Below are 142,943 nucleotides of genomic sequence, written 5' to 3' on the forward strand. Positions count from 1 at the left end.
GGCCAATCTGAGTCGAAAAACATCTCTGGATCATGCGTTGATAAGTTGCTCCTGCGTTCTTTAATCCAAAAGGCATGGTGATGTAGCAGTAGGCCCCGAAGGGCGTGATGAATGAAGTCTTCAAGCAGTCGGACTCCTTTAGTCGGATCTGATGATATCTTGAGTAGCAGTCCAAAAAACTGAGTAGCTCGCAGCCGGCCGTCGAGTAAACTACCTGGTCAATGCGAGGTAAACCGAAGGGGTCTTTGGGACGAGACTTGTTGAGGCCGGTGTAATCGACACATATGCGCCATTGCCCCGTCTTCTTCCAAACCAGTACTGGGTTAGCCAGCCAGTCGGGATGTAGGGCTTCCTTGATGAAGCCTGCTGCTAACAGCTTAGTTAATTCCTCCTTGATTGCATCCTTCCTATCCTGTGCGAAACGGCGGAGTCGTTGCTTAATAGGTTTAGCATCTTCCTTGACATGTCAAACTTGATTGTTGTCTCTGACCACCGAAGATATTGAGGCGTGTCGGGCTGAACAGCATTGATCTCCTGTTCGGTCAGCTTTTGCTTTCGCTTGGATTCATAAGCCAAGGGTCCGCCAAAGATATGGTTGAGTTCCTTGCGATGGTCTTGAAAACCAGTCGGGGCAGCATCTTCATCGTCCTTCTTCTTTGACGTGCTTTGATCTCCGTTAGTCGTCTTGCGTGCGTTCTTGGCGTATCGCTCTGCGAACTATTTGTAGACGAAGCAATCTTTGGCCGCGTGATTGGAATTTGGATGATGCGGACATTGGGAGTTCATGATCTTGTCGAAGCTGTTGATGCGCGAACGTTGTCGGGAGGATGGTGTAGTGGTTGCCACAAGTTCCTCGGGCTTACGCTTGCGATCCTTGTGATTGGTACTTCCACTGCCTCCTGTAGTCGGCGTATCTTTCTTCGGCTTCCAAGTGGTGCCCGACTGCTTGGATGCGGTGACGGCATTTTAGACCTTTGCATACTCATTGGCTTTTTTGAACATCTGCTTGACAGTCCTGGGAGGCTTGCGTCCAAACTTGCCGACTAAGAGATCGTGGCGAATGCCCTTGGTGAAGGCGGCGATGATGACATCGTCGGTGATGTCGGAAATCTTGTTGCGTTGCTCGGAAAAACATCAGATGAAATCTCGAAGGGATTCTCCGGACTTCTGGACAACGTTGTAAAGATCGAACTGAGTGCCAGGGCGTTCAAAGGTACCCTTGAAATTGGCAATGAAGTGGTCGCGAAGTTCCGCCCAAGATCCGATTGTGCCGCGGGGTAACCCGTGAAGCCAGGACCGGGCAGAATCCGCTAGGGCTACGGGCAGATAGTTTGCCATAGCTTTGTTGTCTCCTCCTGCTGCATGAATTGCGAGACTGTAGACGGTGAGCCAAGACTCAGGGTTAGTGGTGCTGTCATACTTCTCGATTCCAGTCGGCTTGAAGCCGGCCGGCCAATCCACTCGACGCAGGTCGCTTGTGAAGGCAGCAACTCCATCCACGTCGTTGTCTTAACGATCTGGTGAATGGTGGGGATGTAGCCTCTTGCCGCACGGCGCTGGTTGATAGTTTCACGAAGATCGATGGGACGCCCATGATGTGGGGAGCGGGGACGTTCAGCTCGACACTCCCTGCGCCGGTCAGGAGGCGACTGAACGAACCGCTCGCCATGATCCCTGCTCCTGCGACTGGATCCCGCGCCGACGACGCTGAAGCTTGGTTGGTGATAGTCTTGAGATCGAAGAGGCGGAACTCGGCTGCCAGTCGGCGTGCGGACGCTTGCGGAGTTGACTGGGACCGAAGCAGCGATCATGGTCTTGGTCTGGTTCAAGATGTTGATGACGTGATTGGCCTGATTGAGTGCGTCTTCCTTGAGGAGGGTGTCGACGAGGGTGATCGTTGCAACCGCGTTCTGCTTGGGGGTGCGAAAAACCGCCCTCCCCTCGACGTCTTGCTGCCCTATGAGTTCTCGTGCTCGTCGCTCGGCCTCCAAGGCACGCTGTCGCCGGTCCTCAGCCTCCTTTGCAGCTCGCTCGCGCTCCTGTTGCTCACGCTGCAGCCGTTCTCGCTCTTGTGCTTGGCGCTCCTCCTCCAGTCGGCGACGTTCGGCTTCCTGTCGCACGCGCTGCTCTTCTGCTTCTCGGGCTTGACGCTGTTCTTCCGTCTCGTTGTCGGCCATGAAAATGCCAAAGTAGAGGCGCGTGTAGTTATCTTCAAAGCCTTCATCGAAGTCATCGAGGTTGTGGTAGTCGTAGCGGTAGCCGAAGTCGTCGTACTCTACGATCTCGGTTGGTCGTGAGTCGACACCAGGGGAGCTGAGGTAGCCGTCCAATTGTTCCGTCGAAACCGTGCCGAGAGGCTGGATTATGACGCCGACTTCCCTGGAGCTAGACTGGATCGGGGCCGGGGCCGGATCCCGCCTAGGCCTACGGGGAGAGGACGCCCTTGTGGTGAACACGGCAGCCAAGTCATCGGGGAGTTTCATCAGGATTGGCGGATAGGCTCCATCGTCTTGATCGGGTCGTGTTGGAGTATATTGGATCTCGTTCGAGTGGTTTGTGGCCAACTCGGTTGAGATGATCTTGGGGTAGATCTCGGCCGAGTTCGGGATACCGAACGGGGCGGTGACCTGACCTCTTCCCGACTGGTTCGAATCCGAGTCGAGGAGAGAAATCTTGCCGAAGTTGTTGGTGATGAAGTCGAGGCTGCCGAACCGGAACGCCTGCCCGGGAGGGAAGACGAAGTCGTCGATGCCGGAGACGAAACCCATCGCACTAGTCGGCGAAGAACTTGACGCTACCCTTACCTGGCGCGCCAATTGTCGAAACAAGATTTCGGCAATACTGAAAGGGGGTGGCTATCAAGCTGGAAAATTGGATGGGTTGAGAGACAAGGAATTTTATACAGGTTCAGGCCTTCTTAATCAAGAAGTAATACCCTACTCCTGTCCGGGGATTGATCCGCCGAGTGTATTATTGATCGTATGATCTAGGAGAAAATCGTGCCCCCAAAGGCACCCGGACCCCTCCTTATATAGGGGAAGGAGTCCGTATTACAAAGTACAGTCCATATCCCTAACGGAATAGGTAGTTACAGATAATATACAATCATAACCGATTGGGATCCCGGGTATTTCCTTGACATACAAGTTTGGAATTTAACCCAAGTCCCTTTAAAGATATCTTATCTATACATGGCACCCCATACCCAGTCGGACTATACATGCCGTGTAGGTATGGGGTATCCATAATCTCCACAATCTGCACTCTGGGTGGCCTGATCAAATAGGTTGATTTTCTTCCAAACCTCAGATGCCAACTTGCAGCATGGAACAATGTGATCTGCTGATTCAATAGCTGGGCAAACAGCTCAATGCGGATCAGATGCCGAGCATTTCCTGACCCTGTTATCATTCGTATTTAGTCTGCCATGAAAGGCCAGCCAGAGGAAAATTTTGCAAGTGTTTGGTATTGCCTTAATCCAGATGAATGTTGCTGGGTGCCATAGGATGCCATGACATTTTATCAACCTGTAGTATGCTGCAGTTGTTAAACCCATTGAGCTTGAAGTGCAATACCTTTCATCTGGTTCGGTGTGTTGTATGTGCTGGGACATTAGTGTTGCTCGGCAGTCTTCGACTTCAGCGATTGGAGTGAGGAACGAGACAGCATCACGGGTGCCGCGGCGGGGAGTGGGGCGGTGCTTGCGGTGGCAAGGGATGGAGGAGGTGGCGGTGGCAAGGGGAGGGGGATCGATCTGGGCGGGAGGAGAGGATGGGGGAAAGGAGAGCGCGTGAGGGAGCGGCGAGCAGCGTGATTTTTGCGCGAGGGGAGTGGTGGGGTGATATGCGTGTGGTGGAGTACGCACGGTTTTCAGGATATGCCACCTAATTCGCACTACTTTCAGAATACGCCATTGGGACGTGAATTTTCTGCAGCAAGATTCGTCATGGGCTTCTTCTCCTCTGACTCCGGCAAGCTCCCCCTCTTCTCTAGCGCCGTTGATACCCCCAACTCCAGCAGGAGACAAGCGAATTAGGGTTTTGGGTTGGGGTTGGTGGTAGCCTGGTAGGGAGGGGGGTTCCCCGGGGTTTAGAGGGATGACCATGGGCAATGGAGGACCGGAAGTGGGTGGTGGACACGGGCGGGCAACGAGGTGCTTGCGGCGGCACCGAAGTCACGAGGATGGCAATGGGCAATGGGCTAGCATTGGCGGCAGGCAAAATGGCGAGATTGGTTAGGAAGCGGCGACCGGTGGTGGCAGATCTAGTGGTGGGTGGTGGACACAGGTGAGTGACGAGGTGCCTTTGGCGGCGCCAGAGTTGCGGGGTTTGCAACGGGTGCAACAAGGTGACTCTGGTCAGGAGGCGATGGGTGGCGGTGGCTGATCCGGTGGTGGGGAGATGCCGGAGATAGGAAAGTCAGCAGGGCAGGGGCACTCGGTGTTGTTACCTTGAGGAAGAGAAGGTCGGTGAGGAAAAGGGAAGGAGGTTGGCCAAGATGGCCTCGCCGGCGACGTTGACCCCTTCCAGCCAGCCGATGAGGTCGGGTGGCAGCGATGATGCAGGAGGCGTAGGCGCGTGAAAGCGGCGGCGGGTGGACCGAGGAGGGAAGGCGAAAAGATAGGGTTAAGGTATGTTGCATGAAATCCAATGGTCCACAATTTGCTAGATTTGGAGTTTTTTTTATCAAAAATCACCACATAGAAAGTCTCAGAATATATTATTTAGGATATATTATATGGTTATTATCCATCTAAATCTGATCCTTTTTTCTTGCAACAAAAAAATTTTCTAACCAAATTTGGACGACAATAAAGGTGTTTGACAGTCTCCATTGGAGGAAAAAAGTGAATTCTAACCAAATTTGTTGTCCAAATTTTGTGGGACATTTAAATTTTTGCCACTTTTAAGATATGACAATTAAAAATTTGCCACGCATTGTCTATCATATCTAGGCCCTCATGTATCTGTGACACGTGGGTTTAGTAGTAAATCCTTTGTCGCCACTTGTAGAAAAAAATTTGAAAATATACTTTTTTTTCATAAGTTGCGTTTATATACATGCATGGCGGAGATTTGTGAAAATATACCTAATCCGCGTGTTGGGGATGCGGGAGCGACGCGTAACCGCGGATCAGAAGAGCGGGATCGCTAGACGTCCCGGTCGCGCAGAATGAATATGCGGGATCGAAGCGGTCCCGCATATTGAGCAGGCGGCATCGGCACGATCCCGCAGGTCCATAAAGCTGCAGCGCGGTGGATTGTGGGACCGGCCGGCGCCGGCTCGGTCACGCAGAACGGGCGAGCGGCACCGGCCCGGTCCCGCAGAGTGGCTGTGCGGGACGGTCCTTCTAATCTGCGTGATCGCTCTCCACACAAATCCAATCACTAGTCAACTTTTGCGAATAGTAGTAAATTTTATGTCCAATCACTCCTAAATTTTAGGCACACTTAAAACAAATGAAGCACTGAGATTCGCGTGGTTTGGGCGGGACCCTGCATGGTGCGCGGTCGCGCGGAACGGTTGAGCGGGACCGTGGCGCTGCCGCACACTGGGCGCGCGGGACCGTGCCTGCACCTCTGACCTTTCTGTCCTCAATGATGCACCTTTGTCCTCTCTGCTAGTACGAGTAATCTCTGTCCTCTCTCTGTCCACTATGAGTGCACTCTCTCCACGATAACTGTTGCTTCTCTCTGTCCACTATGGTCTTTGCTCCATGTTTCCAACCCCTCTCCCTAGTATTCCACGCGCACACTTTTTAAACTGCTAAACGTTACGTTTTTTGGAAAAAAAAATTGATATACAAAAGTTGCTTAAAAAACAAATTAATCTATTTTTTTAAAAAAAATTGTTAATATTAATTAATCACGTTCTAATGGACCGCTCCATTTTTTGTGTGGAGAAGATGGGTTCGAAAGCAGGGCATGCGAAGATAGCCATATGAGTGCCCTCTCTCCACAATAAATGTTGCTTTAAAGCTAGACAAGATAAAGAATCCGCGCCGTCAATACAGTAAAACGTTAGTTCGTGTCGTTTCTTTTCGTTTAGAGCTCCCACCATAAGAGTAGATGGAGAGTGAGAGACCAGATGCGTCTGCAGAAGATAGAAGATCTGCGCAAACGAGAGGAGAGATGCTGCTCGTACAGAAGTCAGGAGATTGCACAGAAGAGGAAACATTTTGATGATCTTGCAGCAAGAGAAGAAATACAGCTAAAATAGTAATGTATATATTATTAAGAACAGGTTTAGCGAATGCTTATGTACTAGACATAATTATTAGTGTATTAGATAAGTAATAGTTTAGATAGTGTTCATATATTACATGTAAATAGTTCAGTTATGTTTAGAAATTTTAGGTACCGCTTAAGCTAGAAGTTGATAAATATGTAGTTTGAAATTAGTTTGAATATAGAATGGGTTTAGTATTATATTTGTTGTACATAAGACGTGCATGAATTTTTTTTTTAGTGTGTTAGACCGTGGGGAGAAATGTATATATTTCGAAAGTTTTTTTAGTTGTGTGTATGATATCTGAAAGTTTTTTTTAGTTTTTTTAGTCGTACGTAATGCAATTGTTTATTTGTTTAGGAATGGCAAACTTTAGAGTATATTATGGCAACGGGGAAATTATGTCGAACGAAATGGGTGTTGACTTGAGCAACTTTAGTTAGTGCACACTGTATCACCCAAATCCGGACAATCTTAGAATGCCCGAAGTGTGGTACTGGTTGACATGCTCATTCTCATTGGACCCACAAGTCTATAGTGTTAATGTCAGTCTGTTATGGAGTCGTTCGGCCACGGACATCCAATGGCAACTGAAAGAAGTAACCCGAAGTCAATCATGGAAGGATTGGTTGCAAGGTTGCAGACGTCGAGGATACGAGATGGCCATGTTGGTGCAAGCTTGTCCAAGGAGGGCTCGACCAAACAGTTCATTCGGTCAGTCCGATATGCAGGGAGAGGCATGTGCTCAACCGATTGCATTTCATGTGGAAGTCTCCCAGCATAATGAAGACAATATTGGCATTGACATGCAGAGCCTTCATATTGAACAAGCTGAACAAACGGTGGTTGCGATGCCGAGCACGGTGCAACAAGATGGTTCGAGTGAAGCCGATGAAGGGGAAGAGATAAATGGTATAGTGGACGAGATTGAGAGGGTTGATAGGAATGCTCGTGAGGATGAAGCTAACTTGGCTCAGGAGGAGGATGAGGAGGCAGATGATGAAGAGTACGAAGTCCAACCTGTTATAGCATCATGGAACCGTGAAGATCTTGGATATATCGGAAAGAACGAGTTGCATGACTCGGTATGGTTCTATGGTGATGGCCCAATAAACAAGGGCACAATGTTTTCGACGAAGTCTGCATTTCAGGATGCAGTTAAGTCGTGGTCGTTTAAGATGCAGAGGCAGTTCAAAGTTCTCAAATCAAGCCTGACCGTCTACACTGCGGTGTGTGAGACGGAAGGGTGCAATTTTAGGGTTCATGGGCATGTGCCAAAGTACGAGTCGTACTGGCTCGTGTCGAGAGTGGAGGAGCACAACAACTGTATGCTAAGGAACACAAGGTCGTCCCACCGCAACCTCACCGCGGCGTATGTTGCTAACAAGTACTACAGCAACATTATTGAAGCGGACGACCTGCTCGTGAGGCATATAATAAAGGCAGTAGAGACTAGTGAACGGTACACTATTAGCTACCACAAAGCGTGGAGGGCGAAGCAAAAGGCGATGGAGAAAAGGTATGGATCATTCGAGGTGGCATATGACACACTACCGCAGATCCTAGATATCCTGAAACAGAGAAATCCTGGTACCTATGTTGTTGTTCAAGACAGAAATCCTGGTACCTATGTTGTTGTCCAAGACAGGGATTCCGTGTGACCTCCGAATTTCCGTGTAATGGAAAGGGCATTCTATTCATTCGGAGCATGTATTCACGCATTTCAATGGTCTAGACCCGTTCTATATGTGGACGGTACTTTTCTTACCGGAAAGTATAGTTGGTCTATTCTGACGGTTGTTGGTGCCGATGCGAACAACCAGATAATACCGGTTGCATTCGCTTTTGTTGAGAGCGAGAACTACGACAGTTGATTGTGGTTCTTGCAGCATGTCAAATGGGGTGTGGTGCAAAGCATATCGAATGTATGCATTATTCATGACAGAAATGCTGGGTTGCTTAAGGCAATCAAGGAGCTCAAAGAGGATCAAAACGGAGCATACTACTGGTCGGATTTGCATAGCCGATGGTGCATGCGTCACATGGGTGCAAACTTTTTCAAACAGTTCCATAGCAAAAGGCTAATGCAAATGTTCAAGCGGCTGTGTATGCAAAACCAGCAACAGAAGTTAGAAGATCTTTGGAGGCAGCTGGATGATGCAACAGCAACACATGTTAAGTCAAAAAAGGATTGCAAGAAAGATGACCAACCAGCCCTGGAGGCCTTAGAACCAATGGACAGTCTTATTACTTCCAACAGTAAACGACGGAGGTTGGCAAGAAACATCAAGTGTTTCACACATTGGATTGAAGCAGAGCCAGAGGAGCAATGGGCATTGCTGCACGACACCGATGGGGCCAGACATGGGATCATGACAACTAATCTTGCAGAAGCTTACAACGCTGTTCTACGAAAACTAAGGCCTCTACCTTTGACAGCTATTGTAGAGGGCATTATGCATAGGACAACGGTCGTACGGTCTGGATTCGTTAACAATGTCGAGTGTTGCCCTCGACCATTGTTCGACCCAAGGTGTCATCTTAGCAAAAATATTTCGCCGCACGCTAGCATCTGCCTTCCTATTTTGCCTGCAAAAACTCATCATTAAGTGTTGAGGTAAGTAATATAATTCGGACACACGCAAATTAATGGGAATGCATTTAAATATAACTTACAAGTGTATCTTGGGGGGGACCGTTTCACCAAGTGGGACTGGCACTTCTTGGTAAAGGCCAAATTGCCTCATTACATGCTGCGGACTGTACGCCTCAACTGCTATATCGTACAGAAGCATCTTTTTCGTCAGCCAGTAAGACGAGTCACACAGGCAGAGTGTATTGAGGCCAGTAGGGGCACGGCGTTGTGTCTCCTCGTTGGTGTACGGACACCACTGAACGTTATCCTCCTTAAGTAGATCGAACACTTCAGTGAAGTATTCGTACGCACTTCGAACCTGAACATTCGCCCACTGTGGCTGTATGTTATGAAATAAATATTAAGATTATATATGTACGAAATAAATGCAAATGTTAAAAAAAATATACGTACCGGTCCCTAGCACCAATGCATGCCATAAGTAGGCCTATCATCTGTAGTGTTACCAAATAAGGTCGAATCAGCCATAGGTTCAGGCATGTACGGTCATCCCAATGGAAAGCGTTCATACGACCATAGCATGACCAACAATGGACAACCAGTAAACACAGGCTGCTTAAAGCTTGTCTTTGTGCATGCTTCACAAAGACCTCGGTAAGTTGCAGCCAAAACTGTTGATCCCCAACTCCACTGGGGAAAGCTTTGTATGTTGCCCTGCGCAATAAACCTTGCTAAGTTAATCATTCTTGCATCCACTGTGTTTCTGTGTCCACTTGTGAACATAACCCATCCAAAATGCCATAGAAGGTACGCCTCCAAATGCAATTCCACATGGTAATTTTCCGTGTCGTCTTTCATGTAACCAACCTACAAAGGTACATTGAAAAGTTCAGTAACAAAACATAATATCATCAATGCGAAGTTGTATGGTCGAATTAGTTTTACCTCGAACTGGCTGAGCCAGTGTAACGTAGGGCCGCGCGCCTCATCTTCAGAGAAAAAACATTTTATGTCGCTATCATCCTCTGGAACAATGCAAGCATATCTTCCAATGATATCATCCCTCCAATCCACTAGTGGGTCAGGGAGGACAATTGCCTGTCCTGCAAGTGGCATCCTTATAAGCATGGATACATCTTGCAGTGTAATTGCCATCTCTCCACACGGGAGATGGAAAGTGTGAGTCTCCGGCCGCCATATGTCAACCAATGCAGTTAGAAGTCCCTTGTCTATAATCTGGTGCCGTGTGTCTCTTCCCACCACATCTTCTTCTTCCTCGTCATCGCCTTCCCCTGGATTTGCTCTCCGTCGGCGTGCACTTTGTTGTCTTGCTACCATGTAATCCTAATGCCCTCGAGCCTGCAACTAACAAAAGGAAGAAGGCCTGCGGTGGACAACCTTGCAAAACGACAATCGTTGGGTCAGACAAAACTAACACTAATTGAAGTAAAAAAAATATTACCAATATTACATGTAAGCCTGTATAAAAATTAGTTACCTTGGTACCCAACGTTCGTCGACCCCCCACATTGGGCAAGTCCGCGTTATGAAGACCGACAGACCCCTTGGACAGCTGGAAGACATCTGTCGTGCACGGTGCCGTGCATCGATGTCTCTACTGAGTAACGGGTAGGGCCAATCGTCCGCCATACCTGAAATTTTCCAAATTAATCAGTACATATAAGCATTACAAAAAATGAACATCTGTGAAATATGGATTATGTCACAAATGAAGATATGGATTATGTCATTTTCATTTTGTATGTGAAGCGTTTTGATGGCCGTTATTAAACTTTTTTATTTTGCTGAAATTATTATGACACTTTTAAAATTACCAATATAGCTTCGAAAATTTCACGATAATTCCATATAGTATTTTAGTTCATCGAGATTTCCAGAAAATTAACTCGCACCATGATTTCTTAAGAAAATTTTATTCCCTTCTTCATTTCATTAGTTTACATGATTTGCACATTTAATGAATACCTAAACACATATAAAATGTATATATGCTTACCTGTATGTCTCCTATTTATTTCTTGTCCTTCTCCGAACTTATAATTTCTAAATTAAATGCACCACGTTCACACTTATAACCTTCAAAATAATGAATATATGTCAATAATAAATCTTGCAAAATCCATACTATTTATATCAATCCCAACCGTCATGCAAGTTACCTCTAAATTTTGTTCTTCCATTTGTCTTATTCACTCTCAAATGGTACACTCAACTAAAAAACTTCTTACCACATTCAATTATTCGTGCAGCACGGCTCTAAATACTAGTTAAAACTTTCCCCTTATTATGTACCCGAAAACATAATACTACAACCATTCTACGTACATAGTAAATTAATATATTTTTTACCCATTTGTCTATCTTGTTCAGATATCGTACACACAACTAAAGAAATTTCAAAATATATACATTTCTCCCACGGCCTCACACACTAATAAAAATTTATGCACGTCTTATATACAACAAATATAATACTAAACCCATTCTATATTTAAACTACATTCATACTATATATTTATCAACTTCTAACGTAAGTGGTACCTACAATTTCTAAAATGCCATATAACCGAACAATTTATATGTAATATATAAACATTATCTAAATTATTACTTATCCAATACACTAATAATTATATCTAATACATAAGCCATCACTAAACTTCTACTTTATAATATTTACATTACTAATTTACCTCTATTTCTTCAATTGCTGCTGGAAGCTCACCAAGATCTTTTCTCTAGCTCTCCTCTCTCACAATGCTACTCTCTCTTCTACAGCATGAGTGTCTCCTCTCTTTTGCGCAGCTCTTGTGTGAGGGGCATCGCGTCTCTCGCCCACTTATTTTATAGTGTCAGCTAAGTAAAAAAAAAAAGAAGACATGATTGACGTTTTCACTGTATTGACGGCGCACATTCCTATTTTGTCTACTTTTAGCAGCAGCACGGGTTGTGGGAGATAATTTCACGTGGACCAGATGATAAAAGAAGCATGCGCGGGAGAGGGCAAAGGGTGGGGCCGGGCTGTCGGTCCCACACTCCCGGCGTGCGCGACCGCCACGGTCCCGCAGAGCCAGAGCGTGCGACCGCCCTGCCACTGCCACCTCCAATCCATTTATTTGTTTTAACTGTTCCCAGAATTTTAGCACTACCACCTACAAGTTCCAATCATTTTTTTTGTTTTAACTGTTCCCTGAATTTTAGGAGTGATTGGACCTAAAGTTGAGGAGTGGTTTGCTTGTTTAAATGTACACAAAATTTTAGAAGTGACTGCAACTAAATTTTAGGATTAATTTAAGGAACTTTCGGGGGAGGGGAGGGGTGGCCCGGGACCGTTGCCCGTCTCGCAGGTTGGATATGCGGGACCGTATCGGTGCCGCATGCCCAATATGCGGGACCGAATTTGGCCCGATTGGTCCCGCAGACCACCGCGGTTCCGCACGGCCAATGTGCGGGACCGTTGCGGTTCCGCTTCTCCAGCGTGCGCCACCGCTCTGGGCACCGGTCCTGCGTCCCCAATCCGCGGTTGCGCTTCGCTCCCGCAGCGTGGGGCTGCGGATTAGGTATATTTTCGCAAATAGTTGCCATGCATGTATATAAACGCGAATTATAGAAAAAAGGGGGTATATTTTCAAATTTAATTTGCCACTTGTAAGAGTGGCAAATAGTTAATTAGTCTAAATTTTGCACTTGTGCAGGTCGTCCAAATGACCAAACGGCTATATATCCATCCATCCATCCACCTGCATGTGCAGCAGCATGAGTGCATGACCCACCCGGTTTGTTGGTTTTTTTCCAATTCAACAGCCTCCTCTCCGATACTCCAATCTCCCTTGTCCAGGCCAAGTGGCCAACTGCCTACCTGGGTGCCTATATAACCGCCAATCCTCTCACTGACGAACGCCAAGAGAAGGGGAAAAGTAATCCTCCAGCTAAACTAGAAAGAGATGAGCTACTACGGTCAGCAGCCGCCGGTGGGCGCGCCGCCGCCGCAAGGTTTCCTATCCAGATCCGTCCCTTCCACTCCTCCTCCCCATCTTCTTGTAACTGTAGTGGTTGGTTGATCGATCTGAATTTTGCAGGGTACCCGGGGAAGGACGCGTACCCGCCGCCGGGGTACCCGCCGGCCGGCTACCCACCGCCGGCGCAGGGGTACCCTCCCCAGGGATACCCTCCGCAGCAGGGGTACCCGCCGCAGCAGGGCTACCCGCCGCCGTACGCGCAGCCACCGCCGCCGCAGCAGCAGCAGCACCACAGCAGCGGGCCTTCCTTCATGGAGGGATGGTACGTCCTCCTCCTCCTCCTCTCTCACCTACTACTAGCTATTATCCCAGACAGTTCGGGCTTCGGGTTTCTGGTGGAGATTTCCTCCTCGTCGGCGATGCTCGCCGGCGGTGGAGTGTTGGGTGGGTGGTGGGGGGCTCGACGACGACGGGTTAGGCAGGCGAGTTGGGTGTGGTGGATGTGGCTCGTGACCTGACTGTGTCTGGCTCACTGGCACGCGGGCCCCACGCCTCTTCTGTGCCAACTTCTACCTTTCTTTTTCGTCTCTTTTCTTATCCGTCCTTGCGCCCACTCGCTCCCAATGTGACCTTCTAACCGACGACTAAAATTTCGAGGTCCACACAAATACGAACCGTAAAATTTCGAGGGATCATCGTCTGACAGCGACACACAGATTGTGTTTTTTTTTCTTTCTTTTTTTTTTTGATATTTTACCATATTCACCAAGTTGTAGTGAATAAGTTCTCTTTTTGTCTTTTTATTTCAACTTGCGATATGTTTTCACTGGTTAATTTTAATTCCACGGTTGGTTCACACGACGATTGAGCAGTTCGAGTGGACCAACAACAAATCACACGATTTGGGAACGTTGACAGCAATGCGCCACCACCACTAGCTAGCTAACCGGCAACTCTCGCTCTGTAAAGCGCAGCTGGAAGGGATATGATCGGTAGTGGTTGGTGATACTGCCAAGAGTAGCGAACACACAACTTGTTGGTCCCTCTGGGTTTTGTTAATTAGTATGGGATTTGCACGGGTAATAGCTGTATTTTGTCCTTTTTCGCCTTTTCGGCGCCCTAACCGAATCTGCTTTTTTTTTCTCTGATTTTGCACAGCTTGGCTGCACTTTGCTGCTGCTGCCTGTTGGAGGCTTGCTTCTGATCAAGTCTGTCCGTGTGACCAAGCAGTCTCGATCGGACACAAACCCTGGGATTGATGTGGAATTATTGTTCCTTTGAAAAGAAATATATGGAATTGTTGGGATTGGCATGTCGTGTTGGTTACTTTCTTTGATAAGATTAGTAGAATTTTTCTACCATCACAGCGTACAATTATGTGTGTATTGCCTGTTCACCAGATAAGTGTATACCCCCTTAACGAAATCATTGTATTTGATGGATTAGTTTATCTAGTTTACTGTAATATCTCACTCTCCCCGTGTTAGTGACTACAAATCGAGCCTCACGTCGAGACATCTTTTTTTTCAGACTTTAAACTCTATGATTTCATCTCAAAGTATATTCCCTCCATTTTAAATTACTTATCGATCGTTTTATGTTTGTCCTACACATGGCATTTCAACATGACTGCTCAAGAACCCAGATGCCGCGAAGCTGCCATGTTGCTCGCACTGCACCCATTGATGCGGCTTCTACTAAAGAAACAAAACCACATTGGTGATCGATTACTCACATATATACCATACACAATTTATACAATGTACAATCGCTTTTGAGGTTATCATAGAAAGTTAGAAACCTCATGAGCAACACCGGGATTGCGTGCAGTATCTCATCTGACAGCAAAATTGTTAACAGCCATCTGCCCAATCTCTGCTGCCCGGAGCCGCTTGATGTAATATTTTGATCCACGTGAAAGATCGATTCGTTTTCTCCTCTGCGCAGGCAGGGACTCAATCGAACACTCCTTGAAGCCACGCCGAACAAACCTGTGGAAATGTAGTTATAAATGAGCGACATTCTGCGTCATCCAAAGTCTAAACAATGACTGGAAGTACATCCAGAACTTTGTTAAGAAAAAGAAAAATTGCACCACAAAATTGTTAACAAATACAGCAGGTACTAGGTTGACTAAGTTTAATTCATGTCGAAACAGCACTGGGAAGCACCTTAATGGCAATGCATATTACCATGTGACAGGATTCGTTAAAAGGACCTTGAACATAAATAGAATTTGCGCCGTGCTACAGCATAAGTACATACCAGTCTGCTGTTCGTGTGGTGAGCAAGAATATTTTCTCAAGACCAAGCGATAATGCCTTCTTCTCGACGTAATCTAAAGGACAGATCACCAGGGTAAGTATAATGCATAGTGATTGACTGTAGAGCAAACAAAAATATTTCGGGAAACATTAACTTTAATACTGAGACTTGTTGAAAAACTGACACCATGTTCATTAGAAAATCCAAAAGGATATATGCCAACCACAACAGATGTTAATTGCTCATGGATGCTATATGATCTATGTAAAATGAAGAAAAAGTTGTCAATACTCAAGGTAGCAGACATGCCAAGGTGTTCTTTTTCTCATTTTATTATGAAAGTATTCAAGTTGTACTAATGTACGTAGGGTCTCCTTTTTTTTTTTTGTACTGTGGCAAACCCTGAAACCTGCTTGGTTCTGGCCTTCTAAGAAAGCAGCGGTTTTGGAATTTCAACATATTTCTTTTTAAAAAAAGTGGATTAAACAACACAAAACAGAGGGCGAATGATGCAGGACAAGATAGGGAAATCATGTTGCAACCAGTCAGTTATCACTGGTTTTCCAAACCGATGTTGTACAAACACTTGATAGCCAAACTGGTATCTACTAAAGAAATGAAAATGCAGAAATCGTACCAAGTAACTTATCCCCTTGACCCTGTCCTCGACATTCTTCAGATACAGCAATAGCGGCAACTTCCCCAGATTTATCCTCAAGAAATGGAAAGAGAGCAGCACATGCAATGATTGAACCATCTCTTTCCACGACGATAAATGACTTCAATGCTTCTAGAAGCTAATAACAAAACATAAAATATGTTCAGTTGCATAAAGGGAATGTCTGGACTGAACAGTAATGTATTTATATCCATTGCTAAATGTTTACAAAACGAGATAGTAAATGTACCTCTTTATCTGTTCGCCGCACTAGGACACCAGATTCTTCTAAGGGTCGGATGATCTTTCTAATACCAGAAAGATCTTCTTCTCTAGCCATCCTTGTTCCTTCATACATGTCTCTGTGAGAAGAAGCACACAAACATCATTTCCTTGCATGTTGCTTGTGAAATATACAAAATGAAATTACTAGTCACAAGAAAATATTCAATGGACAAAAGATCCTGTTTTCCTAATCAAAATATCAAATAAGAACCAAAACATTTTGTCTCCAAGAAACATGAACTATAAAATGGAGAAAGCGGCAAGAAGATAAACTTATTATATAATCGAATATTGTACATTGCCATGTACAAAATGGATAGAAGGCCGTCTTTCTTTTAGCAAAAACCAGGGAAACAAATGTTTTGTGAAAATATATTAAATCACTTGTTCAGGAAATATATTAGGTATAATGCAGTTATAAAGTTTGCCGGTTTGTACATTAAAACTGGCATCTAGGATAGAGAAAGTTCCAAACTTCTGACCTAGCTATCATCGTTCCAACACCATCTCTTGTGAATAATTCCAACAACAATGATCCGCCAACAGTGCCATCTATAATGTGAACCCTTTGAACGCCTCCCTGACATTTAGAAAATAGGATGTCAGAGTAACAAAAGAAAATGAACACATTACTGATGCAACTAAGGCACACATATACATCACATAGTGTTGCCTCATGGAAACATAATAACCCAAGGATCACGGCAAATATCACTTCCAACACGTTAATGGGCATCCAAGTAATATTAGACAAGGAAATGGCACATCACTCTGTAATAGAAGATAATCCAGCAGAATGGTGGTCTAATATTCTAATATATGAATAGAAACATAATGGCACATACCACTGAGTAAAAAAGTCCACTAGAAACATATTCATAAGCAGTTTAGAAAATATGAGCATCAGAATGTGGCGAAGTGCAGGGTTTAACTTTTCCCTAATTGCTGAAAGAACCTCACACTTTTTCAATCAATAGCAAAGAATTGCAAATTTTAAGGAATGGGATTCTGTAAGAAGCTCAAAACTTACATTGCATACATATGCTGCTGCTGCTAACTCTGAAAGGTAACCATTTGACCTACTCAACCGCTCTTCCCCACCAATTGCAAACCCTTGCTCACCAGACAGACCATTTCCGTTATTGAAACCCACACCATTCCGGAAAGATGCAGTATACCCATCAACGAAGTCCCTTCCAATCAATCCTAATTCTTTCTCCTCTTTGATAGGAAGATTGCGAGCATAACTAATATCCTCCTCACCTACAACTTCGACATAATTTGCAGCAATCTCACTCTGCTTAGCACGTGTTCTGATCAACATGTCCGCTTCTTCAATAGACATGAAACGATTGACTCGACCATGTTCATCAAATATTTGACCATCAACAATGCAGATAAGCTTGTCTGCCTCGATAGCTAAAGCACAAGCTGTAGCGACTTCATATGTGCTGAAAGTAACAAAAGAATAGTTATGTCAGTACTTACTATAGGAAAATGGTGCAATTATCTTCTATTTCTTATGAAATTCTCCATAAGGTATATGACATGGATGATACTGATTTTTAGATATCTTAAGAATTATGAACACAGATTCACATTAATCACAGCAAAATTTCAAATAATACAGTAAACATACTTGCAATTCAACACCTCGCCAGAGCTGGAATATCCCATATTGCTCACAACAACTATGCTATCTCTATCAAGTCTTTCTTTTATCCGTGAAACATCTATTTTCTTAACTTCACCAGTGAATCCATAATCAATGCCACCAACAACCCCCCGTCTCTGCCAAAAGAGTAGAGAGGTAAATCAATTCACCATTTCATGACTAAAAATTATCTTTTGAAACAATTGAAACAAAGGGATTTATATGACTTGCTAGCTAGAGAGGCTTACTAATTGCCAATTTTGAGTCTCACTTTCTCACTTAAGTATGTTCACATTACACAGTTGGGAATGGAAGTGCAAACATTAATTCCACTTTTGGATTCAATAGCTATTAATTTGTATAAGACCTCATGTATTATTGAACTATGCGTCTATTATCTGACAGTCATCATTGTCCTCATTGCACACGGCTGAGAAAATAAATCAACTCAATTCGTTCTACTATCCTAGAAGTGATGGAAGGTTCAGTATGTATATTCACCTTAGCGCCAAGAAAGTTTCCACTTGCAACATTATCACATATTTCATGCCAACGACCATTAACACCATGCCGACGAAGATTCAACATTGGGGGACCAGGGGATAGTTTTGCTTCTATAGTTAAGCGTATTCTGCCTGCTGCCTCCATTGCAGCCTCTAATGAATCAGAATCAGTAATACGGTAACGACCAGCATACTTGGCCTTCTTCCCTGAGAAAACAAAAGAGGGGCATTCAGTAATCACTAGCATGTGAATGGCAGAATATCAGACTGGGAAAATCATACATTATCCTAAAATTTAACTTCAATTAACAGTCGCATGTTTATGTGAGGTTGCAGATGCAGGCATCAACTGCAAATCTAATACAAGCAGAAGCTGTTGGAGTCCTGGATTTTATGTATATTGACACAAAATGACAAAAACTACTATAAAATTAAGAATCAGTGCTATAGTAATAACGAGTGGAATTCCCTACTGGTACTTTTATTATTCCAAATTACTGTATTCAAATATCTAGTTGCCTACTTGGTAAATGCTTTTGATTCGTACATGCATATGCAACATAATCTAATGAATGTATAAAATAATTAAGTCAGACTCGCTATATGTTTTTGCTTTGCACATGCAAAAAACCATAATCTAGCCATACCATGTTTTCCTTCAACATGCAAAAATAACATCTATATCTATATTCCTTGAAAAGAATGTAGTGGTGGTGGTAGTGAATCTGCCACCCCACCTACTCCCATTGCAAACACCCCCTTGAACTTCTTAATATTAAAAAACAATCAAACCTAAATGGGTAACAACATATAAATTCAAATTAAGGTGAATATTCCCTATAGAGAGAAAAATAATCATGGAAAATATATATTTTGTATTTAAAACAATATGGTAATATATTTTCTTTTATCCATAGCAAAGCACGAGCATTCAGCTAGTATTCAAAAAATGAATGTAGAAAGCAAAAAAGAAAACTAGGGTATGCTAAAAAAGTTTTAGTGCTAGTGAGTTGTAAAACACAACAATGTCAGTTGTTTGATCCATTTAAGCATACATGTGTAAACAGCCAAAGCCTCAGCTAACCTCTCTCAGATAGGAGCTTATCAATCTGAACATGTGTTCCAGGAACAAGAACAAATTTGATCCCAAGACCATGAAGAAGTGAAATATCCTGTAAATTAAAACAACTGTAATTTAGCAGGTAGTAGGGGAAAAAATAACAGTTCAGATCTCCATAACTCATAAAATAAAGTAGCAAACTCTTCTACCTAGCGAAACGACCTTACATATAACCCTGGTATAACAATCTTAACAGGACAATATTGACTGGGAAGTGGAAACGAAGGGCAAACAACTGAACATGGGAATTTGCCATCATAATGGCCACAAAGACGGGACAAAACAAATTATTTGTCCAATGCAAGCAACAATTAGATGTACCATACTTATTAGCACTGTCTTTATCTAAACCTGTAGCCGGTAGAAATAGGCATTTAACAACTGCACACTAGAAAGTTTGACCTGAAAAATGGAACTCAGTACTTACCTACCACGCACATAGAGCATGTATAAGGTTGATCACACCAACTTGCAAAATAGTAGGACCAGACAAGTTAAACGAAATGTCACCAGTTGGTACCCAAAAAAAAAAACAAGAAGAAGAATGCATGGAACTTGCTTTGAGTTGAATTAACAAAACAACAAGACTGAAAAACTCAAGAACGATAAATTCTACTTACAAGGAAAAAAAATGATAAAATCCAAAAAAAGGCAGGTGATATCAACAAGATGAAAAATTTCAGTAAGTTAGTTATATATAGCCCAGAAATGTCTTCTTTTATTTTAATCTTTATGAAAACAACATGACTTTTTTTAATAAGCTCTTCTCAGTGAGCAAAGCAAGTGGAGCTGGTCAACCTATCCAAGATTTTGCCACAAGTTCAACGGAGGCGTTCACATGAAAAGGACTGAAATAGGTGGTGAAAAAAACAAGGGAAAGTAACACACGTGCAACTAATAATCTTATCTATCTTCCTAGTTCAATAGAGAGGGCGGAACTTGTTAACTTTAATTACCTCAACCTTTCCCTAACAGATCGAATAAGCGCCTAAGATCCTCCAACGATGTTGATCTCATGGAAGCACAAAAACAGTACAATGATGGAAGTGATACCCGGTGAAGCAACGCGACAATGAAAACCCATAATGGGACACGCCACCCAAATGGTCTAAAATTTATCTGTGATGTAATGAAATCAGGCAGCGACACAGCCTGCTACAGAGTATGAAATGGATCGATTCATTCCATCCACTTAAATGGAACAAATAAAACTTCACAAGAAAAAGTTACTAAAAGTCGGTAGACACAAATCATCTGCTAATAATCTGGTTTCCTAATCAATTTCACGAATCGCCCCTTCTCCAAGACGGTTTTTCCATTGCCCCCTGAATCGGATTCGACCAAAGAACAAATCCACACAAATTCAAATCGTTGGTTTTAATAGCACAAGAGAGAGCAGGGCGAGGCGATACCTGGAGAATGCCGTCGAGGTGGGGCCCGGCGACGACCTCACCGGAGACGACGACGACGAAGGTGCTCCCCCGGTGGCCACGGACGTAGGGCCAGGCCTCCCGAAACCACCCCACGAACCTCGTCCCCTCCTCCTCCTGATCCTCCGCCCCGCCCCCGCCCCCGCCCCCGCCCCCGCAGGAGGCCCCACCGAACGACCGCCCCGCCCCCGCCCCTGCGCACCGCACGACGACGCCCCTGGCGCACTGCCGCCGCATCGGCATCGCCACCACCCTCCCGGCGCACCGCGCCCGCCACGTCCCCGTCCCCGCCCCCGCCGCAGCTGGCGCCGGGGACGCCTCGCCGGCGAATCGCGCGGCGGCGAGCGACGCCGCCGCCGCCATCAAAAGGGGTCGACGAGCCTTCTGTAGTAGTACTGTAGCAGTAGTAGTAGTAATCTGTACGCGGCGAGAAGAGAATGGAATGGAATGGAGCGGAGCGGGGAAAGCGAGGGGGAGAGAGACAGAGAGAGAGAGAGAGGGAGGGAGAGCGAGCGGTGGAACGAGTGATTTGGCGCGCAGCGCAGCGACGACGGGGTTGTGGCGTGGGTCGCGGCGGGGAAGGGAGGAGGGAGGGCGTTTTAAATACGCCCGGGATTTTGGTCGGGGGGTGCCGGATTTGGTGTTGGACTTTTTCTCGCTAGCTCTCGGTTTCTTCTCTGTCCTCCTTCTTCCGGTGATCGCTATTGATGACTCAATATTGCCGTAGTTTATCAACATTTATCTGGGAAGATCAGGAGGAGAAGGCGCCGGTGCAGTGCAGTGACGGGGAGGCAAGGGGTTGGGCACGCGAGTACGCGACGCGCGCGGTAGGTGGTGTCTGATCACTGGTTGTGGTGGGTGTGCGAGTGGTCGCCGGCTGGCGGCCTCTGCGCACGTGGAAGGGCGCCGCCGCTACAAGGCGCACGCCACGGCACCTGGAGCCTCCAGTGGCTACCGTAATATATACTCCTTTCATCCCATAAAAAAACCCTAAAATTAAATATAACATATTTTAGTACTGAACATATGTATATATTCTAACTTCTAAGGTAGTACACAGACACAAGTGAGAGGATCAATGGAGATTATTGGGTCCCGGGGAATATCTCATAGTGTGATGTTTTCCTTTTTTTCCTAAGGTGATCTCTCATATTATGGTGACCTCTTGATGAATGCCTTTCCCATCGTCGAACCAACATTTAGCCTAATTGCTTAAAGATTCGTACGAGCTCTCATCTCTCCCTATTTACCCAAAATCAACACTGCTCAGCATACCATCATGACCCTAACCCCACCTTCTTCCTATGCCAACACCTGCGCCGGCTTCGATGACTTCGATGAGCCCTTCAGCCAAGATCTCCCCACCATCTTCCTTGCTCCTCCTTATGATCTTCCAACACCACCACGTCACCTTTCTTCCTCATCTCTGATATCTTTTCCCCTCCCGCTAACTATGTCTACATCCTCACTGCTCTAGCACCTCACCGTCGACCCAGCCCTCTATAGCCATCCTCATCATCCCTCTCCCATTCCCACCACCTCCATTTCAAAAACCATCTTTAAAATTATTTTGTTGCATTGGATTGAACGGATTATCTCTATTTATTTTTGAAACTCATCAGATTACCCCGTGTTGAAGTTGCGTAGAGTCCGAATAGATTACACACTATTTATCCCGTTAAGTTACAACAATCATTTTCTATAAATTGTTTTGGTAGTACATGAACTAATAAGGTGGATACAATTTAGTATATAAACTTGTAAAACGCTCATCTTAATACATAAATTTGTTCGGTGAGTGCGAACCAAGGCTAAAAGAATACGATATGGCTAATTTCTCTTATTTAAGTGTTGATGAGGATACGACATAAACGCGTATGCGAGAAGATGCCACATAAACATAGGTATGTTCAATAAATGTAAAATAAGACATAAATATTGTATAAAGAAAGACATAGAAGAACTAAGATGCAAGGATGGATAAAAAAGAAGGATAATATAGAAACCAAGTTTAACATGTCTCATGCCCACCTCACACGTGCATATCATGTCCTAATAATTAGCATCCAACTGGGCAAAATTAGCCTAGTCATGCTATTTTGATCTTGGTTTGCACCTACCAAACAAGTTCGTGTATAAAAATAAGATTTTTATAAGTTAATATACTAAATTGCACCAAAATGACAAGTTCGTATATTTACTCTTTTTTTTCATTTAGTATCCATAATAACCATTAAAAATAAAAAGAATAAAACCGCAAATTTCGTTCGACTTCTCCTGGTTCGACACCCTCATTAGGATTCCCTTCATCTCCATCCACGCAAAATGGGAGAAAAATCGTGCTGATGTAAATCTATCGACCTGCCCCCATCATAGAGAACAAGAAGATAAAAGAAAACATCAAATCCCAGTTCCCTTCCGACATTGATCTCTCTACCAACATTATCGCCATTGTCGTCGTCTCCAGCAGAGACAAGACTGCAATGAAGAGCACACACTTGAGCTCAAATTGGCCATGATACCCGGCAAAGACCTCTCCGTAGAACAGTGAGAGAACAGTGAGCCTGATGCTCACGGGATCGTGTCACTGCTCTCTGCTTTATTAGATTCCAAGCCAGATCTTCCTTGTCTTCGATCAATCGAGCCTCGTGCGTGGGTGGGTACCATCTTTGATTCTTGTCCATTTCTTTTTTGCCAAAATAAATAATTTTATAAAAGAAAAAAAATCGTCCACGTCAGACTGATTGGAGGCATGATGACAAGAGCTAGCTAGCTAGCGAATCTTAAATTTTGCAAATTGGTCATTGGAAAAAAAGACTGCGATTTCTATATCTTGGAATTAATGTAGCTGAACAGTGTGCAGAGATTATGGACGACCTAGGTCTACAAGTTGCAGAACAAGAAAAACCTCTCTCGCGTGAAAGGTACCAGCATGATTGGATTGGAGGAGCAAGCGTGATAACGAGATGTTGAGTAGTGGATCAAGATCATCTACACATAAAAAATTGCTCATACTCCTCTGTTCATAAATATAAACTTTTCTAGCATATAAAATATGTCAACAAATACTGTTTTTCTCAATCCAACTACTTCATATGGTTCTCTGTAATTTTTGTTGCATGGCTAGATATGATCTTTCTTCAGTCAAGTAGGATCTTAGAGGCATTAAAATATTTTACCTTAATATCAATCCCCGCTAAAACTGCTAAAAGCGATGCATAGATACATATGCTCATATGCTACCTGGAATGCAAATCTATCGTATATATGTGGCCTTTGTTTACACTAACAGATTTGAGCACGCACGACCCCGATTAAAATGGTGTTTTGTGGTACTTATTTTTGCTGACATGGAAGATAAGAGATAAGCGGAGAGAAAGGAACAGCGAGGAGACAAGTTGACATATATACCCCTTCGTCTCCTAGGTAAAACCCGGCGTGTTTCTGCAGGAATTTAGTATAATAACAATAATTTAAAATAATACGTAAAATAGTTAAACGATATAAGCTTATATAAGTTGACGGTTTATGATAATTTAAATGTAACAATAGTATATAGAATGATAATTCAAACAGTATATGGAATATTGATTCAAATGCAAAAATAAGGTGACATGGAATTATGAGAGAAGAAAAGGAGGAACATAATTTGGACCGTAGATTAATTATCTAAAGGCTAAAACAATTGAGGTGATATATTTTAATGAGAAAATGAGGAAGATAATTTAGACCACACATTAATCATCTAATAAGGGTTAAGCACAATTGATGTGATATGGCTTAATAAGAAAAGAGTGAAATAACATTAATTAATAAGATTAACTATATAGGTATATATGATATTATAAAAACGATGGAGAGATATATTAAGATATTATGTGAATTATTTGGGTAGTGATTTAACATACTTACATTAAAAGCCCTAAAATTTAATAAATTATAGAATTATAAATAATATAGCTTGTTTGCATGATATTTTATATTTAACAATTGTTAAAGGATAATGATGTGACATCTTTGTGTGTTCAATTTTAGGATTTAGTGGGTTGTTGCTTTATAGCATATCGGTGATATGGGGCCGGGGGTATCATGTTTAGAGGGAGAAGGTCGCCCCCCGAATCCCCGTGGCATCCCCTGAGGGGGTGGCTTCCGGGGTGGAGCGGCGGCTGCCCCCTCCCAGCTTGGGGTACCGAGTTTGGAGGGAGGAGGTTGCCCCCAGACCCACGTGGCACTTCCCCGAGGAGGGTCGGGCCCGGGGTGGAGTGGCGGCTGCCCCCTCCTCGCTCGAGGGTCGGACCCGTCCCAACCCCCTCAGCGCATCAGCCTACACGTGCGAGTTGGGTGGGTGCGCACAGTGCCCACTTAACCACATTTAAAGCGGACCGAACGGGCGCGCCAGCGTGCAACACGCCTGACAGGTATGTGACCGGTCGAATGATTGACGGGACTAGGGTAGTGCGCCTACGCACTGCCGCGCGTCAGGCGGCGTGCAATTGCCTTGCCCCGTCACGTCGTCATGATGAGAGGCTTTTAGCCTCTCCTCCCAGCCGGAGCTGGTTCATCCGTTTTGGTCAAGCAGGGTTCTCGTTTCCCGGTGTGAAGAGAACCCAAAAGTCTTCACCCATTAAATGGCGAATGACACGGGCGTCCCTCGTGTCAGGCGGCATGATTTGACAGTCCCCACGCTGCAGCGGGCATGCAAGAGACTTCCAAGATAGGCTCCATGGGCCCATGTGGTAACCCCTTGAGATATAAAAGGAGGTCCAAGCTTACTTAGGGAGGGGATGAGCGCTTTTTCACGAGAGCAGTCTCCTGCCTCTTATCATCAACACCTTCTACTCCAACAAAGAGATCTTGTAATCTCTCTTCCTCAATCAGCATAGCACAGGAGTAGGGTATTACGTTTCTCAGCGGCCGGAACCTGTATAAACCCCTATTGTCTCATCTCCCCCGAGGGGCCCGACCCTCTCTTGTTCACACTCCACCACAGAGTCCTCGAATCTCAGTCACCGCCCCCGGCCGAACAAAAAAGGGGACCTCACGGTTCCCTGGCAGAGGAGTTCACCCTCCGACATAACAAGATAGGATTTAGTGGATTTGTTTTAGTTTTATATGGTGATTATAAGTAATTAGGTGAAATTAAATGGGCACTGTTACGATGGAATGAAATGAAAATTATGTAGAAAAATTAAATGAGAGATGATAATGCTTGATTGAGATTATTGAATAAGTGGAGAAAATATGTGATAAATTTTGAAAAGCAAAAGTTACCATATTTTTAAGACGAAGGGAGTAACACAGAACGATATAGATGCGAATAATAAATGCTAAATGTCATACGCCTCTTGTACATCTGCGTGTATATATGTTACCAGATTTTAATTGATGTTAATTAGGATTAATTGATCAAACATGTCTGTGCGCATCGTCTCAGATTAATGGTGTGTTTAGTTCGCGAAAAGAAAAATTTTAGGTGTGATATCGGATGTTTGACCGGATGCCGGAAGGGGTTTTCGGACATGAATGAAAAAACTAATTTTATAACTCATCTGGAAACCGTAAGACGAATCTTTTTAGCCTAATTAAGCCATCAATAGCACACATGGGTTACTATAGCACTTATGGCTAATCATTGACTAATTAGGCTCAAAAGATTCGTCTCGCGATTTCCATGCAAACTATGTAATTAGTTTTTGTTTTTATCTATATTTAATGCTCCATGTATATGTCAAAGATTTGATGTGATGTTTTTGAGAAAAAATATTTGGGGAACTAAACCAACCCTAAACACAAGTGTCTGTCTTGGTCAGCCAACTGCTGAACTTGTTCTCAGTGCTGGACTTTCCAGGAAACTAGCCACACCAATTACAATAGTAGTATTTGGTCCACGCAAGCACATGGATCATGCGGTCAATGAGGATACGAAGAACGAAGAAAGCACCTCCATGTCCATTTGCCTACCCAACAATGTGTTATATATGTCCTTCAAACAACTTCTTAAACTAATAAGATAAAGTAATCCATGATAACATATTTGACGCCGCTATGGCCACCCTACCTAGCAGAGTAAAACAAACTAAGAATTTGGCGTCTTTACGTAACCAGATAATCCTCATGTTTTTAGCCAGCGCCCGTGTCACCTCGCTCCATCGCCTCCTCTGCCTCGCCACCGCCCGAGCAGCCGCCGACAAAGCCGGGCGGCGGCAAGGACAGCGGCGGCGGGGCCTTCTTCTCCCTCGCACCTCTTCCCGGCGGATGGAGCTCCGACGGGGAACGGAAAGAGAGACGGAGACGGTGGTCTTCGGTGCCGCCGGCGGCCGGAGGCGACGGATCCGACGCCGATGGAGGCAAATCTAGCCCCCTCGTGGCCAAGTCGGGAGGGAGCGGCGCCGGCCGCGCCACTTCAAAGGCCGGCGGAGGAGATCGAGTTGCCGTTGGAGGAGGCCGTGGCGCAGGCGGAAGAGGCGGACGAGGTGATGGCGGCGGGGCTGAGGAGCGGCGGCGGCGGTGAGTGGTGGTGGAGGCGGCGGAGTCCAGGCCAGCGGCGGCGGGGATGGAGATGGCGGCGGGGATGGAAGGTGGTGGAGGATGGCGACGGCAGGCAGGACTCAGTCACGCCGGAGGCGGATCCGTCCCCCCTACCCCCAGGGCGGATCTAGTGCGGGGCGAGCTTGCGGCGGTGACGGCACTACAAAGCTCACGTCGACGGCGTCGACGGCAACGGCGCGGGAGCACAGGGCGATGGCGACAGCGGCAGCAGCAGCTTGACGGCGGCGTCATCACGGTGGCTGGTCGACGGTAGTGGCGGCTGCCGGCTGCTGTGGCAACGGGGCGCACTCACGGCGGAGGCAGCGGCACGGAGCTTGTGGCGACGGTCGCTGTAGCGGCTGGACGGCGGCAAGGTGGCCGTCGGCAGCAACGGCTGCGGTGGTGGTGTGGGAGGAGGCATGGCGACCTCGGACGGCTAGCTGAGGGCGTGGCAGATGGCTGCATCTGGCCGGCACGGCAGCGTATGGAGGAGGGGTCGGAGACCGGCTTGGTGCAGAGAGGCGCGGCCGATGGCAGCGGAGGCCGGCTAGGCAAGAGGCACGGGCGGCGGAGATGGAGGCCGGCTTGGCGCGAGAGGCGCTGCCGATGGAGGGAGGCCGGATTGGCGCGAGAGGCACGTCCGGTGGAGGAGGCCGGTTGGTGCGAGAGGCGCGGCCGGCGGTGGAGGAGGCGACCTTGGTGCGAGGAGGAGCTGCCGGTGGGTGTGGCGCGGTCTTCGGTGCACGAAGGCTTGCCAGCGGGGGGCGCCGGTGCAGGGGTCCCACATATCAGCAAAGGTTGAGTGGTGGTGGAGCATTGGTGCGTCAACCGTGGATTCGCAGGTGGTGAGCAGCGGGTGAAAACCAAGCTCGGCCTTTGCCGGAGCGCAACAATGGTTAATTCCCCCTCCTGAGGGCGTTGTCATGCTGTCTCACCCCTCAAGGGTGGTTGCCGGGCGAAAGCCCAGTCTTGGCTCCTTTAAGCCCCAACGGACAGCGGCGGCAGTTTTCCGTCGCTTCTCTTCTTGAAGACGTCGTTTTGGCACCCCCTCGTCTGTGTTCCTTTGTTGGTCTAGCGGCGGTCGGTCCGGCGCTAGCCTTCTCCTAGACTTGTGTGTTGATGCTGTCGGTATGTGGTGGTGGTATATTTTTTTCCTTTTTCCTGGTTACGACCCTCCAGGGTTGTAATGTTGTAATTTTTTTCTGCTCTATGAATAGAACTTCTCACCATCTCGTGCGAGTCGTTAAAAAAATCCTCATGTTTATGCGCGTGATTTGGTCAGAAGAGTCGTACAATGATATTATTATGCAACCCCTCCTGCTACCGAGGTAGTCCAAGAGGGATTGCATAACAAAAGTTGGAGACACAAAGATATGAGGGTGTGGCCATCTTCTCATTCATTCATTCATTCACCTGTACAATCCTCCTCTCTACTCCTCTATTTATAGCCATTCTCTCTTCTACCTTCCATGTTTAGTGATGGGCCCAATTACTGGGTAACCGGGCTGGGCCTTCATGGGCCAGCGGTTTCCTAACACTTCCCCTTGGGCTCTCACTGCGTGATGCCTATGCCTCATCAAAACTCAACAAAAACCCAGTGGGAAAAATTTAGGGAAAGAGTACATAGCATACGCTTGCAATATTGCATGAATTGCCTCATTAAAAACCTTGATAAGAAATTGCTGGGAAAACTTATCCAAGAGAAAAGGAGTACAATCCACCCAATTCTTCGTTCAATCTTTCTAGATTGATTTTTGGGTACTTGATTTTCTATATCAAGATTCTTGAATGAGTCAGCAAAATTCTCCCCCTGAATTTTGCATTTATCTAAGTCTCATTATTCCGATTTCTCGGAAACACCTATTCAAGAGAGAAGATGTCAATAATGAGCGGATGAATCTGCAAGACTTCCACATAACTTAGTTCGTTGCTTCTATGCAATTCATGTACATAGAATAGCTTGGGGGTTCATATGCTTAGTGAGTTTGCTTCTCACGTAACTCATTTGCATATGTGCGACATATGCTGCTTTAATATCATAAATGGTGGGGGTTGAGATAGTTTTCAAATCGCAATTGCTGTCGCGGGTAACCATCTCTCAAAACCATGCCGAGGCACTGAACAGTTCAACGATTTAGTTCAATTAGCCAAATATTCATGTGCTGCTATAACTCTTGTGTTTGGGAATTCCGTCCCATTTTGGCGATAATTGACTATTCCGAAGCCATGCACCATGAACATTTCAAAGTGCAGTTGGACTGATGTACTAGACTTTCATATGTTGCATGCCTTTAGCTGCAAGCGTAAGCATGATTTGGGTTCAGCCAAATATTCCAAATGAAGCCAAATTCTAATTCAAAATGAACGATTTTGTTTCTTCAATCCTTTTCAAATTACTCTATTTGTTCTATGTTGCTTCAGGACTTAGTACTTCTTCATGTACTATTATGCAAGTGTCCGATCCAAGCTTCTAAAGTGCATTTATTGATTCTATATTCAATGCTTATCAACATTTGGGTTGAGTTCTTCTTTTCAACTTCTAGTTTATTAATTCCATTCAACTCCTGGTTGACTGCCAATGAGTTTTGTTGTCTTAAAAAAAGACATTGCCCATGATAGGTCTCATTGCCAACTCCTATTGGTTGCATGAGGCTCTATGCGAGTATCCATGGATATACGAGGAGTTGCATTTTCATATGCTTCTTCTTCCTATAATTGCTTAATACTTCTTAATGTGGGCATGTACCAGCGTTAGTGTGCACTCGAATAGCTAGTTTTCTTCCTTGATGGGAAGGTGCAGCACGCCTATTCTGAGGTTCCGTACCACTTGCCAGATCTCAACTGGCTCCCCTTCTATTTGGTGGGGTACTTTTCGTGACTTTGAGTATGATAGTCCCTCTTGCCCTATTTTCACCAGATGTCTCCGGTTACTTTAGGGTCATGAGGAGCTGAAGTTTCTTGTCCAATTGTTTTTATTCGAGGCCTCTAGACAAGATGAGGGATACATTTACTTTCTTCGGTATTTAACCCTCCTCCGGTGCATTCATGCAACTTAGTCAAACTCTTCGAAATCACAAAAGTATTTACAAAGTGGTTTGGCAGTTTTAATTCTTTATGCAAACTGTATTTACTAGTGCGGTGTAACATGCATTAGTCCCTTTCTACTATCATATTTCCTGACATTTCCTATCTAGGGGTTCATTCTCTCCCCCTAAATGACTGGAAATAATTCTTATTTGTTAAGGAATTTAGGCTTCATAACTATCTTCGTAAAAGGTTTCCGACTTTCGGAGAGAGCCTTTTGCAACGCATTATGGTAGTGGGATATGCACATAAACCAAAACAGATACAATAGCACTAGTTGCAGAATGAAAGTTCATGACGATGGTCTGAATTTTCTATCAGAGTCTGCTGTTTTCAGGACTACATGTCCTTTTCTACTGCGTGTATTACAACAATGATATAGCAAATATTGCAATTCATAGCTTATACTTAGTCCGCTTATGCGGATATTTGGTACTTCGTGCTGCCAATTCACCAATCATCAAATACAATGCTAGCGTTGTCCTCGCGGACTTCTAAAGATGATTTAGTGAGTTATATTGGAGTTCACGTGATATTGCTGGATCAGTCTTGGCAAAGACACGGTGTCTAAGAGACACTGGATGTTTGCTGCTTCGGAAGCGCATTTATCCATATAGTACCAAATAGGACCGCAAATATTCCTCCTAATCCAGTTCAGGGATGCAGGAACTATACCTTTGTATTATGCGGTTTATGCATTAATCTCCTGTTGGTGCATACTAGCACACAAGTCTTCATGATTTAGGAAAATTATGCATGTAAGTGCTATGACCATACGAGTTGTAATATTTATTCTTATAATTCTAAGACCCAAATGGCTGAAAATTCGTTACTAAAAGGTGTAGCCCAAATCATCACACTTTTAGAAAGTTCAACGGGGTTGACGGACAATGGATGCTTCTATAAAGTGCATCATTTGTTCCATAGGTAATATGACCGTGGCACTTTCTAGGCCGACAAATTTAGTTGTTGCTACTAGTAACGATCATAATTTTTTCTAGTTCTATGGGTATGGAAATACCTCTTTCTCTTAAAGTGTTATTTGTGGTTATGCGGACCACAATTCATTTTTCTTTTATGTTTGGGTGCTACACAAAATTCAAAGCATTATAACTATGTGCTAGAAAAGAGCAACAAGATAGTAAATGCCTTAAATATACTATTTTATACTGGAAATAATTCTCTATTGCAGGGAAAATATGTGCTCTACTTGGGCAAACACCATTTCTTCAATGCAATGTTCTATTCAAGAATTGCAACATGTGATGACGAAGTTTATTGATTCAACGAAGTATTCCGCTACATCGGATTCAATTAACTTCATAGCGAGCTTCTTACTCAACAGCTATCGCAATGATTTACTATCCCGACATAAATTTTAGGGCCGATCCAATCTAGCATAGGAGATTCTACGTCCATAGCCATGCAAATAGCTAAGGAGTTCTCCCCCTCAATTCATGATGATTGTGCTATTAGGATCTGTCCTTTTCTTTTCATGTTCATAATTCTAGATTGTTCATCTTGACTTGTGTTCTACTCCCCCTTTTCCCCTTCTTTCGTTGAGGTAAGTACACCAAGCTAGCTACTCCTGTTGAACTCGCTATCAACTATGCTAGTTGGTTTTGGAAGACAATGTTTTTCTAGTGAACACTATCCCGAACGTTACGTAATTCCATTATCAACTAGTTAGGCATACTTCTTATACGTGTACTAGTGATACTTGCGTGCGACTTTCATCGCGTTCGGGTAGAACATTAAGAGTTTCAGCGGCATTCAATGCCAATGCAATGCATCGTATTACCATACTCTCTATGGGTCATCTGCTTGGTGAATCATAGTCGAAAAATACCCGTTCTTGCTTATAGTTCTTGCTCTACGGGAGGTAGGGTATGTACCATAATCCTCTAAATGCTAGCGCGCTCATTCGTCTAGCGTACTCATTCATGAGAGCAGCTTGGAGGCACTAGCGAGAGTTTGAAATACTAGATCAAACTCATCGAGTCAATGCCTATAGCACGATTGGATTAGCGGTAACATAGAGCTTCTTGCTCTATTGTAATTTCGACATCGAATAAATATGTCAAAGATATTCAAGATTCGGCAAATTTTCTAATTCGCGATGCACGTCATTTTTTCATATATGCGTAAAATTAGATTCAGGTAAAAATGCACAATTGTTGCAATATAATGGTACACAAAAATTCCTGCAAATAATTCCAATATATTCTATGCAATTCTATACATTTTACCACAACGATATTAATTAAAAGTAATAAAACATCACAAATAATTAATAATTGTAAATGCGATAAATAAATTTCATAATCATATATATCAGCAATAAAGGTACCTGAAATGGAAAGTCGGGGTCGAAATCCAATGTCCCGTGGTCCCTTTTTATGCGAGAATATGATTTTGGTGATATTTGCAAATTCCGAATGCCGTTCGAACGAATATCCCAAGTACAGAGGGCTATTTATGAGTTTCCTGAAAAGTTAAGGGTTCAAAAGGCAAGATTTCCTATCCAAAGGAAAATGCACTTAGTTTCGCAAAACTTCAGGGGTCTTTTTGCAAAATCACGGGAATCTTTCCATTTTTCTTTTTTCTTTCCTTTCTTTTTTTCTTTCTTTTCTTTCCTTTTTCTTGCCTTTCCTCCTTCTCTTCTTCCCCCGGATGGGGCTCCTGCCATATGTGGCAGCGGCCGGCCATGCGACGGCGAGGTGGCCGGGCAGCGGCGCGGGCGCGCGGCGGCCAGGGCGCGACGCGCAGCGGGGCGGCGCGGCGGGACGGCGAGGCGCGCGGCGGCCATGCGAAGGCGGCGCGGCGCGGTGACGCCTACTGACGGATGGCGTGGGACGCGGTGAGCGGCGGCGGCGCACCCGTGCGGCGAGGCGCGGCCGAGACGGCACCAAGGACGGCGCAGCGGCGCACAGCCGCGCGGCACGGCGCGGCGGCGAGAGGTGGCCATGCGGCGGCGGGGCGCGCGGCGGCGGTGCTTGGCCTTGCGGCGGAGGAGCTTGGCCAGTTGGCCTTGCGGTGGCGTGGCTCAGCCGGGCAGCGGTACCAGGCGCAGGCGGGCTACGGCGATGCCATGCGGCGGCGGCGCGCCCGTGCGGTGGTGAGGTGCTGCCGCGCGAAGACGGTGTGCAGCGTTGCGCGGCGAAAGCCGACGGCCGGCGGGGGGACGGCCGTGCGGCGGCTGCGCCTTCCCCTTTTTCTTTTTCGTTCTTCTTCCTTTCTTCTCTCCCCTGATGGCACCGGTTGCCATGAGTACGGTCGGTGCGGCGTGGCAGCCGATGGCGGTGCGGCGCGACAGACCGGGCGCCGACGTGGTCGGTGGCAGCGCGCGGCTGCACATGCTGCGGCCAGGCCAGCGGCCGTGCGGCGGCGTAGACACTGGTGTGTGTGTCAATACTACGCTAATGCTTTCTGCTTGTTTCTTTTCTTCTTCTTCCTCTCTGTCCTATCCGGCCAGTGCCTTCATGGCAAGGAGCACAGTGCGAGTGCGTCTCAGTGCAACGCACGGCGGCACGAGCATTGGCTGCGACTTAGGCGCCGTGCTAGTGCGTAGCACTTCGTCCTGATGCAGTCTCGTCGCGGCCGTGGCGCGGGTTGCTGCCCGGTGCACGCCGGCACGGAGCGCTTCCAGTGTGCGTCGCCGGTGTGATCTTGCGGCCGTGGTGTCGCGACGCTCGGGTTCGCGGCCATGGCGCGTCGCCGGCACGCTAATGCCGTGTTTGCCGACCGCGGTTTCCACCGATCGGCATATGCCGGCGACTCCAAGTCTGCTGCGGTGGATTTCGTCGGGAACAGCAAAAATGGAACGGGAATAGGGAGAGGAAGTCGTTTTCGCGATTGAATCAGCGAGATGCAAAACGGATCTACGAGTTATTACCCTTCTTCTTCCTCGGTCATCTACGAGTTCTTACCTCCGGTAGACTGTCGTGCTGATAACGTATTATGCAACCCCTCATGCTACCAAGGTAGTCCAAGAGGGATTACACAAAGATATGAGGGTGTGGCCATCTTCTCATTCACCTGTACAATCCTCCTCTCTACTTCTCTATTTATAGTCATTCCCTCTTCCACCTTCCATGTTTAGTGAGGGGTCCAATTAGTGAGTAACCGGGTCGGGCCTTTATGGGCCGGCGGTTTTCTAACAGATATATGCTGACAAACCCTTCGATGTCTCGTGTCGTGCTACAGGTTTCACAACACTCTACGAAGCCAAACTGAAAATAAAATGCTAAAATGGTTTTATACCATCCAAATATCAACTAAATTTAATAAAGAATAAATAACACATTGCACTGGGTAAAGCGTACCTGTTTCACTTTGCACTGGGGGTTGTATCATATATTAAAGAAAAACCTTGTAAAATATGTTTACAAATTATAAAACCTTTTTGAATTTAGACCATGTTTGATGAGGATTTATTCAAAATTGATGAAATGTCATGAAAATCTTGTATATTTAATGACGTATCTTGGTGTTAAGTGAAATTTAAATTATTGAATCCTGGTGTAAAATGAAAGTATCTGCTAAACCTGGTGCAAAAGAAACAAATTTTCTCTTTAAGAAATTCTTATTGGCCACACATGTCAGTCCCTAATTAACCTTCTTGTTGTACTAACTTCCCCTCTTTCTCTCTTGTGCATGGAGACAGCGCTATGCCGGTGGATTTATTTTTATTTTTTGAACTTTTAAATTTTTAATTTTAAAATAAACCCTTTTAAAACTTATTTCCAATATCTGAATCTTTTAGCCACATTAGCCGTGGCAAAATAACATTATCACACTGATCTGGCTGGTGTGACAGCATTATTTGGTCACACCACTCTCACTCGCGTGGTAGTGATAGTATAAAACTACCACACCCACTATGTGTGGTGTGTCGGTATTATTTTATTATACCAGGCATGCTAGTGTCACCAAAGATTCAGATTATGGAAATAAGTTTTGAAAGTGTCTATATTTTAAACTAAAAAATAAAAAAGTTCAAAAATAAAAAAAAATTGTGCCGGTGCTGCCCTCCTTGGCTCCCGCGAGGCACACATTCTAAGAGGAGTCGTCTAGCCTACAGCCAGATTCGTAGTGAGAAGTTGGTTTTTTTTATGGATAAAGGGAGTATATTTTAAAGAACTCTCTGAACTATGTGTTTGCAATGATGCGGATTTAAATGTGAATTTGCATGTTGTGAAAAAACTTTTTTTTGGCACAAGATACTTTTCGCCGGCGGTCTTCTTAATGGGCCCACCTACTAAAATTGATTTTTGCAAGTAGACCTATGACCGCTTGCGAAAGTCAATTTTCGCAGGCCTTTAGATACTAGCGGAGTATTTGGTAGCCTAAAAAAAAACTGTTATGGCCCTTGTAAAAATTATTTTGTAAGTACTGCATGCATGCCGTACTCCTTTCCGCAATTTCACACCAACGCGACTCACGCTAGGCCAAGCCCGAAAGCCGAGACATAGCTCGACGAAGAGAAACGCGAAATCACCCTAAGATCGATATGCGACCACGGTGACATATCTTATATAACCATTAATCAAAAAGCAAGCTTTGATTCAACTCTTAAGGACAGAACTACATATAGTGCAAGTGTTCTAATTAGTGCTAACTACCTAACATGTCGACAAATGTTAAAATAACATGAATCTGTTTCCTGTGCAGGACTACACATCTACCCATCCTTCACTAGTAAATGTGCACGTGGAATCCACGTTGCTAATAAAATAAATAAAACACATAATATAATTGTTAAAGTGCTAAATAATTTTCAGATTTCATTTTTTGTTTCAAGATCGATTAACAATCTGTGAGGCGGTCAGGCCCTGGCTTCATATAATCACACAGATGAACCAAAATAACGTTTTCAAAGAGTAGTACACCAAGGAAACTATTTAACTTGTTGACATAGTGCCTACCTTGCAAGGCACGTCGATATATACTGATAGAGTAAATTAAAGAAAAATACATCCATCGCTGATGCACATCAACATAGATCAATACATTTGGTACTATATTAGTTTGTATATTTCAAACAGAAAAATAAAATATGTGCATGCACCTTGAAGAGGAGTATATTTAGCCGTAATAACAATAAGCTAATGCCTACTCTTGGCCATATGGGTGGGCCTACCAAAGAGATATTTAACCATTTGCCACATTTAAATGTAGCAATTAATTTTTTATCACTGGACCCACATGTCAGACACATGTGGAACCACGTGTCATTGAGATAGGAGTGACAAATAGTTATTTACCAAATCTAAAAGTGGCAAATAGTTAAAAGCCCCCAGGATGAGTGACTGGGTCGATATGGATCTTGAGCCGGCACGCCTAGCTGTTGAGGTTATTGGAGAAGAATTACGCTATGTGAGAGAGCGCCATCACAACACATGTCATGCTGTTGGGAGCTATTGGGAGGGGAGTCTATCTGGGTATCAATCTGGCTGAGACTTGGAGCTGTTGGGAGGGGAGTCTATCTGGGTATCAATCTGGCTGAGACTTGGATTGAGGAAGAAGTGTTGGAGTCGAGGCCGGTTGCGTCAAATGAAACTTATCGCTCTCCTTTCTACATGAATAAATTTATAGAAGTCAGATTGGGCACTCCCACATCCGGCGCTGGAACACTGCCGTTTTTCCCCAGCGCCGTTTTTCCCGTGTTCAAAAATGTTCGATGAAATTCCTAGCAAATTATGTGTGATTCTATCCATGAAAACCAAGGGAACACACTCTTCATTGTCCATTCATTCCATTTTTCAGTCTTTGATCACAAGTTGAGGTTATGGAAACTGCGCCAATGTCATGTTTGTGTCCTTCATGTGCTCTAAAATATGCATACCAGTCAACCGCAGCCACCAGCCTACGCCTCCTCCCCAGGCTCCTCTTCGGATGGGCGGACGTGGAGTCCCTGACATCAAACACATACATAACCAGAGAACATCTTGCTCCTGACAGCTCACTTATCTAGTCTAATATGATATCAAAGTTTTTTTTTATGACATGCAAGTCTGAATTGTAGTGACAAATAAACAGGAATATGGTCCTGAGGTAAGAAATATAGCTAAATGACAGTATTCATGAGAACTAACTGACCAACATCTTGCTAGTCTGATTGAATGATAAATCACACATGGTCCCTCCAATCATATGTACATTTGACAAAGAATCTACCCAAGAGTTGATCATGTTGATTCAGATGAAAAGGAAATGAATCTTTACATTACAGGCTAACACAAGTACACAACCATGGTTGCCAGCATAGCTAAATGTTGACATGATTGCTAAGAAACTCAATGATAAGTACTTGCACAACGACATGAACGCATGGATGGAGCGCCATCCGGAGATAGTTAACTATGATGCCATTCAATTTATTCAGTTTATGTAGCCTCCTATGGTCCTATCATTGGACTCGTTGAACACATGACATAAAATTTATGCTTCAGAATAACAGAATTCTGCTGTCACCAAAATATGTGAGCTCAACCATAAAGCAGAATGTTTCAGCATAGAGAGAAATTTGGAAGACTACTTGAACCGGTTTGAGTGAAATATGATTAGCTCAACAGCTACATATGCATATACCACAAGCTTGTCCCGCATTCTTTGCTGTTACATTGATAATGCCATGTGGTCAAATCTTGATATCACTTGCAGGAAAACAAATTTTGCATAAAAAGACACACATGAGCTAAGTCAATACCTGCATTTGCACCTGATATATGTAGCATCTCGTTGTCTTGTGGTGTGGGCTGATTCAAGCAGTTACTGTGCTTTACAATAACATGGCTAACTTGTAGAGCCATCGAGAGGCACTAAACGAACATAAGATCAAAGCATCCAAGAAGTGCCCCTGCGTAAAAAGTTGGTAAAAGATTAGCATTGACACCGGTCAACAATTTAAACCAAGAACGCCAACTTAGATCAGATGCAACGCAATGGTGACACGGCTCAGCAGGTCTTGCACGCTTGAATTCTAGACATTGATCACTCCAATCCTTCAATTATATGCAATCTTGTAATCTTGTATACTTGAATTTCAATCCTATAACCCTGAACAAAAATTATGCTGAAATAAACATCTTCAATTCAATCCAGTACATGGTCAAGGCAAAGAATAGCAAAAGAATTAAAGCAGATTACCAGATTGAGTGAAAATAACAGGATTTCTGCACTCCCCTGTGTTATATGCCTGACATATATTGTGGCATTCGATCGTAGACTAGATCAATCTGTCCCACAGGATAAAAAGAATATCAGAATGCAAATAAACAAGAGATGCTAGCCAGTATAGTACTGTTTCGGTGCTGCAAAATTTCCTTGGAGCAAACCGTATCCTGCTGCCTGTTCATGTCCATTGCTACTACCCTACAAAATCAATTGGAAGCAAGATCTACTGCAAAAAGGAAAATGTAATTGCAGGAGAACAGAGGTTGGCCAACTCACAGCATGGTTTCTTGGTCCTTGATTGGGCACATCATATTATCCTCCATCCTCTGATTGAACAAAAACAAAAATTCCCACTCAAATCTAAGAAACATAACCGTATATCAACCCCAAATCAAATGAAGTCCCAAATCCAGCTCTTTTATTTCTATGCTTTCTAAAATGGAACTGATATACTGGCAAATTCTCAAAATAATCAATTGTCACTCAGTTTCAGCAAAATATGAAATTAATGGTTGCAAGGCTTCCCATCATAGATTAAACTAAAACATCTCTATATAAAATGTTTTTAGTGCTTTTTCTTCTTGCATTTTTTTTTTTTGCGGGGAGCTTTCTCTTCTTGCATGAAAAGCCAAATCAATCCCCATGCCACAAATTGCACAGATCTGCCCAAACCCTAGGTAAACAATTTTCTGAACCCAAAATAATAAAAGCACAAAATCTTTATTGTTTGAGGATTTATAGGAAGAGAGGACATCAACTTAACCTGGAGTATGTGCTGCGTAGGGCCGTAACCCATCACGGCTCCCCGGCGGGCGCACGCGAGGAGGAGGAACCGGCCGACGGCAACCCCAGCTCTCCAGAGGACGTGCCCGAGGAGGCGGCAGCGGCGGTGGAGAAGGCGCCGGCCGATGGCGAACCCGGCGGGGTAGGGCGAGCGTCGGGCGCGCGCGAGGAGGCGGCGGGGTAGGGGGCGCGGCTCCGGCGGGCACGCGCTCGGAGCTGGCGGCGGCGCCTGGCTGTCCGGCGGGCGCGTGCGAGGAGGCGGTGAGCGGCTCCGGGAGGCGGCGGTAGGCTAGCGCAGTACGGGAGTTATGGGATGGGAGCGAAGGTTTTTTTTTTTTCTTTTTCGCTTCTTTCTCGCAATCGATCGCCTCCTATAACCGCTGTGTGGATCGCTAATTGCAGGGATTGATCCAATTTTGATAAAAGCCGTTGGAAATAGATATAAGGGTAAAAAATAAATAAATATATATATATATAGGTGTTTGATGAACTGGTGCTTTTTATATTAGTATAGATATAGATACTTCATTCATTAAATCCAACGGATAAAAATCATCCAACGTTTCACATCCAACGACAGGGGCTCATGCGAGGTCACGCGGTGGGAGATCGATAGCGCAATCAATCATCTCCCCTTACTCCGCTTCATTCCTCTGCAATGGCAACCGCGCCTCCGCCTCTCCTCCACCTCCGGCTTCCCCCAAAATCCATTTGATCCTCTCATCCTCGCCTCGCCTCGCCTCGCCTCGCCTCGGCGAATCCGATTCCGAGCACTCACAACCGGATTGAAGCGAGTTCCATGGCCTGAATCGCGGAGGGTGGGGGGGTGGGGGGACTGGCCGAGGAGCGGGGCGCCTATCTCTCTCACACACTGGTTCGTCTCCTCCTCCTCTTCCCCGACTGCTCAGATCGGTCATTGTTTTCGCGTAGGGGGCGATTTAGGTTTTGTTCGTTGCCTGGATTTTTGGGCTGTTGTAGGATTGGATGGGAGTTTTTTAATTTGTTGGGTGTTTTCACGTCTGTCCTGTTGCGGCTAAAGTTGGATTTGTCTAGGTTTTTTTTCCACTGTAGGATCGATTTTGAATTTTTGATCCGTGCAATCGCACGGCTTGTTTGGTAACTCGAGGGAAGGGGATTGGGAGTTTACACGAGGGAATTGATGATGAGATTAAGATGGGAATTTAATTTTTAATCCCAATATCTTGTTTGGTAGAGGTGATGGAAATTGATAGGGAGTTTAGTTGGAGATTAGGTCATTAATAAAAACGGATGGCTGAGATTTGCTTAGAAAAAGTAAAGGAGGAATTCTCTCCTAATTACCTACCCCTACCCAGGTATTGAAAAGGAGGGAGTTCCTTGCTCAATTCTCCATCCCTATCCCACCAAAATTCTCATGTCTCCCAACCAAACAAAAACACTTAATAGCTACATCCCTCTAAACTCCGAATCCCTCCTAAAAACTCCCTCCAACCAAACAGGCAGGTAGGGATCATTGGATTGTCGGTGAATTCATACTCATGATGACATAGCTCTCAGCTGATAATTTTGGTGAAATATACTGTATGGTGATGATATCTTGGAAGTTCAGACTAATAAATTTAATGATGATATGCTCCACTTAAAAACAGTTTAATTTGGGTTGGAAAATTAGGATCAGACAACAATTTCTCCTATTACTTTTACTGGTCCTTTTACCGAGCTAAATATATACGATGGAATTGCTTAGTGGTTAGTGGTATTTAACCTGAAATTGACGCCTGGGATGATCACGGTATTTTAACCTGAATCAATTCCAATACTCGGATTTCAGATAATTTCTGCGGGATCAAGTGAAGCCTCGACACGACGTACCCTCGTCTCATTCCTCAGTTTACAGAGTCCAGTTACAAGAAGGTATAATATACATCCTGCGAACAGATGAATTTCTTTGGTTTTATAATCAAAATTAGTTTGCAGTATCAATGACCCTATATACCTGCTTTACAATGGTCAATTAAGTGCATGATTTCAGACCCAGGAAAATTGAAATTAAACTAAGCATCTTATCTTATGAAAATATTATTGAAATGAGCACCATATTATTGGGTTGATCGGTAGCATCATGAATTGAATCAGAAATATGCATTACTCAATTATATGATCTATCTGATATTTTGTAGATAACAGACTATTTGACTGACAATGTCAAGTTTTTATGTGGGTCAGTAGGTCCAAATGCAGAAAATGTTGTTTCATAGTGGTGACATGCTTGCTACAATTCTCTGGAAATCTGGGGTTGCATTGTAATTTGTAGGTGGTTTTATCCATTCTGTCTATGCAAGTGATTTTATGAAAAAATGGAATTTTTGATGTGGAGTAAGCGAAGTCATAATGCCCTAAGAATATGGTCTGCTATCGTTGTTTCTTATTGATTGTGACTTCTTGGATGATCAACCAATGATCGTGACTTCTCTATGCACGTATTAGATGTTGATTTCACTCAGCCTCTGATATCTACATACATGAGGCATTGCTTAGCTTAACCTATCATTTTTTTTCAGAATTATGGTTCATTAACAGTGGGGATGTGCAACATATTTATTGGTTTTCAGTGTTTCCAGATTATTTCAGTACATATATATATATTATTTGATGATGAGAATGGCGTGCTCATGTTCCTATCCATATGCTCATGCTTTTCTGCTGCTGCTATGCTGTAAACATGATATAATCAAGCGCTACAGTTTTTTTTAAATGCTTTTTGAAAATTCAGATTATTGCATCATCTTGTTTATCAAAAATTCAGATTATTGCATCATCTTGGACTGATGGCATATATTAATGTGGACTGATGGCATATATTATATATTCGTTGTGCGACTGATAGGTTCAACTCAGCATCACATTGAACCAGAATTAGTATAATGCACAATGCTTTACCTGTCTCTATTTATCTACGCTTTGAAGCTTTAATTTGTGCTAAATTAGGATTGGTTACACTGGATTTCGTTGCTTAATTTGTGCACTGCAAATGCAACTCCACGACCAGCTCACCGGTCGCCGGATGCTGGTGGATCAGTGTGACTGATTCCGCTAATCCTCCCATTCGCCAGCCGGCACTGCTTTGGGGAATTCTCGCTTATTAGGCACTTGTTGTGATCAATCCTGTCACCGAACTGATAGTAATAATAGCCACAGAAATAATAATAGAAATCTTTGTAATAATAATAATAATATAATCAATATGCAGATTCACTGTTGAGTTTGAAAATAAATTCTTTGTAATGGCATCTTATATACCCTTCTTTGTAATTAACAGTAATGGCATCAACGTTAGTTCAATTTGAACTAACCAACATGTCATACATTAAAAACAAATGGAGCGTGAAAATAGCATTTTTCGAGGTCATGTGACTAATTCCCTTGAACAAATAACTTTAAAATAGAAAGGAAGAAAAGAACTGATTCAAATTAATTATATGACTCGTTGCAGGCTGTTGATGTTTTGTAAGTCACAGTTGGGAAGAAAATTTGAACTTGTAATGGCTAAAGGAACACAATAACTTTGGGTTGCATCCCGATGTGAACAGGTAATGTGTTGAGTTGCTTTTTTTTTCTCCAAATGACTTATTAATTTGCAGTGGTACACCATGGCACCTGCTCCTTTTTTCTATGTAAGCAAGGAATTTTGGCTGGTTCTATTAAATTTTCTTTGGTTGGATGTAAGGTGTAGTTTTCAGGTCATTGGAGGCTCTAAATATGCTTGTAATCCATGTGATTTCCTCTTATCACATTGAAGGCATATCCTACTGTTGATATTTGTCGGTCCCCAAATAATACTCATCTTTGCAAAATTTTTATTTCCTTGAATTATTCAATGTCTTAGAGTACATGACCTTGCAATGCCACTTCCTTCTTGTTGCAGCACATTATTCAGTTTGCGTTAATCATCAAAAAGTGGTTATAGTAGACAAAAATAGTTTGGAAGAACTGGGAGCCTAAGGATCCTTTCAATAGGTGTCCGTGTTTGGCCGGCTTGAGACCATCTTAACATTGAAGGTGCGGGAAATTGAACAAATGTAAAAGGCGAGATGCTGATGTTCGGTGTAGATGACATGGATACCTGAATCAGTCCAAAGCTGCTTAGGTTGGAGCTACTTCTCGATAGGAATATCAGAGGAAAGGTTGTCCTTATATAAATTGTCAATCTAGCAAGAAGTACAGTGGAACACAGAGGACGCAATAAAAGAAGTGGATTACAAAGTGTCGTCCTTATTTACCATCATATATTGTTTTAATGAAAATATTGCATTTTATTATGCATCTAATTGTTATTATAAATGTTACGAGGGATAGTATGAATTTCATACTATATGAGTGCATTGTTTGCCGACAGAAAAATGATGAGTTGGACAATTCCAGAGGATGTGACACAAACTGCCATCAGCCAAGCCCACTAATTGTGTTTGAGTTTTTGAGTTGCTCCCCATCTTTTAGTGATTATTTCATACTCTGTGGATGATGTTTTACACCGTGTAACAGAGTTGACTGAATCTGAGATAATGTTACAGAATGAAAAGCACTACCATTATGTTAGATCTCATCTCACAATGTTCCTTAATGGATGTGTATAGCTTTGCTCAAGATCTAGAAAGGGAATGCAAATATCACTCCATATATATAACTATCTTTATCATTTCTTTCTTAAGTGAATTATAAATTAAGTTACGCCGTAACGTTAGTACGGGCATATTATTAGTTTATGTAATAAGGAAAAGATTCCTTACACAGTGGCGGATCAGAATATAGAGTTATTGGAATCATTACACAAATATAGTGGTGTTAAGAGTAATTCTTGTTTCTAGAGTGTATGAGCAAAGAGATTAGCAAGAAGTCACCGGTGTCAGCTGACACCAATGCTTACACTATGGATCCGCCACTGCTTACACCTAATATTCAAACAAAATATTCTTTTAAATTACTTATTTAATCTACAGTCCAATTACACTATTATGTTCGTGATAATTACATATCGCAACAAGATATTACACAATTAGAGTAAAGGAAAATATATATGTTGTGAATTACTTTTATTATACGTGTAAATTACTTTTATGTATTACATAGGTAAATTACTTTTATACTTGATTAAATTACTGGTAAAATATTCATAAAGTTATAAATAGTTTATTTTATTGGTAAGTTGCTGATTAAATTTATTTTTTTGACTGGCTAATGTTTTTATCCCAACAATAGATTTACTTTTATTGCCGTAACAACTTACAAGGGCGCCATCAATTTGCAGTTGCTGCTGCTTTTCAGCAGTACTAGCCTGATGCTTATAAGCATCAGCAATTCCATTGTTTTGCTTATGGCTGATTACTGGATCTTCTGTGAACTTTTGAACTGATGCATTGCCTCTGCTTTGCCTGCCTCTGTGTGCGTTGTGTGCTCGTCAGCACTGACTCCAGATGCGTGGCCGTAGATAGATCCCGACATGTATAGGGCCCACTACCAATAGCTATTCGCATTTAGGCCGTAACAGCGAACCGATGGGCTTCTGCTGCAAAACAGCAACCGCAAAAGCGAACCGATGTCAGCCAAATTTTTTTTTCTTTTTTTAAGTTACTTTTATAATATATATAAATTACTTTTTGGTTTTATTGAATTTACTTTTACATGTCTAAGAAGTAATTTAATAAAATCTAAAAGTAATTATAATTATATATATTATTATAAAAGTAATTTGTAATCTTTCATCAAAATATAATCATATGAGATATTTTTATAAAGATTTAATTACAACGAACATAAAGAATGTAGATAAATAAGTAATTTAAGAGATTACTTAAATTATGTTGTAACATACTAGATTTTTCAAGATAAATTTTTTGCGAAAATATTTAAAGTCGATGTTCTTCGTTCTTTCGAATTGGAGCCTCCCAATTCTTCTTTTGTTCCCTCTAAGTTTCCGACTCCCACATAACCTTGTTTAGTTTCCCTCACCAAACAAAATCCGAGATATCCCAAAGAAAATTCCCAAAATCATCAGAAGAGCTCATGTTTATTTTAAGTTAAACCGGAGTCATCATGCAAATGTTCTAAGATCCCAAATCCCATCAATTCCTATTCAAAAATATCCTATCAAAATTCCATACAAAAATCTCTCCAAAAATTCAAATAGAACACTGTGTTTCTTCTCGGGCCGAGTTCCTTGCAATCCAGCCCATATTCCGGATTTCCTTTTCCCTGGTCACTCTCTGTGTTGGGCTGTTCTAGCCCATGTCCTGGCCCAGCCTAGGTAGGCCGGCTCCAGCCGAGCCGCTGCAGGCCGACGCCGCTCAGGGCCGCTCGCGCTACACGCGTGCCGCCTCGTGCCTTTCCCGTGCTCGCACACGCTCGCCCGTGCCGCCTTATACCAGCCACGCGCCGATCTCCGATAGCCGTTGCGCGAATCTTAGCGAGAGGCTATTCTCCCTTCCTTTTTCTCCTTCTTCTTCTTTCTCTGGAAACACCGAGCACTCAAGCTCATCCCTGCCCTCAAACCTCTCCAAACTGCTGCCAAGGTCACTGGCCAAATCCACCGTCGCCGGCCCTTTTTCTGCCACAACAGCACACCATCAACTTTTCCGCTCATCGGTGAGGCTTCTTTCTCTATTTTCCCTCTTTTTCCGCTTTTGTATCGAGCTTTTCCGAAGCTCCCATGGGCTGTCATAGCCATCACCGTGGCCAACACGTCCAGAATGTCCTCTTTATCAACTAACCACAAAAATGGAACCTTCTCATCCGGGAACGCGTTTTGACGCGCTCACCCGCCCGCGTTCACCACCAGAGCTGCCACTTCCATGCCCGGTGTCACCATAGCTCCAGATCTGGAACTCCTGTTCCGGCCGGTGTGGGTGTCGTCTCTGAAAACTAACAACAGCATCGAGTTCGCGACCCTTGAGAACGTGTTTTGCTCATGATGTCCTTACCTATCACCCACCACAGCCTAGCATCCACCTTCCTACTTTTTCCCTGTTCTCTATTCCCTTGCCCCTAGGTTCGTCTCACTGAAGAAGATGAACAGTAGTACGTGGTACTGTGCCATCATGGTTGAATCCAACCATAAGACAGGAAACAGAGCTAAACAAATCTGGCTAAGGCTCTGTTTAATGGTTCAATAATTTTGCCTTCGGTTCACCTTTGGTTCGGCCACCTCTAGACACAATTTCTTCCGGTTTCCAGTACCCAAACCTCTGCATCATGTCCATTCTTGTATACACCATAAACCCCTGCTTTACAGTGATATTTTGTTATTTGAAACCATAGAACTTCTAGTGCATCTTTCCACAGTTCTGGCTCCAACCTTCACCATTTATTTTAATTTTTATTTATAGTATTTTTCTTATAGGCTTATTTGGTCGTTTCTTCTTGTGCGTACGTTAGATCGCGTTGAAGATCCCACTGGACTCGTAGGAACTAAAGTGGACCAAGAAGGCTACGTTGAAGCTTCCGAAGGCCACGTTCCACGAGGCAAGCCACAGTACCAATCTTTGATCATATTGAAACCTAGTAGAGAACCACTTAGTTATTTTATGCATTGAGTATTTATAAAATTATTTTGCGTATGAATTATTTTTTAATAAACTTGTTAGTTTAATTATTACCCATTGTTATATTGTTATTATTGGCCAAATCCATGGATTGCTATATCACGTCCTTTGATAACCTAGGTGTAGATTTATATACTTCACAATAATATTCTAGTGGATAAGACCACCAAATATCTATACTCATATACATGGTTTACCCGTCGTCACGTGGTGGCGTATCGGGTGATATAAAATGTGTTATTTGATATGAGTCACTCGCCTGGAGTGATATGGAAGTTTAATTCCGGGTGAAGATGGATGTTGTGGTGTGTGAGGCCGTGCATGTTGTTATAATTATTTTGTGGAAAGTGTATATTTACACTTAAAGTATGCACGGGCCTGTGCTAGTTTCAGTGGCTTTCCCCGGATATAAGGACTACCCCCTTATGCCATGGAAAATGATGTAATTTGCGCCCATCCACAGGACTGAGTAATTAGACTTAGCCTAGTACATTGTCCCACTGTATGAAAGACTGTAGGGTGGCTCTATGAGCAGGTCTGGGGTGGACATGTGGAAGGGGCTTCGGCCAGGTTGACATGATCCACAACGGTGGAACCCGTGAAAGCAGCGACCGTCTAGCCTTGCTTAGGCCCAGCAAGTGCCTGACTGCTAGGACGGATCAATATCCCACTGGGCAGTAACTAGTAGTAAGTGGGACTCTCGAACGGCTATGTTGTCCTCAGCCTTGCAAACTATTGACATCATGTGGGTAAAGCTGGGCAGTCTCTGCAGAGATGAGTCTTAAATCATTCGAATGTGCCGTGCTTCCGGTTAAGAAGCTATGTCATTGGGTGATTCCTATTTATCATGGTATGAGTAGATTTTAAATTAAAATATGGAATATGATGAAGATGAGAATAAATGGTGATTAATATTGCTACCGTTTTAAAATGATGATTTACAATTGTTTGCGAATAAAATGTTTGATAAAGTAGGGAAACACTATTTATAATAGGCTTGTTATGCAACCTCCTTGATGAACTATATTCTTTGTACGCCTTGCATATATTCTATTTGTATTATTATGAATGTGGCTTGTTAGGTACCTCGGTACTCACCTCTTACATAAAATGTGGTTCAGACGATCAGTTCTTCCCTGAGGAGGCGCAGGAAGGGGAAGAATTCTATGGTGCAGACGAGTTCTTGTTCTAGGTCGATCTGCTCTCAAGCGTTGCCTGTGGTGTTTTTATCCTATTTTGTGTTTGGGTCTTTTGTTTGTAGGGAGTGTGTTTGGCCGGTCGGCCCCTAAAACCTGTCTTAGTTATCTTTTATGTAATAATTTCTGTAAAAACTTGGGTATATGTATCGAAAGCTGTTCTGTATATCAATCTATGCGCGATCGAAATCCTAGACGGTCGCGGGTGGTTTCGGGATACTATACTCAAACCGGGTATCCCCACAACTGTAGACTGTATTATACACTAAAGAAATAGAAAGAAAATCAAATTTTATGTATGGCCAAAATCAGAAACAGTCAAAATGATACTACTTATACATAAATTTTCATAAATGTTTTTGTTCCTACTTAAAATACTTGATTTATCTGATTATTCAATAGTAGACTGATAACTAATGTGTTAGAAATATGACTGAAATGATGTTTGGGGGTGTGGGGGCGACACGGACTGTAGCTGGGTCGGCCGACCCGCCCTGTCCAATGGGTGTGTCTGCCACTGCACTTCGTAGTAGAGTGATTCCGTAAATAAAGTGTCATGACTTCAATACAAAATCTAGATAATCAGTATAGTTTTGGTCATGTTCCTCAAGCGCAAAACTGATACAACACATACCTCATCTTTCAAGACTAGTGCAAATGTAGTCCTAAGGCAGTTTGGATAGCGGTTTTGACTGACGAGGCATCCACATGCGATGGACAAAGAGAATGACATTGGAGACGGTGCTTCTTGACGTGGTTGAGCACGACACGTGTGCCTCAACATCGGTGGTGGTGAAGTTCTGCTCTAGATTGAAGGTGAGGTGGTGAAGCAACGCCTCCCGCCGCTGCTCCCCGGTGCTCCCCTGTCACCGCTGAGCCACTCAGCCTCAGCCTTAGCCTAGTAGGCAGGATTACAGGAGCTCTTGCCTGACAAAGGACAAGATTAACATCACTGCTAGGCTCCGGTCAAAGCTCCCTTGTGTCACCTCATTATTGTTGTTTCGGATCGGGTCCGCCAGGTCCTCCTCCTCCTTGTCCCACCACATGCTATAGTCTCGGCCTCCTCCCGCAACAAAGACCACCACTGTCTCATGGATCTAGGAGCGAGATCTCTATCTCTGTCTCCTCCCTTTGTACTGATGAGAGGAGCCAATTGATGAGAACGACGGTGATTGGACCTACATTAGCCAAAGGCCATCGGTGGTGGAGAGGCTCCTCTTGCTGCTGGGGCGACTGCTGCTCAGCGAGATGGCGTCGCATCCTTTGTGGTCTCCATGAGCACTTGGCAGTGGGAGGACGGAGAGGGGTCCAACGCTAGGACTGGTGTGGGCGTGGCAAAGGCGAGCTAGGGGTCTGGTGCTGGTGATGGAGTAGTGCACACCGATGAACCACATTGTTGAGCCCCGCCTCGTCCCCTTCTCGATGTCCTCTCCCTTTTCCTCTCCTTGTTGTATGAAGCCACCACCGGTTGGACTCCGCCATGGAAATAGCCACGTGTTGTGGTGCAGCTACTGGGCTTCGGCGAGTTCGTTCCTAGCTCCAGCGAGCGCATGCCGCTGTTAACACCGAGGAGGCCACCACCATTGTTGTCCAATGCCTATCATGGCGAGGAGCTCTAGAGAGGAAGCGAGTGAAATATTTACCTTTACTGACATTTGGAAGCGAGTGAAATGGAGAGGGGTGCCACATGCTTGCTTTACTCTCTTTTGGACCAAATTTAAGCTGGTGTGGGTGCTTAAGTTTGCACTGAGGAGGGTGCATATATGATGAAAATAGATAAACTAATGCTAAAAGATTTTCTTAACCGGGTTCCTGGGTCCCCCCTTTAACATGAACCTCCGCCCCTGCTTTTATACAATTGTCACGTAGGCGACACATCATCTCGAGTGGACAAAGTTAACATGACATATAGGACAAAAACATCATCCAAACAGCCAATGGACCTCATTTTCGCTTGTTTTGCAACATGAGGGATGCGCTATATCAAGTTTTATTATACTGTACCGGGTTTTATAGTTGTGGGAAACCATTCAAACTCGAACATTGGATGGGGGATGCAAATGAACCTTTTTTTTGTGGGAATGAGTGGCTCACTCGTGGGTGGTGTAGCACATATGGCATACTGGGGGTGTGACCTAAATGAGCCGACTTGTGATACAATCACGCAATGTTGCAGGCTTGCAGTTGTAGCCACGACCACGTGGCGCCGACAACTGGGCAGGTCTAGACGTATGGTCACCCGTCACCCTAGTACTAGGGGTGGACGAAAAACTCATGACTCGTTAGTTCACTCGGCTCGTGACTAACTCTGCTCAGCTTAACTCGGCTCGTTGTATTTTTCTAACGAGCTGAGCTAGCATTTTAGCTCGTTAGAGATAACGAGCCAGCTCTGACTCGTGAGCTGCTTGTGAGCTTAGCGTGTTAGGGTAGCCCATAAGCACCTTACTACACAGCACACATCGTGACACACCTCAGTAGTCTACAGGCCTACAAATATAATCTTTCTCCCAACTTGCGGCCCATAAGGCCCAAATATAAACCTCCAAAACCCTATCCATCTACCATCTCAAACTCTCGAATCAATCAATCAATCTCTCTCTCTCTCTCTCGATCCCCTTTTCACGCAGTCCAGCGGACGCGGCGACGCCATCTCTAGCCTCCCTTCGCCCCTTGCCGCCAGCTAACCACGCCACTTGTCACCTGCACATCCTGCCACCTGCCGCAGGCCTGTGTGCACCATGGAGGAGAAAGACGAAGTGCTTTCAACACCAACAAGCTTGGAATCCCGAAGCAAACACCTAATAATATGACATCGTCCTTATGTCGTCAGCTAATGCAATGGAACAAAGGTTGGACTGGTTGTGTGTGCCCTTGTGCTTGCAGAAGTGGTGCTGCTTTGTGCTGAAAGCTTGAAATATGTATGCATGGATGGAACTTGTAGTTGTTTTTGTTGATTTGTCTTATTGATTCACCAATTTGCCTGCAGTTGTATTTTTTAGTCACTGGCTCACGAGCTAAACGAGCCAGCTCGAGCTATCCAACGAGCCGACCGAGCTAAACTTCTATGGAGTACTAGCTCATTAGGCCATCCATAATCGGTACCCTCAACCCGTGCCCTTGCAAACGACGCCTGCTTTCCGTCGCCGGGTCATCCATTATGAGAGAGGCGTGACCCCTAGCAGAGGAACGCGCGCCTCGGCTGCTTTTCTAGAGACACCGCTCGGGGCTACGTGTTGGAGGAGGGCGTGGCTCGTGGACACGGCTCCCGCTCCACAAATTTCCCCTTCCACCCTCGGTCTTGTCGCTAGCAGTGGGGAGGAGTCGGAGGCGACGGCGACAACCGCCACCATCTCCTCCCCGATCTGGCTAGGGGGGGGGACAGATCCGCCCGCTAGGGCGCCGGATCTGCCGCCCCCGACCGGCGACGGCGCGAGGAGGAGGAGATCGGGGAGGCGGATGGCGCGAGGTAGAGGAGACCGGTGAGGCGGAGGAGGCGGACGGTGACGACGCTGTCGGCCACCCCCGTCCCTCGCGCCGCTCGCCGTCGACCAGTGCGTCCCGCGCGCGGCCCTCCGTCGGCCACCGCGCGGCAGCGGGCGGCGGCGGTGGGAGCGGCCTCGCAGCGAGAGGGAGAGGTGACGGTGGTGGAGGGAGGTGGCCCTCGCAGCTGCCGGCGATGGCAAGCGGCTGAGCAGCGAGAGGGAGAGGCGAGGACGGGCAGCGACGGGAGAACGGGAGAGAGGGAGACGAGAAAGGGAGAGATGGCAAGGACGAGAGAGATGGGAGTAAATGAGGGGGAGAGAGAAGAAGAGAGGGATAGTATAGTAAAATACCTACGTGGGCTTTTGGGTTAGGGACACTCGTTGGGCTTCTAGGGGTATCTTTCATTGTGATAGGAGTTTCCCTACGTCTAGATGTGTCCCAGATTGTGGATGTCCTTAGGATCGTAACGAGGATCGAGCCGAGCCGAGCTGAAACGGCTCGATATCCGGCCCTACCTAGTAGGGATGAAACTGGTTCGGATAGTTTCCGTCCATCCGGACCAATTTTCGGATTCAGAAAAATTCGATCGGAACTATCCGGAATTTCTTGGATTCGGAAACGAATTCGGATTTTTTTCTCGGATATGAAAACGAATACAGTAAGGGTGATATCCAACGGAATCGGAAAACGGTCAGAAACTATCCGGGATTTTTCATTGGATATTCGGGAATATTTTTTAGAAAAAAAAACTGGAACCCTAGCCGGCCGTGCCCGCCCACCGCCGGCCGCCGCGTGGCCGGCGCCAGATCCGCGCCGCTGCGGCCGCCCACCCCGCCCGGCGCCGCTGTGGATGAGGAAGTGAGAGATAGAGAGAGAGAGAGAGAGTAGAAACTGAGAAAGAGAGAGGAGAGGAAGGGTCAAGAGAAGAGTAGATAAGGTTGGGGTAAAAAAAGGTGGATTTTTTTTCAATGTAAAAATCAATTTTTTTTATATGTGGCTCTTTAAAATGAATTTTAAGGCATTAAAATCAACTCGTAAGAAAAAGTTGTCAAAAACAAAGTTGTATAATTTATTGAGATCTACCATTTTTATTTTGGTCATTTCTCCATCCGAGTTTGATTAAACCATATAAAATTTGAATTTAAAAATATAAGAAATTCAAATAATTTTCCGGGTAGTAACTGATTTCAAATGAAAATGTTGTCAACAACAAAGTTGTATAACACATCAACATCTACAACTTTTGTTTTGGACATTTTTCAATATGATTTTGTTTGAACCGTTTGAATTTGAATTTCAAAATATGACAACTTCAAACAATATTTTAAAATACTAAATGATTTCAATTGAAAAAGTCATCAACAACGAAGTTGTATAACTCATCAAGATCTATAACTTTTATTTTGGTCGTTTCTTCATCCGACAAAGTGATAGTAATATTGTTTACAAAATTTACATCTGTCTCATCTGGTTCTATAAACTATATAAGAGAGATATGTAAACTTTGTGAACAATGTTACTATCACTTTATCGGATGAAGAAATAGTCAAAATAAAAGTTGTATGTCTTGATGAGCTCTACAACTTTTATGTTGATGACTTTTTCAGCTGAAATTAATTACAGCTTCAAAATATTATTTGAAGTTTTGAAATTCAAATTTTTAGTTGATAAAACAAAGTCACAAGAAAAAATGACCAAAATAATAGCAGTAATAACACAATAATATGATAGAGTATGATTTTAGAAACATTTAGAAAAAAGAATCATCTAATTTGGAGTTCATATGAGTGAGATAAACTAGTCTCAAATTTTCAAATTTATTTTTGCATACGGCTTCTTAAGTTACCCGTATGGAAAAATTGATTTTTCCATGTGGGTCCTTAAGTGGTCCACGTACAAACAAATGAAAAAAATTCAATTCTGAAAAATAATCACTCGAATTTTTAAAAACTTTCAATTGAAATGTTCAACCCAAAATTTAAAATATTCAACCAATTTTCAAAAATTTCAATGCGTCTGCGAAAATTTCAGTGATACACATTAATTTATTTAATTTCATGATAACATAAATTGTATGAAAAGTAAACATAACATTTTCTATCTCCCCTTGCCCTTATAAATAGAGATAAAATTTGAAAATACTGACGTTTTGTTTTTGAAAACTAATGGCTATATTTCTTCCTCGATTTAAGAAACTTATTTTGAGGGGTGTCGATATTTTGATAATTATTCGTTACCGTATTCGTTTCGATTCGTATTCACTCTGTATCTGCATTCGATAATATTTGATTCCGTTTTCGTATTCGGGTTTCCAATTCCGATTTCGATTCCGAGAAAAAAAATAAAAATAAATATGATATAGCTAGTTTCCGACCGTATTCGATCTGTTTTCATCCCTTCTGCCTAGTACCGTGTCACCGTTCGATCCCCAACCCCAACCGAGGCGCGACCCACGCGACACGCCCGGCGCAGAGCCCTCTGCCTCCCCCACGGCGGCCGTCGTCTCCTCCGCCGGCGTCGTCCCCCCCCCCCCCCCCCCCCCCCGCGCCAGGCCCCGTCCCCCCGACGACGGCTGCCGGTACCACCCTCCCTCGTTGCTCCGGCCCAGTATCCGTCACCAAGCGTCCCCCTCGCATCCTTCTAGGTCAGGGGCCCTGCACTAGTTCTGTTCTCACCTTCTGGACTCGAAGTTAATTACCTGATTGATTCATGTGTGTTGCCGACTTTACTTCTATTTATCATTAATTTTACTGTTTTTAGTTGTTGATTGGTGAGATTTGGTAGGCAGCAATTTTGTCTTACGGGATTACTTCGGGGGGAGGTTATGCTCATGTCATGTGTATTAACCAAATTTCTGAAAATTCGATACATGTCTCTACTTAGGTTGTTGATTTCATCCTACGAAATGGTCATTTCTGCAACATTTGGAGTCAGTCGTCACCTCTCTCCAATGTAATTTGTGTATAGCGCTTCTGAATTTTGAGCTTTCCAACAAATCTTCAATAACAGACGATATACAGATTCATCTTACAATGAGTTGTGACTTGTGAAGACACCTTGTATTGTATGTAGAACCGTGCAACCGTGGCATTTAATCTGCAGTTCTTCTTCTCTGCACAAGCTATGATTTGTCTTAGGGTTATTTTGGCCAGTTCGTAACTCAGAACAACCTTACAGCGAGCTAAAACAATCAAGTTTCCGAAAAGCAACTTCTCAAATCATTCTTAGTTAATTAACCACCATCTTCAGGAGGAGTAACAAATGGCTGAAGAGGCAAGTGGCGTGGATAAGTCCTCACTACTCTGTCGGGTTGAAGATCTACAACGTGGTAATATCCTTACCTGATAATATTAGTTGCCACATTCACTATACAAGCTGCTTTCCTCAGCTTATATGGTAGTGTCAGTATCTTCATGCTTTTTTCTTGATGGTTGTTATGGATGGCGGAACACTTTATGCGGTGGATCCAATTTTGTTTTTTCAAAGGGGAATATTTTGTTGAGACTATTATGTGATGTGCTGGTACTTTATCAGGAATTTGGTAGCCGTTCTGTAATTGATTAATAGTCAGTCAGGGAGAGAATTGGAATTCAGAACGGAAAATGGTAGATGATTGTTAATTTGGAGAGGAGGGTTAAGTTTATTTTCCTCAATATTACCCCTCGAGAGTTCTGTTGCATGTGCTGTTTGCAACCTTGCTTCTTATTATAGTTGAGGAGTTCTGCTGCAAATGTTGGTGCTGAATGTAGGAAGTTTTTTTTTTCTCAAAAATGCAGGAGTGCTGCATTTTATTTCATTAAGGAGGATATGCTACTTAGTAGTGGATGGAGTACTGGTGGTATATATGTGAACTACCGAACTATGCAGTGAGCAATTAAAACTATGGAGAGCATGTGCCATATTACTTAATAGTGTATGGAGTATTGGTGGTAGATATGTGAACTACTGAACTATGCAGTGAGCAATGAAAACTATGGAGCCTAACATGACCCATGGCAGGGATAATTAAATATATCATCTGGACATGCCTCTTGCATATAGTAGTTCATAAATTTGAAGAAAATTCTAGGTAATATTTGTGCTTCAACACTGAGGCTTCCTTTTTCAAGAGGCACTTGTATTAGTATTTGTGAATGACATCTTTTGTTGATGGTCCTGTTTGTTTTCCTTAGCCTTGCAAACATCTCAAAGTGTTATCTTGTCCTCATAACAGACCAGGCAATTCAATGTGCATGCTTTTTCAGAAAAAAAAACTACTGTGAAGTTTGAACTGAGTCGATCTTGAATTCTTGAGGCATTCCTCATAGCGGGACGTGCCCATGCTAATGAGATCACCAGCCAAACATGCCTGATGTGTACATGCAGTGATGAAATCCCAGGGTAGAAAACGTAGCTGGTCGGGGGACATAGGGGATCATTTGTAGAAAATGTAATTGCTTCTTATCTCTACATTTCTACAAACCATTTGTGTAAATGAATAGTTGTCTTGCATTCTGTTTCTCATCGTTACCTTTTTGCAGTTTTCTGTCACTTCATATTCTACCCTTTCCTTTCCAATGTTTCCCTTCCTTCCCAACATCTAACTCCAGGTTCCTGTTACACCAGTGAATGCAAAAAATATGTAAAGAGTTAGTGTGAAAATTAAACATAAATATGCAAATTAATTGTATTTTCTACTTATTTGATGCGCAGTGCTTGTATTTTGTTTTATGACTTGCCCCACTGTTAATGTTTTGTTATGTTCTAATGCAATTGCTTGCATATAATTAGCTTCTTTATATTTCTTAAACAGAAAGAGATGAAAAGCAGCATGCTTTGGAAGTATTTATCCGTCGGGTTGAAGGGCTCCAATATGGTGATTTCCTATTTGACATTCATATACTTGAATTCTCTGTTATACCAAAATGAAGCTTCCTTTACTGCTAGATTTCTAGGTGATTCAGCACTTGCCGATGTGCTTCTATTGTAATGATTATTGGTATAACTTGAAATCTTGATTACCTGATACAGTGGTGAACGATTTAAAGATTTCCTTACTGCTATGTTTATATTTTATAACCAGTTAAAACTTCTGGGTACCAGTTTTGTATCGCCTTCCCATGGTATTCTAGTGTTCCTGGTCAGCTAGTGACCGTTCTCTCTCCATCCTGATTATCTGATTGTTGTTCTAAATATCGTATTACCAATGTTGATTTTTGAGTCATGCATGACTCGGAACCTACAATTTCTAGCTACCTCGCTTCTAGCACTTCGTGGAGTCTTGTCCTGACAAGTCAATTTGTATTTACTCATAAAAACCTCTCCTATGGTACTGTTGGCCAATGCTATGCATCTGAGCATTGTTATGCCAGATTGACCAGTTCTCTTGTTGAACCTGATTGCAAAAGTGGGTAATGGTCCAAGTATGGGCTTTCTTATTTGATCTTTTTCTCACTCAGGTCTTAACACACATGGTATTAATATCTATGAACAATTGGATATCGATTGCATTTGTTGATTCAGGATTTCAGGAACATTGGTCTTATTCCCCCCCTCCCCCTCTTTTTTTCCCTCTGCAGATTTGGATGAGAAAACAGACCTAGTTGAAGTATTATCTCGTCGAGTTGAAGAACTCCAGCGAGGTACTCACAACATACAAGATTCTCATTCATTAATCAATTAATTTTTCCATGTAGTTCTCAGCTTCTCATCAGATAAACTCTCTAAAGTTCTTTCTCTGCTCAAGTAGTTCATTCATAGAGCCTAACTTGTAGCACGGTGTAACTATTAACCACTAAAAAAAATTAAACTAAGGACATCTGGCAGATAGTAGTCTGCTGGGGTTGCTTTTTTATATGCATTCTGTTTTAACTTATTTTCTGTTAGGTTTCAGTAGTTAAACGTTTGAAGAATACAGATTTTAATCTGTAGAATAAAAAATAAATATTATCCTGGAATTACGAAGTTATACTATTTAAACTTTGGCAAGAATATGTGCCATACCTAGATTGGTCATATGAAGCTGATGAGTAATTTTGTTCCAATGAAAAAAGTTCACATTAATATAATTTATATTAGGTTTTAGCGAGTAAGACTATTCTACAGGCACCCTTAGAGAAAAGCGTTAATTGGATCTATGCCATTATTACTTTTATGGTTCTGAAAAATGCCACTACTATTTAACTATTTAGAACCATGCCATTACAATTTAACATGTATTTGAGATGTGCTACTACATACCCTTTCATTGTACTCAGAAAATTTTTTGGACCAAATTACCCATGTGTTCCTCCTGCACCCCTTCTCCCCTGTTCATCTTTTCCCATCGATGGAGCTAGATTCGGACGACGCAGGAGCCTTTCTTCGTCCCTATCTCTTCCCTGGGGCAGCGACTTGGCAGTTGGCACAGGAGACGTTAGCCCCAAGCAGTAGTCAAGGTGGAGAGGTGAGGAGAACGCTCACCGTGGGCTCGACCGACGGAGATGGTTTCCCAGGTATTGGTAGCGAGGCCGGAGGCAGCCCCGTGCCAAAGATGACCGACGGAAGCCGAAGACTCGCTCGACGCTCCCCTCGTGCCTCCTTGCGGGCCTGTGGCCATGCAGCTGCGGACCGCCGCCGATGGAAACCATCTCCCACCACACCATCATGTACCAAACCATCGGTGGCTGTGGTAGCCGCGCACCAAATGAGGAAGCCTCCTCTCACCACTGACGAGGAACCCATCTCCCACTACGCCATCTTGGCACCTTCTCTATTCTTTCAATCAATCTGTTCACAGTTCTGCTGCACGCCAACTGTTTGTGAAAATGCTCACGAAAGCAAGGATCCCTCCAGTCCTGCCTGGCCAGATGTTGGTGCACAATGTTGTCACCTACTCCAGCGTTGCTGCTCCCTGTGGCCCAGCTTGACAGCGTGGGCACCAGCTCCGCTTGCACCTGGGCCTGTGTGAGCCTCCACGGCTCCGCCTCTGCGTACCTTGTCGTGTTGCTGGGCTTCTTAACCGGAGAAGCACCAGGAACCAGATCTAGAGAGAGATGTCAGGAGTGGAAAGAGAAGGGAAAGAAGGAAGAAGACATGGGCATTTTGGTCCACTAGAAATTTTTAGTGCAGCGAAGGGGTGTTCAGTGGCACATATCAAATACCCGTTAAATTGTAATGATATGGTTCCAAATAGTTAAATAGTAGTGGCATTTTTCAAAACCATGAAAGTAACAACTGCATGGATTCTCTCCCCTCCTGTGTGTCACCCATTCACCAATCCCATATGAGCCCCTTGCTCCATGGTGCAGCAGTGAAGCGACTCTCCTCTGCACATAAAGGCCAACACTGTTCCTGGCCTTCTCAGCACACCCTGTGAGTTAAACTGAACACGACTGTAGCTGCATCTAGTTACACCATCTGTTTTGACTTGCCACTTGCCAGGTACCTGACACATACGGCAGGCAACAAAAATGGTAGTAAACAAAGTGCAAAAGACTACTTGAGCTGCTGCCTTAGATCATGTCTCTGTCTGAGGATAGTAACCAACTGAAGCATATTACCCTACATTGTTTGCATTTAACACATTTGCCGAAATATATACATGTGCACTACAGATGATTTTACCCTTTGTAACACCCCATCTTCCAGAATCCACCAATGCATAGTCACCCCAGTGTTTTGGTTGGTTTCAACCACGCATACGCATAGCAGTCTGCTCACACTTTTGCCCTTGCCTGATGATCCTTTGGGTGTGTTTGATTATAGGAAAATGAGATCAATGGTTATCTTAACATTCCCTGATGTCCTAACTGTGGGAATTTGATCACAGGGAATGTGACATTCCCAGCATGCACGCGTGAGAAAAGATTCTGCATGCTAGGAATCAAGCTAACAATTTTTACAACCAGACACCCTTACATCATAATGTGTGGATAAACATCTGTTGAAATGAAGTTGGATGGTGAGGACTTGAAGTAGAAACAGTAGTAGGTGAAGGATAGATCTAAAATAGCCGGCCATGTGGAAGGCAAAATCTAGAGTTTAGGGAGTGGATAACTTGACCCTCAAGAAGCTTATCTTTATTCCTTATAGTTAGGAGTTGATGGTGGTTCTGTTTTGTCCTCATTCTTCGGTGGATGATAGTTATGTGCTATTTTTAGTGCCATTTGTAAATGGCTGCATTGTTTATTTGTGTATATTTTCAGGTGGCTGTATTTCTTGCGTGAATTATGCACACAATACCTTAAATTTGATTATCACAAGTATTTTTATATTTAAAGTTTGAGATTTGTGGAATTTCCGATGACAAATGACTGGTTATTCTATCATATATCATACTGCAGCTTTGTTGAGTGAATGGAACATTAAAATCTGTTTTCAGAAAGTTGCTCATGTGGATTTCTTTATTAAATAGTTCTTTGTTTCATCCTGTTTTATTGTGGTACTGAACTACGGGGTTACATAATATATACTTGGTTTGACAGAACGAGATGAACTTAGGAAAGATATTGAGCAATTATGCATGCAACAACAAGCTGGTCCTGGATATGTTTCTGTTGCAACTCGAATGCTTTCTCAGAGGTTCTTCCATATCTTCTGTTCATATTCCACTGCTGTTTACAGTAACAGTAGCATAAATAAAGCAATATGTTTATTCTAACTGTTCAGGACAGCTGCTTTGGAGCAGGATATTGAAAATCTTCAGAAGAAGTTAGGTGGATGTTTAAGAGAGAACCAAAATTTGCAAGAGGAGCTTGCTGAGGCTTATAGAATTAAAGTGTGTTTCGTACCCCCCCCCCCCCTCCTTTCTCTCTATACTGTCCTTTTCTTTTCTTTTGTTCTGTCTTTTTATGCTTTTGTAATTTAAATTTCAGAGTCAGCTTGCTGAATTACATGGGGCTGAGCTATCAAAGGTATCTTACTTTGACTTATACATCTGGCTGTTCTGCTTTCTCTAGAATGTGTTGCTTTTTGGTATCAATGAGAAATTTCCAGTGGCATGAGATTTTGCGCTTGTCCTCTATTATCCACAAGTAAGCAGTATAGTGAGTAACAGTTTGGTTATTTTAATGGGTGAAGAGTCATGAACTTGAGCTTCAACTGAGAAAATTTTCTTCTAGTCACAAGGCACAACTAATGCATACTATAGTAACTTAAATCTGACAAAATTATCAGAGAAATCCGAATGGAACCTTGCATAACCCGAGGAATATAAAGGATTACTCTTTTCTTCATATAGCATACCTTCAAATCCAATGCTAGTTCTACTTCAAAACCTGCAGCGCGACAATTAAACATGAGCCTGCGGTCAATTTTTACATATTTAAGGTCTTGGTGTTCGTTACTTAAGGAAATACACCAATTTTCTAAGTTCTTTTCATATGTATTCATGCTTATCTTTGAGGTGACATTCTTTTTGGAAACAATAATGCAGAACAAGGAACTAGAGAAGCAAGTAAGGTTTTTCCAAAGCAGCGTTGCTCAAGCATTTGCTGAACGAGACAATTCGTTAATGAAGGTTTTTTTTATTGAGTTTACCTGCCAAATCTAATTGTGCAGCAGGAGAGTTGATAACTGCATACGTGACTTTTGCTCTTTGTTACAAAGTGCATATTTTTTCTGTTGAAATTGATAGTGTGAGAAAGCAAAGGAGCGAGAAGAAGCAATTTTACAAAAGTTTGCCAAATTCGAGGAAAGGTACCATAATTTCCTATTCAATTTGTTTGATAGGTACCCTAGATTTATTTGTATTTCTCCATTGGAATGATCTAGAGAGGTTTGGTTTTCATACTGGATGATGGAATTGATAGGATGGCGAAGTTTTGCTATGTTTTCCTGCCAGTAACTTGATAGCAAGAATGTGCAGAAATTAATAGGTAGCAATTTTGCTCTAAGATCATGACCTCTCGCCAGTAACTACTACTATTTTTTTGGTTTCTTTTCTTTTTCAGTATATTAGTTGTCATGCATATATTAGTTTTTGGTAATAAAATATTACTAGCTATGACTGCAGCAATCTAAAGGACTGAAATGTATTTCAAGCGTGTGAAGAAGTATATGGCTAGTCTTGTTAAAGTATGGGTTCTGTATCTTAGTTATTTCATTAAGAAGAACGAGAGTACAAGACCTACAGATTTTTGGCAGGGAAAATGGAGTTTTATAGGGCTGCTGCTTAAATCTTCCCCTATTTTTGCTATGGCCTTTTTTTTAAGCATATGGTTTATCACTTTGTGCTTTTTCCCTCTGCTTTTGTTAATCCCTAAAGTTTATTGTTGGATTATTTCATGTATTTTATTTTTGCATTGTTGTGTCTTTTAAACATTTCAGCAATTGTAAGTGGAATGCTAACTTGATGTTTTAAAAGCTATTCTCATTATGCTAAACTTGCCTGCACAAGTTTCTGACGAGTGCAATGTATCGTAATGATTACTTATTGGCAGGACAAGAGAATATCAATCATCAATTGATGATCAGAAACGGTCAAACGATGCCTTACAAATGGAGCTGATGAGGCTTAAAGAGCAGACACAATCTTCCTTGAAAGTATGTAATTTTGTCCATTAGTGCGGTAGTGCCAATATCATATATCAGGAAATTCGTGCAACAACTTACGTCCAAAATCTTGGCAGTAACCTTGTTCTAGAAGACTGCTAATCCAGGGTGTGGGTGCTGAGATTTCTGGCAAAACCGATATTCAGAACCTTGAGAACAACTGATATATACCCAACCTAAAAACCAAGCAGAAATCTATGCCACCATATACCCAACTAAACAATGAAGTTGGTCAATGTCATCCAGCAGCAACCTATTCAGGCGAACCAGCATCACATACAGTTTCAACATCATTCCACCAACCAAGCACCCGCCTTAATATGTTAAATCTAGGATTTAAGTATTCATGCCTTTTCTTCTTCCAACCTTATAGTGTAAATTGATTTAAGCAGGACTATTATAGTATTGTACTATAAAAATAATCACGATCAACTCCTGAGTAGAAAATAAGATTCTTCCCCTTTTAAAAAAATGAAAATAAAATAAAATTCTTCACAGCATATTTCTTTCTGATCTATGGTGTTATTTATACTATCATACACCTCCAAGGTATATACTCTTTAAAATTCTAGATCATTTCTGGTACTCTGGGGTTCCCTAACTAGGGTGCTTCAGACTAAGCAAAACAAATGCAAATATCCATTAAAATTCTCAAAAGAGTTAGTTGCATGGAGTATGGTTTAATTGACTATTCCACTAAATTTCAAATATAAATTTGATCCGCACATTGAGAAACGAAAAGGACAGACATGTGACCAAATTTATGTTTTATTTAGCACTTTCTTTTCAGCATAATTTGTTGTATTTTGTTTCTCAATGTGTAGATCGAATTTACGTTTGAAATTTTGTGGGCTGATGAATGGAAGTACTCTATGCTATCAAATTTGTTCCTAATTATTCATTACATTCCGAATGGATTTTTATGGTATGGTGCACCTTAGTTGGGGTGCTCCATTGAGCAATAGAATCTTCTTATTTTAATCGATAATAAAGGGTATGTTTGGCACGGCTTTAGCTCCAACTCTACCTCTCCTGGAGCTAGAGCCCCACCAAACAGTTTCAGCTCCACCTAAAATGGTAGTGGAGCTGGTTGGAGCGCTCTCACAAAATGAACTAGAGAGGTGGAGCTGGGTTTAGGCAGCTCGACAACTTCACTCCAGACTCAATTCATAGAGTTAAATTTAGGAGTTGGAGCTCTACCAAACAGGCCTAAAATGTGATCTATCCTGTCTTAGTTAATGTGGAAATCCTTTGTAACACATGAATATACATTAGTTAATGTGGAATTAATGCTAGATTCTGTTTCAGGTTATTCAAAAATTTTATGATGTTCGTTGTAGAGACTCTGAATGCTCTGTGAACATTACTCTTGAAGAAAAATGTTCAGTTCTTCTGGACGATTCTGCTGATAATTGGAGTTTCAGCTCAGATGGAGGAACCTCAACTTCGAAGTACATTGTAAACTTAAAGCCCTTTATCCATTTCAATAATTGAATTCAAATTGAGTTATTACACATCTATGAATTGTTTGATTCTATATCCACTATTTAGGAGACATTTATCCTGGCGTACGCTCCAATTCTATGGTGAAAATAGTGCAAAAATGAGGGCCATGTTGATACTCTCTCTTTTTTTCTCTTTTTAGAGGCATTTATGCTTTGATCTTAAGCTTTCTTATATAACCCCCTTTGTATACATACTACTCGGATACTTGATGATTGTGGTGTTAAACAACTTTGCTTTTTCTAATTTGTTAAGTTAAATTATGCTACAGTTTTCAATTTGTTCTTTGACAAAGGATGCAAAGTCTAAAATGACTTACATTCAGAATTAGAGGCAGTAGTTTGTAAGAACATGCCCCATTGGCTAAGTAACTATTCTTTTTTATAGGCATCTCTAGAAGAAGAGAAAGATTCACTGAGAGCTAAAATAGCTAAGCTTCAAAACAATCTAAGAATGGTAAGACGATTTTTTTTTAAATGGTAGGAGAAGCGTAATCTTTTGGCTTTGCTGACGTATTTGTTTTTGGATGTTTAGGGCCTTGAAATTGAGCAACATTTGCAAAGAAATGCACGAGTATTAGAGAAAAGACAGGTATGAAAACTGAGATTATATTTCTTTGTCATGACATCTTTAATTTGTGTAGTACACTTTGGAATGCAGGCACTCTATGATGAGTTTATGAGAAATGGCCTTTCAACTCTTCAAAAGTTGCATATACAACAAAGGGATGACATTATGAAAATATTGGAAGAAGAATCATCTCAGTTGAGCACTGTTGTTAATGAGATTCAAGATAAGTTAAGTAAAATTCGTATCAACCCTGAAATCAATGAAAACCCTGTTGGAGAGATGCAATGCTGTGACAGCAGTTGTAAAGATGTACATGTTACTACAGATGTCAGCCCTGGCATCAGCCCTAAGGTTTGTTCAGTACACAATCCCAAGTCTCTATTGATAGTAAGCCTCTTCCATGATCTGGATATATGCTCACAGGTTGCAGCATACTCTCTGCAAATCAGCAAATTACCTAATACAATATGGTCATATCTTCTCTCCATGAACTGATTTTTTTGAAGAAAAAAATTCTGGTCAAGGCACATCAACAAAAAGTCTTTTCCGCTTGTTTGGACTTTTGCCGGATTTTAATATGATGGCTCCTTCCTATTCTAATTTTGCTTTTCTATTTGTTGATTTGTTGTTTGAGCCACTGTAGAATAACACAGGTAGAGCTTTCACATAGTTCATATTGCTAATTACTCCCTCCTTCCCAAATTGATCATCATGTAATAGAATTCAAAATTTCTCAAATTGATCATCATATAACTACATGGACACGGATTTTATCAGAATACAATTAATGCAGTATGGGAGAATGTGTGCATGCTAGGGTGTAATTGGCCTAGGGTTTTAATCGATGCATGCATTATGGTGTATTGATTGATGTGATTTATTTTGTTCTTGGTCTTTGTGCATAAACTTATATGATGATCAATTTGGGAAGGAGGGAGTAGTAATTAGCTAGACTCTTAGTCCATGATTTTGTCAGGACGCAACTTTTCCAGCTTACATGATTGAGTTGGTGATTGGTGTGCTCTACACCCTCTTCTCATATGTCCTCTGTAACAAGCTCACAGCAGGGCATGATCAAATAACAAGATAAAAATTTTCACTGCATACATTAACTAGCATAATGTCTTATGGTATAACATAAGAACTTTTCAACTATGGGTTTCCTCTTGTTTCTTTCTTTTCCAGGAGTTATCCTTAGTAGTCACCCTTTGCATTGCCCGGGCTTTCTGTTGCTTTCTAGCAGCCTTTGCAGCCTGCTCATGGCCACATCATCATCTGAATGGTAGTGACTTCTATAAGACTGAAATGGATGATTGAAGATGCACCCATGACATTAGCATATTGAAACATGAATTTTTGGTTGTGTAGGTTCTCCATTGGTGCATAATTAGACTGAGGATAATTCGACTTAGGCCTGCAATAAATAATATGTGACGCTTGGATGGGTTGCATTTAAAAAAATGAGACCAAAGAAAGAAACTCTATGAAAATTGCTCTATGTTGGGGTTTTCCACCAATCCTTGTTTTGCCAGAATTGTTTGCATTTGAACAGCTCAACCTTGACTGGTTGCTGTATTCTTTAAGGTTTATAGCTCATGTGTCCTTGAAAGAGTTATCATAAATTTTCTTTTTCAACTTTTCAGCAAGGTTCTTGTTGCCATGGGGATTCAAAACTGCATCTTGTTTTATTTTCATCCCAAATTGCTTTGCTCCATCTAGTTCATAACAAATTCTTTACTTTCTTAATTCAAGAAAATAATGTGATAGGAAGTTGGGAACTAACAACTAGTGGGATGTGTTTTTAGATAGAACTAGTATGTTGTGATGTCCAGTAGCTGTGTGAAGTACTCAAACTGTATACTTCATGTTACCAAGGATAAGTATGATTGCTGTAACTGGAGAACAGATGCTCAAGATTTGCATTTTCAAACTAAGACGTCAGTCAAGTATACACATTGCCAAAAGACCCATATGACCTTTGCTTTGGTGAGATATTATTTGAAATCAATCAACCTATTACAGTGGAAGAGTCAAATTTTACACTGGGGGTCAATTATCGCTATTCCATATGTTAGTGGGGCCATTTCTTTAATTTTTCCTTATTTTACATGCAAAGTTAAATCATCCCATATCTAACACATGGATTCGCCACTGGCCTATTGTACTATTAAGGAAAAGGTTAAAAGAAGTTGGCACTGTTCACCCTCAAGATCTAGAAATCACTGCCATAATGGAAAAATAAGAGAAAATGTATGCCATTTACCATGGTGGGCCTAGATTGCAACGATATAGACTAATTAGATATTTATTAGATCTGCTGCATTACAAGTATTTTCAGTAACAAACATGCAATTCTTGTTATTCTAGATGCAAACATATTTTAGTATCCAGCCATCCAATTGTACGGTAAATTCTAGTTTAACTCTAAGTCATTTTATAATGTATCCATGGTTGGTCAACTATGATTAAGCTGGCTTGGACCATGGTGGACTGTTCCTTTAGGCTGAAGAAAAATGTTAGATAAGCTGAAACTTCGGATGAAAATGCCTTCCCTTTGAAGTATTGAATAGGTCAACATAGTTATGTTTGCAAGTGTACATTAATCTAATTCCAAAAAAGTAGGAATCATAAACACCAGTGAAGCAACTGTTTAATCCTTGACCTTCTGCTTGGTCTAGTGACTGAGCCAAGTCCAGGTGTCCTTCATTCAGTTCTGTACTGAAAATACAAAGGAGGCAGACAAGGCTTTCAGACTAATAAGACTACAAGTATCTTTTCAAAAAAAAAGGGAAAAAGAAAAATACTACAAGTAGGCTTTGTACTAGATTCTTTGACTTGCCTGACACCAGTCTTGAGCTTTCCTTTGCTATACCACTTTTGGCTGAATAAAACAAGGGAACTACTCAATTTACAGACTTTGATTTGCTTGCTGAATTCCTCTGCCGTTGGGAAAGTACTTTGCTTTTCATATGAGCAATAATTTTTCTTTCTGGAAACGAAGTGACCAAGTGAAATTTCTCGCTTGAGTAAGGTCAAAGTAAATCCTCGATGGTAGCTTTTATAACATAAATAGAAAAAAGTAGAAACCATTAATATATTATAGTTGGCATATTTGAAAAATACATCTGTGTAATACCCAATATTCATATTTTCTATGCATAATACCATCTTTCCCTAAGATATCTGGGTTCGGATGCCTATGTTGTACAGTGCCTTACCTTTTTCTTAAGAAAACACTTCATATGTAATTGTTATTTATGTGATCGCTTGTGTTGAAGGGGGACATTCCTTCTGATTGTGCAACATTTGGTGAATCGGATGTGCTTGTGCAAGCTTTGCATGAGAAGGTACATTTCCATTGCTTTCCTTTTCTTTTGATTCTCCTGTGCCCACTCATGAATTGTGATATGAGTTAACTTTTGTCAATTTTTTTTATAGTTCTGATAGTGCTCTTTGGATTGAATAACCTTACGTTATGTTGATATCTATTACGTACAGATGGAGGCACTTATGCTCTTCTCACAGGAACAAGAAAGATACCTATTGGAGAAGCAGAGAAACCAAATTGTCATCGAGGAACTTCAGAAGAACTTATCTCAAGTAGTACCACTATGCTTTTGATGTGGTCTTACCTTTTTAGTTACAATCTTTACAAAATGAAGAATTCTGAATCATGGAGGGACACATTGCAATTTATATGCGATAATTTTATTTGACAGTATCATAAGATTATACAAGTATATTCTTCACTCCTAGAATCATTATTTGTTGGAAAAGAGAATTTGGGCCTTATGCTTCTTTTTTTTTTTCAAAAAAAACTAGATTATATGATTATGGGATATATCTTTTTGAAAATATCCAAATTAGTATGTTCACAACTAGACTGAATATACTGCTGGTTGGTGAGATCCTCCATGATTAACAGTGTGATTCATTTTGCTCTATGCCATTATTTGATAACTTATTTGGAAAACTAATTTACAATCTTTATGTATTCACCTCATTATTTCTGCAAACTTTGTATCGTTTTCTTGAATTTAGGGGGGGATTAAGGCCTATTTAGGGTAGCTTGATTAGAAGGCAAAGCTTGCCATAGTGTACAACAATTCACTTGTATGAGTTTGACCAAATTATGTGAGTTGTGGCTAGATTTATTTTTACGGACATTGTAGCAAGTTGACCTTAGGCAAGTTGCAGTTTTGGTTATGATTATTAGGCTCATGTTTGACAGTCCTGTTTTAAATTCTTCTATTTGATAGCATCTCTGGAACTAATGTTTAGCATTTTATGATGTGTCATAATGACTTTAACCTGTCGTGTACAGGTAAAAGAGGAAAAGGTTAAAATCTTGGTAGAATTAGCAAAACTTAAAGAAGAATATCTGATGTTGAAAGGGTAAGCCGCTTCAGTGCTTCTTTTGTCACTGGTACTTAACCCCATGATGTTGATCCATAATAGTACAAATTCTTATAACTGTGATATCCTTTTTGCTGATACAGAAATTCAACACCAAAGGATGGTCATGGGGCTGTTGATAATATGAAAATCATTCCTGCACATGATCGACAAGGGATGTTTAAAACTATCATGAATAGAACATCTCTAAGACATTGGATAAAAAAAGAAAACACTAATATTGGGCATGAGTGCTCTGATGAAAACGTTCATACAGTCAGGAAACATCACTCAGAGGATCTTGCAAGGTTTGTGCTCTATATTTTCAACATTGTTCCTATTATGTTTGGAGGCACAATAACATTAGATAACCTTTTATTATATTATTTGGAGGTATAATGTTTGATAATATTTTCCTTGCTCCTGCTGTCCAAAAATAGTAAAATGGTAGGTAGATGTAAGTCCACTCAAAGTAAGGAAATCACTCAAGAGAAACATTGACAGAAATGTTTATTTTTTGTATGCCACTCTTCAACCGTTGACTTGTGCTGTCTGCTTTGTTTGGTGCTGCTTACAGGGTTAAAGCTGAAAATGCTGCTCTTTTGGAAAGTGTTGCCACTATGGAACACCTCACTTCGTCAGTGCATAGACTGCATATTGTGCTTATGAAGGTAAACTCTTTTCCCTGATAGATGCAGCTTACTAGAAAGATGCAAAATGTTGGAAAGATATGTGGGCAATGCATGATACTTGGATGAACTTTGGGTAATTTGTTCCAAACAATATTTGCATATTCAATGGGACAAAAAGAATCAAAAAAGCTTGATGGGAAAGCAAGGTTCCATTCGATCTGAAATTCTGAAATGCAATCCTTTTAATTCTTGAATGTTGAGGATTTTTGCAGTTGCAAGATTTCCTATGATCAACAAATAAACATTAGTTAGTAGATATTATTTCTGAACTTGCATTTCATTCGGCTTATGAGACACTATTTCTGCTGCCGTGCTAGACTGCTAGCTTAAGCAATAATGTGGTGCAAAAACTTTACCTGCAGACTGTAATAATCTTTTTTTTTTCAGGCCTTTGAGGATGTCAAATCGGCTCACTCTTTAGAGAGTACGTATGAAGCGTTGAACAGTCTCATAACCGAAGCAAACCTTATGAAGACAGCTCTTGGTGTAGCTCTCCCCGTAAGCTGGTTAGGGGATTCATCAGATGCTATTACTAGTGATGCTCTCTATGATCCATCTGAATCACCTAAATCATCGAAGTCAGAGAAACAAGACCCCCTCAGCTCTGCGGGCATGGAAATGGTGGAGCTACTAATATTAGCTGCTGATATCCTCAAGGATAGCTTTATATTGAATAACAAATAGGTGTGAACACCGTTTACTTCGCTACATTTTGTTTAGATTCTAAGGATATAATTTGATGCCAAAAGGGAGAACTATATAGTTTGTGTATTTGTTTAGGTGAGAAGGATGTACTGCACGCCCATTGATGGCAAGCTGAGTATCTGGAAGCGCAAGGAGTGAGTTTACAGTCATACTTTTTCATGTGGATACTGTAGAATTAGAATACAGAAAAAGCATGTCCATTAAATTGTTTCCAAATGTCCGAACTCGTAGGAACTAAATTTGGAAACAAATGTCCGAACTCGTAGGAACTAAATTTGCAAAGAGTGTTGTAGTGCAATCAATAATTTAGTCCTGAAAGGGATTAACGTTTGGTGTATATACGTCAATTGATTGGAGTAATCACAGCTGTCCTGTAATAATAGAACTACTAAAGTTGATGAAATACGGATTATCGTGCGCTACCTCTCCATGAGTCCATGTAATGTTGCATCCCTCTAATTACAGTCAGTTTGTTAGCCCTCAAAGTTTCTAATTACAGTCAGTTTGTTAGCCCTCAAAGTTTCGTTTAGATTCGTGCAGGACTGTTTAATTTGCCATCGTGCGTGCAAGCACTAGTTCGTACTACATACACATGCACCTGTGCTGCTTGCTGTGATTTATCCGATCGACCTTTGCTATCTACATGTAAAATTACACTCTATTTATATATGTAATTTTAATATTTACATATGTAATTTTGGAATTTACATATGTAATTTCGAGATTTATACATTATAAATACATTAAAATTACATATGTAATTTAGGAAGTTACAATGTAAATACATGCCGACTATTTTTTGGTGAAAAATATGGCGCCATAAATATAGCTACACCCTTTATTTATTATCTTGTGAAGGGCCTCGTGAGCCAACCGTTTAGCACTGGATTTTTTTTTAATTATGGTCCTTTCAGAAAACAAAAAAAAATTCAAGGTTCTAAGCGGTATGATTTTTTTTTAAAAAAATCATTCATCAGTATTTTCTAGACTTCTCAGTATTCTAATATTTAACGCATTTATTTATGCATAATTGTCAAACTCATATGGATCCATCATCCATCGCCCCGTCCTTTTTCAGTCTCTCTGATTCAAAATATAAGATATACTTTTTAAGATAAAGAGTTTAACCAACAATTGTTCTATTAAATATTATTTATTTTTAATGTGATTTAAAAGTATAATCACAAGCAAATATTTTATAATATGAATCTAATAGATGTAATTTTGTGTCATAAAAATTAAATTCTAATGGAGTAACTATTGATAAAAGCATTGTCGAAACAAAATATTCCTACATTTGGAACCCTATGGAGTATTGATTATCGCCGGTAAAGCTAGATAAATAACATCTTGTACCATGTTTATGATAGTGGTTTTGATTGACACGTAATTGGTTTTGTTGAAGTTAAAGTTTGACACCGAATTAAATCCGGATTCACATCAACAAAAACTTAATATGAACTCTGAAAGAGGTTTTATGTGCAGCTCTGTATGGTCATGTGTGACTAGAACGGAAGGTGCTTCTAGAAGAGTTACTACTTGTTAGCCCAAACAATAGTTTTGCCCCGAAAGCTAAAGCTATAAGGCACGTTTTGGCATAAATCAAAGATGATGTAATTAATTTTTGACGTGATATTTTGATCATTTGTCTTATTGAAGAAAACCATCGTCGAAGTACTTTCATTCTGCTGCAACTTGTTTTATCGTACGTATATTTTCTCGTGTTTGTAATATTCTTTTAAGATGAATGAATAAACCTTATGACCAAAATTAACAGGGTCAGGGTAGTAAGTGTAGTAATTAAGTGGGGTGAGAATCCTCTATCATAATGTCAGTACCATTACAATAATACGCTCCGCCATCCATTCCAAGTTTAGGGACCTAGGTTATAGTATCCCTATCAAAGAGTTGACGAAGGAGATGAGCGGAAGAGGTCGTCTACTGGACGCGGTTCAACTAGCGGAGACTCTTGGAAAAAATGGACTAAAAAGTCCCCAACTTTGATTTCGTGTTTTTGTAAAATATATACACGAACCATTATGCCGAGGAGATCCCTCTGGATCCATTTCACATCGATAACGCGCCCTCTTCCACCTATCGGTAGTTTGAGAGAAGTTTCTTTTGAAGTGGATACCTCAAGACCAAATATGGCCGATGTGGGTCCCACCCAGAGGCGGAGATAGAGCGAGATGGAGGGGAGTGCCACTTGTTTAATTTACTCTGCTTTATATCAATTTTAAACTAATATGGGTATCTAAATTTATATCGAGGGGGTGCACACATGGTGAAAATAGGTCAGGTATATCTACAAATTTTTCTTTACCGGATTCCTAGGTACCTCCCTCAATACTCTAGCTCTGCCCCTGGTCCCACCCTCCTACAATACTCTAGCTCTGCCCCTGGTCCCACCCTCCTATTGCCCCATACGTCAATGCATGTAATGGTAGTGCCATTATAATAGAGGATGTAAACACTAGTAAGCCTGTATTTCCTCATAACCATGACTAGAGCAAGTTTAATTGTAGAGGTAACTACTAGCTATAAATTTATATTAGAGCTAATATATAATATGGATTAACTATAAAATTATCTCTATCTTTTTTCTTCTTTCTCTTTCTCTAATTTATATAATTAATGCATTATATTATAGCATGTCTAGAAACAGCTTTTGCGTGAGAGCTAATATATGTTCGCGTAGGGCATCAGCAATATATATTCCTAAGTTAGTCTTATGGTGGATCCCAAACAGGTTCCACTGAGGTATATTGTTACCTTCATATATGAAAAGCGAGGGTATTAAGATGTATCCCACATTATAATAAATTAGGATGAGACCTATGTGGTCCATATGAGCTGTGTGCATATTTTAGTATAGACCAGGATGTCACTTCATGTCGTTTTTACCCTATTTTTCCCCCACACCATCTTCAGCGATGATAAACTCGGGCGGCTTCGGCGATGGCGGGTGCGTCGGCGTGGTACACAGTCGTGAGCGGATCCAACGGCGGCGGCGACTGTCACATGCGGATTTGGTGACGATGGTAGTAGGCTGTCGTGGGCGGATCTTCAACGACTATCCTGGCACTCCCCTGGCTTCTTCTCCTTTCCCATGGCAGGCTCTCCCCTCCTGTATGGTGGCAAGTACCTGTATTGTAGAGAGACAAAGTAGCAGTGAGAGAAAAGTGATATTTTTATTGCATATGGCGAGGCCTCATGTATAAGGTTGCCTCAATCATAGTGTCCTTATATAATTACTTGCAAAGTCTATAAGTAGATGCTTAATATGTGACATCCTGGTCCAGTTAGGATGAGGCCTGTGTGGCCCATGTGAGCTGTGTGCATATTTTAGTATCATTGCTAGTTTAGCAAGGGCGGAACCAACTTATAAGGTCTCTTTCTTATAACCATATCACTCCTGGGTTAACCCTTTTACACGAAGCGAGGACGAAAGTGTAAGTGAAGTAGCATGTATAAGTGGGCCCGCTCATCGAATGGGCTGGCTACACGGTTTTGGAGGGAGGGCTGCTACAAATGGTATCCCAGCCGACCCTCGCGGTTGCACGTACGAGTCAGTGTACGGACATATGACGCATAGCGCATGTGGGCTCTGTGTGAGGCACATGGGACGTGCGCTGAGAGGGGGCATGTTTATGGACATTTACCTATATGCATGTGTGGCTACATGGGTAAGTTAAGCCGATGGGGACATTGAATTCTTTGAGGGGGGTGTATGTGACATCTTGGCCCAATTAGGATGAGACATGTGTAGCCCATGTAAACTGTGTGCACATATTTAGTATCACCTTGCTAGTTTAGCAAGGGTGGAACCAACTTATAAGACATCTTCCCTCTAACCATATTACAACCGGGTTAACCCTTTTACACGAAGTGAAGACGAAAGTGTAAGTGGAGTGGTATGTGTAAGTGGGCCCGCTTGTTGGTTGGGCTGGGCTGCGGGGTTTTGGAGGAAGGGCTGTTACATAATACTCTTCCTATTTCCACATTAGTCTACTCCCCTGTCTCAGAATCCACATTAGTCTACTACTCCATCTGTCTCAGAATAAGTTAATCTAATACGACACGAGATGTGGCATATTTTAGAGTCTGCTTAGGGAGCCTCTATCAACTACAGTCTACTTAGCCCCCAAACAATCTAGATTATCACCTAGAACCCAAAAAATGAACTAGGCCATGTTGGGGAAGCTTAAGATTATAAGAATATGCTAGTTGGTAGCCAGTTTCTAAGAATCTAGAGAAGTTGGGTTTTCCAGCTTTTGCTTTCTTGATTTTCTAGATTCTATAACTGCGAATTCTCAAAATCAAGGTGTCAATCTGAATTGTTTGGAGGAGCTGAAGATTCTGTGGAAAACGCTATAGCAGCTAGAAGCTCCCCAAACAGGCTCTAAAACCCAAAAGCTAGAAAATCCAACTTCTTAAGATTCGCAGAAAATGGCTACCAACCAACAGATTGTAAGAATCTTAAACTTCTCAAATAAAATGTAAGATATATTACATTCCATAGGGAAAGTGATTTCATCTCTCAAGGAGATATCTCTCGTTTCATGCATGCCACCTAAATAGTCATAAAAATTTTGAAAAAAATTGGTAAGATGGATTAATATGAAATATATCACTCCACAAATACACAAGTTAAAATTCAACTTTACAAGTTGTAACAAAAATAACAAGTATAGCTGCGAATGTACGATAACTATTTTCAATTTATTTTATTCTTTTGTTGCAACTTGTAAAAGTTGAATTTGGTCTTGTATATTTGTGGAGTGATATATTTTATATTAATCTATGTTGTCGATTTTTTTTATTTTTTTTATAACTATTCAGATGACACGTAATCAACGAGAGGATATCTACATAACCAATTCCATACTAGATTAACTTATTTAATTATATCTTATTCGGTTAAACTTACTTTTACGAGATGCACTGATGCTGAGAAAATTATACCCTCATCATTGCACATTCGAAGTACGTCACCATGAACAGAAGATTCTATTTGACCCGGCGTGTATTAAAAAGTTTTTTTCTTACAGAAAAAAAAAACTTTGACCACTGGCTCGAGCACTTAAAAGCGTCTGGTTTAATGGATCACATGGACAGACACTCCAGATCGATAAAATCGAGAGACGTACGCGACCAGGACCAGCTCGTTTCGTTAGAAAATGTTATGCGGCACGGCCAGCTTCAAGCACGTCGTCGACGACGACGACCCGGCGGCGCGCGGCACCGGCGGCGGGTCGCCCAGGCAGCCGAGGCGGAAGCACGGCGGAGGCGGCGGCGGTAAGATCAACCCCTACGCCGAGCGCGGGCTGGACAAGTTCTCCACCGTGCTCTCCGAGCTCGAGGCCCGCCGGGACAAGATCCTCCGCCGCGTCGGCTCCGGCGGCGGCCTCGTCATGGTCCGCTTCGTCCAGTCCAACGGCGCGTTGGAGCCCATCATCGTCAAGCTCCCCGACGAGCAGCGGCGCCCCAAGGACGACGCCGCCGCCAAGAAACCCAGGCCGTCGTCTCCGTCGACCGCCGCCGCCCAGCAGCAGGGCGCCTCCGCCGCGCGCGCGACCAGGGCTCCACCACCTGCGCCGGCGGCGAGCAGGGTGTCGTCGTTCTCGTGGGGGCGGATGCGGCGGCCGGCGTGCTACTGGCCGGCGGTGATGGTGCTGATGCTGGTGTGCCTCGCCGTGTTCGGGAGGGTGTTCGCCATCTGCTGCACCTCCATCTGGTGGTACCTCGCGCCCACCCTGCTGAGCAACGGAGGCGCCGGCGGCGAGGACGCGGCGCGCCGCCCTCTGGGCTCCCCGAGGAAGTCGCCGCCGCCGGCGAGCGGCAAGAAGTTGGCCGGCCGCCGCGGCACGCGCGAGGTTGGGAGCTCGCCGAGAGGCCACACAAAGAAGGGCACCTGAAGTGAGTTGCAGTAAGCCAGTAATGTGTGTTTATGTGGAATCTTAATTAATTGGAGTAGTAGTAATTACTGGGGTAGCTGGAAGAAAGGGGATCTTCAATTTTTTGTTTCAGGTCACCTTTTGTTTCTTTTTCAGCTTTGTTAATGTGATGTTTTTTTTTTTTTGTCTTTTTGAACTTGGTTTGTAATGTGCATTGGTCAGATCAGCCCCTTTCGATGTGTGGCTACCCTGAAGAGAACCAATCGAAGAAGTGTGCAGTACAATTAATGGTTGTTGCTTAATTACTGTGATCGGTTGCCGATCTATATGTAAGTTTTTTTTTCTATAATGGATTAAAACCCGGAATCTATACCAACAAAGGTGTACACATCTAATACTCATTTTATAATATAAATAATCTACACCTCCAACTCTCCTTGAGGTCTAAAACAATGTTTAATCTCAGGTTGAACCTCAGCTAAAGCAATTTTTTTGAGCCGTAACTAATCTAACTATGGAACACTATTTTCAATCTCTATACGTACTAAAATCGCATTATCCATTCACGAATGAGCCTGGACAATCCAACCCTGGCTGTAATCCACCTTACACGTGATTTTCTACCACGTGTGATGAGGTTGAACACCAAGCTACCTTACACGTGGCTCCGCCCCTTCTAGCTTATGGATAGCTTATGGAGAGAGTGAGGAAAGGAAGGGTTTTGGTGCATAATACTTGTTATAAGGAAAGAGTTGTATTCCTCTAAAAAATTAAAAAAAAGTTGTATTGGATATATAGGTACGTAGATAATATTAGCTTGCATCCAAATACCTTCAATTAAAGGCGTATAGTCACCTTAATATTTAATCCATATGTCGATTGTATGATTCTAACCTGTTAGTACATTAAATCATACTAGAAGCTACTGCTCATCATTTTGTAACTGTAGCAAGTTATACTTCCACTTGTAAAAAGAAAAGATCAGTTTGCTTTTTTAGGGATGTAAAAAGTATACGCTACACTTCATTTAGAATAAGCAGCAATGATTAATCGGTACTTAATTGCCAAATTCTATGACTGCGGCCCTAGGAAAAAAAATATTGATGGGAACTGCCAGTTTGTTAATTGTTCTAGATGCTCAATACTAACCAACCTAATTTGCTTGGACCTACGCAAAGTTGTCTGTATCGATCCTAAGATTGTTTTTTATGGTATCGCCCTAGTATCGGAATACGGGAGCATAGGATCGTTAAAATCGTGTTACTATCGGGATATTAGCTAACTATTTCAAACTAGACAATATTCAAAAATCAAAACTATCTTAATACATTTGTGTTCTCTCTTTTTAATGCTGTATATTATTATTATTCTATTTTTTATGAAATGGCTATATATATAATTAATATGAATATTAAATTACACTTAAAAATAGAAAAATATCATAGTAACCCGATACTAATAAATTGACAGTACGTCGGGGAAAAGAAGAATTCCAAACCGTCGTCAGGATTGGCGTACGCGGCCATTCTTGCGCGGGCGGCGCCCAGGCTTTCCGTGCATTCCACCGATCAGAAGACGCAGCAGCACAGTACCGGCAGGTCATTAAACACCAACTTAATGGGTTGGATGGAAGCATGTATCTGCCGGTTAACGCAAGGTCTTCGTGAAAGGGACTTTTTGACAATTTGACAACCGCAGCAAACGACAGCCCATAAAATCGCCAGTAGACGGAGAATATGCATGTGAAAAGAGATTACTACAACATGCCGTGAAACTGAAAGTCTAGATTCTAGAAGGGCTGCTCTGTTGAGGACGTTCGGTTTTGTACTCCGTTTCACAAAGTTTTATATATTTTTTTTCGAAATTAAAGTTTCTATAAAAGTTTAGCAACATCTAACACTGAACATATGTTGATATTAAGTTTATTTTGTATTAAAAATTTTGTTATGTTCTTTTATAAATTTAGTTAAAACCAAAAGAATATCTTATAATATAAAACGGACGGAGTAATAGATATAATACTTCAAAAGTACTAATAACATAAGCATGTGTACATATAACTCATCTGAAATTGATTCTTCCATTTGAGAACCAGGGCTGGTCCTGACATTTGGGGGGCACTATGGCCTTGTTTAGTTCCAAAGTTTTTTTTTTCCAAACATCTAACTTTCCATCACATCAAATCTTTCATACACACACAACTTTTCTATCACATCGTACCAATTTCAACCAAACTTCTAAACTTCAGTGTGAACTAAACACAGTGTATGGACCCTTAAAAAATTAATGCTATTTTTTTACTTCTAATATTTATACTCTATAAGCACATATACCATATACCATATAGTAACACAAATAAACATTCCTAACATGGTAAATAATAAATGAAGCAATTTGCAAGCTGCAATATAATAATTTATTCTCGATAAATAATAACTATAATATAATTAACAACTAAAAAATGCCATAGAAACAAAGTAGTATAAATACCTTAATACAAATATCCCGTGTCCCTTATAAAAAAGAGCTTCTTCGAGCATTTCTTGAAGCGAAATCATCAATGACAGTTTGAAGATCAATGTTGTCCAAGATATTTTTCTCAATGCTACACATAGCCAATCCATTCAATCTTTCCTGGGACAGTTTCTTTTTTAGCACCCGATAAATGTTTTTTAGGTAACATTATAACATTTGAAATGCACGGCGGCACCGCGGCAGGCGCTGGAGCCTACAGGCGGACTGATGGACTCGCGGTCGCTGGTCGCGGACTAGGGCATCGGCGCGGTGATGAGACAACGAAGCGACGCGGCGCGGGTGATGCTCTGGCGCTTTGTTTCTTCTCGGGACTCGCGGTGTGGGCCGGCAGATGAATCGACGTGCTCCTTGCCTCCTAACTGATCACCTGATGACCTGATCTAGTGGGCTGCTGGGGGGGTAAATGATGGGCCCCCTCCGGCCTAGGCCCTAGGCGGTTGCACAACCGGCCTAGGCCCAGGGCCGGCCCTGTTGAGAACAGAGCAGTTAATAACGTTTTCGGTAGGTCATCGTGTATGACTTGCCTTATCTACTTAGGCCCCGTTTAGTTCCCTAAATTTTTTTTTCCAAAAACATCACATCGAATCTTTAGACACATGCATGAAGCATTAAATATAGATAAATGAAAAAACTAATTGCACAGTTAGGGAGAAAATCGCGAGACGAATCTTTTGAGCCTAATTAATCCATGATTAGCCATAAGTGCTACAGTAACCCACATGTGCTAATGACGGATTAATTATGCTCAAAAGATTCGTCTCGCGTTTTCCAAGCGAGTTATGAAATTATTTTTTTTATTTATGTCTGAAAAGCCCTTCCGACATCCGATTAAACATCCGATGTGACACCCAAAAATTTTCTTTTCATTAACTAAACAAGCCCTTAGTAGATTTCTATCTCTTTGACCTCTTATTTTTCACTCCATCAGATAGAGATATCCCTTTAAAATAATATGGGATCAGATGGAGTTATCCTGTAAAAAGATATGAGATGGATGAGGTAGGCTAAAGGAAAAGATAAAAAGGAATTACAATAGAAGGTGATTAAAGAGATAAATAGTACTCCCTCTTTCCAAAAATCTAAGACCTATTTCTTTTGCATCAAAACCAAAAAGTAATTAACTCACTCACCATATGACAAAACTAATGAACATATAACCAATAAGTATTAGAATGACTTCTTGGTTTCCGATCAACAATTTAATTTAACACATAGTAACTACAAACTTGATTTTTGGAAAAACCAAATAATGAAATATTTCTTAGATTTTTGGAAGGAGGGAGTACTCTAAATCATGCTAAAATTTTTTATATTTTGAAACAAGATTTAAATGCTATAAATTATTATATTTTGATATTTTGAAACATAAGGAGTACATCGGAGGCTCGAAATGGTTGGGCTGGAGCTTTAGCCATATGGCCTACGGGCTACGGGGCATTGGTTCAGTTATCTTTGTTACCCATTGACTCGGCTGAAGCCAAGAAATAATTGATCTCGGGTATCATAAGGTGTCTGCTGCAATCAATAAGGTTGCATGCAAACAATATGTACAAGAGTACAAGACTTTTTAGTCTTCGTTTCACAAAAAGGGAAAAGAACAAAGACTAATTTATTGTCTAAGAGAGAAGCAATCTTTTTGAAATTGGATCTTAAAAAGGCTTACGAAAACTGTCGGCTTGTCGGGCATCCTACCATAACGTTGGCACGGCGGCCACACATGCTCTAGAACATTTGCATAACACAAGCAGCTGTGGAAATGACTAGCAAAAGCACCACAACCAAATTAAATAAAATATTGTGTCAAGCGAGAATTACTAGGACGATCTCAAGGATCAAACAATGTGCAAAACATTTCCTCAATAAATAGGTACAAAAAAACATGACATTTCATTTGAGTAATTCTCGAAATAAATTACAATTATTTCAGGTGCCTTAACATGCAACCTCTGATAGCTGTTTGATGTTTATGGCAGCAATTACCGTGGGCACACAAACAAAAAATATTATTTATACACATGCAAACCTCCATTTGCAGGTCATCATACATTTCGTCAAGCAAAGCATGTTGCGAGTGTCCATCGTAACATAAATTATTTAAGCATTATTTACTCTTCGTATATTTACAAGATGCACCAACGGTTTGCTTCATTAGTACTCGCCGATCACAGCATCACCTGCGCTGCTGCTAGCCTTGCAATTGGAACCCTGAATCCAAATCGTTAAGTATGTCAAGTCCAGATCAATCAGCAGTAGTTTCACAGTTGTTTGAAAATATTGGGATCAATATTTATCAGTATATGTTGATTTTGTTAACTAATCAAATTTGAAAGCGGCAGCTGACCTGAATGGGGAGCAAGAAACGTAGTTCAGCCCAACCTTCGCGAAAAATGCAACTGAAGAAGGCTCACCACCATGTTCCCCACAAATGCCCACCTATTACAAAAAATATATATTTTCAATGACAAGCATCAATTTGATTGATTATAATCAAACAAGTTTTGCCCTTCAATATATATGTTCGAAAGGTACACGGTAATGCATAATTATTTCACGATAACTTATGCCTTAGGAGCTGATTATACCTCTAAATCAGGCCTTGCCTTCCGGCCCCGCTCTACGGCAACCTTAACAAGCTCCCCCACTCCCTTCTGGTCAAACACCTGCAAATACATGCGTTCAGGGAGACACGGATTAGCTAAATGAGATAATCTCAGAGCAGACAATTTTGATCAACAGAAAAATATAGAATAATATATGGAGCTGTCTTAGGTGTGCTGTCATGTATTTGTAGCCCAACTGAGAATTTGAGATTAAGAGCTTGATCAGGAGTAAGATTACCTCGAAGGGGTCATTCTGGAGGATACCCTTTGACAAGTAGGTTGGCAGAAACTTGCCAACATCGTCCCTGCTATAACCAAATGTCATCTGAGTCAGGTCGTTCGTCCCAAACGAGAAGAATTCGGCTAGTGCTGCTATCTGTCATCCATTATTGAAGTTCAGAGAAACATAGAACAGTATTCACAAATTAGGTAGAAATACATGCTAAATAAACAGCAAAGTCGATACCAACTAACCTCATCAGCTATAAGAGCAGCCCTGGGAACCTCAATCATGGATCCAATTTTGTAGCTAATGGTTGTTTCTGCATTTGCAAAAACCTTTTCGGCAACTTCACGAATTACATCTACTTGTTGGGCGAGTTCCTAAAAGAGTAACATAATAATATTAGTTGTTCAAGCTCAAAAATTATAAAATGTATGGAACCTGGAATAAGCGACGACGGAAAATTTCTTCTCAAAATAAGCAAATCTTTCTTATCCATCTACAGAAAATACAATACATCCTAATATTGGGAGTTCAGTAGCACTGTAGTAACTCAAATTCTTAATATAGATGGCATAGAGCAGGTGAAGCATATCATAGCTATGTAATGCCAGACAATAAATACATGTATACCTGAGGTGTTCCAATGAGAGGCACCATTATCTCTGGGAAAACTTTAACACCTTGTTCAGTCATAGAAATAGCAGCTTCAAAGATAGCACGGGCTTGCATTGCTGTCAATTCTGGGTATGATATCCCAAGCCTGAAAGTGTCAAACAAATTGCAAATCAGAATCACTGGTGTGGTACCTCCTTTTTAATAATTAATTGCGGTCAAACAAATGCATGATGAAAGCACAACACAAAGAGCTGACCTGCACCCACGGAAGCCAAGCATTGGATTCACTTCAGAAAGTTTTTCTATTCTTGTAAGAATTTCCTCCTGAGTATATACGTTTCCAGAAGACAACAAACGAACCATATCCTCAACGTTACCCTCTGGAAGGAATTCGTGGAGTGGAGGATCCAAGAGTCGAATAGTCACAGGAAGTCCTGAAACACAAGCAATGATGCAATAATTAATGATCAGAGACTACAAATATTACATGTTTGCACGAAAATGTGAAAGTAATGTACAAAATCATATGATTATAGCATATGCATTAAGCACTAAACATTATCTTAACTATGAAGCCAGTAATGATATTGAGAAAGTTGGATGAAGCTTAAGACTAAATGTAATGGTATCACATACCATCCATTGCACGGAAAATTCCTTCAAAGTCAAGTCTCTGATATGGCAAGAGGCGATCTAGTGCTATCTGCCTGTGTTCAATTGTTTCCGCCATTATCATCTGTCTCATGGCCTTTATCCTTTCATCAGAAGAGAAGAACTAAAGAACAAATGTAGCAGAGACAGCTGTCAGAATTAATCCATCAAGATGCCTTGAATAATAAGATAAAGCAGTGTACCAACCATGTGTTCTGTTCTGCACAACCCAATCCCTTCCGCACCGTTATTTCTTGCAGTCAGTGCATCCGCAGGAGTATCAGCATTAGCCTTGACCTGGAACATCAGGCATACATGAAAATAAGAACAATATAATTGATGAATAACTACATGCGTTTAGTCAGATTTGAACTGCTTAGGAAGCATGAAAATCTTGGCTCATGTAACTTGTTTTCTAATAATTCGTTGGGACATTTTTACCTTGAGTTTCTTAACTTCATCCACCCAAGACATGAATTCTCCCAAATCACCACTAAGTGCTGGTGGGGATAGAGGCAGCTTGCCCAAAATGACCTCTCCAGTCGAACCATTCAGTGACAACCATTCACCCTCACAAAGCACCTTGTCGGCAACCAGTACCACCTGCAAGTACAATATTTATACAAATGTGTGTAAACAAACTCCTCCCGAACAATTTAAAAATGTCAAATAAGCTTCATTCATATTTATCCTGCTGACTTTTCCAATGCAGTGCAACTGCTTCCATCACAGTAAGCAAAGCATAATAGAATAAATGGTTCCAATGTTAATCACCTTCTCAGCATCATTTACACGGATACCCGAGCATCCTGCCACACAACATTTTCCCCATCCACGGGCTACGACTGCTGCATGAGATGTCATACCACCTCTGGCTGTAAGAATTCCAGCAGCCGCATTCATGCCACCAACATCCTCTGGGCTTGTTTCAGTCCTCACCTTAATTTTTACACAGGAGAATGTTATATTATGATCAGGAGAATATGTTGATCTCATAGCTTCCAAATTGAGCTATAAAGAGTTAGACTGGAGATAAATTCAATATCAAAGGTGAGTACCAGAATGACAGATTTTCCTTGTGCATGCCATGCTTCAGCATCGTCAGCTGTGAAGACAATCTGGCCTACAGCAGCTCCTGGTGATGCAGGCAAGCCTGTAGCAATAACTTTGTCTCCATATGACGACGGGCTCTCAAACTAGTTTAACAAGGGCAGAGCAAAGAGTACAGATTAGATAGCCATCAGTTTGATTGTCGTTACAAATCGTACCGAAGCGTAACAAAAGTACTATGCAACAACCTTCAGGCTCATATTGGTTTAGAGGAAAACATATAAACATACACTCGCTACATGCTTCATGTTTGTGAAACAAAAAAACAACAGCACGTGCTATGTCAAGTTTCTAGTTAGGGACATGAAAACATGATATACCGATAGACTAACAAGTTACACATTCATTCAATAATAGGTTATGATCTATCATCCAAAATATAAACCACCACTTTTTGCAAAGTCCTATTCGATCTTGTTGATGGGATCTGAAATAAAGCTTGGCAACAGAGTGCCCTCAAGAAAATAGCAGTGTACAAAGTTTGCAATGCAACAGATAAGACAAGTGTTGCATAGTTAATTGTACCTGGGGATGAAGAAGCTGGTCCAAGTGCCGTGGTTCCACCATCTTAATTGCTGAACGCCGGTCAATCAGTCCCTCATTGACCATGTCTACAGCAATCTTCACAGCACCTTTGCCTGTGCGCTTCCCTGTTCTGCATTGCAGCATCCAAAGTCTATTTTCTTGAACAGTGAACTCAATATCCTGCATGACATGAAAAAATAAGTTAATTTGAGCACAAGCAAAAATCAGTTACAAGAGAAACAGTGAACTCATTATAAAAATGCTTGTCTATAATATCAGTCACATGAAAACCAATCTTGTTTCATGGAAAGCACAGAAAACAGTTCTGATAAGTTCGTTGTAATTCTGTAGTCTTCCTAGTTACATTGCCAATAAGTTCATTGTAATTTTGAAAACAGTTCTGACAACAGGCAACTCCCTGTAATTAAATTTTTATTTTAAAAACTATTTGTAATCAAATCTATCCATCATTATAGATAACTTTTAAAAACATGGTATTTTGATTCTGCTCTAATCATACAAAAGATACTAGGATACGATGGCCAAGAAGAGGAACTATGTATTCTCATGTACTGTACCATCATTTCTTTGTAGTGGCTTTCCAAGATTTTGCAATTCTCAACTAGTTCTGCATAAGGCTCTGGCATGCAATCCTTCATGGTATCAAGATCTTGTGGAGTTCTGATTCCAGCAACCACATCCTCACCCTACAAGAGAAATAATTTGTGTTAATTGCTCATAATCCATTTATCTATCAACCCAAGAAATACATAAGATGATTCAGTCGAAACATTTTTGCCTTTTGCAACCTTTGATTCTAAAGGATAAAATCTAAAATATGTGCTCCCTATTTTACAGTAACCATGACGAATCAGACTAAAAGTAACAACATAAATATGAAAAGATCATGTGATAGCTGATTAACCCATCTTGTTACTTCAGTGTTTGCCAGAATTTTTTTTTTTTGGAAACTGAATGTTTGCTAGAAATAGGGGTCAAGGAATAAGCAAAACAGAGAAGGGGTCGGACCAGTTACCCTGTATATTTGTACCTGAGCATTGACAAGGAATTCACCATAAAGTTTTCTCTCTCCAGTACTAGGGTTCCTAGTAAAGAGAACACCAGTGCCTGAAGTGTCACCCATGTTGCCAAAGACCATGCACTGAACATTCACAGCAGTACCCTTTAACCCAGTGATCTGGTTAATGCTTCTGTACTTCTTTGCCCTTGCGCTGTCCCATGAGTTGAAAACAGCCAACACAGATAAATGCAGCTGCTTCTTTGGATCTACATTTATTTAGAAGAAAAAGAAAATCAGATACATCTGCTTTCAAGATACAAGCATCACCAAATAAAACGGATGATAAAATTTAACTTTGATTGTGTATATATATGAATATACGTACCTGAGGGAAATTCTTCACCTTTGGCCTCCACATAAACATTCTTATATTGAGCAACAAGTTCTTTCAAATCCCTGGCAGTCAACTCGGTGTCATTCCTCAAACCTAAAGCTGCTTTCATGGCTTCAATTTTCTCCTCAAATAGTGAATGCGGTATGTCCATAACCTAATAAGATAACCTTTTAGTATCAAAATATTGAATTTGGTACAAAATAAAATTGCGAAACAAATTTTATCAATATTCATATTAGCGAGCATACGAAGTAACTCACAAATTGTACAGAATGTTTCATTATCGAAAACTAAACTAAACTAGATTATTTATTTATGCCAGTTTTTCATAGTTTTCCAACATGAAAATTAAATCAAACCCCCAAAATAGAAATGTAGAATTACAGCAGTAGAAAGATCTGGCTAAGAAAGAACAGAAGGACCTCGGGCGTGGCCCCAAATGCGTCGCGCCGCCGCCGTACGCCGGTTCAGCGCACGCGGTTCGCCATGTCCGGGGATGCCACCCCCATGGACAAGGTGCTGCTGCCCCGACCGCCCCTCCTCCTCCAGAGCGACACATTGCCCCTCCGGTGACACAGCCAAGGAGGTCGCGCCAGGCGGCCGGCTCGCTCGCCGGAGTTGTGGCAATCGAGAGGCCGCGAAAAAAATCGGACATGAAGAGAAAATGAGAAGGAAATTTTCCGAGCAAAAGGAGAAGGGAACAAGAACAACTGGAGAAGGGAGGAGAACTGGACAAGGCAATAAATTAATGGGCCAGGATGGGCTGGGCCGGCTATCACCTAGTTTTGGCCCACAAATACTGGGCGTACTCTTTTTATATTTGTTTCCCTCTAAAAACAGAGTACTCAACTTCTACAAATATTTTCTTTGATACTTATCTGTTTAGAAATGAAAATAAAATAACATGTATATATACAACAGAAACATGGAATAATACTAGTAAATAAATCAATAAATAAACCAGTATGTATAGATATTTGTAGAACACAAAAAAGAGAATATAAGTAATAATACGTACGACGTTGCCGAACATGTCGAGGAAGCGGCGGTAGGAGTCGTAGGCGAAGCGCTCGCCGCTGCGGTGGGCGAGGCCGGCGACGACGTGGTCGTTGAGGCCGAGGTTGAGGACGGTGTCCATCATGCCGGGCATGGAGACGGCGGCGCCGGAGCGGACGGAGAGGAGGAGCGGGCGGCGCGGGTCGCCGAGGACGGCGCCCATGTTGCCCTCCACCCAGGTGAGCGCCGCCAGGATCTCGTCCCACAGCCCCGCCGGCATCGCCTTCTGCGCCTGGTACTGCTGGCACGCCTCCGTCGACACCGTGAACCCCGGCGGCACCGACAGCCCGATGCTCGCCATCTCCGCCAAGTTCGCCCCCTTCCCTCCCAGCTGCACATCCAATTTTATCCATGCAATTTACATATATATGTTCATATACAAATTACCAGTACATGATGAATGAAGTAGTACATATATGCACGCACCAGGTCTTTCATGGTCTTGTTGCCGTCGCTCCGGCCCTTGCCGAAGTGGAACACCCTCTGCCCCACCGCCTCCGCCGCGCCATCCCGATGAGCGGCCGGCGCCATTGATGACGATGGTTCACTCTGATCTTCTCTTAAATTAGCTTCCTTCTGCTTGATACTGGCACTCAGTCTCAGCTAGCTTTCAGCTTTCCGAGCTCGCTCGACGGGGCAGTGGCACGTATATATACACACACTACAACACGAGTCTAGGAGTAGGTGGTGGCAGCCAGCCAGCCAGCCAGCCAACGCCGTCAAGTAACCGACCGCCCTGCAAGAAGTCGATTTTTTTTTATTTTTTTTTGTTTACAGAGGAGGAGTATCTGTGTACTAGGAGGGAGACCGCAGGCGGCGCTGATACGTGACTTGGGGCGCACTTAGGATCAATGGATGGATGTGATAACTGCATGCACGACCCCACGACATCGACCGCTGCCGCCAACCAAATTAACCCTTACTTAATCTCGATCGACCATCAGCTGACAGCACCGGTGTGCTAGTTCAATTACTTCATCAATATATGGTGAAAGCTAATTAACCCATGTCCAATTGTCCATGTAGTGGTGGACTCGATAATGCGGCAGATTAGCATGCAGCTGCATCCTGTATATGTCTAGTGGTAGTAGTATACATACTACATTATTATGCTCACTAGCTAGACTGCTGCATGCACCAGTGGATGCACGCATTCATACATGTTCAATTGTTCAGTTGAACCGTTACTCTGACACTAACTAGCTACTATTCTGAACATTTTGCAGGTGATCAAGAGATCGATCGGTGGTGTGCTGGTGTACTGCTTGCCAAGACGCTACTTTGCTCGATCAGCGCTCTCTCTCTCTCTCTCTCACTCTCATCCATGCATGCATGTAGCTAGGCATGCATTTTCACGTACCAATCGATCGATCGGTTTGTCGATCGATTTTTTTCCGCTTGGAATTAATTCAGCAAGCTGGGCCGCTTAATTATATTATTTCGCATGTGATATATAAAATGGCTGTTTGTCGATGGATATGCATGTTAAATCAGATGTGTTCTTCGTTTGCGATCATTAATATATACTATCAAGTTAGAGTGAATTAACTAGTTCATACCTGTTGTTATTTGTTATTTGGTCCAGAACTGCGACTGGAAATGGGGCGCCTCGGCCATATACCGTACGTGCATATTAAGACAATGCTGGAATCACAAATCGATGAGGACTATATATGTACTATGTGGAGAACTCTGTTATCTTGCATGCAGTATGAAGTATCCATTATTAAATAAAAATTCATACAGCACCGTACTGAATTATTAATTTGTTCAACCAAAATCCATTCCTCTAGCTACACACCTCCGTGTTTGACAAAGAACAACTTTATAATTTTACTCAATCAATGATTATTTCATTAAAAATATATGCGTTAATAAACTCATGTATTCAACTTTAATTAATTTGGAACACAACTGTTTGGTTAGGTCTTGACTTTCATTTTAAGCTAAAGCTTGAGGCTAAAACAATAGGGTAATTTTTCTATAAACAGGCTCGCACAATTAAACAACGTCGATCGAATGCTCAGAGACTACGTACGCGTGCATGATATGCATATATTGATCGAGAGTAGCGGTGTAGCGTAGCAATTAGGTTTGGGATAAGAAGGGGTTAATAGTAGAGTAGTGAGGCCGGCCGGCATGCAGAGCCGCGGTTTGGGCGTCCAGCGGCCGTGCTACTGCTATCGACGACTCGCGCCGCTGATATGATGCACGCGCTACGGATAAGCTCTAGCCTGTGCTGGATGCGGTCATCAGGCAGGGTTTTTGGGGGGCCCGGGGGGGTGTGACGTGGGCGTCGACCACAACCACAACCACACGATCGATCTATCCGGCCGCCGCATGCGCATGCGGGCCACATGCCCCGCGACGTGCCAATCGATCGCTGACAAAAGAGGAGCGCGCGCCGTCGGATCAGTTAATCTATTTAATTAACTCCATCCATCTTCTTAACACAAGTCGGTTTTGCTTTGAATTAGGTTGCTAATTAATTAATTGGACTAATTAACCAAGATGGTGACGTTACCAGCTGCAAGTATATCATCCTGTCACGGTCCTCTCCGAGGTAACCAAAGGGCCGGGTATGTGACACTGTCTTTTTTTCTCTTTAATTTAATTAATTTTTGCCTCGCTCTAGTACATATAATTAGATCGCTGGTTAATTAGTGACATGAAGAAGATATTCATTTTACCGCTTAACAGCTAAGCTTTGGCGGCACGCGCCGGCCGCGGCCTGGTATACCCGGTTACCATGGCGCGTCGCTGTCCCGGCTAACGCCCGGTTACTGTCGCTATCGCGTACGGCGCCGAAACGCGCCCGCGGATGAGGCAGCGCCGCTGCACGGTTTGCACGAACCAAACCGGTACTACTAGGCACTAGCACCAGTAAGGATATATATACACTAGTATATAGTTACAAATGTGTGTTTAATCTTACACTGGCTGTGTCGTGTCAGTAGATTATTGAATGAAACGAGAGGATGGGATCGGACGACGCAGGGGGCACGCAAAGCTATATACTACCTCCGTCCCAAAATACTTGTCGCTTTAAGTTTTTATTTATAAAGTTTAATCATTCGTCTTATTAAAAAGATTATGAAAATATTATTATTTTTATTTGCGGCTTGCTTCATTATTATAAGTACTTTAAGTATCTCTTTTCTTTTTTTTATATTTGCACTATTTCTTCAAATAAAACGAATGGTTAAATGTTACAAGAAAAAAATCAAAGCGACACAACTAATTTAGAAGGGAGGTAGTGTGTGTCTATATATATATATATATATATATATATATATATATATATATATATATATATATATATATATATATATATATATATATATATATATATATATATATATATATATATATATATATATATATATATATATATATATATATATATATATATATGAAATCCTGTGTGCAGGCTGTTACGAAACCTGGGGCAGATCTAGCATTTTGATCGATAGTGTCACCGTCAACTTTTGGTTACGATTATGGCTTTCAACTAATGATGATACGTATCAAAACAATAAAAAACATCAATGATACATCAACATCGACAACGAGAAATTATGCTAATAATTAATGAGTTTATCAATCTCAATATATGACTCATAATGTTGACATGTAATTTTTTTACGCATTCGCAAAAAAATCTCAATATATGATGTCTCGGTAATTTGAAGCTGCCGTGGAACCTGAAGAACACGAGGGATCGATGTCAATTAGTTCGGATAAGAGTACAGCTAGGGATATATATATAAAAAAAAGGCAACATTGGTTATATATAGTACCAAAAGTTTATGTTTTTTTATAGCATCGAAAAATATCGGTTGATTTTAATAGCACACAAAGTTTACCACATTCCCATTTTTAACACTTTCCGTCCGCCTTAATCGCTATTGACCCAACCACGCACAGGATATGATGGTTCTACTCCTTACAAGTATAAGTAGAATACATGGCAATAAGAGGTAGAAACGTCATATTGCGTACGTGGTTAGATCAATAACTATTAGCGTAGACGAAAAACGATTGAGAATTGATAGAAGTGTTAAAGTGAACTGATATCTCTCAGTGTTATAAAACCAATTTTGCGAAGAAAAAAAATATAACAAATACTGCCATAAGTTATTTGAGTGAAAAACTTTCTAATCTAACTTATAGTTGTAATATAATTCTATCATAACTATACTACAACTACAATATAACCTATATATACTTATATATAAGTATTAAAAATATATACAACTTTATATCTAAGTTATATAAAAATTAGAATATAGTTACATTGTAGTTACGGTATAATTACACTAACTTATATAGCTACATGGTGTACTAACTATAAAACTAGTTAGCCCAATAATGATGAGGGTTCAGTGGAGAAGCAGAGGACGCGGGATCGATAGATACCCCAGCCCATGCCATCTCAGTTAATTTTTTCCCAATCTATCTACGCACAAATCTCGGGATAGATCAACAGCCCAAAAAAACAAAAGATTTATAGCGATTCCGAAAAGGGATATAAGTCCACTTTTACTCCCTCAACTATACCTTCATATCCCTTTACCACAGTACCATATATCTTCATCCCTCAGCTATTAAAGCCGGTGTAATTTGACTCCCCATACCTTGTTCAGTTAATCCCCGTGAGGGAGGGATTGGAGGGGATTTATTCCACACCTATTGTGTGTGGAATTATTCCCTCTCTATTCTCTCCAATCCTCTTCAATCCCCTTAGAACCAAACAATCTGTGGGGCCCGTATGTAAGTGGTTGTTTCCTCTGCTCCTCTCCTCTATATTTCCTCTAGCGGCGGCGAGGCGGCAGAAGGACGATGGTACTGGGCGGCGGAGGTTGCCATCGGCGTCCGAGAGGGGGCTGGGGGATGGGTGTTGATGCAGGGGCAAGCGACAGGTGGCAGTAGCCGGAGGGCGCAGCTTGGAACCGAGAGTAGCCAGGCACTTGCGGATCCGGCGAAGGACGTGCGTCGCCTCCAATCCCGTCAGCGTCGTGCCTACACAACACGCAGCGGAGGCGACACGGGCGGCACGTCAGGGCAGGGTGGCGTGCACTAGCCCGCGGAAGCCGTCGACCGTCCCTGTTGTGATACGCGTAGGCTACGATAGCATAAATCAAAATTTTCTATCGCGTAAACCAGGAACCATGCAAGTATTAGATCATAGATCGTTACCACTCGACGCGCTGCGCAGCGGAAGAAGACGCTGAGAAGTCGAAGGAACTCTCGCGAAGTAGCGCGCGTCGATGTAGAGGAAGTAGTCGATCGCACCGGCTCGACCTTCTCCTCCTCGTGCGTTCTCCTCGTTGTACTCCCACGCCGATCAGCACCGCAAACCAGTGGCGCCTCTACCGGTATACACACGTACAGGGACGGAACGCCACGCGCAGATGTGCTAGCACCCGCGCGCGGCTAGGGTTTTGCTCGGGGAGGGAAGTGACGGCTAGGGTTTCTCACGTGATGCAATGCCTTCGCTGGTCACACCCCTCGCGAATATATAGGATCCATCACTCGGGCCTCCAAGGCCCGTAGGACTCCTATTTGGATCCCTATCCGAATTAAGCTCATATTGGATCTCTATCCAATCCCCTTATTCCGGCCCATTAAGCGTGCGACCCTGTAGGTTCATATATACTCGGCTGTAACCCGAAAACTCCTTTTCGGTCCACGCGTCAACAGCGGCCCCTAGTAGAACGTATTGACCCACCGGGCATACATAAAGATCATATCGGCTGAACCTCTAGTGTATACTTGTATGAAGCCATTTGCCTCACGATATCGATTAAGCTCAAGGCTAGATATGTACCATCCTCTAATAGCTCAATCATTCACTCGAACCTATTGATATCTCTCCATAGGAGGGGCAAATCCCATCTTGATTATTCATATCCCACTACATGTTTTATAGCATACCCGAAAACTACTTTTATAGCTACCCATTTACGGAGTAGCGTTTAGCGGTCCCTAAGTAAACTACTACACATGTTGAGAACCATGATAATATCAGGTCTAAGGATTCAACACCAACACTAAATGAGATCACTGATGACACAACACATATGGCTCTTGCAATGTCTCATGTTGGGTCTATCCAACAACATGTTCACCAACATGTGTCCACATTATTAATTTGATATCTCTATACCATGATCCATGAGACATGATCATCAATTAATACATGTGCTGATCATATAAACATATTTGTTCCACTTATGATATTTGATCAGGGATCCTTTAGAAATAGTAACAAACAAGATAAAGAGTCTCATGAAAGAATCACATATTCATTAACCAATAAGGAGTTATCTATTTCAAGGAACAATGTCGGATAAATATGTAAACATAGTATGTGATACAATCATCTCTATGATTACCTCTAGGACATATCACTAACAGTCCCCCCCCCCCCAACCATCCTCTCGTCGGAACCGTCACCGTGTGCTCGTCTGCCCAGTGCCCTGTCCCTCCAGCTGAAGTAGACCACTCCGGCGATGACAATAACGTGGATTAGCTGGTGGCTTTGGCCGGTGAGGTCGAACTTCCCCTGCATCTACCGCTCCGGCCAATGCGCGACCTGGTGGCACGCCGCCGCCGCGAGCTCTGATTCGACGGGCACGTTGCTTAGAGCCTGCACCGCCGCGACCGCCCCGGTGCTGCCGTAGCTCATCAATCATCATCATCAAATACCATTGGGTTGGCGGAGTTGTTGGCCATCGTCTTGGACGTCACCAAGCTAGCAGACATGGAGGATTCCATGGAACCATCGTGGCGGTGCACACGGTGAGCGCGATGAACATGAAGAAGCCGATCGCCTGCCAAGATACAGCAAAAAGAAAAGCACACTTGTCAATCAAAACACACAACCTGTACTGTTACTGGTGAAGAAATGATTTGTACTCCCGATTGGTAACCCTAGTCCCGGTTTTCCAACTAGTAGTACAAATCCGGACTAAAGATCGTTGTCCCGGTTCAAATACCCGGGACTAAAGATCTTTAGTCCCGGTTGGTAGTAAAGTTTTTTTTCTCTTTTTTTTTTGCTATTTTGTATACCTCACGTCCATTATCCCAAATCATTCACAGCAACATAGGTCATCCCAAATCATTCACAACAACATAGTTCCTCCCAAATCATTCACAACAACATTCATAACAACATAGTTCATTCTCAACACAGATCGAATCATACATTCAACACAGACAACACAGATCGAATCATTCAACACAAAGAAAGAAAAAAGAAAAAAAAAATCCGTGCAGCCGCGCCAGCCTCCACCGCCTGCCGCCGCGTGGCCTTCCGCGCAAGCCGCCACCGGGCGCGGTCCTCCACACGAGGCCGCCGCCACTGCGCGAGGCCGCCTCCGCTTCCTGAGAAGTGGGGAGGAGAGGGGAGGGGGGCGGATCCAGAGGAGGAAGAGGAAGAGATGGGGTGAGTGAGGAGAGGAGATAAAGGTGAGGGAGGAGGAGATAGAACTTATTAACTTATCCCGTGCGCCTCCTCCTCCTCCTCGATGTTGCGCGCACGCCTCATCCTCTCCGCGCATGCGGATCTTTTTTTTCCTGGTTGTTTAACAACCGGAACTAGAAATAGCTCTTTAGTCCAACCGGGATTAAAGGTAAAGGAGGGGTCTGACACCGCCTACCTTTTTTGAACTAGGATTAAAGATTAAAAAGTAGCTCTAACCTTTTGAATCGGGACTAAAGATGTTTTTTAGTCCTGGTTTTTATTGCAACAAGAACTATTATGGAATTTGGTCGACCGATAAAAGATAGTTTCTCTACTGGTAGAGTATCGTCTTTAGCTAATATACGTGCTTTTGATCGATCGAGTGCTTAATTACGTCTGGAAGATGGTCTCGTTGTGGACGACTAAGGCGCTGAGGAGCGCCTGCTTGATGGGCCACTCGCTGCGGTAGTAGTCGATGATGAACTCGTTGTGCTTGAGGAAGGCCGGGAGCGCGTCGTAGGCTCGTAGCTGACAAGCTCGTACTTGCGATCGCAGCACCACTTCGCGCCACCGTCGCCGCACTTCCTCCCTCCAGGAGAGAAGATTTCAATGTCGCTGCTCTGTCCATGCCGCATCGGCGCCGGCGGCGACAACGTCGTCGCCACGGATTGTGGTCGTCTTCTCTAACTAGTAATAGTGCACGTGCATAGCACGTTTTTATAATATATATTTTAACAATAAAAATACAGGGAAAAATAGTGCTTGCAAGAGCATATTCATACACTGACTTAAGAAACATGGCAAGAGTATGTCCGCACACTGAATTCAGATACATTACATATTCACGTTCAGATAACCTTGAATGGTAATATGAGTATATTGTTTACACTAAACCCAGAAAAACCTTACATCGACCGGTGAATTTGTAAACTTCCAATACTTGAGCTATAAGAAATTCATAACATTAATTAGCTCACAGCAAACTAAAACATTGAACAACATTTAGATGCTTGCCCAAGTTCAGATTCTAAATTCAGATACTCGTACATCATAAGAACAAGTCATAAACTAATATGTCAAATGCTCAGAAAATAATATAAGAAATGTTCAAACACTAATCTGGCAGATGTTCAGACATCTATTTTTCACACATATTGCAAGGACAAGATAAGACTCCAAATACAGAAAATGAGAGGTATATATAAAGAATTTGTCATCAGCACGGCAGAAAATAAGACTCCAAATAAAGAAAATGAGAGGCACGTTCAGACATCTATTGTTTTGTTTCTTTTGAGCACATAACATGAGATGTGATTGGCAATTTTTTGCTCCCAGGAAATTTGTACTGAAATTATAAACATTTGGCAATCAAACAACAACAAAACCTAAAAAAAACACTCCACGTTTCAAAAGGCTGTCAGGAATTAACTCAGTACATAATCAATGGTTCACAGGGAAAATATGCATGTTTATGTTCTGAATAGAAACAATACATTACACTACACAGGTTGGCATATAATGCAACGCCAATTTCAGACTGTTGTCAACCAAGTTCTTAAGCAATGCAAGGCCAAGTTCAGACCATGTAAAACTAAATTTAAATTAATATATAAAAGTTGTATGGCACACAGAGACCATAAAGCCACCTTATTTTGGTTGGAGCTACAGCAAAAGTGGCTGGGTAGATTCAGCTGGCAAAATGAACTTGTTACAGTAATTGCTTCAATGGTAGACATGGTTTTTGGTTTAACATGGGACAGAGAATAACAGTAGTAAATTATAACATTAAATAATTTATGTTTGCATAGATGAATGAACTGCACAGATTTAAAAGCGCGGGTGTAAGTTTGTGAATCAATTTGAGGGAAGTGAATTGAGTGCTTAATTTGCAAATAAAATTCCTGCAAAAAGAAGAAAAGTAGCAGCTGAAAACCCATATCAAAAGAGGAAGGGGTTGGACCATTTCACTGCTACAAGAAGATTAATTATATGACTTGCATATCGAAACAAAATAAGTTAATCCAAGATAACAAAAGTTTGTAGACTACTGGAGTACTTATAGAGAAATATAAAGTTTGGTATGCAAAGAGGCCAAGTGCAGATATTAATTTGAGAAACCATTTATGTGATGAACACAGTACACACGTAAACTCATTCTTTTTTAATTAAAGACACTAAAAAATTGCACCTAACATAGCATCGCAAACAACCGCATGTTCTTTATTGTTGGGGGATAATAGCTGTAACAGATGATCTTCAGGTAACGATGAAAATGTACTGTTTGATTATAGATCCAAAAGTCGATGGCATATTGTAGAACATGATAAAGTCAGTGGCAAATCGTAGACGTGTGACAAAGTCAGTGGTATATAATGGATTCTCTCAAATGAGAGAATGACCACTACATGTTGGTATGAAAGACTTGAGAACAGGAATATTTCTCTGAGGAAAACACATCAACTGACTTTCCTGAAATCACATGCTGACATGTTCATAGTGCACTATGCGAAATCACCATAATGATGGTTTCCATCAAATTTTGTTATATAAATACAACTTAGTATTTCTGCCTAAAAAACTGAAAGGCACATTAAGTTTGAAAATTCTAAAGGGATATAAACTGAATAAAATTTTAGCAAGTGACAGGTGCAAGATAAAAACATTAGAGGACTGAAACTAAATTAAAAGAAAAATAGCAAGACCTGCTGACATCAACCACAGTTGCAAACCTTAACTTACCTACCAATGTGATCTTGCCAAGGAACTACATGATTACCTGATAATTGATTGCATTAAGATGTGAATTTGATTTGGAGCTTCATCAAAAGACAGTGCAATGCCCTTGAATGTATTCAGCAACCATGTAGCAGGACATAGTATTTCGGAAAATTCTCATAGTGTACTACCACGAAAAAAAATGAAAATGAGCAATTATCATTTAATATTTACAGAAAAAATATATAAAACGTCGTTTAAATACGGAGGTATATAATTCGTAAGAAAGGAATATGAGAAACCGAATGAAGTAGAAGGTAGGAGAAAAACATTACCAATGAGAATCATTGTTCAGTCACTCCAATATGCACCAGTGATCCACTCACATCAAAATATTAAGCAGTCCGAAATTTCTTTCAGTTTTTTCTGCACATTTATATCAACTACTGTATTATTATGTCCCAAGCATAATGAACTATGTGTAATCTGGAAGACCTGCACAAACATACAAAACTACCATGAAGAGATGGAAGACCTTATCAATATTCATGAGAGCAGCACCATATTTGAAAGCAAGAACAAGCTCAGTGGCACTGAACATTATCAACAAAGAGTAATAATTAATTGGTAAAGGCAACTTACAGAATAGATTGATATTTCAATATAGCTGGTAAGCTGGAATGGTGAACAATCATAGCGAGGCTTCATGTTTCAAGGTAGGCACAAAATCAAGGTGGGTAACCTGGGCATAAGTCAATCACCAACATTTATCACCTGCTTATCGCTGATCAAACCGTTGCAGTATTCTGTGACAAGATCATTCCCTTGTTAAATAGAAAGAAGGAAAGAGGAAAGGGCTTCGACATAGGTGTATGAGAAATCTTTGACAATTCCAATTCCATCCCTCTCTCATTCTAACCTGTGAATCATTGGATTCCACTGCAAGATTGTTGCGCGTGAGTTCTATGATTACAAACTGAACATCCCATCTTCAGATACTGGAGCTGGACAAAGCTCAGATAATCATATCCTGTTCGTTTAAAATGTAGCTAACATACCATAGCTTTTCAATAAACGGGCATTCCTGCACAAAGACAATGTCGTTAACAAGCCTGATATCACAGACAAATGGTAAGTTAATTTGGGTAATCACCCTGACATAACTTGGGTGAACATTTAATACTTTAGTGCTGAATTTCTTTTAACAAACATAAATATAAATGGGAAGCAGAAAATAAAGAAAGAGGAACCAGAATCTGTTGATGTTGCGCTAGTTAATTAGAAGATCTAAAAATTGCAACAAATGATACTGTATCGAATAATCAATTGAGCATTCCATCCAGCATCATCCATGCCACATGCATTTTGTGGGAACAAACACCAGAAGGAACAGAAGCACGTGTGAAGTTAAACGCGAGGAAACCTAATAATGTGCTGAACCTGATCGGTACTCTGTAGCGTTGTGGTAGAGCATAATGTCGAAGTGCCGCACCGGCAGTCGGCTCTCTCGATGAGCGTCTCAAGGAAGCGAGCGGTTCCAGCAGCAGCTACGTTGCCGGCCACGGCAGCTGTGTTGCCAGTGGCGTCGTCTGTTGCGGGTGGCGTCAGGGCTCGACGACGCCACCAGGGAGCAAAGACGTCTACAGTGACAGCGGCAACAACAGCAGGGGCGGGTGTTGCAAGTGAGGGCGACCGGGGCGCGGAGGTCGACGGCTGCATCGGAGGAGCGGAATGGCGATGGGAACGACGATTGGGACATGGTGCGATGTGAAATTAGGGATTGTATTGGATACGCGATTGAATTGGGCATGGCGACCAGCGAGGATGACAGGGGTGATGGAGCTTACGGAGGATGTTCGCAGCGCCGGCAGCGGCAGGAGTACGCGATCTTCGGCGAGAGGTCACGCGCAGCGGCGTTACAGGAGCGAGGAGGCGGCGCGGAGGAGATCCTGAGGCAGCGGTGAGGGGAGGCAGGCGACGCGAGGGAGAGGGGAGAGGGGACTGCGGTGAGTTGAGTGGGACGACGAGAGGGGAGAGGGGAGAGGGGAGTGCGGCGGGTGAGGCGGGCGGCGCGGCGACGTGGCTGGTGAGGCGGGCGGGCGGCGGAGACACGGCTTGGGGAGGGCGAGCGGTGGCGTGGGGAGGGCGGAGCGGTGGCGACGTGCTATTTTTTTCGGTGTTTAGTTAAGGGAGTCAAAATGGACCTGTTCCTTCCGAAAATAAAAAGGAGGAATAAGTTCACTTTGGGTCCCACACGATAAAGTGGATCAGATTGCAGGATTGTTGATGAAACTAGTACTTTATATATTACTAGTAGAAATGCAGAATTGCAGTAGTAGAGATAGAGATGTCACCGTGGACTAGAGGTGGCCAAACGGGCCGGGCCAAAACGGGCGGCCCGAGGCACGGCGGAACCTGTAGCCGGCACGGCCCGGCACGGCCTGCTACAGTAACGGGCCGTGCCGGCACGGCACGAGTAGCCGTGCCGTGCTTGGGCCGCCGGCCGAGCCCGCGGGCCGGCACGGCACGGCACGGCTACTGTAGTAAGTCCGCATCTCATCCTTCCGCAAGTCCGTATCTCATCCCTCCCAACTGACGGCCCAGCCCGCTAGCCGCCTCCGCAAGTCCGTTGAGCACCCCTCCTAGCTGATGGCCCAGCCCGCCAGCCACCTCCGCAAGTCCGCATCGCATCCCTCCGCGCCATTTCGGTTCCTGGGCCAACCGTGCCCCGTCCACGGCCCATTTTTCATTCACGGGCCCGTACTGATGTCACAGCCTGAATTCCGTTTCAGGATTTATAAATTATTTAATAAATTATTAATAGAATTTATATTAAATGTTCAATAATTTACAAGTGAAGTTAAATGTAGGAAATAAAATTTCCTAAATATAAAGCATGGATGGATTTAATTTTTATTAAATTCTCCATGGTTAATTATACTCTCTGGAATTTTCTCGGATTTTTCGGAGCTCAATTATTAATTTTAATCATACAAAGAGAAGTTCAGCAATTATTTGAATATTAAATTAATCATTAAATGATCTAATTATAATTGTTAAGAGTTTTTCTTGTTTAAAAATCCTTAAATTATAAATTGTTGTTTAAAAGGAATTATTAGAAACAATTTTAAAAGCTTAAAAGAGAAGATCTAATTTTAATTTGCTAAATCTCAATATAAAATTGGGTTAGATAAAATTTTATTAAATACTTTGCTTGTTCCTCTATTTTCTAGATTTTTCTGGGAATTGTTTGAGCAAGGAAAGTATTTTTAATAAATGAAACAACATTTCATAAATTATTTTAATTGAAAAAGTTCAAAAACCCCTCCTTTAGGTTATTGGGCCGATTTCGGCCTAATACTCTCTCTCTCCCGCGGGCAAGCCGGCCCAAGTCGGCCCAGCTGTCGCCGCCGCTCTCTCTCTCGTGGGACACTGACATGTGGGGCCCACATGTCAGGCCTTTCTTCAACCTCCGGCCGAAGCCGTGCCCGAGCCGAGTCCTAGCCGCCTTCTTTCCCCTCTCAAATTCGCCTCAATCCGACCCCGATTCCTCCAGGTTTTTGAGGGGATTTTATCCTCTCGTTCTCCTCTATCTTTTCCCTCAATATTTGGAGCAAATCGTTGTGTATTTTATCCGAATCAAATTCGTTTTCGAGTTTATCTCAAAAACCGAGTTTTGATTTTCTCGGATCGATTCCTCTCGTTTGGAGTTCGATCTCTTCAATCCAATGCTATAAATAGCATCCCCTAGTCGTCCTCTTCCGTTTGCCCCAAGTCCCGAGCTCCCTCGTCGCCCGTAGCGCTGCCGCCACGTTGCCCTAGCCGCTAGCCGTCGCCGGCGATCTCCAGTCGCGCCGCGCCGTCGCCCTAGCCGTCGCCGCCGCTTGCCGCCGCTGCCGTTAGGTGCGCCGTGGTGAGGAGAACCTCGGCCGCACCTTCCCCTTCGCCGCCGGCCACCGGAGCTCCGCCGTCGCCGTCAAGCCGAGCCGCCGCCGCCGTCCTCTTCGTCGCCGGCCGTCGTCGTGCGTCGTTTGTCGTTTTGGTGAGTACCGTTGGGTTCGCCTCGTCGTCCTCTACGCGTAGGTGCCCTCCAATCGCCCGGCCAAGGTCCATAGCGCCGGCGAGGTCGTCGGCCGACCTGTGGCTGCCTTGGATGATGTCAGCATGACATCATCATCCTTCCTTTTTTCCTTTTTTTCTAATAGATTAAATCTTCGGAAAATCATAACTAAATAACTGTAGATCCGTTTCAGGTGGTTCCAGTTGCTAAATTTTTCTAAAATAAAGATCTACATATTAAAATTGTCCATAAATTGAATTAAATTTATTTAATTCTTTTTAAATGGGCTTTAATTAGATTTAATCTTGTAAAATTCATAATAAATTCATTTGAAGTCAGAATAAGGCTGTTCAAGTCTCATAATTCATCTAAAATCATGATCTACATGTTTGTTTACTTTATATGTATTGTTTATTTGGTTTTTATTAGTTTTTTTTCTTCGTTTTGCGTGTTAGCTTGTCGTTTCCGTCGTTGCGAAGGTTCGTGAGTGCGTCGGAAGTGATCAAGAAGATTAATTGAAGATCGATTATTGCAAGGCAAGTCACACAGATCCTAAACACAATCCTTTGAGCATGTTGAACCCGTTTAAAGCTATTATTTTATTTCAACTATGCATTATTTTTGAATGTCATCGGGTGGTGAACCTTTCCCCGTTAATTAATGGCCGAAGATGATCTTATTTTCCTATGGGTTATAATTTGATTAGCATGAACCTTATATATTGGTTTGGTTCAGCTAAATGTTATATGTATGTTTGCTTAGCCATGCTTAGAAACATTAGCTAATTAAAGGGGATTAAATATAAATTATATTATATTATTCTTATTAATTATGGTTATATTTAATGGTAGCTCACGATGGTTAATCGTGTGATGTTAATTAATTGATACTTAAAATCTGGTTAAGGTGGGTTGTGAGCATATGGTTTTGATGGTTGTGCTCATGACAATTAAGGACCGGTTCGCGAGCTACTGTTGTGAAACATTTACCGTGCCAACCACAAGCCAGCATGGGCAACGGCTTTACCTTTTGTATAGCATGATTCATTACGGGGCACCAGACTGAGAAGCGGCGAGAAGTCCGTGGGGGTCGCTGGGGAGTCCATGCCTTGTTTATAAGGGGGTGATTATGATCCAGGAACGGTGCACTGTTTTGAGTTGTGTTGTGCAAAGGGTATTGTCACGATTTCCCCCTTTGCAATGCCGTGGTGGTATTTCGGGGCATGGCAACATGTGTGGAATCGTGTCTTGTGGGTACAGTGGTACACCTCTGATCAGAGTAAAACTATTCGAATAGCCGTGCCCGCGGTTATGGGCGAGTTGAGCAATGTTTTTCGTGATTAGTCTCACACCTCTCACAATAATTATGGATGCTATAACTGGTAATAATTTGCTTAGCTCCTGGTTTGGAGTTAGATCTGTACAGCCGGGTATGGTTGTTCAGGATGGTTGGGCCTGTGCAGCATGGGTGTGCTGTTCAGTGTTGATTAAAATTGATGATTAATCACTTCACTGTTTTACTTCTCTTAAATGTTTTGCTAAATGCTGCTTTTGCAAATGAGCCTATATTATGCCATCCTTTGGAATCCTTGTGCACTTGCATATTTGCTGTGTGGCTTGTTGAGTATGTCATATGCTCATTCTTGCAATAATCATCAAACCTCAGTTGAAGATAAAGGATCCAGAAGGAGAAGACGTTTGGCTTATACCCCAGTTGAGCTGCCTGTGGGAGTGGAGCTGAAGCCATCGCTAGACCGTTAATTCCGCTGTTGTTTTCTTTTCTTTGTAAGTATGTAACGTTATTATTAAGATGGATTTGTATATTAAATTGTCAGTTTGTGTACCTCGGCTGATTCCTGGACGAGGATTTTATGCACAAATTAGTTCGGAAATTACTAGTGAATTTCCGGGCGTGACAACTGACACGGCGGGCCACACGCATGCCGTGCCGGCACGGGCACGGCCCGGCCATCCACGGGCCGTGCTTGGGCCGGCGGCTCGGCACGTGGGTCGGGACGGCACGGCCCGTTTCATGAGCCGTGCCTAACAGGCCGTGCCGAAACGGGCCGTGCCGGACCCGTGCCCGTGCCGTGCCGGGCCGGGCCGCCCGTTTGGCCACCTCTACCGTGGACGAAGCCATCTTGGGTGCTGAAAGGAGAGGGAAAGTAATGGAAAAGATAGACTGTGACACTGATGTGTGGGCCCTACATAATGACTTAGCAGGTTAGACAAGTCTAAGCATCACATCAGCGAAACTGCTCTCTAGAATCATCAAGGGAGTCAAATTGCACCGGTTTTAACAGTTAAGGTCAAGATATCCGGTATTACGGTTTAGGGATATGAATCAGATTTAAGCTATAGTTAAGGGAGTCAAAATGGACCTATTCCTTCCGAAAATAAAAAGGAGGAATAAGTTCACTTTGGGTCCCTCTATTTGTCGCCAAATCCGATTTTCATCCCCTATTCACAAAACCGGTACGATGGGTCCCCCAACCTAACGAAACCGTTTAAATAAAGTCCCTCGGTGGTATTGTACCCGTTTTTGGCTGAGATGGCGCCTACATAGCTCCTTTTGACCAGGTCTTTGTCCAACGTATCGTTGACGTGGTGCTTATGTAGCAATTAGATCGGAAAAAAATAAAATACGTGGGACCCACATGTTAGTTTCACACACAAATAAGTAAAAAATGGTGGGCCCATGTGGATACTCTCTATCCTCTCTCTCCCTAATCTCTCTCCGGCCGATGGAGCGGGGTCGGCGGCTCTTGCCGACGCCGGAGTCCCCGATGAACAGGTTCTTGAAGCCGCACTCGTGCCCACCACCACCGCTGCTCCCCGCCCCCGGCGACCCCGGCAGCGCCGCCCACAACGCCGGCCATTGGTCGAAAGTTCCCCATTCCAAAACCCCAATCGCGTCGAATTGAGTGTAGCCGTGGACGGTGTGGGCGCGGCGTCCAGGCTAGGCGGCGAGCCTCTGCAGACTGCAGACCGGCGCGGCGGTGCTCGCATGCTCCTAGTGCCGCAGTGCCACCTGGCCTACACGGTTGCGCGCCTGCGCGCAACAGCCCAGCTCTAAGCCGAGCAGGCAGCAACACCAACGAGTTAGCAAGGGCAAGGCAGCAAAGTAACTAGCCCGATTCAACACAAATTTTTTTGAAGTGAAACGATTCAGCACAAATGGATAGATAGGGGAAAGAAAAGGCTTTGGCATCATAAAAGTGTAACATTTCTTGAGTATTTGACAAATGATAAGTGAAAACATTGCAATTTGTAAAAGTATAATGCACAATTTGTCATTGATTCACATGTCTGTAATTTTGCTTGTAGATTTGAAGAGCTATTTCACCAGGTAGTCGAGCAGTATGCTTTCATTCCACAGCGCGGCCGGGGGGGGGGGGGGGAGTCGCACGACCTCGTCGACGCTGTCATCGGCGGGCCCAACAGCAACGACGTGTTCGTCGACCACCGCAACGCGTACATGCAGACGGAGGCCTGCACGTACAACACGGCGCCCATGGTCGGCGTCTTCTCCAAGCTCATGGAGGTCGAAGTGGAGCGCGGGCTTGTGCCCGCTCCGCTTCGTCGCCGGCGACGAGCAGGCCGACCTCAAGGCCCTGGTCGCCAACGGCAACGCCAACATCAAGGTGGACGCCGGCACGCACCCGCAGACGGCCGCGGGCCACGGGCGGCTCCTCTGCTCCCAACGGTCGGCGCCCCACGCCCCTCCGGCCACCGCCGCGCCGCGACTTCTCCCCCGCCGGCCGGCGCGCCGCTTCGCTCCTCGGCTCCGCCCCGCCATCGCCCGCTCCGGCCGCCGCCCACCCCGCTCCGTCGGCTGGAGAGAGAGAAGAGGGAGAGAGAGGATAGAGAGAAGAGGTTAGTGAGGATGACGTGTGGTCCACATGGGTCCACTGCTGGCACGCCTCCGTCGACACCGTGAACCCCGGCGGCACCGACAGCCCGATGCCCGTCCTCACCTTAATTTTTACACAGGAGAATGTTATATTATGATCAGGACAGGAGAATATGTTGATCTTATAGCTTCCAAATTGAGCTATAGAGAGTTAGACTGGAGATAAATTCAATATCAAAGGTGAGTACCAGAATGACAGATTTTCCTTGTGCATGCCATGCTTCAGCATCGTCAGCTGTGAAGACAATCTGGCCTACAGCAGCTCCTGGTGATGCAGGCAAGCCTGTAGCAATAACTTTGTCTCCATATGACGACAGGCTCTCAAACTAGTTTAACAAGGGCAGAGCAAAGAGTACAGATTAGATAGCCATCAGTTTGATTGTCGTTACAAATCGTACTGAAGCGTAACAAAAAGCAACAACCTTCAGGCTCATTGGTTTAGAGGAAAACATATAAACATACACTCACTACATGCTTCATGTTTGTGAAACAAAAAAACAACAGAACATGCTATGTCAAGTTTCTAGTTAGGGACATGAGAACATGATATACCGATAGACTAATAAGTTACACATTCATTCAATAATAGGTTATGATCTATCATCCAAAATATAAAACACCACTTTTTGCAAAGCTCTATTCGATCTTGTTGATGGGATCTGAAATAAAGCTTGGCAACAGAGTGCCCTCAAGAAAATAGCAGTGTACAAAGTATGCAATGCAACATATAAGACAAGTGTTGCATAGTTACTTGTGTTGCTTTGGCAGGCAAGTACTGCTCCGATCGAATTCTCATATATATGGAGTACACGTAATTAGGTCAACTTTGGCATACTATTTACTTCCTCCCCCAAAGACACACCAGCATGAATTTTCTCTATTTAGAATTATCGAGAATATGCATCATATTTATCATTATCAACTCAATTAATCATGATACGATGTACATGTACACTTAGCCTGATATCTTAGAATTAAAATTTCTGAGTTCTCAACATGCACAACAACGTCGGGTCGGTCTCTCGTAGCGGTATGGCGTAGCAATTAGGTTGGAAATCGGGATAAGGAGGTAGTAGTAGTAGGAGTACAAGGGAAGTGATTTTTCACTCGAGGGTATCATCTCATTCGTGCATCCCATATAATCGTGCATGCCATATAAATAGTTATTTAAAAAAATAAAAAAAATAAAAAGATAGGTTACCATGAAATATATCACTCTACAAACATGCAAGCTAAAATTCAACTTGTACAATTTGTAATAAAATTAACAAATATAGATGCAAATGTACTATAGCTATTTACAGTTTAATTTTTTATTTTTGTTGCAACTTATAGAAGTTAAATTTGGTCTTGCATGTTTGTGGAGTAATATATTTCATATCAATCTATGTTGTCAATTTTTTAAGATTTTTTAATAACTATTTAAACGATATGTAAACAACCAGGATGAAATCTATATCCGTACAAAAGGGCGCATATGCGTAGAGCAAAGAGCCGCGGTTTGGCGCTCCAGCGGCGGTGAGACGAGACGAGACAAGTCACGCAGTTGGATCTCTGTCTCTCTCGCCGTCGCCACTGATGCAGGCAGGCACTACGGATAAGCTCTAGCTAGCCTGCGCTGCGTGCGGGTCATCAGGCGGGGCGGGGGTGACGTGGGCGTCGACTCACATCTATCCGCACACCGCATGCGGGCCACATGCCCCCGCGACGCGACGTGCGAATCGATCGCTGACAAAGACGGTTAATTAAGTTCTACTACTAATTAGGGCAAGGGTAATAATAGAGTAAACATCTTACTATTAGTATCCTCCACATCATCTATAGATGGTTTAACAGACGACATTTACAATAAGATAGTACATGCTCTAAGCCGTCTCTAGCAAAGCAAGCTGCATTTAATTCTCTAATTGTATCTTTCAAGTTATGTAGGATCAACTGTAAACATCACTTGAGTAGCCACTTATATGTCAACCATAGACGGAAGACTATGTTCAATCAATAAAAAAATAAACCATGTGATTTATCACAAAGCAGACGGATTTATCAACAACAATGGTGTAATATTCCTAATTCATTCGAACTAATTCATTCGAACTAAACAGTACAATAGTGATTCAGATTGTTACTTGATCGAAAGAATATTCACAGATTGACAAATAACTAATTCATAGACCGACAAAATAACTTAGTCTGTTGCAATGATCCATACATCAACATTCGATAAAAGAAATTAGGCCATTACAACGATCCATACTGCCAATAGATGGTAACAACACAATTGTTCTTACATGACACCAGCGAATTACTAAAAATTACTTTATAACTAGATTATCTTTCTCAAGCAGCCAAAACAAGCTGCTAGCCTGCCAAATTGAGCATCTTCACTACCTGTCATTAAAGCAACATTATTTCCATGGAAAATAGGAGGCTGATGATTATAGAACAATTGTAGCATATAATCTGGATGGCAAAACAACTGGAAGGAAGTAGTACTACTATTTTAAGTAGAAACAAAAGGACTATTAAAGGACTTATTTGATTATGTTGTTCTTTGGACTGTACAGTGCAAGTAGACATGTACATACCTCCCAAAACCATAGCAGAAAGCACCAAAAAGCTACCACCAAAGTTTTCCATTGTCCCTGAAATAAATAAATAAAATGATAAGTGAATTAAGATGCTTGCAATTGTAATTGAAAATGTGAAAACAAGATGCTTAATGTCCTACCACAACTAAGTACGACGGGTATTGCTAAACTTTTGCCAAATATGTTCAACTAGATCTTTTTTTAGTTGGGAATGTGGTGCACGAGCATGTATTGCAGTTTTCCTACACAGCACCTGATCAAAGCATGGATTGTGCCCAGTAGTTACTTCAGGAGGAAGAGCAACCGATGCTCCAGGGTCCACATTCAGATCAATAGGAATTTTAACCCCCCTCTCTCATTTTCAACTATCATATTATGGAGAATAATACAAGCTTTCATGATTCTCTCAACACTCTTCCGTTTCCACGACCGTGTTGGGTGGCGCACAATATTGAAACTCTCCTCTTAATTAACAAGTCGGTTTTGAGTTACTATTATAGATTAATACTACCTCCGTCCCAAAATAAGTGTAGCCGTGGATATCTGCGCCCAACGTTTGACCGTCCGTCTTATTTGAAAAATTTATAAAAAAATTGAAAATATTTAGTCACATATAAAGTACTATTTATATTTTATCATCTAATAGCAATAAAAATACTAATCATAAAAATATTTTAAATAAAACGAACGGTCAAACGTTGAATGTGAATAGTATAAAACTACACTTATTATGAGACAGAGGGAGTAATAATAATTGGACTAGTTAACCAAGATGGTGATATTATTACCACCAGCTATAGCTAGCAATAGACGGTGTCGTCGCCGGCGTTCGCTGTCAGTATCATATGTGTCGATCGATCGATCATCCCTAGCTGTCACAGTCCTCCGAGGTAACCAAACTACCAAAGGGTATGTGACGCTGTCTTTACTCTTATTTAAATTAATTTGCCTCTAGTCCATGTAAGATTGCTGGTTAATTACTAACTCGTCGTGATTAATTAGTCTTTGCCTGCCTTTGCTTTAGTTTAGCTAGCTTGAGTAGCTTAGAAGAAGATATTTCTTAATTTTTACCGCTTAACAGCTTTGGCGGCGCGCGCCGGCCTGGTATAAGCCGGTTACCTGCAGGGCGTGTCGCTGTCGCGTACGGCGCCGAAACGCGCCCGCGGGTGGCGCGGGCGCCGGCGCCGCTGGCCGGTTTGCACGAACCAACTGGTACTAGCACTAGTAACTATGGCTGTATGCACTAGTATATAGTTACAAATGTGTGTTTAATCTTACACTAGTTGTATCGTGTCAGTAGATTATTGAATGAACGAGAGGATGGGGTGATGCAAAAAAGCTATGAAATCCTGTGTGCAAAAGCTGTTGCGAAACCTGGGGCAGATCTTAGCATTTTGATTAATGCTGTCACCCAGTCACCGTCAACTTTCGACTACGATTATGGCTTTTAACTAATTAGTGATGCATATCGAAATAATAGAAAATATCAATGGTAAGTAACAAAAGTTAAAGGATCAATCAATTTATAGATGGACATATAAGACATCCAATAATTAAGTGACATGTAGAGATAATTTTATACTCTATCTATTATATACTCCCTCCGTTTCTAAATAGGAGTATTTGACAACGTTGATTTTTTAAGTACATGTTTGACCTTTCGTTTTATTCAAAAACTTTTATGAAATATGTAAAACTATATGAGTATATTTAACAATGAATCAAATGATAGGAAAAGAATTAATAATTATTTAATTTTTTTTGAATAAGACGAAAAAAAGTCAAACATATTTAAAAAAGTCAACGGCGTCAAATATTTAAAAACGGAGGGAATATTCATCATCATATAGCCAAAAAAAAAATTGATCACACCCTCCTTTAATGTGCATGATTATAATTGTAGGGTTTATTGTATATGTGCATCAAATTGATTACGCATGCATGCATGTACACATTTAAGGTAGTCAAAGGCTCGATTATTGTGTATGCGGGGAGTTAAATTTTACATGTTTCTTGGTTCTTTTCCACCACATACTCACATTAAATAAAATATATGGTAGTTAAAATTTTTTGGGTCTTGATAAAAACTATATACGATGATCAATATGGAATGAAGCGATTAATTACTTATTGTATTATAATTCAGAAAGAGTTCAAGTGTATTTGGTTGGTGCCCCTGAGCACCATATCTGAGAAATAGAAATTTGCATGCATGCTAAGCACATATGCAGTAGATGAATTTTATCTAGTCAGGCAGCTATAGATGGCCAAATGGGCCACTTGGCCCAGCACGATTGGGCTTAGGCCCGAGATCAGTCGGACTAGCATGGCCCAACCTATACGCCGGGCTGGGCCAAGCTGGCCAGAAGACACAAAAGCTCGTTTGCTCCTTCTTAGATAAAGTATATTTTTTCTCCCTCATCTCTTTGAGAAGATGGATGGAATAAGTCTATCTTGCATTCTTCATCTCTTTTGGTTGTGCCTTATATGGTTGTAACAAGTCTATTTTGTCTCCCTCATCTATTTTGCCTCCCTAATTGTTGGACCAGGCCGTGCCGGGCCGGTCCATCGTGCCGAGGCAGAGGCCCAGACACGGCCCGAAGGACATGTCAGGCTAGCATGGGCCCAACACCAGTCAGACCGTGTTGTGTTTGGGCCGGGCCGAAACCCCATGCCATGGGCTGGGCCGTCAGGCCCCGTGTGCCTTTTGGTCTATACAGGTATCCTACGACTTTACTTGATTCGTTGGCTACTATGGCCTGGGAGAAAAAACTGCAATTAGTCCTCACATAATTACTGCGAACTCATATGTTAATGTCCAGATACAAATATTAGCACAATTGCTTCGCCGCACAACTAAAATTCATCTGTCCAGCTTTCTGGAGACAAATTGTTCGCATGCATCAAGCCATCAAGGACAGAAAAGCAAAGAACAGAAGGAAATAGATCCCAAATCCGTCCATCAGGATTGGAAATAGATCCCAAAAACGACGGGATCCGACGATCGAGTCGGAATCCTCGGAACGGCTTCGCGCTTGCTGGGTCGGACAAGGCGGCAACACGCTGCGGCGGCGGTGGCTTCGCACGATGGTGGCGGAGGCAGCTTCACAGCTTTACGCAACAGCTTGTTATGGCGTCAGCATGGCAGTGGTTAGCTTCTTGCAGCCTGTCAACGATGGAGATTATGATGGCCGCCCCGCGCCTGAAGCTCAGGCGACGCATGCTAATCTCGAGCCGGATGGTATCAGTATCAGGCCAGGCGAGGGTGGATGGGTCTCAGGTGGCAACCAAACAACTTGCAAGTTAATCCCAGGGTTGTCTCAGGCCATGCAATTTTTCCTCAAGGAATCAACCAAAAAGACCCTAAGACTTCAATGAGAAAGGGTTTTTCTAGACGGCCGACGAGGGTTTTCACGTATGGTTGGCCGACCCATCTAACCCCATGTGCCTGTGAAGATCACCATCTTCACGTGCGAGCTATCCAACCGCACACGAAGATAAATGTGATTGATCTTAAGGATGATTTGTTATCTGTTTTAGTCTAGATTTTTGACTTAGTGATAAATGTGATTGTAAGTATGCTCATTCTTGATCCTTCCAAACTACACATATTCGGCTTTAGTGTAGGAGTCACAAATGCATAATTTTGGTGAGGAATAATATTTATACACATTGAGTGATCGAGAGAATCATTTGAGAAACTTGATTTTTATTTGCAAAACCATTTGAAAACCTCCGGAATAAGAATTAGACAAAGGAAGAGATAATGTTACTCTATGATCTGTTGTGTCTTCCAACCGCCCAAGGCAAAGAGAAGCATGTGTTATAATTGGGTGTATGGATAAGCCACCGTGCCTACTTGCTTAATACGAGAGAGTACTCAAACTTTGCACCTGTACATTCTAGATATATAACATAGTAGCAACTCCTGATCAACAACCAAGTTTATTTTTTGTGAGTCCTTCACTCGGGACGAGCAAAGGTTCAAGCTTGGGGGCTTTGTTGATGGTCGTTATAAACCAATTTCGACCGTTGATATAACTAACATAAAGGAGAACTAGCTATGCTTGTGTTGGTATTTCTTAATGATATTACTAGAAATATAATTCACAGCAATAGCGCAGAAATATTTCTGGTATATTATGGTTACAGAGTTCATTCGCAAGCGCACGGATATACCATTGTAGCATTTTACCCGAGAGTATTTCAAGTTTATCGTATTTTTTTTAATCCCGTGGGAAGATTATAAGAGAGAGAGCCATACTAATAATTTATATGTTACTTGCAATAACCAAAGTCTAGGCAGGGGTTAATATAATCAAAAGAGTAGAGCGACACTAAGCAGAAGCATTTATACTCTCATTCATAATTATCTAAGCTAAGTGGAAAGAAAGTAGAAAGATCATATTCCTATACTTCTAGTATACATATATAATATACATACATCCTAGTTATATAATTACCCTCTTTCCAATGCCCTCTGGTGCTTCGAGAAGCCACCCCCTGATTGTCGAGTTCCTTGCGACAATCCGTCATGACCATCCAACGGGGGCTAAATACGGAGGAGTACCCTCCACAGGAAATTAACTTTGGACTATATACACGCGCGGAGAAATACCCATACTGAGCTGTCACCATTAGCGGCCCACATCGCTTCCGCAGCATATAACGCCAAATAATGATATCCGGTAATCTAAACACCACGCTTAAATTACCAAATACTACTCTAATATCATCGTCATGACATAGAGTCATCGTATACACGCTCATTATACCCACACCATTGCATTTCCCAGATAAGCTAGCATCATAATAAATATAACTCGGATATATAGTAAAGTTGGTATTCATATACTCGGAAAGTAATACAATACCAGAGTAGTATTAAGAAGAATATTCTAAATAAAGTACAAGTCTTACAAAAGAAGGAAAAGCTACTAGAGCCATACCCGAATTCTTCTGAAGACTCCGAGGACTGAAGATTCTATTCTATTTCTATTCCACTGTACTCTAGAAACTATACTAAACCTGAGAGATGTATGAAGCTTTTTGCTTGAGGTGTGTGTAGAAAGTGACGACATGAAGGCCTTTTATAGTTGAGAATGGCGGTTCCGACGGTTGGAATGGTCGGTAATACCCTCCAACCATCATAGGGAGCAAATCTCAGCCGTCCATCAAAACCCTGGATCAAACGGCGCGACGGCGGGTTCGACCGAATCATGGGCTGGGCCGAGTCGGCCCATTTTAGCAGGTGGCTCCCTCGTTTCATCCTCTCCGCAAGCTTTTGAATTTTGGGCTTGTTGGATCTTGTGAATTTAGTATTTTTAGCCCATTTGTCTATAAGTCTGATTCTCGATAGCGTCCGATTGATCGATCGTTCGTGTTGCTGTCGATTCTTCTCCATTTTGTGTTTATTCTCTGCAAGAGGTTAGTAATCCTAGTGTTAGTGGAATATATATTATTTTGACACAAATATGCATTGCAAGCATAACTAGTTGTCCTTTATTTAGGTAATATTGACGGGCGAAAACTGATCGCTAACGACCGTCAAACAACTTGCAATGCATATTTGTTTTAGAATAATATATCTCCGCTTGTACTTGTAGTGCTGTTTGTTACTGGGATTAAGCAAATAAATTGGAGAAGAAATGAGGAAAACTCCCCCTTAAGCAAGCTTAAGGATAAGATGGGCCTACATGTCAGGTGTAACCGTCCTGGAAACCACCATAACTGCCACAACCGCATTAAGGACCCACCTACCAGTGCCCCAGAGAAGTTTGGAGGCCTGCTGGGCCGGCCCAGGTTCGACTGAACCAGGGGTTCGGCCAAACCCTGGCAAGCTCCTCTCATCCTGGCCTTCCACGTGGACGCTCCTGATCGCTCCTCAATGACGGTTGCAGGGTAGTTTGGACAATTCGCATAGTGTATCCGTCATTTACCTGCCTATAAAAGGAGGAGACCTCATTCACTCCAAAGACACACTTAAGCAAGCTCAAGATCTCTCTATACTTTAGTTTAGTATTCTAGTGCTAAGTGGAGTAGAATAGAATAGCTCTCGGAGTTCTCGGAGTCTTCGGAGGAATTCAGGTATGGCTCTAGTAGCTTTTCTTTTTTCTTTTGTAAGACTTCCAGAATTAATGAAATATTATTCTTTATATACTCTCGGTACTTTAATTTGTCTGAGTATCGGCTTTACTTTATATCTGTATCATTATAGTTGTGTAGCTAGCATACCAGAGAGGTGCAATGGTGTGGGTTTAATATCCGATTATTTGGTTGCTCTATGTCATTCCTGGGAATATAGAGTAGTATTTAATAATGTAGGCTTGGTATCTAGATTATTAAGTATCATTATCTGGTCATATATGCTGCGGGACAGAGTGGGCCGCTGATGGTGACAGCTCAGTACGGGTATCCCTCCACGTTATTATATATTCCTAAGACACTTTCCTTGGAGGGTACTACTCCGTATTTAGCCTCGGTTGGACGGCCACGACAGGTTGTTGTAAGAAACTCGGCAACCCCAGGTGGTCTTTTGAAACACCGGGAGGACACTATTAGGGGGTTTTGGCCGCACAATTATATACTAGCAGATGTAAACTAAGGTTGAGTATATACTAGAAGTAAAGGAATTGATTGCTTCTCTATTTCTTCTTCCACATAGTTTAGGATTAATTAATGAGAAGATATGAGTTATTTGTTTCGTGTCACTCTACCCTTATGAATGTATTAACCCCTACTTAGACTCTGACCATAAAAGTGGTATACATAAATTATTAGCATAGTTCTCTCTTATAAATCTTCCCTTCGAAATTAAATAAATATGATACCTTGGAATACCGTCGACGTTTGAGATCGCGACTACGGTATTTGAATAGTACGGGGATCATTGGTACCAGGGTATATGCGATATTGAGGTAAAAAAGATGGAGACAAGGATTTTTATAAAGGTTCGAGCCCCTTACCTATCAGGTAATAGCCCTACTCTTGTTGGTTGAAGCCGGTGTTGCTCCTCTACTCATCTGAATCACACAAGTACAATAATTGGGATAACTCATCTAGCTGTCGTCGGCTTAGCGGCTAGATAACCAACTCATAGTCGATGACAGGGTAGTCTTCCTCCTCGAATCCGCACTCAGCGAGATCAGAGATAGCGCTAGATCCCTCTTTTTAGCCTCCGCAGACACCATATTAGGTTTGTCTAGACTTATCTCTGATGTCGATATCCAGTGGCATTTCTTGGCGTGTGTTGGCTTGTATCGATCTATGTTGATCTGTTGTTGTTGTTGCTTTGTGGCGTGTCCCCTCTCCTCCTAGGGGGGCTTGTATTTATACCCATAGATGCCTTCTTGTCCAAGTAGAACTAGGGAGACCAATATGGATACAATCAGAGTAGTCATTGTCATTTCCATATAGAACTCTAATCATCCTTCCTTATCCGTAACTCCTTCTATATACTAGGTATGATTCCGTATAAGACATGGTATGTGGTGGGCTCCGCCGTGCTTAGTCAACTACTATTAGATATGTGGTATCCATAACCCTGACAGTAGCCGCCAACTTCAATGCAAATGAACGACTTGATATTCTCGACCGAAGACCTTGAGATTAACCTAGATTCCTCTTATCTAGGTTAATCTCCAATGTTGACCAAGAAAGTACGGAGCATGTGACTAAGTCTATCGTCTTGCCGTAATCGAGAATTTGGATTGAAGTCAAGAAATTTCGTTTCGGCAGGTACACCATCGCTTCATTCCGTATTCCTTGTCGAGCTCCATCAACCGTTCTCGAATAATCGAGAGGGTGCAAAGTCTACGACAAAGCCTTGAAAATCTGACTTGACTGTTCTGATGTCTGACTTCCCTGAAATCAATACTCAGAACAAAATATTAAATAGAAATAGCCCCCGAGCGAACGCTCAAAGGGTAACATGTTATAATATGTATGGAAAAATTGAAAATAAATTGAATCTGTGTGTGACAATAAAAGAGTATGCTCGCTAGAGTTGCCCTTAGCAAACGGAGTTTGGTACCCTTCCTAGACCCCAGCTGTTTTTATGGAAAAACTATTTTCCACAAAGACAGCTTGAATCTGATAACAAACCATGCTGAATCTGACAAATCCTAGCCCCCAGCCATGAAGTTGGAAAAGTAAATTTCCGATTATACGGCTTGGTTAATATGCATCCATTGAGCACTCTTACATGACTAGGTTTTACATGGTCGTTCGGCTCATAGAATTTGACAAGACCTTATCTGCTATGGGCGTCCCCAGCTGAAATTCCCTTAGGTTTCTCGGAGGCTTGTCAGAACAGCGTAAAGGGACGATAGGACCGACCTCAAGACGAAGGCGATATAAGAAAAGGAGATCAACGGAAAAATATTGCACATATAAACACTTGCAGAAGTTGACGTAGATGATGAGACAACCACCACACTGAGCAAAGACCAGGTGTATAGTTGTACTCAACAAATCGCAGAGGTAGTGGGAGAATTGCTACACTGCTAGTCGAAGACCAGTTGTAGTCATAACTCGACCACTAGAAATTGAGGTGCGAGAACTGCTACGCTGCTGGTCGAGGACCAGCCGTAGTCGTATCTCGACCATTAGAAGTCGCGGTGCGATGATTGCTACGTTACTGGTAGAAGGGCCTGTTTGGGGAGCTTCTAGCAGCTGCAGCTTCTCCTAGAATCTCAGTTGCTAGAAGCTCCCCCAAACAGTCTAGCTTTTTACCCAGATTCTGAGAATCTGTAGTTGTAGAATCTGGAAAAATGAATTAGAAGCCAGAAGCTGGGTTTCCCAGCTTCTCTAGATTCTCACCAGGTAGCTTCTCAGCAGCTGCTTCTCAGAATCTTAAGCTCCCCCAAACAGGCCCAAAGACCAGTCGTAGTCGTACCTTGACCACTTGTATGGAATCCAGAGTAATAGATAGACGACATTCTCGTGACCTGCGAGAACTGTCTCCTGATGACAACGAAGACAATGAGGAATTATCGTAGTTGGAGGTTCGGCTCCTGGACCTACTACCTCGTCCTCGGGCTCTCTAGAAGTCCGGGGATCTAGAGTTTCGTCGTCATCGTGTGATGTCGTGATGTCGTTAACCTTGTCCGTTGTCGTCTTGGTGTCATTAGTCCTAGACGTTGTCGTCCTGGTGACAACGGCGATCTAGTCGGTCTTGGCTGTCGCTATCACAATCATGTTGATTATCACGTTAGATGTCGAGAGATTGTTGGAACCGACTGGTCAAGGACCAGGAGTAGGTGTATCTCGATCACCTGAAAATGGATTTTTGGTGGTGAGAGATCGCTACTATCTACTGGTTGATGACCAGGTGTAAGCGTATCTCGATCACCTATAGGCAATTGAGAGGCATACGGAAACAAACCGTATTCGTGAGAGTATCTCTTGTTATCTGTGACTCCTCTTATCAATATTTACCGTACTCACTTGGTCGATCCCAGTGTAAGACCGTAAAGATATGGAGCCTTTGACAACGATATATGGAGTTCATTGGAATATAAGTGAATTTAAATTGATAGGCGGCGAGATGTCGCTACAATTGTCTGGTCGATAACCAGGAGTTGGGTGCGACAACTCAGCATTTTTCGAGAACGTTCTTGATAATGGGTGTACTTGGCCACAACCTACTCGAGTGCTCAATTGTTCCTGAAAAATATTTTCTAGAAGACAATATATAGCAGAGAATATCGAGTATGTACTAAAAAACGGCATGAATCTTTTAGTATTATCAGGATATAACGAGCAGATTAAATATCAGATATTATGTAAACCGTAAACAAGTATGATTTATATAAAAGGAATAGAGCGAGCCCCCAGTATTAGACCGTAGTCGGCCTAATATAGGGAATGCTTGCATAATAGATATTGTATAAAGAACATGCTCTAGGTAAACATAATAAATCATTGATCTGACAATATTGTATGATCTGAAAATATGCATGATAAATTGTATATAAAATATTACGTACCTGTGTAGATATATGTTAGATATATCTACAAAATCAGTAGATTAATTTAAAATTTAATCCTACTAATTACCTCTTAGTTGATCTGGATTATCCTCAGCTATCAGCACGTGTAGATGGTCCACCTCTGTACGTATGCACTCGTACCTATGGCATCAGATTACTGTACACGGTCCTATCGTAAGCATGCTATGCCATCAGATTAATCTGACTTGATCACAGCAAGTCAGCGAAGCAATGCGTCATAGTTTTTCGTCTGTTTAGCAAATCGCGAGTCCGAGATGGAGTTTAATCAAAGCATATATCTGCTCGGATTAGCCTCACAGTAATCAGACTCGGTTGGTTGTAACACGACGAAAAGTTTGGCGTCCACATCCTTCGCGGCGGCGAGGTTGTTCAATCTACGACGAAGCACCATGACTGACAACCTTAAAATTGACGTGATCCGCGGAGATGATGTCTTGAAGTTTGGTCGATCTTGACAGATCGAATAGTTGGCGATGATGGTTCCGATCTCGTCGAAAGACATATTTCGGTCGGGTTAAATCTCCCCACAGCCGAAATCGTCGAGTATTTTGTCGTCGGGGAATCCACCTCTTGAACCCATCTCATCAAAACCTTGAAGCACCAAAATCCTCTACCTGGCGCACCACTGTCGACATTTGAGATCTCAACTACGGTATTTGAATAGTATGGGGATCGTTGGTACCTGAGTATATGCAAGATTGAGATAAAAAAGATGGAGACAAGGATTTTTATATAGGTTCGGGCCCCTTACCTATCAGGTAATAGCCCTACTCTTCTTGGCCGAAGCCGGTGTTGCTCCTCTATTCATCTGAATCACACAAGTACAATAATTGGGATAACTCATCTAGCTGTCGTCGGCTTGGCGGCTAGATAACCAACTCATAGTCGACGACAGGTAGTCTTCCTCCTCGAATCCGCACTCGGCGAGATCAAAGATAGCACTATATCCCTCTTTTTGGCCTCCGCGGACACCGTATTAGGTTTGTCTATGTCACACCCTGAAGTTCTCCTCCTAAGCCTAAAATTGAATTTATAAATCACCCTAAGAAAATGCCGATGCAAATCAAGAGAAAACCTTAATAAATTAATGGAAATAATAATCGGAATTGGCATGTGGAATTTTTCTTGAGTTCTACATGTCGAAATACGCTAACAAGATTTTTAGTGGAATTTTCAGAGCTCTCGAAATAATTTTAACCAATTAAAATTGAGCACATGCAATTTTAATCCCAGGAAAAATCCTTTTTCCTTCTTTTTCCTTTTTCTTTCTTTTCTTTTCTTTTTTTTCTTTTTCTTTTTTCTTTTCCTTTGAATGGGCCGCCGGCCCATTCCTCCTTTTTCTCCCCTTTCTCCCGTTGGGCCGGCCGTAGGCCGAGGCCCAGTCAGGCCGCCCCGCCTCCCTCCTCTCCCGGGGTCACCGACAGGTGGGGCCCACCTGTCGGGTCCTCCCCTAACCTCCCGCCGCCCGCGCCGGTCACCACCCCGCCGAAACCGCCGCCGCCGCACCCACTCCTCCGCTTTCCCCGCGCCCACGCCGCGTCGCCCGTGCCCACGCCACGTCGCCGCCCCCTCTCCCCGCGTCTTCCGGCCGCGCTCGCGCACGAGAGGGGCGGGATTCGATTTTGAATCGCCCCCACCTTCTCTCTCTCCTCCCCCACGTCGCCGGCGAAATCGGGGCGCCTCCCGGCCACGTCCGCCTCCCCCTCCGCCTATAAAATGCTCCCCGTGCCCTCCTCTCTCGTTTTCCGCTCTCACCGCTCCATCCCGTGCCCCCTACCGAGCTCGCACCGCCGCCGCTTGCGCCGCCGCCCGCCGCCGCACTCCGGCCGTGTGCCACCGCCGCTAGAGCCGTCGCCGCGCTAAGCCACCGCCACCCCTAGCTTCGCCGCCGCAAGACCTTTCCCGGCCGCCGCTTTGCGTCGCCGGAATCCCACCGAAACCCCATCTCCCTCGTGTCGCCGGTGAGTTCTCTCTCCCCTCCGACTCCGGCCGGCGTGGATGGTCGCCGTGAGGGTTTCCCTCCGTCCTAATTCCTCCTCTCTTTTTCCCTAGGTGTCGCCGTCGCTCGTCCGCACCTCGGCATCGCCGGTCTTCGCCGCCTCCCTCGTTTTCCGCCGCCGGCCGTTGCCGCCCCTCCGGTGAGGTCTCCCCTCCCCTTCCTTTCCTTCCCTTTTTTCCCCGTCGCCCGCCGTCCGCGCCGCCGTTTGCCGTCTCCGGCGGTCGCATGCGCGCGCCGCCGCTTTGCCATGGCCGGTCGGCCGGCTTGATGCCGGGCCTGGCCTGTACACTGGCCCGTGGAGCCGGGGCTGTGGGGCCCGCTTGCCAACCGTTCCCTCCCCTTGAGCCGCTGCCGAGTGGGGCCCACGTGCCGCCGCCCCTTCCCCTCTCTCCCGAGACACTGACCAGTGGGACCCGCCCATCGGCGCCACCCCCCTTGATGACGTCAGCCCTGGGAGTTGTTGCGCAATAAATTATTTAAGGACTTTTTGTTATAGTAATAAACACAGTGAATCTTCTAAAATTCATAACTAATTCATCCGAGCTCTGTTTAAGCCCATTCAAGTCTCAGTAAATCAAGAAAAATGTGTAGAATCCATTAAAAATGGTTTTGTTCTCTGTTTCAGTAGTCTTATAGCCTGTTTGCATTGTTTGCTTTGTATGTCGCTTAGATTCCGGTTCTTCCGACGCTCCGGTGTACTTCGAAATAGTCGCCGAGGTTCCTCCAGCAGCAGAGCAAGGCAAGTCATGCTTGTCACTTGAACATGTTGATCCTATATTGCAAATGCTCTATTGTTTTTCTTCAAATACTGCATCGTTTTATAATGTTATTATGAGATGTTTACCTATTGTTACAGCCATGCTATTTTGGTACCTTGCTCCTTTGTTAGCTTGGGTTGTAACATGAATAGACGTTGGACTAGGAGTTGCTTAGCCATGCTTAGTTCAACTAGTACACAGTGGGGAAAATCCTATTAATGTTTAGACTGTTGGTTCTAATGGTATTGTTGGATTAGTGCCACCGCTTTGGTGTTGGTTAATTAAAATAAATCATATGGTGGGCTGTGGGTGCATGGTTTTGCTGGTCACACCCATGGCAGTTAAGGACCGGTTAGCGTGATGCCCTGGAAGAACTTATCGTACTTACCACAAGCCAGCGTGGGCAACGGCGGGGCTTGTAGTGTAGCTTTCCTCTAGCTGACGCATCCAGGCAAGGGTGGGCGTGATGGAGCGGGGCGGGCCCTGCGACGGCCTCTGTCGCTTCCGGATTCACCTAGGCACGAGAGGGGACTGCCCGCTGCCTTGCGAGGAGTGGGGGTGAAACCTGAGGTGTGGTGTGCTTGGTTAGAGGGGGTTATGCGAAGGGTCCTGTCATGGCCTCTTTCCGGTATGTCGTGGTGGCATGTCGGCGCACGAAAACGTGTCGTGGGGCTGTGTCTTGTGGGTACAGTTGTACACCTCTGATCAGAGTAAAACTATTCGAATAGTCGTGCCCGCGGTTATGGGCGGTCAACCAGATTCACCGTGATTAGTCTCACCCTAGTTTAGTCTTTTGAAATTGGATAGTATAGGTGGATGGTGGGGCCTGTCGCAACGTGGTATAGCGTTGGACAGTGGATGATTAATATTGATTAATTATTATGACTGTTTTCTTCTTTAAACTTCTATTTATGAATGCTCGCTTTATGCAAATGAACCACCCTAGCTCTCCTTTGATAATTCCCTGCATCATACCCCTATTCCGGTATGACTTGCTGAGTACAGTGGGTAGTACTCAGTCTTGCTCTATTTTTCCCAACCCCAGAGTACGAGTATGTGTCAGATGGAGGTTTCTCCGAGGAGTAGGCTTCGTCCGTGCCGTCGAGGATGCTTGTGGAGTGGTGTTCCCGCTGCAGTTCTAGTCAAGGCTTAGCTCTTGTTGTCTTTCGTTTTTCCGCTGCATTTATGTAAGACGTTTATGATGTTTGTAAGACGTGGATCTGAATGTCAACATTGTCGTTTGTGTACCCCGGCCGGTCCTGGACGGGGATTTTAATGCACATTCTGCTTGGAATTCTATTCGGGAATTTCTGGACGTGACAGTCTAGGCTTATCTCTGATGTCGATATCCGGTGGCTTGTCTTGGCGTGTGCTGGCTTGTATCGATTTGTGTTGATCTGTTGTTGTTGTTTGCTTTGTGGCGTGTCCCCTCTCCTCCTAGGGGGCTTGTATTTATACCCATAGATGTCACCTTGTTCAAGTAGAATTAGGGAGACCAATATGGATACAATCCGAGTAGTCATTGTCGTTTCTATATAGAACTCTAATCATCCTTCCTTATCCGGAACTCCTATATACGAGGTATGATTCCGTATAAGACATGGTATGTGGTGGGCTCTGCCGTGCTTAGTCAACTACTATTAGGTATGTGGTATCCATAACCCTGACAAATACTTCCGGGTGAAATATTACAATGATATATCCGTGCGCTTGCGGATCCCTTCTGTAACTATATATATACTAGGGTTGTTTCTGGCGTCATTGCTGGGAGTTCATATTTCTAGTAATGTTGTTAAAAAAATACCAACTCAAGACTCTACTAGGATACTGAACAAGGTGGTGGTGGGTTGTTGTGAGGCCTGAATCACTGCTAAGCTTGAGAACATGGAGCCCTGCTCAAGTGTCAATTGCTCAGGTTTGTCCCATCATACTGATAATTGTGTGCTCTACTTATTTGTGTTATACTCCCTCTATCCCATTTTAATCATCACATAAGGTTTTTAAAGTCTTTCCAAAATGATCATCCTCTAACAAGTGCATCTTTGTTTATTTGTGCCAAGAGTAAATGAGCATCATTGAATGCACTGTACGCAACTACCCAAGATTAATTTCTATTGGTCCAACTACATGCAATATTTAAAACTTGATGTAATTCACGGAGCACGAAGCGACGTAACACCTTAACCAATGAGTATTAATGCAGAATGATGAATGTTTTATTGTCTTTGGTCTGTACGCTTCTTTTTTTTGCTTAGGTGATGATTAAAATATATAGGATAGAGGGAGTATTGTGATGGTTTACATGATTGGTTATAGCATGATTACATATGCATAGGTGAAAAGGTGATACTGACAGACAACTTTTAGATAAGAATATGCTGGGGTCACTTTGATTATTTGGGGCTAAGAACTTTTTTACGACTTTGATTAAATCACTTTGTTTATTTTCATAGCCTTTTCTTTTCAACGACAAAACATCCTGGCCTTTTCTTTTTTGGGTAATTTTTTTCATACCCTGACAGTATAGGGTCTTCATTTTTATCCCTTTTTTTTTGGCCAATTTCGTTTTTACCCTATTTTAATGTTTAATATTGATTTTACTCTTGTTTTTTAGGTTTTCGTTTTTGTCCATGATTTTTCAAACGAAACCAAGTTTTACCCTACTTTGGATGTGCAAGTTGACGGTGTTAAATTTTTAGCGAAAAGACATTTATACCCCCATGTAGCTTGAAATTTTAATATGCAAATATGACGAATTTGGACAGATTTTGATAAAATTTGGGCACAATTTTGACTCATGTTTTACAGAGCTAGCATCATGTAGCAAAGCATCACAAAGTCGAGCAAATGGCCTGCTCGCAGTCGCAGTAAAGCAAGGCAAGCAGGCGTCGCTTGGCCTGCTTGCGGCCTGCCGCCTACTGTGTCGTCGTCTGGTCACTACAGCCTGGCAAAGCTCGCCGCCGCCTGCGGAAGAAAATTTCTTAAGACAGCAGTCCTTCGCATATCCAAAGGACTTCGCCCCTCCACATGACACGTGTCCAATTATAATCTCAAAGCAAACCTCCCTCATTTCCCCCTAAACCGGTAAATCCTGTGGCCCGACGTCGTTAGTTCGTCCCATGCGGGAGATGAACAGGCGCCGCGCGGCCATCAATATAGTGCGGAGACGATCGATACGGCGCGGTGTGCGGGAGATGGACGGGTGCTGCCGCCCTTCTGCTCGTCTTGTAGCAAACCCGTGAGACGATGCATCAATATCTATGGCAAAAGCTTGATTCCAAACCAGCGATGGTAGGCAGTGGTAATACGATCTGACAAATCTCAGAACGACGACGATGATGTTCATTCCACACTTCTATTCTTTTAAGGAGAATATGCAAACCTGAACTCCAAGCTTACAGTGCATTCGTAGGCCGTAGCTTCTCAATGTTTATAGATCAGTTTTTGACCAAGACAATACATCTAATCCATGGCCGCAAATCAGTGATGCTGCTTCGCCTTCCACCGGATAAGAGCAAGTTCAATAGTATAGCCCACTACAAGCTCCAATTCACCTATAGCCAATATAATAGTCAATTTACACAATAGTTGCTTACTATACTATTAATATATGGTCCCACCTGTCATACACACACTGCGTCTTAGAGTCTGTGCTGCAGCTGGCTATAGATCTGTAGCCCGCAGCTCTTCTCTCTCATCTTTTATCTTATTAAAATATGTTTATAGCTGGCTAATAGCCTGCTACTGTACCTGCTCTAAGAACACCCATCACCTCACGCCGCGTCGCTGCTGTCGACGTAGCTTCGTCTCACGTGGCTGCAGCCAGGGGCACAACCGGCGGCGCTGCCGCTTCACGCCTCGAGTAAAGTCAGGAAGAATGCTGGACGCTTACGGCGCCGCCGCTTCACGCTTCACGGCGTGGGGACTAAGATGAAGGTTTGCTTTAAGATTGTGACTAGCCAGCCTAACACGTGTTGGACAAGGGGCGAAGTCCTACGGACGAGTGAAGGACCGCTATCCTACAAAATTTTCTTCCACCGCCTGCTCCCCGTGTTCTCGCCTGCTCACTAGGGGTGGGCGTTCGGTCAGACCGAAAAATTCGGTCTCGGTTTTCGGTTTTTCGGTCAGTTCGGTCTTTGAAAACTCAGGACCAAATTTCATCTAAAAAAAATCTTAGGATCGACAAATTCGGTCTCGGTCTCGGTCTGATCGAAATTTTTCAGGAGTAAGTTTGGAATGAAAAAATTTGACAGAGGCGTCGCCGCGCAGTGGAGAGCGGAGGCGGCGGCGACGCGGTGGAGGCTGGAGGCGGCGCGGTGGAGGTGGAGGCGGAGGCAGAGGCGGAGGCGGAGGCGGTGGAGGCTGGAGGTGGCGCGGTAGAGGCGGTCAGGCGGAGGCCAAGCGCGATGGGAGTGTGGCAGTGGTAAGGTTGTATCACTTCTAGGGTTTGTTCTAGTGGGCTTATTGGCCTTCCTAGGCCTACTGGGCCAAAATTTTGGTCTTTTCGGTTAATTCGGTTAATCGAGCCCAAGGTCTTTTGAGGGCTAGGACCGAACAGATAGCCGAATTTCTCGGTCTCAGTCTCGGTCTTTTCGGTTCGGTCTAAATATGTACCCTTACTGCTCGCAACTGTGGCTTGGCCTGCTCGCTGTCTTAGCCACCTACTTCTTGTCGCCTAGCTGGTCTGCTGTCGGCATCATTAGGCCTGTTGCAGCTGGCAGCCGCCTGTCTGCGGTCTTGCCTGTTCGCCGCCTCGTCTGCCTGATCCCCACTAGGCGCTGCCGTTGTCTCCTCCTCACGCGGAGCTGCTGCCTAAGCCGAGCCCCTACCGTCACCTCTTTCCCATGCCGAGCTACCGTCGCCTCCTCCTCAAGCGGAGCCACCGTAGTTGCCTCCTCGTGCGGAGCCGCTGCCTGCTTGTCTGGGGCGCGGCGCAAAAAGGATGTGGATGTTGTATGGCTATGGCCTATGGCAAAATGAAAGGGGTAGAAAGGTCAATTAATAAATTAAAAAATCATCACTTCTTTTTTTTTCTCTACTTCTTTATTAGCTTAATAATCCGAGATACACTAACTTCTGTAAAAATAAGGGTAAACGTCTACTTCATTTTGAAAAAGCAAGGGTAAAAATGAGAACCCTAAAAAGTAGGGTTAAAATCAATATTAAACCTTAAAAGTAGGGTAAAAATGAAATTATCCCTACTTTTTTTAAACGAAGCTAAATTTTATCTGTACTTTGGATAGACAGGCGAATGGTGTTATTACACATTTGCCTTCATCAATTGTGTATTTGCTCCTTATTGTACCTGTATCCTACAATTTTCACTAACTTGTACAAATATGAAAATTTTGACCAAATATAAAAAATGTTTCAAAATTTGACATACTTTTGCCACAAATTTGATAAAATTTAGACAAAAATTGAAAAAAAATCGAAAGAATTTAGGCATAATTTTGAGACTCTTTTTTTTTTTACAAAACTAGAAGACAAATAGCAAGCTACAAGCATCACAAAGTCAAGCAGATCCTAATCACAAATTCGAGCAACCCCCCATGTCAAAAAAAAAAAAAAACCTCAAGCAACTCCTCCCAGTCGCCTGCTCGCAGCCAAGCCGGGTCAGGCCTCCATCGTCGCCTCTTGGCCTGCTCGTCACCGTCGTCTCCAACCCGCGGCGAGCTGCCTTCCGCCCATCACCGCGCGGAGCCACCTCCAGCCATTGCCTCCACCGCAGCACCGAGCAACCGCCGTCACTTCCTCCACATGAGGAGCCACCGTCGCAGTTGCCTACACTTCGTGTCGAGCCTCCGTCGTCGCTTCTCTGCTGCTTGCCGAGCTGCTGAGAGTATAAGGAATTAAGGATAAGGGGAACCCGAAATGAAGATGATAAGGGAAGGAAAAAAATTCCAAGGTATTGTGACCACCCAAGGTAGAAAGGTAAATCAATAAATTTAAAATCCATTATTTCTTTTTTTTTCTACTTCTTAAACTCAACTATCCAGGGTGCACTAACTTCTGTCAACAATAGGAGTAAACGTCAGCTTCGTTTTGAAAAAGCAAGGGCCAACGATACCCTAAAAAGTAAGTCAATATTAAAAATTAAAGTAGGGGTAAAATGAAATTGTCTTTTTTTTTTTGAATAAGTTCACCCGAGATCCCAGCGAGATTTTTTTTGAGATCCCTTAACCACAAAACCAGAAATTTGTACCCCTTAATTAAGTAAAACGTCCAAAAAAAAAAGTCCCTAGGCAGTATAGATGTCCGGTTTCGCTGAGGTGGCATCCTAGTTAGCAAAAAGAATAAAAAAATAATGTAGGACCCACGAGTAAGTGAGAAGGAAATAGTAAGGGCCCAGTTGTCAGCATCATCCTCTTCTCTTTTCCATTTTCTTGCCGCGGAGGGGAGAGCTGCAGCAGTCGCCGCGGCGGCAAAGCGGCCGGAGTGGCGGCGGTGGAGAGCGGAGTCGGCGGCTGCGAAGCAGGCAGGACGGGCAGCGGCGGGTGAGCGTGGCTGCGAGTGCCGACGGCGGACAAGCAGGCAGGTGGAGCGTTGGAGAGCGGAGCAGGCGGGAGGCAGCGACGGGTGAGCGCGGCTACTAGCGGCGAAGACGGGCGAGCAGGCACGCGGAGCGGCGGAGAGCGGAGCCTGCGGCGGGCGGCGGCCGCAGCCACCCGCAGGCCGTAGCTCGACCCTTCCCTGCCCATTCTCCCGCTCGCCGCCGAGCCCTCTCCCGGCGCTCCCATCGGCGCACGCGACCACACCGGGACGCTGGGGAGCCTGCAGCTGCTGATGCTGAGTGGCCTGCAGCTGCTGATGTTGAGCGGCGTCGGACTGCGTGGGCAGCTGGAGAAGCACGGCATCCTCCCGTGTTGGACCAGCCCATGGTCGGGCTGTTGGGAATCAAAGCAACTCACGCGAATACAGGCTACACTTTTTGAACGAGGCAGCGAGGAAGAAACACAAACACAGAAGCAAACACACAGGAGCTTAGAGGCACCACAACAACTTGTGCCCTTTTCACTGGTTTTTCACTTTACTAAATGATTACAATGAGCAGCTATTTATAACACAGCACATACACACACGAAGCTGGTTGTTCCGCTTCTCAAGCCACACACGACGCCCACATCCTGTTTACTTGGCCGCAACTTCACAAGTACTGAGTCTTCGCCGACGTTAGTTGCATGAACCAACCAACTAACCTGCATGCATGCAAACTGACCACTTCCTACTCCTAATCTTGTGCAAGACTCGGCTAATCACTAGCCCACAATTATGCATGGCTAACTAACTAAGCTACATACATGTGCTCTCATCTCCTGGCTCTTTATTGGCTCACTACTCACTGCCAACCACTACTCACTAAACCATGCAGCACCCACGTACATATAGCTAGCTCTCCAGGCCATGCAACACACACATATGCATATAGATAAACATGCTGAAATTAAGAAACAACAAGATTAATTTCTAACACGGGCAGGGCATGGTGGACAATCCCATGAATCCGGTTGGCTAGCTAGCTGCATGCAGCGTGCAAACTAATTAATGGGTGTTTCATAACGACGACGACGGCGACCGGAGGCAGACGGGGCAGCTGGGGACGGTGCCGCCGAAGGAGCGGACGCCGGAGTCGATGCGTCGGCTGGACAGACGCGCGTTCTGTGGCGGGTTCCGCGGCGCGTTCCGGAGGCAGGCGAAGCGGCGGTGGAGCATCGACGGCCTGCCCATCCGCCTGCTCGTCGTCGAGCCCTCTCCCGGCGCTCCCATCGGCGAACGCGTCCACCCCGGCCGCTCTCCTCCGCATCCTCTGCCGGTGTCGCGCCGAGGAGGTGCGCGGCGCCGTGGAGGCGGCGTGGCTGGCGATAGCGAGTACGCCGTTCGCTTGCTAACCCGCCGTGGCTCCGGATGGGGAGAGGCGCGCGCCGGCCGCCGCTCCCGCCGTCGCGGGCGGTCGCGCCGGCCGCCTCTCTCCCCTTCTCTGGCGCCGGCCGCCTCCTCTCCCCCTCCCCCGCTTCTTCCCCGCGCGCCGCAGCGCCCGCTGCGCCGGCAACCGCGCCCGCTCCGCCGTCGGCCGCCATCTTCCCGCCTGCGCGTGAGAACTGAGAAGTTGAGAAGAGAAGAGAAAAAGAAAAAAAAGAGATGTGGGGCCCACATCATTTTCTCTCACTGACATATGGGCCCCCACATATTTATTTAATTATTTTTGCTGACTAGGATGCCACGCCATTAAAACCAGCCATGTATACTGCCTTGGGACCTAAATTAGACGGTTTTGTAAAGTTGTAAAGTCGAGGGGTGAAGATTTCTGGTTTTGCGGTTAAGGTAATTTAAAAAATCTCGAGACCTCCGGTGAACTTATTCCTTGTTTTTTCGTGTGCCCTGTAGAAAACATCATGGGCCCCTTCGTGTGGCTATGGGCTTTTTTGCCACCAACCTGACACAACAAAATGGGTTACAATGGCTGGAAAGTGCACCATGCACGCGAGAGTATTGCCGCAGGGGAATAAGTTCACCAAAAGTCCCTCAACTTAACAACGAGATTTTTTGCGGTCCCTTAACCACAAAACCAGAAATGTGTACCCCTAAACTCCTTCAACCCACTGGAGGTCCCTCGGCAGTATTTTTGCCCGGTTTTGCTGACGTGGCATCCTAGTTAGCAAAAAAAAATTTAAAAAGTATCTGGGACCCACATGTCAGCTGCACATTCTCTTTTCTCATCTCTTCTTCAGTGAGCCGGCTGGGCAGATGAGGGTGTGGCGACAGGCGGCGGTGCGGGCACAACGGCCCGCGGGGAAGAAGCGGGGGGAGAGGAGGCGGGCGTGGCGGCGGGCGGCGTGGAGCGAGCGTGCCAGCGGTGGCGGGAGAGGGGGAGAGAGGCGGCTGGGACGGCGGGAGCGGCGGGCAGGGCAGCGGGCGAGAGCGGCAGCGGAGCGGCGGCGCTCGTCATGCTCCAGCTCTTCACCGCCGGTAGCGTCGTCGTGTTGGTTGACCTCCACGAGCGCGGTAGGCGGAGCAGCGGTGGGCGGAGGGCGGCGGGCGATTACGACGGAGCGGGGGGCCTGGTCGGCGAGCGGCGGGGGGCAGGTGTGGCTGCGGAGCGGCGGCAGGCGGTCGGCGGCGACCTCTTCGCCGATGCAGCACGCCACCCCCTCTCCCGCCGGCCTCATCTAGTCATCTCCGCCCTTGAAGACGAGGTTGATGGGCTCCTCGTCGTCGTCGCCGTCCCCGGGTGGGAGCGGCGGCGCGGGGGGCTCGTAATCATCGTCGTTGAGCAGGGCGGCCTTGGCGCCCTTTTTGCCGGAGAGGAGAGAGAGCCGGCCGAGCTTCACTCGCGAGCTTGTCGGTGGCAATAGCGTCCCTCCGCGCGCAAGAGAAGAAAGGCCAAAAGCCTGTGAACGCATGCATGCTAGCTATGGGCTCTCAAGTGAGGGATACATGCATGCAGTAGAGAGAAAAAGACCAAAGCAAAAGCAGCTTGTGATTGATTTGCAGGCTCCTGCACGGGTTGAAAGTGACAAGATCGATCGAATATATATGTATATATTCATGAATGAATGCATATATGCATGTAACTCTAGGCCTCGCCCACGGCGACGACGGCGGCCACGGCTCGCGGCTGCTCGGCCCGCAGCCTCCGCTCCGCCGCCGCGCTCCGCTGCCTCCGCTCCGCCGCCGGACAGCCTCGCTCACGGCGATGACGACGGTGGAGAGCCGACGACGACGGCGGCCACGGCGCGCGGCTGCTTCGCCCGCAGCCTCCGCTCCGCCGCCGCGCTCCGCTGCCTCCGCTCCGCCGCCGGACGGCCGCGCCGCGTAGCCTCGCTCACGGCGCCGACGACGGTGGAGAGCTGACGACAACGGCGGCCACGGCACGCGGCTGCTCCGCCCGCAGCCTCCGCTCCACCGCCGCGCTCCGCTGCCTCCGCTCCGCCGCCGAACGGCCGCGCCGCTTTGCCTCGCTCACGGCGACGACGACGGTGGAGAGCTGACGACGACGGCGGCCACGGCGCGCGGTTGCTCCGCCCGCAGCCTGAAGGAGAAGAGGAGAGAGAAAAGAAAAGAGAAGAGGAGAGAAGGAGAAGAAAAGAGAAGAAAAAAGATATGCAGCTGACATGTGAGCCCCAAGTTTTTTTTTTAAATTTTTTTTGCTGACTAGGATGCCACGTCAGCAAAACCGGACAAAAATACTGCCGAGTGACCTCCGGTGAACGGTTTAAGTGAATTTAGGGGTAGACATTTCTGATTTTGTTGTTAAGGGACCTCAAAAAATCTCGCTGTTAAGTTGAGGGACCTCCGGTGAACTTATTCCTTGCGCAGGTGGATGGGAGATGCGTGTTTGGATCATAGAGAGTCAGACAAACGGGCCGAGAACACAAATTTTTTCAGCCATTCGTCTCATAGACAATCCCTTAAAAATTGTGTAATTCCTAAGAAATTGTATATTTCCGAATTTTAGTCTGTTTAGTAATATAGAAATGCAAGGGACTTGTATATAAAACTGAACTATTGTAATGGAGGGGATTCAATCAGTTCAATTTTTAGGTTGCGTTCCATCTTCACTTTTGAAGACAGATTTTAACGCATGTAAAACGAGAAACCTCGTTAGCACACGATTAATTAAGTATTAATAATTATACTTTTATATAGAAACTTTATTTTTACAAAACACACACCATTTAATAGTTTTAAAAGTACGAGTTTGGAGTTGAGAAAAAGAATGGATGCTTTAGGCTGTGTTCTTTCCTAGGTGATCTAAGTGATTGTTAGTGAGTTTTGCTTCGTTTTCCGCGCGCACGCTTCCCGAAATACTAAACGGTGCGTTTTTTGTAAAAAAAATTCTATAGAAAAGATGCTTTAAAAAATCATATTAATCCATTTTTTAAGTTTAAAATACTTAATAGTCAATTAATCATGTGCTAATGGCTCACCTCGTTTTGCGTATCTTTCCAATCTCCTCTTCTCAAACACAGCCCTAGTTATTCTTTTCAAGAGGGCTCAATTCCTAGTTGCTGGACTATGGTTGGTAATTTGGCACAGCTCGCTAAGCAGCTTGTGGTCCATGAAAGCCGGTGGCTTAATCCTAGCTACCGACCCATCGTTCTATAAGTAGGCCATATTTAGAGAGTTTCTCACGCGTATAGTTATTGCCTCACGTAGGATATTTAGCTGTCCGAAGCTCTTTGAAATAGTTGAGATTGTTATATAGATTACAAGAATCTATAGACTATAATTATAGATAGTTGTAGTCGGAAAATAAATCAGAAGTACAAGCTGCTTCTCACAATTTAAAATTCTTTGTATAAAAGGTTATCTCTGTAGCGATTCTCTACTATTTTCTTTCATCTTGCGTGCATAAATTTCGGAGTGAATTTAATGGCCAAAAATTTTCTCTCATCTCGCGTGCACAAATTTGGAGCTAATCCAATGGCTAAAAAAATTCGATACACGTTCTATAGTAATTTCCTTTTTTTTTCATGTTTTATACAATTATAAAGAAAAAAAAAAGAGAAGGAGGTGAGGGGCACGAAAAAAAATATTATGAGTCAATCATCGCATATACTTTAAAATAATATAAAAGAAGAAATAATATAATAATAAAGAAAAGCAGCTGGTCAATCAGGCACGGCGCATAGGCAAAAAGGCAAGGGCGATAAGGCTACACGTGCGTGGTTCCGTCGCTTCCCCCATCGCTCTCGCGGCGTCGCGTGTGTCGCCTCGCCACGCCGCGCCCGGACGCAGACGGCGTTATCGCCTTCGCCTTCCTTTCCTCCTCTTTTTTTCTCCCTTCTTCTTTCTCCTCCTCCCTTCCCTTCTCCCAATCTCCCCCCACTCATCCATCGTCCCCCTCTCCCTCTCCTCCCTCGCCCGCCGCCCCCCTCCCTCCCTCCCTCCCTCCCTCCCTCCTATCCCCTCGGATTCAGCGCCCGCCGCGGGCCGCCGGCGCCGCCGGAGAGTTGCCGCTGAAATCCCGGGCCGGCGTGGCCTTCCGTCCGAGCGCGACTCCGCCCAGGTAAGGGCCCCTGCCGCTGCTCCTGGTTATTGGTGGGCGGCGCGCCTCGGTGCCGTGTCGCGTACGCAACTCCTCGTCTGACAGATCGAGAATCACTATGCATGGTTTGTGTGAAGGAATTGGATGAGGAATGGTTGAATCATTGGGGGTTAATTGGTTTTGGTTTTGTTCTAAATGGATTAGGATAGGATTAATACCTGTTGTTCCTATGATAGTACTGGCTGTTGTTACTATGTTGCCGTCTGCTAAGTTGATAATAATTTCCTAGAATTGAGGGGTTTGAATTGGTTCGTTCAATTCGAGGGTACGGCATGGGATGGTCTGCTTAACTGTGATGATATCTTTGCGCGTGATTTATACTGCTATGTAACCTAGGACCTCCATTTCCTGTTACCAACTTGACCATGAATACCAGTGGGCAGTGGCACGGTCTTGATGGCACTGAAATTCCAATATCCATTCTTGAATGTTAGTAGGCGATTTGGAGCAGCTTGCAGGTGTAATTAGAACAGTGTTGTTTTTAGCTGTAATTGGCATGCCTAGGGTTGGGCATGACCAGTTTGATTTCCGGTTACTCTTGCACAGTGGTACTAGTTGGTAGGACTTAGGTTAGGTCATACTATGATGTTGATAAAAATATTTTATTACCGACACCATATTTTAATTAATATAGTGCTCCAAGGGTATGTGGAGCCTCCAGTGTCTGGTCATGCATAAAAGTATCTTCATTACCTTGATTTATTTGATTCGGGCACCATGTTGTCATGCTAAAACTTAATATTTTGGCAATACTAGTACCCTGAACATATGAGGAAGAATATTTTATGTAACAAATTCTGAGTGAATGCAAATGTTAGCAGCCACATCAATGACCACGATGGCAGAACATTTCTCGGGGGTGGGGGTGGGGACTGGGGAGTAATATGGACTCCTTCATACTTAATTAAGAAACAGGAAACTTGATGTTCTAAAAAATATTTCAAATTAATCTTAAGCCCGTTGCAAACCACACTTCTTACATATTGTTTTTTTTGTCAGAGAAGTGAAGTTGCACTTATAACTCAGGCAGCACTGATAGAAGTTAATTCAGTGGATGTGATTATTTTACGTGTCATTTGAGTCCTGCCTGAGATGGCTGTTGGAGTGACATCCCAGCTATTCCAAGGAGTGACTGCTACCAACCGTTTCTGCCAGACCAACAAATTCAGGGTGCAGATTGTTCACTCCTAATCTTTAATTATTAATCTGTTTTTATTTTCTGTGTCCTGACTCCTGAATGTTTATTTTTCCTAGAACCCAGATATCCGAAGTTCTCTCACATCAACTTCATTATCTTCGGTCCCTAATGTATGGTTTCTTCCTTTCAGTACTGTTAAGATAATATTATTTTTCAGTCACTGTTTATAGAGGTGTAGTGATGTTTCTTTTGTTATGTTTTACTGTAAGTCTACATATGTTTTACCTTTTTCTGCACCTAATATTTGTTCCTACTTGAAATTGTGCAAGTTAGTAGATTTTTTTTTGAGAAAAAAGTTAGTAGTTGTCATGTAGCAGAAGCAAATAATTATTTTAGAATAGGAGTGTGTACATATGTATGGCAGAGAATTATTTTGCTATCTATTTCTCTTTCACAGATGTATTTGACAGCTTTAGACTATCCAGATATCTTGCTGTTTGAAACTTAGTTTGAAATTCTAATAATATTTACACAACGATTGTCAAGTTACTGTTAGTCTTTCCTGTCAATTCTAAGCAATTGAAGTGATAAAAGGAATTAAATGCCGTGCTTGTTCTCACCATTTTGTAGATACATTAATTTTTGTTTGAGTTAATAAAGTGTAATTCATTTTCTTGAAATGGTCTAACAAGCTGCATTCACATGAGAGTGGGAGAAGATGCTTTTATCAATATGTTGTGGTATGAGAATTAAGTGAAATAATGAATATCTCATAACTTGTAAGTGTTTACCATCTGTCGATAGACTGAGAAATGGGGAATCTGTATTATGCACATATTGCTGAGTAGTATTGTGCGCATAGGGACACAAAGCATTTCTTTTATTACTACATAGAGATATTGCTGAGTAGTGTTGTGCGCATAGGGACACAAAGCATTTCTTTTATTACTACATAGAGTCATAGAGAAGAACCTATATTTGGTACACGAATAATATAACAGTTAATAGTTGTACTGTGTTTCCTTTTTTTTTTCTTTTGCATCATTCACTACAGTTTGTATTTGTCATTTGTTCTTTGTTATCCAATAGTATATAGTACTCCCTCCATCCCAAAATATAACAACTTCTTCACCAATATCCTTTTCCCAACCAATCACAACCATTCACCATTCTATTTTTCCACCTACCTCCATTTCTCAACCAATCACAAACATCTCCCATTTAATTCTACATACTTTCTTACTATCCGTGTCCAACTCTAAAAATCTTTATATTTTGGACGGAGGTAGTATTTGACTCCATTTATTTTAATGTTGTTTTTGCTCTATTATAGTAAACCTTAGAGAAATTCTCTTCATTTCTTTGCAGGGACACAATTGCTGGGGTCATAACATATTGGAGAGGAACTATAGGCCTATGCTATATGTGCCTTCTAGATATAGAGCCTTGGGTGTTAGATCTTTTGCATTGCCTGTTTCTTTGCAGGAAATCCCTTTGGTCAAGAGCACATCAGTGGCATTGACTAGGTAGTTTTGCTTGTCCTATCATGCTTGTCACCATAGTATTGTACATAAATCTGCACTGATGATCATGCTTGTCCCATCAGTAAACTGTTACTTGTGAAGTTTCCTGAATGCTCAGAAAGTTTGCACTGATGATCATGCTTGTCACCATACATAAATCTGCAGAATTTGATTTTCTTGCTGACTGTAAAATGGTATATGATCGTAAGTGTTTTGTAGTGGTATCTTATAGTACATTTGAATAGTACGCATCAGACTGGTGAGCAAGTTGATATCTTCCAGTATCTTAGGGTACTAGGGAACATTTAGTAGGTTTGTGATCTACTTCTCTTGACTGAGTCCCATGGTCTTCAATTATTTGTATAACATGTGATAATAATTTGCCTAGAATTTTAGCTTATTGGATGCTTTGAGATAGAACTATACTGAGACATTTTTCTTAAAAAATATCCACAATTAGTTTAGGATGCCTACTCACATTTTATGCCTCAACCAGTTTAAATTAACACTTTTTAAATAAGAATTTGCTTCTTATTGTAATTTCCGTATCACTATAAAATTTTACTTATTTCATGTCTGGAATTCTTTTTACCGATTCCTTATTTTCTCTTGACAGGTCATGTGACACTTTACTTGCAAATCCTGCTACTGCGCTTGTGGTTCCTGCAATTGGAATAATTGTCTTTGCTTTATGGGGATTCTTGCCTTTAATGAGGGACATTAGAAACCGTTTCGACGTATTGTTCTGTTACATGGCCTTATTTCTGCTTTTTATGTTTTGACTTGCTAAAAATATCATAACCAAAATGTACCTTACAGCATGGAGGCAACTGGAAGAAAAGCCCTACATACTTAATTTCTACCTCGTACCTTCAACCATTGCTTCTATGGACAGGAGCAACACTTATCTGCAGGTACAGTAGCCATAGCGGAGTATATAATTTGGGAAGTGTCAATCCTATCTTATTGATATTGCATCATCTGAGTGCCATCTTTTGCTTATTTCTTTTGTTATTTGTTTTTGTTCTACAACATTGTACAGGGCTTTGGATCCAGTTGTGTTGCCTTCAGCAGCAAGCCAAGCAGTTAAAACACGCCTTGTAACTTTTGTGAGATCATTATCAACTGTCCTGGCTATTGCCTATATTCTGACGAGGTGCACATTATATGTTCTCAACGGAAAAAAAATTCAGAGATGCCTTTCAAGTTATAACTATTGTTCTAATTATGCAAGTTAATTGTGGCTAGTTCAACATACTCAGTTATTTGATGTTGTCATGTTTGCGGACTGATAAAGTTAAAAATAGAGCACTTCCTGGAGCCTGAAATTCAGGGCATTGGCATTCTCTTCTTAATCTAGCTCAATTTGAGTATTCTCAACACCATGTGAAAGTGGAAAATCATAGACTTTGCTGATGACTAGAATACTAGATACCATCAATGTGCAAGTTGAAAATTAAGTCAGTACATGAAATGGGTAAAATTTCAGACTTGAAGGATAATATTTGTTTGACAGATTGACAATGGTTCCTATTTACCCTAAGAAAGGGAAATGTTAATGTGAAGAGCTTTTACTTACATTCTGGTGCATTTTGGCTTGGAAATAACAAGTTATGTCTTAGTAAACTTTTTGTCCCTACTCTTCTTAGTCTACGTTTCATCTCTCAACTCCAAAACTGGACAAAACATGTCCCTCATCTTCCCTAGCACTAGTTTAGAGTGGTTTTTGCCCATGTGGACTACTTGGCTAGTCGACTTGCATAACAAATGACATGTACAGGGTGAGCTAAGAGCCATGTCACATTTACCTCTCCTACTCCCTTTCTCTTCCACCTTCCCAAAAACTCCCCAGCAGACCTGGAGCGAAAATTGCCTTGAATTAGCTTCAGACCTATAGTGTCGTTGATAGTTTAGGGACATGTTTTATCCGGTATTGGAGTTGAGGGATGAAAATTGGACCAAGTCAAGAGTTTATGGATGTAAAGTAGACTTTTACCTTTGCTATGTTTTGCTGATATTTTCCTTGTTTATTATTGTTCAGTTGGTTTCATTTGCATACATTTTTTCTCTCCTTTTCCTCTCATACTGACATAATTTATCATTTTTGTAGCTTAATTCAGCAGTTACAGAAATTTCTAATGGACATGCGTAACCCCAATGATTCAAGACGTGTAAGACTGTTTCTTTTACGTAAGAAATTCATGATTCAGTTCAAAGAATAAAAAGAACAAGTGATTATCTAAGTACCTACCTTGGTTCATTCTGATTCTGCTAGATTTTATATCTGCATTTACTTCTGTTTGTGTTTGGTAACTGTGATGGCATGGGTTGGGTATGGGTCTTAGAACCCTGTTTAGGGCATGTACCCTTGATCAGCTAGCCAATCACTGATGTGCCCCATGGTTTCTGCCAAAGCTTTACCCCTAAGGGCATGTATAGTAAGGTGATGCAGCTGTCTGTACTGTTTGACACACAAGATTTTGGGGGATGTGGAGAAAAGAGGAGAGAGAACAAGGTTTTGGGGGATTTTGGGTTAACGGTGTTTCCTCGGATGATTTTGCCCTTGCTTGGTTTATTACCAATCCAACTCCCCTAAGAGAGGGAGGGAGGTAGCACAAGGACCTTGGCACACGGCTTTGCCAGCAGATGTGTGCTCCCGGTCAACCCCATCATCTGTGTGCATCACTTGACCTTTGGCCCAGCTGGCTGGTAGCTCAGTCATTATCACTCGCGTTCATGCCTCCCATTGGCCGCAAGCTGCCCCTGTTATGTGTGCATTGCCCCAGTTAAGAGAATGGGAAAAGAGAAAAACATAAACACCAGAGGGGAACAAGACATTCAAATCATGCAATCTTATCTTATCTGCTAACTTAACTAAGTAAGTGCGGGAAACATTCAACTAAAGACTATGGATGCCATGTAACTGGCGAAACTCAATTCATGACTGAACTCTTAACTAATAAAACAGAGACTTAATTGCCAAACTGCTGCTGTCTCTTGTTCCACTTGGAGGCTGCAGTTCTGGAGTATGCTTGTGCCTAACTCTTTCCACTGCCTTGCCATGTGGCTTCTGCCTTTAGGCCCCAAAGTCCAGACCATACTAGAGTATGTGATGCACAGACTGATCCTAGCAGAAAAATACCTATCTGCATGGAATGTGTGTGGGTTTCTTGTCATTGTAGTTGAGCGAAGGAATTAAAAATCTTTCTGTTCTTTTATTACAAATCATGTGTATGGCTTTTAATTTTGAAGTACATTTTTCAGAGAGACCAGCCAAATTAAGTCATTTAAAACAAGTGAGTGAATAAAATATGCGGGGCCTGCTATTTATTTCTTTATGATTAGTTAGAGGTCTGTGTATTGTTGTGTTCTGCCATAAAAAATGTATTCTCATTGTGGCTATAAGACATGATTTAGATTACTTAGGGATTGACAAAAAATAAGAATATGTGTTTTTTTTATTGAAAAGAATGTAGTTTGTTGGCGTAGATTTGTCTCCAATTTTCTCCAGTTATTTAATGGTTACAAAATGTTTAAACTTTAGGTTGATTTAAACTTTCTGATTGTTACATTATTTTTATTAGATACATGAACTGGCTTGTTAGTTAATTTTAGAATGAAAAACCAGTATTAAAAGCGAGAAATTAAGATTTATTCCAAATTTTGATTCTGCTTGTACTTGTTGCTTAGTACTAATTCTTCATTCTTTCCATGCTCTTGTATCACTAACACAAGTTCCTTTCACACAGATGGGATTTGACTTCGCAGTGAAAGCTGTTTACACTGGTATTTGGATTGCTGCTATATCTCTCTTTATGGAGTTGCTGGGTTTCAATACCCAAAAGTGGATTACTGCTGGAGGTTTTGGGACTGTGTTGCTTACACTTGCTGGTCGTGAGGTACTATGAAACCTTCTATGGTAGTGAAGTATTATTTTTTGTGGCATAGCAGTAATAGGTATTATAAACATGTAGATCTTTACAAACTTCCTCTCAAGTGTTATGATCAATGCCACACGTCCATTCGTGGTGAATGAATGGATCAATACAAAGATAGATGGTGTTGAAGTCTCTGGTATTGTTGAGGTTAGTACTTTGCATGCTTTGTTTACATTCTCTTCATTTATCTGGCACAAATGCATTATGCTGTTTGGTTTGCTCCATCTTATGGGCTACATCACTACGTAAATGGCATCTTTCCTCCATAATTTGGAATTTCATTTGGATGTACTGTTACCCCTGCATATGATTTTGTTGAATTCTCATTTTTATCCTGAAACTTGCATTAACTATTTTGATTTTCAGCATGTTGGCTGGTGGTCCCCTACAATCATTAGAGGTGATGATAGAGAAGCTATATACATTCCTAACCATAAGTTCACAGTTTCTATTTTGAGAAATAACACTCAGAGGACCCATTGGCGTATTAAGACCTACCTGGCTTTAAGCCACATGGATGCTGCGAAAATTGGTGTAAGCACCATTTTAAATTAATTACTTACGTTCACGTCTTAATCCTTTCCCCATAGTATTGAATCCTTATTATTGTTTCTTTCCATGTTCCATTGTAGATAATTGTTGCGGACATGAGAAAAGTGTTGGCAAAGAATCCACATATAGAGCAACAGAGGCTGCATAGGAGAGTATTTTTTGAGAAAATTGATCCAAAAACCCAAGCTCTTATGGTAAATTCTAATTTCTTACATTGAGTAATTCCCTCTTTTGATCTGAATACTAGTGGAGTTGGTCCTTACCAATGGTCAGTATGGCATGTTTTGGTAGCTAGAACCTTCCAGATCTGCCTTATCCAGAGCCTACTTTTTTTTTTCTTTTGGGTATGGTTTACTGTGTTCTTTATGTGCTGTTGAGCTTGATTCTTGTATCCTGCCAGTAGCTGGTATGTCGTAAGGTGATAATGTCAGTAAATTTTGGGACAGCTGTCAAGTAGTAACTAGGGGCATCAAGGGGACCAGGTAGGTTTGGCTCTAGCTCAGTACATGCTCAAGCTAGCTAGACTGTTGGGGGTTTGAGCGTGGAGCTTGGCTTGATAACAATACAAATATTTTGGACTTCCAACTCAAGTTTATTCGACCTGTAAGTCACTTGTACATGTGTATTCAAAAAGTTTGCCGACACAGTTTTAGCTTAAGTGCGGAAGGGCTTCAGCTTTCCCTGCAAGGCAGTTTGGGCAGACCTTGTATAGCTTGTCGAACCTGAGCCATTTTTAATCAACCTCACTAAGAACTAACCAATGCACTGTGATTATGACTGATTTTTGTTTTGTTTACCTCTTCTCTAAATTTTTTAAACAATTATTTATATGCAAAAGAAATCTAGAATGCAGCTGAAATCATTTTACATCACTAAAATCTTGGCACATAAATCTGTTTGCTCTTAAGATCGTAAGTTGCCAGTTTTACAAAAGTCTTTCTGTCAAAACCAGTTACTGGTTGGTAGTTGATTTTCCTATCACCATCAGGATGTCATTTGTTCTCTTTTTTACTTTTCTGTTCAAAATAACTGCCATTCCATTTTCACCTTCTGAGTTCAAACTGGTGTTAAGATTTCAGTTTCATTGCCCTTGTATCAATTTATCTCTGGTCCCAAGCTCGCAAGTGTCTAAACTTTTATATCATTTTGTTTTGTTTTCCTGTAGATTTACATATCATGCTTTGTGAAGACATCTCATTTTGAGGAGTATCTCAATGTCCAGGTAATGTGTCTGTATCTGCATATCTGCTTACAATAAAGACACGTTTGGTATGTGCTGAAACGATATGCTCTATCAAGAATACTACTTTCTAGGCTGTATTATTAATAATATTTGCCCAAGCTAGGTAGGACCAGTTTTATTGGAATTATTATGGTTATTTGACCCTTTAGTGTAACTTTGTCAGAACTGACAGTCACCAATGCATGAAGCATAGTCTCCATTATAGTTCTTTTTTGCATGGTTGCCATCTGACAGCAATAAATGAAATGGGCATAAAGAGTGTGGCCACACTAATTGGAGCAAATAGCATATTGTCATATCTTAGTATTTGACACTTCAGCCTGGAATTATAAATAGACGCAAGAGATTGCATGAACTCCATACATGCCATTGATGATGACTCTAAAGGGCCAATGAACTCCCGATCTACTCACTGTCAACCTGGTGCATTCATCTTTTCTGGGACTTTTCCTTCCACAGTTCCACCTTGTATGGAAAGCATTATAATAGCTTTTATTTCAAATTTCATTGGAGAAACCTAGCCTAGAAAGCCATGTTTGCATGCGATATTCCAGTAGGATTTTTAGACAGCACTTGAAACAATTGATGGTAGTGTTCTGTCTGTGGTGCTACAAAACAACTGAGTATTTTTTGTTCAATATTACAACAGGAAGCTGTTATGTTGGATCTTCTTAGAATAGTCGGCCATCATAGGGCAAGGCTTGCCACCCAGATTCGAACAGTTCAGAAATCTTATGGCAATGCAGACATCGATAACATTCCTTTCGGAGAGGAGATGTATAGTCGTGTACGTGGCCGTCCACTTCTGATTGATACCTCTGCAAGGATTAGCGATGACAAGTCTAAGCCTCGTCCAGCATCGCGTGAAGATCATAAAGTCAAGACAGTCACTTCTGCAGAGGCTAAGTCAGCTTCAGCTGATAATGCTAGTATAAGCAACTCCGAGAAGCAGGAACAGAAAAAATCAGTACCAGAAGATGGTCGCATGAAGAATAGTAAAAATGATCATGCGACAACAACATCGCCATCTTCTCCATGGTCAGAAAATATGGATCCTATTGCATCAACTTCCAAAACTGGTAAAGGAAAAACTCAAGGAGCTGAGGCCACAGAACGAGAAGGAGATGGCGCTGTCTCTGTTGCTAATTCAAAGAAAGAATCGAGACCCGTCTTTGAAGACAACATTGTTCTGGGTTTAGCTCTTGAGGGATCCAAGAGGACATTACCAATTGATGACGGAATGAACCCTCATCTATCACTTTCTGAAACTGAGCAAGACACAGTTGAGGCTGCTTCATCACCGAAGGATAAGAAAGGTCAAGAAAAAGGTGACCAGAGGAATCTTGATAGGTGATCTGAGTTTAAACCGATTATTTATGCTATATTTGTCACCAAGCCTACCTTTTTTTTGTGCTTGTGCAAATGCAATCTGTCAAACCTGTCTATGTCAAAGGTATTGATCGTCGCTGATACTATTCAGGAGACGAACCTCCTCAAATGTACTTCTCAGCCATTTGCTATATTAGGCCTGTAAAATCACAAGGCCTCTCCTCTCCGTTCAACATATTATTGTACATATCCTGCAGCCTCTGTAACAATCCTAGATAAAGCTGACCTGACCTGTGTTGCCTCTTGCATGTGCATTTGTGATGCGACCACGTTATCATGGTTCCTGACTGGAATCAGTTTTAGGTCTGTTTTGAATGATGATGGCAGTGTCAAATGGTCCTTGCAGTTGGGGGTGATCTGCAGACCGTTGCTTGATGTCCGTATGGGCCAGTGGGTGAAGGGTTAAATATATAATCTTCCCCTCCAAGGCTGTCTGAGTTGTTGGGTTGCAGCTAGTGGGCAATTATTTGTGACCACAGTAGTTGTCGCCATGAAGCCATCTCATCTCAGCCGCCCAGATTGGCCTGCATCGTGCATCATCGATGTAATCTTGTGTCAACTTAGTGTCACCCGACCAGAGTCCAGATATTGGTGCTTGGTTGGAGTTGAACACGGCCGGCCGGCAGACATGGCCGCTGGTACGTAGTCAAGTGTGGAGAAGATTCATAATTGCAGGCCAGAAAGAGGAGAAAAGGTGATGATTCGGAAAGGTGACATGTCAATGCACACACCCTGCACCTACTACATGCATCTACATATACATATAGCCAAGATCACCGGGTTCTTTGCAGGAAATCATAGCGAAACCCGGCCACCCGAGCCTGCCCACTCTTTCATGCATAACTGCTGTTTCCGGGCCCGGTGTCCATTGTTTCAAGTGCTGCACGTTTTCTTCTTGGGTCTTCGCTACAGCTAGAGCTGAGGCACATTTTCGATCTTTTCATCCGGTTAATTGCATGCCGGCTAAACATGGGTTGTATAGTGAATTGAAGGTTCTTCAGTCCGGCCGCATAGTACAAATTAAATATGATGCAGAACTAGCAACA

General features: G+C 43.0%; 6 protein-coding genes, 4 long non-coding RNA genes and 1 other non-coding gene across 24 annotated transcripts; 5 read left to right on the forward strand and 6 right to left on the reverse strand.

The window, feature by feature from the left end:
• Nucleotides 1-9,277: 9,277 nt before the first annotated feature.
• LOC136355814 (uncharacterized) lies at nt 9,278-11,473 on the reverse strand. The gene is made up of 4 exons (XR_010740275.1): nt 10,842-11,473; nt 10,323-10,476; nt 9,770-10,222; nt 9,278-9,691 (listed from the first exon to the last, which is right to left on the reverse strand). It is a non-coding gene; the product is annotated as an uncharacterized lncRNA (long non-coding RNA).
• A 1,274-nt stretch (nt 11,474-12,747) lies between these two features.
• On the forward strand, nt 12,748-14,276 carry LOC4333176 (cysteine-rich and transmembrane domain-containing protein WIH2). Its single transcript, XM_015776345.3, has 3 exons — nt 12,748-12,838; nt 12,925-13,126; nt 13,963-14,276. Exons 1-3 carry the CDS (start codon nt 12,790-12,792, stop codon nt 14,006-14,008), a joined length of 297 nt encoding a protein of 98 aa, XP_015631831.1. The 5' UTR covers nt 12,748-12,789; the 3' UTR covers nt 14,009-14,276.
• A 226-nt stretch (nt 14,277-14,502) lies between these two features.
• On the reverse strand, nt 14,503-21,428 carry LOC4333177 (probable amino-acid acetyltransferase NAGS2, chloroplastic). The gene is made up of 10 exons (XM_015776344.3): nt 20,702-21,428; nt 19,254-19,341; nt 18,168-18,376; nt 17,652-17,803; nt 17,043-17,463; nt 16,495-16,592; nt 15,978-16,089; nt 15,707-15,866; nt 15,070-15,142; nt 14,503-14,795 (listed from the first exon to the last, which is right to left on the reverse strand). The coding sequence occupies exons 1-10, from the start codon at nt 21,080-21,082 to the stop codon at nt 14,639-14,641; spliced, it is 1,851 nt and encodes a 616-aa protein (XP_015631830.2). The 5' UTR covers nt 21,083-21,428; the 3' UTR covers nt 14,503-14,638.
• Nucleotides 21,429-37,507: 16,079 nt separating this feature from the next.
• On the reverse strand, nt 37,508-39,637 carry LOC4333178 (uncharacterized). The gene is made up of 5 exons (XR_010740311.1): nt 39,273-39,637; nt 38,786-38,835; nt 38,483-38,571; nt 38,043-38,392; nt 37,508-37,948 (listed from the first exon to the last, which is right to left on the reverse strand). It is a non-coding gene; the product is annotated as an uncharacterized lncRNA (long non-coding RNA).
• A 269-nt stretch (nt 39,638-39,906) lies between these two features.
• LOC9269357 (uncharacterized) lies at nt 39,907-43,867 on the forward strand. The gene is made up of 4 exons (XR_001544244.3): nt 39,907-40,166; nt 41,103-41,185; nt 42,765-42,861; nt 43,197-43,867. It is a non-coding gene; the product is annotated as an uncharacterized lncRNA (long non-coding RNA).
• Nucleotides 43,868-45,784: 1,917 nt separating this feature from the next.
• LOC9269925 (uncharacterized) lies at nt 45,785-70,344 on the forward strand. Of its 11 annotated transcripts, none has more exons than XM_026024388.2 (22): nt 45,785-45,910; nt 54,795-54,873; nt 55,322-55,411; nt 56,338-56,400; nt 57,104-57,166; nt 59,990-60,086; nt 60,179-60,282; nt 60,380-60,418; nt 60,940-61,023; nt 61,141-61,202; nt 61,946-62,048; nt 63,366-63,515; nt 63,948-64,016; nt 64,095-64,151; nt 64,221-64,481; nt 67,409-67,477; nt 67,629-67,730; nt 68,455-68,525; nt 68,630-68,833; nt 69,103-69,196; nt 69,605-69,901; nt 69,998-70,344. In XM_026024388.2, the coding sequence occupies exons 6-21, from the start codon at nt 59,996-59,998 to the stop codon at nt 69,899-69,901; spliced, it is 1,857 nt and encodes a 618-aa protein (XP_025880173.1). In that variant the 5' UTR covers nt 45,785-45,910; nt 54,795-54,873; nt 55,322-55,411; nt 56,338-56,400; nt 57,104-57,166; nt 59,990-59,995; the 3' UTR covers nt 69,998-70,344. The 11 variants fall into 11 exon arrangements, with proteins under 11 accessions (XP_025880173.1, XP_015630879.1, XP_015630883.1 ...); XM_066308975.1 differs by lacking the exons at nt 45,785-45,910; nt 55,322-55,411 and adding exons at nt 53,962-54,189; nt 54,429-54,497 and having other exon boundaries at nt 60,174-60,282; XM_066308976.1 differs by lacking the exons at nt 45,785-45,910; nt 55,322-55,411 and adding exons at nt 53,962-54,189; nt 54,429-54,497 and having other exon boundaries at nt 54,795-54,870; nt 60,174-60,282.
• Nucleotides 70,345-74,924: 4,580 nt separating this feature from the next.
• On the forward strand, nt 74,925-76,121 carry LOC107276903 (uncharacterized). Its single transcript, XM_015773872.3, has 2 exons — nt 74,925-75,841; nt 76,042-76,121. Exon 1 carries the CDS (start codon nt 75,103-75,105, stop codon nt 75,838-75,840), a length of 738 nt encoding a protein of 245 aa, XP_015629358.1. The 5' UTR covers nt 74,925-75,102; the 3' UTR covers nt 75,841; nt 76,042-76,121.
• A 4,075-nt stretch (nt 76,122-80,196) lies between these two features.
• On the reverse strand, nt 80,197-87,174 carry LOC4333181 (pyruvate, phosphate dikinase 2-like). 3 transcript variants are annotated; one of them, NM_001418332.1, is made up of 18 exons: nt 86,979-87,174; nt 86,515-86,883; nt 85,488-85,650; nt 85,133-85,368; nt 84,660-84,788; nt 84,082-84,261; nt 83,505-83,642; nt 83,221-83,385; nt 82,888-83,049; nt 82,654-82,743; nt 82,432-82,570; nt 82,052-82,229; nt 81,811-81,940; nt 81,429-81,557; nt 81,193-81,330; nt 80,937-81,014; nt 80,696-80,787; nt 80,197-80,559 (listed from the first exon to the last, which is right to left on the reverse strand). In NM_001418332.1, the coding sequence occupies exons 1-18, from the start codon at nt 87,081-87,083 to the stop codon at nt 80,517-80,519; spliced, it is 2,664 nt and encodes an 887-aa protein (NP_001405261.1). In that variant the 5' UTR covers nt 87,084-87,174; the 3' UTR covers nt 80,197-80,516. The 3 variants fall into 3 exon arrangements, with proteins under 3 accessions (NP_001405261.1, XP_066164253.1, NP_001405262.1); XM_066308156.1 differs by having other exon boundaries at nt 85,919-86,883; nt 86,979-87,172; NM_001418333.1 differs by lacking the exons at nt 86,515-86,883; nt 86,979-87,174 and adding an exon at nt 85,919-86,144.
• A 9,045-nt stretch (nt 87,175-96,219) lies between these two features.
• On the reverse strand, nt 96,220-98,863 carry LOC107280210 (uncharacterized). Its single transcript, XR_001544073.3, has 6 exons — nt 98,583-98,863; nt 98,176-98,448; nt 97,655-97,819; nt 97,378-97,541; nt 97,071-97,230; nt 96,220-96,922 (listed from the first exon to the last, which is right to left on the reverse strand). It is a non-coding gene; the product is annotated as an uncharacterized lncRNA (long non-coding RNA).
• Nucleotides 98,864-103,978: 5,115 nt separating this feature from the next.
• LOC107278002 (uncharacterized) lies at nt 103,979-105,143 on the reverse strand. Its single transcript, XR_003241261.2, has 2 exons — nt 104,896-105,143; nt 103,979-104,771 (listed from the first exon to the last, which is right to left on the reverse strand). It is a non-coding gene; the product is annotated as an uncharacterized protein (transcript).
• Nucleotides 105,144-131,729: 26,586 nt separating this feature from the next.
• Nucleotides 131,730-142,084, forward strand: LOC4333183 (mechanosensitive ion channel protein 2, chloroplastic). 2 transcript variants are annotated; one of them, XM_015775790.3, is made up of 14 exons: nt 131,730-132,075; nt 133,114-133,284; nt 133,369-133,422; nt 134,621-134,778; nt 135,392-135,512; nt 135,595-135,689; nt 135,818-135,931; nt 136,886-136,946; nt 138,525-138,674; nt 138,750-138,860; nt 139,080-139,247; nt 139,346-139,459; nt 140,431-140,487; nt 141,158-142,084. In XM_015775790.3, exons 2-14 carry the CDS (start codon nt 133,207-133,209, stop codon nt 141,860-141,862), a joined length of 1,986 nt encoding a protein of 661 aa, XP_015631276.1. In that variant the 5' UTR covers nt 131,730-132,075; nt 133,114-133,206; the 3' UTR covers nt 141,863-142,084. The 2 variants fall into 2 exon arrangements, with proteins under 2 accessions (XP_015631276.1, XP_015631277.1); XM_015775791.3 differs by having other exon boundaries at nt 133,119-133,284.
• Nucleotides 142,085-142,943: the final 859 nt, after the last annotated feature.

The sequence above is a fragment of the Oryza sativa genome, chromosome 3 (genome assembly GCF_034140825.1).
Source record: "Oryza sativa Japonica Group chromosome 3, ASM3414082v1".
NCBI lineage: Eukaryota > Viridiplantae > Streptophyta > Magnoliopsida > Poales > Poaceae > Oryza > Oryza sativa.

What these genes read in the sequence shown, in the direction of transcription:
- LOC4333176 (XM_015776345.3), top strand. Translation starts at nt 12,790, where the DNA reads ATGAGCTACTACGGTCAGCAGCCGCCGGTGGGCGCGCCGCCGCCGCAA. An exon ending in GGGCGCGCCGCCGCCGCAAG is followed by an intron (nt 12,839 to 12,924) that starts GTTTCCTATCCA and finishes TGAATTTTGCAG; the next exon opens with GGTACCCGGGGAAGGACGCG. An exon ending in CCTTCCTTCATGGAGGGATG is followed by an intron (nt 13,127 to 13,962) that starts GTACGTCCTCCT and finishes GATTTTGCACAG; the next exon opens with CTTGGCTGCACTTTGCTGCT.
- LOC4333177 (XM_015776344.3), bottom strand. Translation starts at nt 21,082, where the DNA reads ATGGCGGCGGCGGCGTCGCTCGCCGCCGCGCGATTCGCCGGCGAGGCG. An exon ending in ACCTCGACGGCATTCTCCAG is followed by an intron (nt 19,342 to 20,701) that starts GTATCGCCTCGC and finishes TTTAATTTACAG; the next exon opens with GATATTTCACTTCTTCATGG. An exon ending in GAAACTTTCTTGGCGCTAAG is followed by an intron (nt 17,804 to 18,167) that starts GTGAATATACAT and finishes CTCTTTTGGCAG; the next exon opens with AGACGGGGGGTTGTTGGTGG.
- LOC9269925 (XM_015775393.3), top strand. Translation starts at nt 54,807, where the DNA reads ATGGCTGAAGAGGCAAGTGGCGTGGATAAGTCCTCACTACTCTGTCGG. An exon ending in GGTTGAAGGGCTCCAATATG is followed by an intron (nt 56,401 to 57,103) that starts GTGATTTCCTAT and finishes TTCCCTCTGCAG; the next exon opens with ATTTGGATGAGAAAACAGAC. An exon ending in GAATATCTGATGTTGAAAGG is followed by an intron (nt 68,526 to 68,629) that starts GTAAGCCGCTTC and finishes TTGCTGATACAG; the next exon opens with AAATTCAACACCAAAGGATG.
- LOC107276903 (XM_015773872.3), top strand. Translation starts at nt 75,103, where the DNA reads ATGTTATGCGGCACGGCCAGCTTCAAGCACGTCGTCGACGACGACGAC.
- LOC4333181 (NM_001418332.1), bottom strand. Translation starts at nt 87,083, where the DNA reads ATGGCGCCGGCCGCTCATCGGGATGGCGCGGCGGAGGCGGTGGGGCAG. An exon ending in GCCACTACAAAGAAATGATG is followed by an intron (nt 84,262 to 84,659) that starts GTACAGTACATG and finishes CATGTCATGCAG; the next exon opens with GATATTGAGTTCACTGTTCA. An exon ending in AGGCAAGGCCTGATTTAGAG is followed by an intron (nt 80,788 to 80,936) that starts GTATAATCAGCT and finishes TTTTTGTAATAG; the next exon opens with GTGGGCATTTGTGGGGAACA.
- LOC4333183 (XM_015775790.3), top strand. Translation starts at nt 133,207, where the DNA reads ATGGCTGTTGGAGTGACATCCCAGCTATTCCAAGGAGTGACTGCTACC. An exon ending in CATTATCTTCGGTCCCTAAT is followed by an intron (nt 133,423 to 134,620) that starts GTATGGTTTCTT and finishes ATTTCTTTGCAG; the next exon opens with GGACACAATTGCTGGGGTCA. An exon ending in ATTGCCTATATTCTGACGAG is followed by an intron (nt 135,932 to 136,885) that starts GTGCACATTATA and finishes TCATTTTTGTAG; the next exon opens with CTTAATTCAGCAGTTACAGA.